This window comes from Saccopteryx leptura, chromosome 2 (genome assembly GCF_036850995.1).
Source record: "Saccopteryx leptura isolate mSacLep1 chromosome 2, mSacLep1_pri_phased_curated, whole genome shotgun sequence".
Classification (NCBI taxonomy): domain Eukaryota; kingdom Metazoa; phylum Chordata; class Mammalia; order Chiroptera; family Emballonuridae; genus Saccopteryx; species Saccopteryx leptura.
The window spans coordinates 291256005-291400183 of record NC_089504.1 but is presented as its reverse complement, the minus strand read 5'-3'; the positions used below and the strand labels follow the sequence as shown (position 1 = coordinate 291400183).

General features: G+C 42.2%; 3 protein-coding genes and 1 pseudogene across 6 annotated transcripts; 2 read left to right on the top strand and 2 right to left on the bottom strand.

The window, feature by feature from the left end:
• Positions 1–4837: 4837 nt before the first annotated feature.
• On the bottom strand, positions 4838–13733 carry SELENBP1 (selenium binding protein 1). 2 transcript variants are annotated; one of them, XM_066362510.1, is made up of 12 exons: positions 13558–13733; positions 10935–10991; positions 10632–10744; positions 10199–10384; positions 8852–8972; positions 7477–7659; positions 7045–7223; positions 6514–6592; positions 6300–6421; positions 5994–6086; positions 5417–5535; positions 4838–5220 (listed from the first exon to the last, which is right to left on the bottom strand). In XM_066362510.1, the coding sequence occupies exons 1-12, from the start codon at positions 13559–13561 to the stop codon at positions 5058–5060; spliced, it is 1419 nt and encodes a 472-aa protein (XP_066218607.1). In that variant the 5' UTR covers positions 13562–13733; the 3' UTR covers positions 4838–5057. The 2 variants fall into 2 exon arrangements, with proteins under 2 accessions (XP_066218607.1, XP_066218606.1); XM_066362509.1 differs by lacking the exon at positions 13558–13733 and adding an exon at positions 13361–13423.
• A 33366-nt stretch (positions 13734–47099) lies between these two features.
• PSMB4 (proteasome 20S subunit beta 4) lies at positions 47100–49431 on the top strand. The gene is made up of 7 exons (XM_066362501.1): positions 47100–47275; positions 47509–47715; positions 47903–48049; positions 48227–48308; positions 48699–48815; positions 49030–49118; positions 49315–49431. The coding sequence occupies exons 1-7, from the start codon at positions 47136–47138 to the stop codon at positions 49325–49327; spliced, it is 795 nt and encodes a 264-aa protein (XP_066218598.1). The 5' UTR covers positions 47100–47135; the 3' UTR covers positions 49328–49431.
• A 783-nt stretch (positions 49432–50214) lies between these two features.
• On the bottom strand, positions 50215–113094 carry POGZ (pogo transposable element derived with ZNF domain). 3 transcript variants are annotated; one of them, XM_066362507.1, is made up of 19 exons: positions 112891–113094; positions 86482–86606; positions 85372–85530; positions 73764–73939; positions 72772–72880; positions 70836–71126; positions 70536–70754; positions 67601–67707; positions 66584–66921; positions 66057–66211; positions 59663–59763; positions 59053–59199; positions 55714–55848; positions 55447–55619; positions 55162–55302; positions 54625–54681; positions 54319–54431; positions 54025–54049; positions 50215–53898 (listed from the first exon to the last, which is right to left on the bottom strand). In XM_066362507.1, the coding sequence occupies exons 2-19, from the start codon at positions 86603–86605 to the stop codon at positions 52227–52229; spliced, it is 4242 nt and encodes a 1413-aa protein (XP_066218604.1). In that variant the 5' UTR covers position 86606; positions 112891–113094; the 3' UTR covers positions 50215–52226. The 3 variants fall into 3 exon arrangements, with proteins under 3 accessions (XP_066218604.1, XP_066218602.1, XP_066218603.1); XM_066362505.1 differs by lacking the exon at positions 112891–113094 and adding an exon at positions 95411–95765; XM_066362506.1 differs by lacking the exon at positions 112891–113094 and adding an exon at positions 95411–95765 and having other exon boundaries at positions 70536–70727.
• Positions 113095–124399: 11305 nt separating this feature from the next.
• LOC136393507 (transcription factor BTF3 pseudogene) lies at positions 124400–125194 on the top strand (annotated as a pseudogene).
• The last annotated feature ends 18985 nt before the right edge of the window (positions 125195–144179 follow it).

The window sequence follows — 144179 nt, the reverse complement described above, 5'->3', positions numbered from 1 at the left end:
GCTCAGTGGTTTCTTTTTGTCGAGAAAGCCATTTTTGTGCAGCTTTAGCTCCTTTTCTCTCCTCTTCAGTGCTGTATTTTCTAGGAGGCATTCTTAAAAGAAATTACGTTAAGACATAGTTTTTATGTAAAACAGATGATTGCCAATGCAAACAAATGTTCACCTTCCCCCTGACCCGCTCAATTTGCGTTCAGCCGTGGCAACTTCACCCCATTGGCTAGTACAGTTACGCAAGCAACCAATAAGCTATCAGCGACAAACAGACACTTTAGCCGCATATAATAAAGATAAATGACAAGGAGGTAGAAGACCGAGAATGGAGATGTCCTAGGTAACTCTCAAACTCTTGGGTTGTTATTTTATGGGTGACATGTGGGAACTTCATTTCAAAGGAAAAATAGAAACTGCTGACTATACTTTTTTATGTCCACTCTGAAATGATGAAGAATCCAGTTAGACAATATTGTCTGTCTTCACTGTAGCACTTGTATAAGTTCCTTTTAATTGACCCTCAGGTTTACTGACCTGCAGGCATTTGAATTAGGTCAATAAATCAGTCACAAGGATTCCCTGCATTCCCCTGTTCTTTCCTTTTGTTAAAGCCAGAGTGAGTGTCACATCTTCCTCTGCCTGCTTGATGCTACCATGCTGTTGACAAATTATAGCAAGGAAAAGAACTAGAAAAATAGATTCATATCATGTCACAGTATTAAGGGAAAAAGGCCTTGAGGACATAGGTGTCAATGGTAACTTTAAAGCTGGTGTTCACTGGGTCACTGAATGTAATATCAAAAGTGTTGAACTCACTTTTTGAATTCTTCAAGTGTGGGTCATGACTTCCATCCACTACAATGCGAATGATCTAGTTCTGTGGCCAAGGGGACAGTAAACTGTACACCTTTGGTGTGTGTGTGTGTGTGTGTGTGTGTGTGTGTGTGTGTGTGTGTGTGTGTCTCAGCAAGTCTTTTGCTCTATAGAATCTCCACATCCTGGTTTTTTATGATTACATCTTTATAGTGTTTTCAAACTTTGAAGACTTGTTCTCCTGTGTTTCCTCTGATTGTGTGATCTAGAGGTTTGATGGAGTTCATTTTGATTTTCCGGCAGGAATACTTGGCATGTGGATTTCCTATTGCATCCCATTATTGCGCCTGATAATATAAAGACTGATGTGTATGTTCAGGTTTTGTCAGTTTAATCTATTCTTTATAAAGTTCCATTCCAATCTTCTATTTAATGCTTTAACAACCACTGAAGGTGATCGTTGCTTAGATCCACTTGTCATTAGACGTTACAAAGTAGCGCTATTCCAGTTCTGTCATTCCTGCTGAATTTACTAGCTGAAATTCTAAAAAAAAAAGAAATTCTTTATTAACTATTTGCTTATTTAGAGGTAAGTTCCTGAGGAAAAGAAAGATAAATACTTGATTTTTTCCATTTACTTTCAAGTTTTCAGAATTACGAGAAGATTTCCTAGAATCTTTCAAACATGACCAGTTAGGGTTCTATATGTGTGTTATCCTGAACTTTTGGATTTTAACATATTTGGTGTATTTTAATCCATTTCAATTATTATTCTTTTTGATACTCAAATTATTCCATTTTGGGTCAGTGGGAGCTCCTTTGAGTTTCATATTACTTTTTATTTTGAGAACATTGTTTGTAGGGTTACATATAGTTGCAAGAAATATACAGAGAGATCTCATGACTGCTCCACTTGTTTTTCCCAGTGGTACATCATACATAACCAAACCACAGTGTCACAGCCAGGAGACTGACATTGGCACAATCCACCAAAGTTATTGAGATTTCACCCGTTTTATGTACATTCATTTACATGTGTATGCGTATGCGTATTTAGTGCAGAGCACTTTTATCACATTGTTGATCTGGGTGACCATCATCACAATCAAGATACTGAAGTGTCATCACCATGGGATCCCTTATGCTAACCTTTTATAGCCACACCCACTTCCCCCACTCCCATGCTTAACCTTTGACAACCACTAGTCTGTTCTTCACTTCTACAATTGTGTCATTTCAAGAATGTTATAGAAATGAAATTATATGATATGCAACCTTCCAGAAATTGGCTTTTTTTCACTCAGCTTAAATCCCTTGCAATCCATCCAAGTTGTTGCATGTATCAGTAATCCTTTCCTTTTTGTTGCAAGTAGTAGTCCATGGTAGGAATATAGCACAGTTGTTGAACCATTAACCTACTGAAAGGCATTTAGGCTGTGTCCAGTTTTTGGCTATTAAAAGTCAAGCTGCTATAAACAATTGTGTAGATTTTTATGTGACCATACATTGTCAGTTCTCTGGGATAAATGCCCAGGAGTTCAGTGATTGGGTCACATGATAAATGCATGTTTACTTTTTGTAAGAACCTGCCAAACATTTTCCAGCATGTCTAAACCATGTCACATTTCCACCAGTAATGTATGAATGATCTGTTCTTTTTCTCATCTTTGCCAACACGTTGTGTTCTCATTATTTTTTATTTTGGTCATTCTGATAGGTATGTAGTGATGACACATGATCTTAATTTGTATAGTTAATGATGTGCACTATCTTTTCATGAGCTACTTGCCATCTGTATATCCTCTTTGGTGAATTGTCAGTTCATGTCTTCGGCCCATCTCCTAATTGGAATGCTTGGGTTTTTTACTGTTGAGGTCTGAGAGGTTGCTGTTCATTGTAGATATAGCTATTATTCCTTTGCCGTATCTGTCATGTGTCCTTCAGATATAACCCCTGTAATCTTCAGTAGTTTCCTTTTATTCTGGTATGAAAAGTACTCAAGGTTCATCTTGCTGAATATAATTTTAAGCTTCTAGAAATAAATAGAATAATGAACAACTACATGATTCTTTCTTTTTCCAAAGTTTGGTTATTGAAAAGAATGAGGCAGAAACCTAGGAGAGAAACTCTGGATAAGACCCAGTGAACCCCAAGGCTCCCTGTAACTCCTTAATCATCCCATGCACCTCCTTTGTATTCCTTTATTTATTAAAGTGTACTGTGTGCTGATATCCCTGCTAGGTGCTAAGAATAAGTGGGGAGTTTTGATTCAATGTGGCATATGTTCATGCTGAGGTTAAGGGCAAGAGGCCCTTAACCTGGAGGAGTCAAGGAAGGTTTTCTGAAAGGTGTGTTTACTTGACCCAAAAGGTAAGGCAGGAGGAAGGAATCAGGTCTCAAGTTGAGGTAGATGTTCAGAAACATGATTAAAGGACCTCAAAGGAAAAGAAAGCATGGCGTAGCCTGACCATCTTGGGGAGGGGTGTTCTAGATGGCTCCATGTTTAAAACAAAGACACCTTTGTGGAAGACACTTATGAAAAGAATGTAGATTAATCCCTGTATGTTGCTGGTCTTGCCTTGGGAAGAGAATGAAGAGGTCAACAGAATTAACCCTTGGTTGCTGTCCCTTAGCTTCCTGAAGTTTCCATCTCATACTTTTTATAAACAATTGAAAACATAGCACAGTGAAAGGAGATATCTCCGATTTGGGCAAGGTTTTAAAACACTGTCTAGGTGAGTAGACAAGAGTGCCAGGACCTGTCTCTACGGAAGGTCACGCTGATATTTCCAGCCCTCCTGCATGGGGATGTTCCTGTCGTCCAGGTTGGCGGTGACACACTGTGTTCACCAGGTAGTCTCAGCAGCAGTGGAAATAGATAGCACTACCTTCATCGGGGGCTCGGGTGTCTCCTGTGTGTGAGGACACATTACATTCTCCTGGGGATGGTAGGTGAAATTTTAGCTTCTTTAAAAGAAAGCACAGAATTTTTTAAAGTTTAGAAACACTGATTAACTTTCTCTTCCCCCAGGTGTCCTTGTTACAATCCAAAATCCTCAGGTTCTAGCTGACTCTAAAAGTGAGACTTCTGAGCATTGGACTGGGACACAGAGGACCCAAGTTCGAAACCCGGAGGTCACCAGCTTGAGCGTGGGCTCACCAGCTTGACTGCAGGGTCACTGGATTGAGCATAGGATCATAGACATGACCCCATAGCTACTGGCTTGAGCCCAAAGGTCACTGACTTGAAGCCCATGGTCGCTGGCTTGAGCCTAAGGTTACTGGCTGGATCAAGGGGTCACTTGCTCTGCTGTAGCCCCCCCACCCCACCCCTTGGTCAAGGCACATATGAGAAAGCAATCAATGAACAACTAAGGAGCCACAAAGAAAAATTGATGCTTCTCATCTCTCCCTTCCTGTCTGTTCCTATCTGTCCTTCTCTCTGTCTCTGTCACATACACACACACACACACACACACAGACTTCTTCACTTGACTAGTGGTGGCACAGTGGATAAAGCATTGAGCTGGCATGCTGAGATCATAGGTTCAAAATCCCAAGGTTGCAAGCTTGAGTGTGGGTTCATTCGGCTTCAGCGCAGGTTCTCCAGCTTGAGCATGGGTTCATAGACATGATCACATGGTTGCTGGCTTGAAGCTCACGGTTGCTGGCTTCAGCCCAAGGTTGCTGGCTTGAGCAAGGGGTCACTGTCTTGGCTGGAGACCCCCCCCTCCAGTCAAGGTACATATGAGAAGCAATAAATGAACAACTAAAGTGCAGCATCTAAAAGTAGATGTTTCTCATCTCCCTCCTCCCTCTCTCTGTCTCCCTCTCTCTCTCTCTCCCCGTCTCTCTCACTAAAATTATAATAATAATAATAACACTTCAGCACTGTTAGCTTCATGTTAGAACCACTGGTATGAACTGGTAGGGACTGTAATTCCCAAGTAACCTTCAGGACTTTCCCATGTAAGATACAAAGGGTCAACAGAAGAGAAATACAGGACCTAAGAAAGAAGTTCACCAGTTTGTTTATTTATTTGTTTATTTCTTTATTTCTGTGAAATAATTTCCAAGAGCTCACATAAAGACGGAGCAACACAACAAGGCAACACTTGTCAATACATTTCAACAGCCCCATTGTGGCTTTAGTAGGGCCAACTGCAAGGACGGTGGCCCAGAGAGAGCGGAGGGCAGCCAGACCCGGGGCAGTGGGGGCTCAGAATGTGGCGTGGGACACTGCAGGGGGAACTTCAGAGCCAGATGTCAGAGCTGCAGTCGCCCCCTGGGTAGCGGATCTCATGGGCCAGGGCTGGGCCTAGGGGCTCCTTCCCAAAGTCCACCAGGAAGTTGGGGTTCAACGTCAGCCCTCCCTTTACTGTGTCTACATCAATCTGCAGCATCACAGAGCCTTCCCTGGTGGCAATGGGGAGGCAGAGAGGTCAGAGGGAGCCGTGCCCGTCCCCCTAGACTTTGTGAGTACACAAGTGGGTTCCCGAGGAGGGAGCAGGGTCCGTATGGCGGGGGCAGGTGGGGTGCTCGAGGAGCCCTCAGCCAAACCACCCCTCTGGGAGTGGACTGGGGAAGAAAGCCCGAGCTGTCTGCTCCTCACCTGATGAGGTCAGGGTAAAACTGCTTGTCCCAGGCACTGTACAGCGATGTGCTGACGTAGAGACGCTTCCCATCTAGGCTAAGCTGTATCATCTGAGGGCCTCCGGCCACCTGCTTCCCCTTGGGAAAACCAGGGGTCAGTCCCCAGGACCCTGGAGGGGATCACAGGCACCACCCAGACCCCAAGAGCATGCTCAGATGCTGCCCTCCTCCCGTCCCCTAGACCAGTGGTCCCCAACCTTTTTTGGGCCACGGACCAGTTTAATGTCAGAAAATATTTTCATGGACCGGCCTTTAGGGTGGGACGGATAAATGTATCACGTGACCGAGACAAGCGTCAAGAGTGAGTCTTACATGGATGTAACAGAGGAAATCTGGTCATTTTTAAAAAATAAAACATCATTCAGACTTAAATATAAATAAAACAGAAATAATGTAAGTTATTTATTCTTTCTCTGCGGACTGGTACCAAATGGCCCATGGACCGGTACCGGTCCGCAGCCCGGGGGTTGGGGACCACTGCCCTAGACCTCTCCAGCACAGATCTGAGTGTGCCCCGATCCAGGAGAGATCCTCACCTTGACCACCAGGGGCTCGGGCTGGGATTTTAGCTCCTGATCCTCCAGCACTTGCACAGGTCCTCCCTTCACTATGCTGCCCCCCAGGAAGAGCTGAGTGGGAAGGGGCAAGAAGAGCTGTTCGCCCCAGTCAGTACCCCTCCAGCCCGCCCCTTCCCAGGCACCCTGGCCTGCACCGCCCTCAGCCTCAGTGATTGCCTTTCCTGCACCTCCCTTGTCACACCCCAAGCCCTTCATACCCTCTTCCTCACGTAGCCTCCCTTCTTCCTCCTCCCTTCCTTCTCCCCACCCTGGCAGGGCCCCAACCTGTCCTGTGAGTTGCGGCCTCTGTGGGTCAGAGACGTCATACTGCCGCAGGTCCCCGTGCAGCCAGTTGCTGAAGTAGAGGAAGCGGTCATCCAGGGACAGCAGGATGTCCGTGATCAGGGCTGAGGCGGGAGTGCGGTTCAGAGGCCGTCGGGACTCCTGATCCCCAGACTAACGTCAATCTCCTGACTCCCATCCTGCCCCGGGCACCCACCTGGCATTTCAGGCAGCAGCCAGCCCTTCACTTTCTTGGGGGGCACCTGGATGACCTTCTCCGCCGACCAAGTGCCTCCCTGCATTGGGGTCAGGAGCCAGAGAGGTAAGCCTGTGAGAGCTGGAGTTGGGGGCAGATCTGGGTCTCCCCGGGGCCTGTCCACAGGGAGACAGTGGATTCAGGGCCTCCCTGCCATGACAGTCTAGCTCCACTGCAAGCTCCTTAGGACAGGAGTCACGTCTGCTTCACCACAGCCTGCCCAGCGCTGGCCCGGGGCCTGCCGCAGAGGCTCGCATGACATTTTGTTGAATAAACGAATGAATAGGTAAGGTTGGTTAGGGTTAAGGTGGAAATAGCCTAGGACAGAGTAGAGAGGCAGGCAAGTGGTCCTGTTTTTGGTTCTGGAGAAGTCTGGGCTAGAGCAAGCAGACAGGCCTGGTCACTCCTAGGGAGAGGGGAGTGTCATGGCTGCAGAAGCCTGGGCAGAAGTGACAGCGGGACTGTTGGGCCGAGCCAGGGGGCACGTGTCACCTCATTCTTGAAGAAGCGCTGGATGGTGGAGCTGAGGGCGCAGCCCACGAAGCCCTGGGAAGCAGCTGGGTCGTGTAGGAAGCGGATCTCCAGAGGGATGAGCCCGTCCTGTAGCGGCAGAGTCTGCACGATCTCACGGCGCTGCCAGTCCCACACGTATAAGTGGCTTCCGTACAGTCCTGGGTGGGAACAGAGCGAGAGGATGGTCTCAGGTGTGGGGCAGGAGGGCGTGGGCAACAGCTGGGGCCCGGCCCTGGGCAGAAAGCTGACTATGGATTGGTAAGACCAGAAGGACACTGGAGCACTCAGCACCTTCTGTACTGCCACTCCCGAGTCTGGGGTCCCCACGAGGGAAGTGCGAAGCAGAGAGTGGGGGTTGGGAGCAGAAATGGTGCGTGCCCATGCTCCTCTGACCCATGGGGGAATTCTTACCAGCCTCTACATCAGCGGGGTTGAAGCCTTCTACTAGAACTTTGGGAGCCGCCCATTCAGTGCTGATCATGACATTGTGTTGAGGCTGATACCAGAAGTCGTAGCCCAAAGGTGCAGCACACCCAGGTCGTTCCCAAGTCCCCTTCACCTCAAAGGTCTCTCCATCCAGCAGCATGAAACTCCCTGGACGAGGAAGCAAGTAGGGTGGCAGTAGGAGCAATCAAGAGACTCTGCCCTCACCCCAGGCATGCCCAACAGGCACCAAGTCCATTACCTGGTACTCTCTCCTCCCACTGAGTTTGTCAGCTCTTTAAATTCAGGTGTCCAAGGGGTCTCACACAGGGGGTCTCACACAGAGGGTCAGATGGGACTGGGGACTTACTCTGTGCCCTTACTTCACATCATCTTCATCCCTCTCCCAGACCACAGGGGAAAGTTTTCTCTACTGACCCAGGACACCTCTGAGACTCTGGAGCCTGCGCCTCTACCTAGCCTCCCACTCTGTGTGGGACTTCCGCCAGAGGCTGAGTTTCATTGTATTCACTTCATTGTTTTTGATGGAGCAGACAGATTGTATTGATTTGTAATTTCACAATTACATGCCCAATATGTTTTCCTTTGCTGTGTATGTTATGACACGTTAACACTTTCTTGCAAATACAACTTGATGTCTACTCCTAAGTGTCATTAAATCTAGGAATGTTGTGGTCCTCCCATTTCCTGAAAAAGCAGGTAAGTAGAGTCTGGTGCAGTAACATTAACTGGATGCCCGTAATGGATAACTCATTCCAAGCCCCTGGATGGCGGTTCCGATGAAGTGGGTAAGATTTGGAGAGAAGCAGCACGGCATGGTGGTAGGACATGGGTTCTGGGGCCTGATTGTTGGGTATAAACTCGAGCTCAGTGACTCACTAGCTGTATGACTTTAGGTAAATTACTTAACCAATCTGGCCCCGCTTTCTAATCTGTACAACAAAGATCCTAGTAGTACTCATCACCTAGGTTGTGTCTGTCACATAAGACAATTTATAAGTCTCAGCTCCGATCACCAAAAAAAAAAGATAGCAAATGTGGACATTTTGGATGCCAAGAACTATGAGATTTGTTCATAAATTCACAAAGGCTGATGAATGTATGTATTTTCCATATCTGTGCTCACATTCTCCAAGGCAGACTGTTCTAACTATAGCTTTTAAGTGAATTCATGAGTCAGGGCTCATTTTCATAGAAATAATAGAAACAACTGAAGTTACTTGACTGTAATTTAAATGTTTGATGAGACCAAACCTCCTGGCTCTCTCTGGAAGGTCATTTCCTCCTTTCCCAACTTGGGACCTGCTGCTCCCACAGATGTGCCTACAGTGCCACCAGATACCTTTGCCGTTGCCCTTGGGGTCTCCCAGGGTACTGATCATCACCTCCCCACTGGCCAGGCAGTGGCTGGTGTGGAAGTAGCCCAGGCTACACTTGGCCTGGATCTCCTCGGGCTCAATGACCTGGAGAGGAGTAAGGAGTGGCATTAGAATCTCACAGGGCTGGGAGTCCCCACTTCCTACTCCTTCACTCCGCTGCATCTATTCGCTGACTCAGTCCTCTTTTCCCTCAAAACATGATGCAGTTTCTCTGTGGGATTATGATAGAGATTAAGTCTGGTAACTTCTGCAGAGCAAGAGAAAAACCACTAACTCCTGAAGCAGAAAGCACTGACTACTCACTCTCCCCAGAGGAGGATTAAGGTCAGTTGAGGCCCCGGGCACAGAAAAAAACATTGGGCCCCTTAAAAAAGAGAGAGACAAGGAAAATAAAAACACATGTTAACCATATTTTTACGGTTTTTTTTTACAGAAAGAGAGAGAGTCAGAGAGAGGGATAGATAGGGACAGACAGACAGGAACGGAGAGAGATGAGAAGCATCAATCATTACTTTTTCGTTGCGACACCTTAGTTGTTCACTGATTGCTTTCTCATATGTGCCTTGACTGTGGGCCTTCAGCAGACCGAGTAACCCCTTGCTCGAGCCAGTGACCTTAGGTCCAAGCTGGTGAGCTTTGCTCAAGCCAGATAAGCCCGCGCTCAAGCTGGAGACCTTGGGGTCTCGAACCTGGGTCCTCCGCATCCCAGCCTGACACTCTATCCACTGCGCCACTGCCTAGTCAGGCAACTATATTTTTAAATAAAAAATATCATGTATTATTACTGTTAAAATTGCACATATGAAACCAAACTTGGTGTCATTAAAAAAGTGTAAAGTTGGGGTTTTGTGGGGCCCTTCAGAATTCGGGGCCCAGGGCGTGTGTCTGGTGCGCCTGTCATTAAATCCACCTCTGGCTCTCCCCTGTCTATCTGGAAGCACTCACAGCCTAGAGAACTGGAGATCATCCTGGCTGGGCTGATGCCAGTGTCAGCTTTGTATGGACAGCAGCCAGCAGTGAGTGCTGCTGAGGAGACTCAACAAAGTGTTGAAAGAAATGATCAGCGGTTCCTGCCTAGGGGAAGCCCTGGGCTATGTATGGCTCTTCCCCACTGCCCTCCAGTATCCTGCCCCATGGTACTTGATGGTGACCACTTACAATTCTCCTCTGACTCTAACCCCCTTTCTGCTGCTGAGCCCAGACCTGCCCAAGAGCTGGAAGGGGCTGGTTTAGGCATGGTTTCTTGCCCATAGACTGCTCAGGGTGGTGGGTACATTAGGGGCCCCATGCAACAAGGGCAGAGAACATGCCTTGTGCAGCTTCGGTGCACGGGGCTCAGTGCTCACATCCACCACGTAGATGCGAGAAGAGATGAGACAGGGCAGCACCAGCTTGGTGCGGGACTTGGTACCGTCCCCATAGCAGCTGCTGCACGTGTTCCATCCTGAGTGATGCAGCTCGTCCTTCAGGTTGGGCATGGGCAGCCGGTGGATGACCTAGGGAAAGGGGCAAGGGGTGCCGCTCAGCCAGACACACCTCTGATTAGGGAACCGGCGGCCACCAGCCTTGTCTTGGCCTGCAGCGCGGTGCTGGCTGGATTTCAGCACTCCCCTTGCACCTCTGGGGCGCCCCTGTGCAGTGAACAGCCTGCACCACCATATCCAAGGAGGGTGAAGAAGCATGGAGAAGGGGAAGGGCATCCCTGGGGTCACAGAGTACTCTGCTGCCCAAACCCTACCTCACCTGGCAATACTGGGGAGACTTGGGGTCAACATCCACTGTGGCTAAATAATCCGGGGCCTCAATGCCGGTGTTTCGGTAAATGCAGGGCAGGTAGACAATCTCCTCCCGGGGCCCTGAGGGTAGAAAGCAGGCAGTGGGGGTAGGGGATGGAGAGGAATGACAGGGGCTGTGCTGCGGGGTATGCCTGAAAGTGGAGGCCAGGGTTCGAGGTGCCCCACCCCAGCAGCTGTGGCATTGCAGCTTGTGGAGGGCACTGGCCAGCTGAGTCTCTCCCAAGGTGCTGAGTCTCCACCACCCACTTACCTTTCATAGCTTCTAGAGGGGTAGAGTACCCAGGGCCACACTTTCCACATTTGGCAGCTGTGGAAACAATGGGGCACGTTGGATGGACCATACTCTGGAGGGTGAAGGTTCTTTCCCTGCTACAGCCAAGGCAGGGGCGCTGTCCCGGGCACCCCCTCACTCCAATCATCCCCCCAGCACCCCGAAGCCCTGATGGTGCTGGCTGTGATCAGAAGTGCTATAGCCATGTGACCTGAAGGTGGACAGTCAACAGGACCCTGGGGAGAGCAGGAGAAGGACCAGTGCCGTGGAGGCTGGATGGTGTAGTGGTTATGACATTGACTTGGATCCCATTTTTAGTTGTTCACTCAGTAACCGTGGGAGCTTAGCCACATGACTTAACCTCTCCAGTGTCTGTTTCCACATTTTCTGTAAGACGGGATAATAAGGATGTCGCCTTGGGCTTTTACATGAAGTAACCAAGAAGTACAGGTCAGTGTGCAGCTCTGTGCTTGCTGGAACGGCCACAGGAACAACTAGCTGTTGCTCAGTGTCAAGGTGTTACCAGTTCACTTCCTTCACCAAAAGGTGTATACTCCAGAGACTGGGATGCTTCGTGCTTTTCCTCGCTCTGGGTCCTGACCCCAGGCTGCTGGCCAGAGCCTGGATTATACAACTAAGGGGCTGCTAAAGCTGATAAGGCTACAGAGCTAGTAGGACCTGGAAGTCCTTAGACAATTTTCCACTTCTAGGTGGGCCTTACTTCCTTGCAAAATAGGGTATTTTGCCCGCTCTGGAGAGCTCAGACGCCCATCCACAAGAGCTGTAGGGAGTAGCTCTACTGTCCCCTGAAGTCTGGCAAGAGAAGCCACGCTGATGAATGGGAAGAAAGTCAGCTGCTGAGAAGGAGGTCTGCCAGGACGGGGTATAAGGCATTAGGGTTGGAGGCCTGACCGGGAGCAAGGGCTGAGGAATAACGTGGAGCTGCAGGTTGAAGGAAATCCCGGAGTGGAGCTCTCAGGACTGAGCACTCCTCCCTGCCCTGTTCCAGGGCCAGTCTGGCCAGTGTCCTGACAGCTGGGGGCCACATGTGGGGAGCCTGCACCAGTGCCGTGCCGTGCCGGGACCCAGGCTTTCAGCCAGGGAGCAGGTCTCACTACTTGCAACAGCCAAGGACTTAGGCTGCAAAGCAGCAGCAGAGTTTTAGAGCCTGAAAACCTGGTGTCAAGCTCCAGGTGTGGTATCTACTCACTCCATTTTCTCCGCTTTATTTCCTAAAAGTGGGTAATAATATCCAACCTTCTTAAGTAGCTGTGAAGGTCAAATAAGACAGTGTGTGCAGGAGTATTTTTGTAAGGGAGAAGAACTGTATAAATATGAGTAGAGCTGTACCAGGAAGGGGGGGAGATAGTCCCAGGTAGTACTTGGTGTCCTTTTGAGGGAGTGGGGAAGGGGGAACAAGGGGAGAGAGAGGACCAGTCCAAAGGAATTAGGCATCTTGTTCTGCTACATACCAAGCTGTGTCAGGGCTTGGCAGGGGAGATGAGGGGGAGGGGGAGGAGGGCCTGGACACAGAGAAGAAAGGAGAGTCAGTACTCCAGACAAACAGACAGAGAGACAAACACTGCCAAGCCAGACAGAGACTGAGAGAGGGGAAGGGGCATCGTCTCGTCTCCCCGAACTCCCCCACAGTGAGCATCCCCCTTTTTTCTGGGGAACACCCCCTCTCGTAGGCATCTCAAGCCAGATCTTTGAATAGTTGGGGTTTGAGATTAACCCAGGGAAGCTCATTAAGTTTTCCCAATGCCAGGCTTCCTCGTGGGCATTCTGCCAGCCCAGGAAAGAGCCAGATAGATTTAAGGGTACAGGACCTTAACACTTCCAATCAGACAGAAACTTCCCCTCAGCCTGACATCCACTCCTACTAATGGGAGAATAGAAAGACTGTGGGGATTGGGAGGGTGGAGGGACAGCAACAGGTCCCAGAGAGAGAGTGTGGGCTTCCCCCTCCCTCAAGAGGAAATGGCCTCAGGGTAGCTAGAGTGCAGCCCTGTGTATTGGAAGGGGACCGACTCTTCTGCAGAAAGAAGTTGGCCCAGGGCTGAAGTCAGGATTGTGTCACCTGCAGTGAATGCCAGGGACATAGAGATTCCACTCCTACATGCCCAGCGCCTGGTTTTCTCAGCTGCAGAAAGGCACCCTGACCCCAGGCCACAGCTGGGGAGCTGCCAGTGGAGCCCAGGGCCACACTTCCCAGCAGTCCCTCTACCTTCCTTCCCAGCTCCTCCAGAACTTTGGCTGAGCCGGTAAATGCAGGGGTGGGTGGGGGTGGGGACAGAAGAGCAGAATCCAGCCCTCTAGTCTGTAACCAGCTATTCCTCACCCAGGTTTCCTGCCACCCCTGTAGGTGGGCATGCTGGTTGTGGTGGTCAGAGGCCCCTCCTTACCCATGTTGCTGGTTGTGGTGGTCAGAGGCCCCTCCTTACCCATCTTGCTGGTTGTGGTGGTCAGAGGCCCCCTCCTTACCCATGTTGCTGGTTGTGGTGGTCAGAGGCCCCTCCTTACCCATGTTGCTGGTTGTGGTGGTCAGAGGCCCCTCCTTACCCATGTTGCTGGTTGTGGTGGTCAGAGGCCCCCTCCTTACCCATGTTGCTGGTTGGTATGCTTTGGTCCTGCTGGATCTGCCCGGAGAGGGCAGAGAAGGGAAGCTGTGCTGTAGTCAGAGGCTGGAAGCGCCTAGGACGCTGTCCCACAGCAGGGGCAAAGGAATTTATGTGACCACTGGGTTTGGGTGGAGCAGGGGGAGGGCCAGGGCTTCAGCCCAGAGTGAATGGCTAAAGGCAGCTGGCCAAGAACTCTCACTTGGCCTGGGTGCCTGGTGTTTGAGTTATGGGAAGTGTGTGTGTGTGTGTGTGTGTGTGTGTGTGTGTGTGCATGCGCACGCGTGCTCAAGCGCTCGCACATGAGCCTGTGCATATGCAGCTCTGTGCTGTGCTGGTGGACATATCTCTTTCATAGGTGCCTGAGCACGTGTGAACTTGTGTCTGTGCACATGCGTGCTCCTGCACACCTCTGTGCTGCCTGTGTGGGTGCTTCTATGTATGTGGCTGCATGAGTATCTGTGTCTACGTGTGACTGTGTACTTGTGTGTGAAAATCTGTGCTTCTGTATGGATGCGTGTATTTATCTTTGGGAAAGTGTCTGGACTTGTGTGTGTTCTGTGTTCCTGCCAGAATAGTTAGCCTGTGTGGGCATATGCGTATATGCCCATGTGGGCGGTGTGTGTGAGTGTGAGCATGTCCTGCACTTGTTCCTGGGCCTCCAAACACTCATGTCTGTCCTTGGACCTGTCTCCTGGCCCTTAGGGACACACAGGGCTGTGGGTCTGTTTGCTCGTCCTTGCACAGCCGTGTCAGCTCTGCCTTGAGGTCATCCTGTTACTCCCGGCACAGCCCTACCCTGCCAAGGCCTGCAAACCTTATGTCTTCCCATCTCACTGCCCAACAGGCATCAGGACCAGGTAGAGTGTCCGGGTTCCGCTTTCCCCTACCCATTCATTCCTCTTGAGCTCTGAAATGAGGGAAGCTCCTCAGTGCCCAGTCTCATCCTCATAAAGCTCTGGAGGTGGAAGTGGAGTGTCTCCCCATCATGTCCCAGCCTGGTTCCTCAACAGCTCCCCAGGGTCCAGGAACAGGGCCCAAGGGCAGCCCACCATGATGCCACTGTCTCTAACTGACCTATGACAAGTCACAAAACTAGGCTCTTCCTCTGTCCGGGAGGGAGCTCTGCAGCTGGAGGGTCAATGAAAGCCAGGGTGCTGAACCTGCAGTTGTAGTGTCCCAGGGACATGCCATGGTCTCCAGGCAAACTGCTTGCTGACCGACTGAGGGAAGACTGGGGCCTAGTCTGTTAGCTCTCTCGGGCTGCCTTCTTCCGGAGTTGCCAGGGTTTATATGTCTGGACAAGTGAACTCCCCCCAAATCGGTCTCCATCCTGGAGCCAAGGCTCCCTCTTCCTCCAGGTTGGCTGCCTGACAGCGTAAGCCCATGCCCCACTCTTCTAGGAGCCTGATGACGCTGTGTCTACAGAGCCATTTTCTTCTCCTTGGAAGAAAGCTCTGGGGTGATGTTTTTATGGGATAGAGAAAGGGACATTTGGGCTTGAGATAGCCCATAGAAAGAGCCATGGGGTTTCCAAGCCAGAGTGGAGGGAAAGAGAGCAAAACTGGTCCTTGCGCCCCTGGCCGGTTGGCTCAGTGGTAGAGCGTTGGCCTGGAGTGCGGGGGACCCAGGTTCGATTCCCAGCCAGTGCACATAGGAGAAGCGCTCATTTGCTTCTCCACCCCCCCCCCTTCCTCTCTGTCTCTCTCTTCCCCTCCCGCAGCCAAGGCTCCATTGGAGCAAAGATGGCCCGGGCGCTGGGAATGGCTCCTTGGCCTCTGCCCCAGGCGCTAGAGTGGCTCTGGTCGAGGCAAAGCGATGCCCCGGAGGGGCAGAGCATCGCCCCCTGGTGGGCGTGCCGGGTGGATCCCGGTCGGGCGCATGCGGGAGTCTGTCTGACTGTCTCTTCCCGTTTCCAGCTTCGGAAAAATACAAAAAAAAAAAAAAAAAAAAAAAATGGTCCTTGCTGTGAAGGGTATCTGTCCCAGTTCCCATGGTGAGGAGGGGTCATGAGTCCACAAAGGAACAGTCTCTGTGACTACCCAGGGCAGAAGCCCCTCTCATCACCATCCTCACTCACACCTCTTGGGTCCTTCTTATGCCTGCATCCCCACCATTGCACCGGTCAGCCAGGCTCTGTCAGAGTCAGCCTAGGTGCAGCCGCCCTACAGAGGGTGGGCCCAGAGGGATGCTGCTTCTCCTTTGCCAGCTTCCTGTCCCCTGGCTGCCTCCGTTCACCTGCCTCCATCCTGCCCCTCCAGTTCTCCTTCTCCTGAGAGTCCCAGCTCCTACTGCCTCTCTACTCTACTGCTTTTTGACTTGAGGTAGCCCAACATCCAAGATCTGAAAGAGAAAGAAACCTGTTTACCATGCTCTTATCAAAAGCTCTGGAATGTTTAACTCCATAAAAGCAGTTCTTTTGCTTATTCTAAAGTCTGTCATTGACCGCAAGTGCCTCCATGCACCACGCTCTGACCTGGCTGACCTCATGGCTGCTCCCAGACACCCTACTCAGGATTCCTACCTTGATTCACCTGACTCCAGAGCTCAGTTTCCATGCCCTCTGTGCTCTTTCTTGTTCGTTTGTGTTTTTTTTTGGGGGGGGGGGGTTTGGAGCTGGGGAGGCCCCAAACCAGAAGGAAGATAGAAGGTTTGCTGTTTTGTTTCTGAAAGTCTCAGGACAGAGAAGTTCTTTCTCTGAAAGGGGAGAGGAGCGAAGAACAGGCGTCTTCTGACTGAGCGGAGAAGTCTGCATGGAGTATGGGGGAGGAATGGAGATGCCCTATGAGGTAGAAAAGACTGAAGGACATACATGCACTTGCTAACGTGGTTATTTGGAGCAGCACTGGAGAAAGGGATTAAAAATCCATTTTACTTGATATATTTCTGTATTTTTCTAACCCCAAATAAAGGTTTAAATAAATAAAAGAAGACTGGCCCTGGCTGGATAGCTCCTTTGGTTAGAGCATTGTCCTGAAGCCCAGAGGTTGCTGGTTCGATCCCCAGTCAGGGCATATACAGGAACAGATTGATGTTCCTCTCTTTCTTCCCCTCTCCCTCTTCCTCTCTGGCTAAAATCAGTAAATAAAAAATTTTCAAAAGTATATTTTAAAGAAAGAAAAGAAGGCTGAAAGTTCTTTTGTGACACAGTGGGAAGCCCTGGGGAGGACTGGCCCTGTCCTTTGGAAGACACACATGTGCATGGTCATTCATTCATTCAGTCTTGCATTCTACAAACATTTCTTGAGCACCTGTTTTGGTAGAGAAAATGGTGAACAAGGTAAAAGTTTCTGTCTTTATAGAGATGACATTCTAAGGGAGATGTCCAATAATTAAGTAAACACATAAACATCATTTCGGATAAGTGCTATGAAGGAAGGAAATGTAGGGGTGACTGGGAGTGCAGCATTGCGTGGGGTTCTCCAGTACACACAGGTACAGAGCTGTATGCAAGGAATGTGTGGTGCGTCAGGTAGCAGCCTGTGGAGGCCTGAAGCAGGACTGCCTGGACACGTTGAAGTTTTTGCCAGCTAAGCAGAGTTTCTGAGGCCTCGCCTGCTCATTTTAACATTTGTCCTTTAACATTTAATAGACCAACTATACAACCTCAAAGGAAGGGAGTAGCGTTTACTAACCTGTTACCAGGTGTGACTGGGGCAGGGCTGAGCTCTACACCCAGCAGTTAGCCCAGGTACTGCCCGCAGCTAACCTGGAGAAGTAAATAGCTTTTTCATCTCCCATCAAGTTAACAAGAGTTTTACTAATTCATCCAGCTGTTCACACTTGTATCGTAGCTCCTCTCTGTCTCTGACCAATGCTGAATCCAAGCTGCCGCTTAGGGCAAAAACAAAGCTCAGAGAAGATAAATAAAATAGAAAACAATTTCCTCTGCCAGGCACAAAGGGCATGATGTGAGAGGCATTTGGAGAACTGCCTCCCCACCTTCACTTCACTGGGAAATATCCTCCCTTTGAATCATACTACCTGGTGTCAAACTATACTACACAGCCATAGTAATCAAAAACAGCATAGCACTGGCATAAAAACAGACATACAGATTAGTGGAACAGAATAGAGAGCCCAGAAACCCATGCCTTTACGGTCAGTTAATATTTGACAAAGGAGGCAAAAATATACAATGAGATAAAGATAATCTACTCAATAAATGGTATTAGGAATACTGAACAGATATATGCAAAAAAAAAAAAAAAAAAAAAAACCACACCAAAAATGAAAGTAGACCACCATACACAAGAATAAACTCAAAATAGATTAAAGACTTAAATGTAAGAGTTGAAATCACAAAAATCCTAGAAAAAAAACATAAGCAGTAAATCCTGGACATTTCTCATAGCAATATTTTTTCTGATGTACAGTATATTGCCTTGGGCAAGGAAACAAAAGAAAAAATAAACAAACTAAAAAGCTTTGGCGCAGCAAAGGAAACATCAACAACAACAACAACAAAAAACCACTCAGTGGAAGAACATATTTTCCAATGATACATCTGATTAGAGGTTATTTTCCAAGATGTATAAAGAACTTATAAAACTGAACACCAAAAAAACAAACAATCCAATTAAAAAATGGGCAAAGGACCTGAATAAACATTTCCCCAAAGAGGACATACAGATGGCCAATAGACATATGAAAAGATTCTCAATGTCATTATTCATCAGAGAAATGCAAATTGAAACCACAATGAGATATTATTTCACACCTATCAGCTATCATCAATAAATCAACAAGCAACAAGTGTTGGTGAGGATTATGGAGAAAAGGGAATCCTAGTGCACTGTTGGTGGGGATGCAGACTGGTGCAGCCACTGTGGAAAGCAGGATGGAGTTACCTCAGAAAATTAAAAATGGAACTGCCTTGTGGACTGGCGATTTCACTTCTGGGAATATATCTGAAGAAACCTGAAAAACTCATTTGAAAGAATATATGCACCCCTATATCCATTGCAGCATTATTTACAATAGTAGCCCAACTGTCCAACAGTAGATGAGTGGATAAAAAAGCTGTGGTGTGTTTATACAATGAAATACTACTCGGCAGTAAAAAAAAAAAAAAAGAAGAAGCCCGACCAGGCGGTGGCGCACTGGATAGAGCATTGGACTGGGATGCAGAGGACCCAGGTTCGAACCCCAAGGTCACCAGCTTGAGCATGGTCTCATTTGGTTTGAGCAAGGTTCACCAGCTTGGACCCAAGGTCGCTGGCTAGAGCAAGGGGTTACTCGGTCTGCTGTAGTCCCCTGGTCAAGGCACATATGAGAAAGCAATCACTGAACAACTAAAGTTTGGCAACGAAGAATTGATGCTTCTCATCTCTCTCCCTTCCTGTCTACCTGTTTCTATCTGTCTCTCTCTGTCTCTGTCACCAAAAAAAAAAAAAAGAAGAAGAAGAAAATCTTACCCTTTGCAACAGCATTGATGGACCCAGAGAGAAATATGCTACATGAAATAAGCCATTAGTCCCCTCAACTATTAATCTATTAGTCCCCTCGAATGACCAGTTTCAACAGAGGCATGCCTCCCAGTGGGCAGCCCTGAGTGGCCAGTGGCCTAAGGACCAGAGCAAGGGAGACACTAAGGCAAGGGTCCCCAAACTTTTACACAGGGGCCAGTTCACTGTCCCTCAGACTGTTGGAGGACCGCCATATACAGTGCTCCTCTCACTGACCACCAATGAAAGAGGTGCCCCTTCCGGAAGTGAGGCAGGGGCTGGATAAATGTCCTCAGGGGGCCGCATGCGGTGGCCATAGTTTGGGAATGCCTGCACTAAGGAGTCGACTTAAAGTATTTAAAAGCAACTGTTACCTTAACTCTTTTATCCCCATCCCTTGAAAGATCTCTCTCTTGCTCTCAGTGAAAATTTCAATATATATAAAAGTAGACAGAAGAGTATAATGAACCTACAATATACTTCCCACCTTCAATAAAAAACAGCCTATAACCTATATTGTTAAAATTATACCTCCCAGGCCCAGCATGTGGACATCCCAAGTTAATTTCCCGGTCAGGGTACATGTGAGAAACAAACATCTGCTTCTCTTCCCCTCCCTCTCCTCCTTTTCTCTCTCTTCCCCTCTCACAGGCAGTGACTCGATTGGCTTGTGCATTGGCCCAGGCACTGAGGATAGCTCGGTAGGGTCAAGTCTCAGCCTCAGGTGCTAAAGATAACTTGGTTGATTCGAGCATCGGCCCCAGATGGGGGTTGAAGGGTAGATTCAGGGTGGGGTGCATGTGGGCATGTAGAAGTGTGTCTATCTGCCCTCCTTTCACTTAAAATATATATATATATAAAGTATATATATATATATATAAAGTATATATATATATATATATACACACACACACACACACACACACACACACACACACACACACACACATCCTAGCTTCCTTTCACCCTGTATTTTTAAAGCAAACCCTTGATATTACAGGTATATTATTTTTGCATTACTACTTTAGTATGCATTTCTTTAAGATAAAAATTGTTTTTTTTAAATGACAATACCATAATAACACCTATACAAATTAATGTCTTTATAATTATCCAATTCAGATTTCCCCTACTGTCCTATAAATTTTGTATTGCAGTTTGTTTATTTGAATCAAGATCTAAAGAGGGTCCATACCTTTCTGTCATCTCTTCTAATAAATCTCTTAAATCTACAGGTGAGAAAGAGAGATACCCTGAAGACCAATTTCTTTTTAAGCAAAGAAAGGTCTGACCAGAACAGAAATTATGTTATCTTGTTGCACATCTAATCTACGGCACAAAAAGGTGAAGTGGGTTTGAAAACGATCATGTGGCCTCAAAGAGATACCAGCAACATAGGTTTCAGGGGCACAGGTGAAAACTTGCCATCACCCCCCACCCGCCTTCCTCCTGTATCAGGCCTGCTTCCAGAAGAGCTGAGAAAAAAACCATAAAATGGCATTTATGCGTTCATCCCCACCTTCTTAGAGGCCACTGGAATCGTGCACTGTCAGTTAAGAGCCCTGGAAAAACAGAATTGCATCAGTCTTGGATAATGGCCCTAATTAACCCATCAAAAGCTTTAGTAAAGCCTCAATTTTGGACATGTTAAAATACTGTAAATAAAATATCCAAAGGAAGATAAAAGCCATTCTATTTGAGGCTGGAATGACCTTTGGTCCCTGAGTCAGCTTCTCTACCAAGGCTCAGGACAGGCAGGAACAAATCCTCCACTCCCTGGCGAGCCCAGGGCCTTGGTTTTGTCAACTCAGCACAAAGATGCTGCCTAGGAAAAAGGTAGTGGATATATTTCCCAGCTTTCCAGAAAAAGCATCCCCAAGGCTTTGACAGACTTGTCCTCGGTTCCACGTGGAATCAGGGAGGCCTGGGAAAGCCTCGTTGCCTGTGCTGGATTCTGTCTTCTACACCCCATATCTAACCTGCTGTTTCCATAGGCTCTCCCCAGAGTCACGGCCATGTGGAGAAATGTGGAAAGTGCTCTCTGGGGAAGGAATACTGTGGGGTTTGATCTTTCAGCTTATCAAAAGTCTGCTCTGAAATCAATTTAAAAACAGGCATCAACTGAAAAATGATTGTTCTTAATACACAAAGAGCTCTAACCAATCAACTGGAAAAAGACAACACAATAGAAAAACATTCCAAGGATATGAAAATGAAAGATTAATGGCCAATATAAATGTAAGAAAAAGTACCCAATCTTATTAGTAATGAGATAAATGCTTGTGAAATATATGATTTTCAAAAATAAAGAAGATTGAGGCCCTGGCCGGTTGGCTCAGCGGTAGAGCGTCGGCCTAGCGTGCGGAGGACCTGGGTTCGATTCCCGGCCAGGGCACACAGGAGAAGCGCCCATTTGCTTCTCCACCCCTCCGCCGCGCCTTCCTCTCTGTCTCTCTCTTCCCCTCCCGCAGCCAAGGCTCCATTGGAGCAAAGACGGCCCGGGTGCTGGGGATGGCTCTGTGGCCTCTGCCCCAGGCGCTAGAGTGTCTCTGGTCGCAACATAGCGACGCCCAGGATGGGCAGAGCATCGCCCCCTGGTGGGCAGAGCGTCGCCCCGTGGTGGGCGTGCCGGGTGGATCCCAGTCAGGCGCATGCGGGAGTCTGTCTGACTGTCTCTCCCTGTTTCCAGCTTCAGAAAAATGCAAAAAAAAAAAAAAAAGAAGATTGGTTGGAGAGAATATAAGGAAAGGGCATTCTTGTACTATAATGGCAAGAGTATTAAATGGTGGCCCACCTTGGCCAGATAGCTCAGTTGGTTGGGTATCATCCCAAAGCACAGAGGTTGCCGGTTCGACCCCTGGTCAGGGAACACACAGGAACAGATTGATGTTTCTGCCTCTTTCTCTCCCTTCCTCTCTCTCTCAAATCAATAAAATAAACATTAAAAAAAAAGTGGCAGCCCTGGCTGGGTTGTTAAGTGGATAGCGCATTGTCCAATGGCACTGTGGTCGCAGGTTCAATCCCCGATCAGAGCACCTATGAGAAGCAACCAATGAGTGCACAACAAAATGGAGCAACTTAGTAGAACATGATGTTGATGCTTCTCTTTCTCTCTTCCTCCTCTCCTATTTCTCTTTCAAATCAATGGAAAAAGTATTAAATGGTGGAACATTTTAAGAAAACAATTTCGCAACACTAAGCATTATTTAAATGGAAATCCACCTTAGGTGACCTATTCTGTGGAATAGACAAGTATTCATATATATGAATAGGATGTTCATTGCAACTTGTTTACAATAGTGAAAAGCCAAAAACAACCAATAGGGAAATAGCTAAATATGTCATGAAACATCCATAATGTAAGGCTTTATATATACTGACATGGAAAGAAATCCAAGAAGTTTGCTAAGGGGAGAAAAGCAGAAAAACATTATGACCCTATTTAATTAAAGCTAATCAATTAATTAATTCAACCATATAGTCTTAATTTATTTAATTATTTTCTATTTAATATGTAATATATTATTGGTATATACATTAATTAATTTGACTAAATTATATATGGGAGATGATTTGTGGAGATAAAGCCTTTATTATATCAAATGGAACTTTAGTGCTTACTTTTGAGGACTTATATTATAGAGATCACTTTTTATTTTTTATAATATATATCAATTGTATATTTTTCAAAGTTATTTTTTTATTTTATTTATTGATTTTTAGAGAGAGAAACTTCAATTTGTTGTTCTACTTATTTATACATTCACTGGTTGATTCTTATATGTGCCCTGACCAGAGATCGAACCCACAACCTTGGTGTATTGGAGTGACTCTTTTACAAACTGAGCCAGGGTCAATTGAGTATTTTTAAAACTTTATAGAAAACTTGAAATACATACACAGTTTTAAAATGGAAATAACCAATAAGTACAATAATACTCTTGCCTTTTAGATGAGTAAATATTTAACAGTCTAAAATACAGTATTGATGAGAATATGAGGAAAAGGGCACACTCATTTGGGATTAGTGTCAATTGGTGCTGTATTAACCGATGTAATTTGTAAGTACTCATCCAAAGTTAAACTGTGCCTACCATTTTACCTAGGAATTCCACTTCTAGGATGCAGTCCATAGATATACCTGGACAAGTGGGCAAGAAACAAGTAATAATGATAATTACAATAGCAGCTGTCACCTGAGAAATGCTTCATATGCCCTTGGTGCTGTCTAAGCACTTGGACACAGAAACGTGAGCCACACACTCTCACATAAAAGCATACTCCATGCCAGGTACTTCTCTAAGCTCTTTATATGTTTTGCCTTATTTAATCCTTACAACAATCCTTTGAAGTGGCACTCTTGTATACCCATTTTACAGATAAGGACGTCATAGCATACAAGCAGGATGTAACTCACTCAAAGCCAGGCAGCTAGTGAGTAGCAGAGCCCAGGATTTGAATCCAGGCAGTCAGCTTCAGACTCTGTGCCTTGACCACTACTCTGGAATGTAGTAAATCACACAAACTTCACAACAGCTCCTTGAGATAGGCTTTTGTGTTTTATTCTTTGGGGCTAGTTAGCACATACAGCCCTTTCTATTGGGAGACAGAACCCACCCACTACTATAGAAACCAAAGAGGCCAGATACTCCTTTTCCCAGGTCCCTTTGCATCTAGGAGAAAGCATGTGACTTGCTTGGACAGCCAGGTGTGCCCAAGGAGGACTCTGACACAAAGAACTAGGGACAGTGAGGAGTGGGCTTTGCTGGATGGGGGGGTGCAACTGTGGGGTTGGCAGCAAGCTGCAGAAGCGCACAGCTCCAGCACCACCTGGGAATCTGAGGGGAAGAGGCAGTGTTCTGAGAGCAGGTCTCAGATAAGGACAGCTATCTGGCTGCGTCCAGCACAGTTCAAGCACACCAGCCACTGAGCCCTTATGACTCAGGGGATCCAATGGTGCTTGACAAATTGGGGGGATTCAAGTGTCTGTGGCAAGCAAACCCAGAAGGAGAGTCCCATGGTGACCTGAAAAGGATGTTGAGGCCCAGACCACGTGGGCAAGTAAAGATCTTCTCTTGCTAGTCTTTTTTTAAAAATATTTTTTTTATTTATTCATTTTAGAGAGGAGAGAGAGAGGGAGGGAGAAAGAAAGAGAGAGAGAGAAGGGGGGGAGGAGCAGGAAGCATCAACTCCCATATGTGCCTTGACCAGGCAAGCCCAGGGTTTCTAACCAGCAACCTCAGCGTTTCCAGGTGGAAGCTTTATCCACTGCACCACCACAGGTCAGGTGTCTTTTTTTTAAAGATTTTATTCACTGATTTTATTGGGGTGGGCAAAGTGTAGTTGCTTCACTCTAACTGTTCATTGGTTGCTTGCTGTATGTGCTTGACCAGGCAAGCCTTGGGTTTTGAACAGGCGAACTCACCATTCCAGGTCAGCACTCTATCCACTGTGCCACCACAGCTCAGGTGGTAAATAGTCTTTTGAAAACTTCTAGTATCAACAGAACCCAAACATGGGATATGGGACACCAAGTGACTTTGTGACCCAAGACCACCTTGCTGGCTCAGGGTCTCACAAGGCCTGGGGCTCCTCATCCTCAAGTAAAGCAGTATGGAACCAGAGACTATCCTGGAGAAAGAAGCCACAGGATGCCTGGCGTGCCCTCTAGCTTGCCTTGTCTTGCTAAATATTGTCTCCTTTCTCAGTCTACTCCAACGGTTTCACAGAAGTTATACAGCAAAAATATTAAGAAGAAAAAAATATGCTTGCTTATGTTACAGGAAGGCAGCTATGGCAAAACCTCCCCACTCTAGTGCATTGACCACAGGGTGTAGTTTATACTCTGAACCAGCAGCCATTCTGTAGCACCATTTTTTTCTCAGCCAGTAACCATGATGGACCCAGGAACAGAGAGAGGTGGGGGTGGGGCCTCTCACTATTTCCCCTAATGACCCATTCACAACACTTTTGCTTGCAGTCCCTGATTCTGGGCTTGCTGGTTTCAAGGTCTGGTATCCTGCACAAAGAGGAGACATCAAGAGTTCCACTGAACTGCAACCTGAAACATCAACCTGGCTCTTTTGGACTTTATATGTTGTCTAATGAACAGGCAGAGAAGGGGTACAAGATGGTAGTTGGGATGATTGATCCTGAAGATTTAGAGATAATATATCTGTTACATAACAGGATCAGGGTAGAGGGTACCCCAGGGATACCTGTACCTCCATGTCCAATGGTTAAACTGACGAAAGGCTAAAGTAGCAGAAACAAGACAACCAAGAGTTCAGATCCTCCACGAGTGAAGGTTGGGGTCGCTCCATAAGATCCATCTTAAGTCCTGGCTAGATAACTGATTTAGAGGCTGAGTTCTGGTACCAGACTGCCTGGGTTCAAATCTGGGTACTGTGTACGCCCACTCTCTCCACTTTAGTTTCCATACAGATAAAATGTGGATAATAATAGTTCATACCTTAAGTGGCTATTTGAGAATTGAGTGAGTAATACTTGTAAAGCACTTAGGACAGGGTCTGGCATGTAGCAAACACACTACAAATGTTAGCTATTATTAAGCAAAGTAATGAAGGAAAGTCATAAATACCAGCCACAGTCTCAGGACCAGTCGCCAAAATGAGAACAGTATAGACAAAAACCTATATAGGAATGTTGAAGCAGTTTTATTCACAATAGCCCTAAACTAGGAAGAAACTATCGAGTTACTTCTGAACATGTGGATGATTAAACAAACTGTGTACACCCCACACCATGATGATTATCCAGAAGTAAAAAGAAATGAACAACTGCACAGCAAAGGAAACCATCAACAAAATGAAAAGGCAACCTACTGAATGGGAGAACATATTTGCCCATCATATATCTGTTAAGAGGTTAATATGGACACTAAAAGACCCATGTTAGGGAAGACAAGACGGCGATGGAGTAGGCGGACATACCAACTCCCACCTCCCAGAACCAAAGTAGATTACAAACTAATTTTAAGAACCATTATCTGGAAAAACCAGCTTTGGACTAAACAAAGAGGACTCTTCAACCAAGGAACACTAAAGAAGCCATACCGAGACTGGTAGGAAAAGCGGAAATGCGGAGAGGGTTGCCCAGCTCCCCGGAACCAATGGCAGCCGGGAGAGGCTCGTGTGGCAGGAAGTGAGTTTAGCAGAGAGGGGAGGGTCCTTTGCCTCAGGAACAAAGCCCCAGCCTGCAGCCCCAGAGCCTATAAGAGGCATAAGGACAGTATTTAGCTGAAAACAAGTCAGGATACTGTTTGTGAGAAAGAGACTGATTTCTCAGACCCAGGATTCTTCTTCTTTTTTTTTTTTTTTTTTTGTATTTTTCTGAAGCTGGAAACAGGGAGAGACAGTCAGACAGACTCCCACATGCGCCCGACCGGGACCCACCCGGCACGACCACCAGGGGTGATGCTCTGCCCACCAGGGGGCGATGCTCTGCCTCTCCGGGGCGTTGCTCTGCCGCAACCAGAGCCACTCTAGCGCCTGGGGCAGAGGCCAAAGAGCCATCCCCAGCACCCGGGCGATCTTTGCTCCAATGGAGCCTCAGCTGTGGGAGGGGAAGAGAGAGACAGAGAGGAAGGAGGGGGAGGTGGAGAAGCAAATGGGCGCTTCTCCTATGTGCCCTGGCCGGGAATCGAACCCGGGTCCCCCGCACGCCAGGCCGACGCTCTACCACTAAGCCAACCGGCCAGAGCCCAGGATTCTTCTTAAAGGGACCGCGCAGAAAACCTCTCTCACAACCACTCACCCAGGGCTCTGGGGGACAGGGAGAGAGGAGAGGACCGGAGTAGCAGGAAGACAGTAGTGAGTCTTAGGGTCTGAGCTGCAGTGCTCTCACCCACACGGCTGAGGGCTCACCAGAGGGCGGGTGGCGGTGGGACGCGGGACGCAGAAGCATGGTTCTGTCGGCAAGGGCGGAAGCCGGGTGGCCACCACTGGGCCCAGGTGTGAGCTCAGTCTTGCTGGGCTGGGGAGGAGGGGGCATATAAAAGTGGTCAAGCCCAGCTACGGGCCACCTGTAATCCAGCCTGTGGGAGAAGGGCGGGAACCCTGGAAGGGGTGGAGACAGGCCCTTGAGCAAGGGCGCAGGAGCACAGCCTTGCCCGCCCACCAAACCAAGGCTTGTGGCCTGACTTAGGAGCCTGCTCCTCCTGCGGGGGCGGAGTCCTGTTACTGAGCCTGGGCACACAGTCCCACCTGGCCTGTGGAGCCAAGGCTTGCAGCCATCCCACGAGCGGGCTCCTCCTTCAAGGGTGAGGCAGAAGCCGAGAAACAGGCAGAGACCCGCAACTGAGCAAAGGTAATGCCACTGACCTCAGGGCCGAGCATAATGTCACCCACGGGGGCAGGGCGAAGGCCAAGGCCACCAAGGCTTGTACACCCGAGCACGTGATCACAGCCACCCCTTGAAGGAAAGTCCCACCCCCTGAGCACATGAGCACAGCAACAGCCCCAGTGGGAAGGCACCAGCAATGCCCACACCCAAACACTCTAGGCAGCAACAGCAGAGGGGGTGGCGGGCCTACAGACAGACCATACCTAGGGAACAGAGGCCACACCCAGTGGAATCCAGTGGCCAAGAACTTCTTTTACACAGAGAAGATGAGAAGGCAGAGAAATGCAACACAAATGAGTCAAGAGAAATCCCCAGGAAAGGACCTGAATGAATCAGATATAACCAAATTACCAGATGCAGAGTTTAAAATAACGATTATTAGGATGCTGAAAGACATTAGAACAACAATAGATGGTCATTACAAACACCTAAATAAAGAGATAGCAGATATAAAAACGGACATTGGCCCTGGCTGGTTGGCTCAGTGGTAGAGTGTCGGCCTGGCGTGCAGAGGTCCTGGGTTCGATTCCCGGCCAGGGCACACAGGAGAGGCACCCATCTGCTTCTCCACCCCTCCCCCTCTCCTTCTCTCTGTCTCTCTCTTCCCCTCCCACAGCAAGGCTCCATTGGAGCAAAGATGGCCCGGGCACTGGGGATGGCTCCTTGGCCACTGCCCCAGGCGCTAGAGTGGCTCTGGTCGCAACAGAGCGACCCCCCGGAGGGGCAGAGCATCACCCCCTGGTGGGCAGAGCGTCGCCCCCTGGTGGGCGTGCCAGGTGGATCCCAGTCGAGTGCATGCGGGAGTCTGTCTGACTGTCTCTCCCCATTTCCAGCTTCGGAAAAATACAAACAAAAAAACAAACAAAAAAAAAACGGACATTGAAATAATAAAAAAGAATCATTCAGAAATGAAAAATATAATATCAGAAATGAAGAACACAATGGAAGAAATTAAAAGCAGGATGGATGAAGCTGAGAATCGAATCAGCAAGTTAGAGGACATGATAAATAAAGGCACAGAAGCAGAGCAGAAAAAAGAAAAGACACTCAAAAAGTCGGAGGAAACTCTAAGAGAGCTCTGTGACAACATGAAGAGAAATAACATCCACATCATAGGGGTTCCTGAAGAAGAAGACAAAGAACAAGGGATAGAGTCTTTGTTCAAGCATATCATAGCTGAAAACTTCCTCAATTAAGGCAGGAAAACATCTCACATGTTCAGGAAGCACAGAGAACTCCATTAAAGAGAAACCCAAAGAAATCAACACCAAGACACATCATAATTGAAATATCAAAGCTAAGTGATAAAGAGAAAATATTAAAAGCTGCTAGAGAAAAAAAGACTATCACCTACAAAGGAGCCCCCATAAGGATGACTTCCAACTTCTCAACAGAAACACTTGAGGCCAGAAGGGAATGGCAAGAAATATTCAAAGTAATGCAGAACAAGAGCCTACAACCAAGACTACTTTATCCAGCAAGGCTATCTTTTAAAATTGAAGGAGAAATAGAAAGCTTTCCAGACAAAAAAAAACCTCAAGGAATTCACTACAACCAAACCATGGCTGCAAGAAATGCTAAGGGGCCTGTTGTAAAGAGCTCAAAGGAGAAAAAGAATACAGCAAAAGAGGAATACAGTTTTAAAGAATAAAATGGCAATAAACAATTACATATCAATAATAACCTTAAATGTAAATGGATTAAATGATCCAATCAAAAGACATAGAGTAGCTGCGTGGATAAGAAAACAGGACCCATACATATACTGTCTACAAGAGACACACCTTAAAAAAAAAGATGCACATAGACTGAAGATAAAAGGATGGAAAAAAATATTTCATGCAAATAGAAATGAAAAAAAAAGCTGGGGTAGCAATACTTATATCAGACAAAATGGACTTTAAAACAAAGACTATAGTTAGAGATAAAGAAGGTCGCTACATAATGATAAAGGGAGCAATCCAACAGGAAGATATAACCATTTTAAATATCTATGCACCTAATATATAAACCAGACTTTGATGGATTTAAAGGGCGAGATCAACAGCAATACTATAATAGTAGGGGATTTTAATACCCCACTAACATCACTAGATAGACCCTCAAGAAAGAAAATTAACAAAGATACAGCAGACTGAAAGGACATACTAGATCAACTCGATTTAATAGATATCTTCAGAACCTTTCACCCTAAAGCAGCAGAATATACATTCTTTTCAAGTGCTCATGGTACATTCTTTAGAATAGACCACATGTTAGGACACAAAAGCGGTCTCAACAAATTTAAGAAGATTGGAATCATATCAAGCACTTTCTCTGATCACAATGGCATAAAACTAGAAATCAACCACAACAGAAAAACTAAAAAATACTCAAACACTTGGAAACTAAATAGCACATTATTAAATAACAAATGGGTAAACAATGAGATCAAAGAAAAAATATAAAAATTCCTAGAAACAAAAGATGAGCATACATCAACTCAAAATTTATGGGACACAGCAAAAGCAGTCTTGAGAGGGAAATTCATAGCATTACAGGCATACCTCAAGAAGCTAGAAAAAGTTCAAATAAACAACTTGACCCTACATCTAAAAGAACTAGAAAAAAAAACCAGCAAGTAAAGCCCAGAGCTAGTAGAAGGAAGGAAATAATAAAGATCAGAGCAGAAATAAATGACATAGACGCTAAAGAAAAAATACAGAGGATCAATGAAACCAGGAGCTGGTTCTTTGAAAAGGTAAACAAGATCAATGAACCTTTAACCAGACTCACCAAGAAAAAAAGAGAGAGGATGCAAATAAATAAAATTAGAAATGAGAGTGGAGAAATAACTAACTGACACAAAAATACAAAATATTGTAAGAAAATACTATGAAGAACTGTATGCCAAAAAACTAGACAACCTAGGTGAAATGGACAAATTCCTTGAAAAATATAATCTTCCAAAAAATAATCTGGAAGAATCAGAAAACCTAAACAGACCAATTACAACAAGTGAGATTGAAACAGTTATCAAAAAGCTCCCAAAAAAAAAAAGTCCTGGGCCTGATGGCTTCACAAGTGAATTCTACCAAATATTCAAAAAAGAACTAACTCCTATTCTTCTCAAGCTATTTCAAAACATTCAAGAGGAAGGAAGACTTCCAAGCTCCTTTTATGAGGCATGCATAATTCTGATTCCAAAACCAGGCAAAGACAACACAAAGGAAGAAAATTATAGGCCAATATCCCTGATGAATTTAGATGCTAAAATCCTCAACAAAATATTAGCAAACCGGATCCAGCAATATATGAAAAAAATCATACACCATGATCAAGTGGGATTTATTCTTGGGAGGCAAGGCTGGTACAATATTCGCAAATCAATCAATGTGATTCATCACATAAACAAAAGGAAGGAGAAAAACCACATGATAATTTCAATAGATGCAGAAAAAGCATTTGATAAAATCCAGCACCCACTCATGATCAAAACTCTCAGCAAAGTGGGAATACAGGGAACATACCTCAACATGATAAAGGCCATCTATGACAAACCCACAGCCAACATCATACTCAATGGGTAAAAATGAAAAGCAATCCCCTTAAGATCAGGAACAAGGCAGGGGTTCCCCCATTTCACCACTTTTATTCAACATAGTTCTGGAAGTCCTAGCCACAGCAATCAGACAAGAAAAAGAAATAAAAGGCCTCCAAATTGGAAAAGAAGAAGTAAAACTATCATTATTTGCAGATGATATGATATTGTATATAGAAAACCCTAAAGTCTCAGTCAAAAAACTACTAGACCTGATAAATGAATTCAGCAAGATAGCAGGATATAAAATTAATACTCAGAAATCAGAGACATTTTAATACACTAACAATGAACTGTCAGAAAGAGAAATTAAGGAATCAATCCCCTTTACCATTGCAACCAAAAAAATAAAGTACCTAGAAATAAATTTAACCAGGGAGATTAAAGACTTGTACTCGGAAAATTATAAAACATTGATAAAAGAAATCAGAGAAGATACAAACAAGTGGTAGCATATACCGTGCTCATGGTTAGGAAGAATAAACATCATTAAAATGTCTATATTACCCAAAGCAATTTATAAATTCAATGCAATACCAATTAAAATACCAATGACTTACTTCAAAGTTATAGAACACATATTCCAAAAATTTATGTGGAACCAAAAGAGAACACAAATAGCCTCAGTAATCTTGAAAAGGAAGAATAGAGTGGGAGGTATCACACTTCTGGATATCAAGTTATACTATAAGGCCATTGTACTCAAAACAGCCTGGCACTAGCATAAGAACAGGCATATAGATCAATGGAACAGAACTGAGAACCCAGAAATAAACTCACATCTTTATGGACAACTGATATTTGACAAAGGAGGTAAGAGCATACATTGAAGTAAAGACAGCCTCTTCAACAAATTGTGTTGGGAAAATTGGACAGCAAACTGCAAAAAAAATGAAACTAGACTACTAACTTACACCATTCACAAAAATAAACTCAAAATGGATAAAAGACTTAAATGTAAGCCGTGAAACCATAAGCATCTTAGGAGAAAACATAGGCAGTAAGCTCTCTGACATTTCTCGCAGCAATATATTTGCCGATTTTTCTCCACAGGCAAGTGAAATAAAAAACAGGATAAACAAATGGGACAATATCAAACTAAAAAGCTTCTGCACAGCTAAAGACAATAAGAACAGAATAAAAGGACAAACTACACAATGGGAGAATATATTTGACAATGCGTCTGATAAGGGGTTAATAAACAAAATTTATAAAGAACTTGTAAAACTTAATACCGAGAAGACAATCCAATCCAAAAATGAGCAAAAGAAATGAATAGACACTTCTCCAAAGAGGACATACAGATGGCCAATAGGCAGATGTAAAAATGCTCAGCATCACTAATCATTAGAGAAATGCAAATTAAAACCACAATGAGATATCACCTCACACCAGTCAAAATGGCGCTCATCAACAAAACAACACAGAATAAGTGCTGGCGAGGATGTGGAGAAAAGGGAACCCTCCTGCACTGCTGGTGGGAATGCAGACTGGTGCAGCCACTGTGGAAAACAGTATGGAGATTCCTCAAAAAACTAAAAATCGAACTGCCTTTTGACCCAGCTATCCCAGTGTTAGGAATATACCCCAAGAATACCATAGCACTGTTTGAAAAGAAGAAATGCACCCCCATGTTTATGGCAGCATTGTTCACAATAGCGAAGATCTGGAAACAGCCCAAGTGTCCGTCAGAGGACGAGTGGATTAAAAAGCTTTGGTACATATATACTATGGAATACTACTCAGCCATAAGAAATGATGACTTCGGATCATTTACAACAACATGGATGAAACTTGATAACATTATACTGAGCGAAATAAGTAAATCAGAAAAAACTAAGAACTATATGATTCCATACATAGGTGGGACATAAAAATGAGACTCAGAGACATGGACAAGAGTGTGAGGGTTACGGGGTGGGGGGGAAGAGAGGGAGGGGGATAGGGGAGGGGAGGAGCACAAAGAAAACCAGTTCAAAGTTAGAAGGTGATAAAAGACAATTGGACTTTGGGTGATGGGAATGCAGCATAAGCAAATGGCAAAATAACCTAGAGCTCTTTTCTCTGAACATATGTACTCTGATTTATCAATGTCACCCCATTAAAATTAATTAAAAAAAAGAGGTTAATATGAAACGTAGGAACACCATATCCCTGACCGTAGAACGAGTTTTGCAAGATTTGCAGGTGAATAAAGGAAAAGAGTTCTGTAAAGACCATAAATATTCACTAATGTCTAGATTCCTGAAAGCCTTCAGGATGCTGCCGAAACAACCTCTGTAAAAGGCCAAGATAACAAAGTGCATTCTTTTGCTTTTTGTAAAATGCTTCACTGAGCACTCTCTCTCTAGATTGTTCCAACAATAACCGAAAGCCTGTTTCTCTCTGTAAAATTGCTTTGACTAGGTCCATGATGGTGAACCTATGACACGCATGTCAGCACTGACACACGTAGCCATTTTCAATTACACGTGCCCACATGCAGCTGCGTGCGGAGAAGGACGTTTCATCCTCAGCTCCTGCACGGCCAGGTGCAGTAGCCGAGGATAAAACATTTGCCGTAGTGTAGACACTCTGTGCTGGAGGTCTGTAGGCCAAAACAACAGAACTCCGGCCCAGAGTGTCTAGTTCTGGGACTTCCGGTTAGGCTGTTAGGGGATATTTGACCTCACTTCCGGCTGGCGGAGCAGGGAGCAGCAGAATGCCACGGGGGACGCATATCTGGGGGGCCCTGTGATCGCCATTATCAGCAACCACATAACCACAGCAACCATCATCCAATCTACTCTTCTGGGGTGTCATGGATTTTTAATTGACCATCATTACTGAGATAAGTGAGGGAGAGGCTAGGAAAGGCGAGAGCCTGTGCTATGGGTGCTGTTTCTCACCATTAGAAATAGTGGCAGCCATCTTAATTTACATAAGATGCAACTTGCAGAATTTCAAGACAGCATCTGGGCTCAGGTGTTTGTCGACTTGAGGTCAAAGCTTGAGAATCTGGAAAGGTGCCGCTTGGAGAATCAAGAGGAGTGCCACTACGAACAGGAAATTTGGAGTGCCTGGAACCGATTACTAGACACTTTTAGCACCCTGAAAAATATAGCAATGGCTTTACTCGTAATTTTTCCCTCTATGTACTTTTGTGAGACCTTATTCTCAGCATTAAAAAATATCAAAACCAACAAAAGAAATAGATTGACAGATGAAGTTAGTAGCGCTTGCTTGGGCTCGAAGTGTACAAAATACCAACCTTCAATTAGCCAATGAAATTCAGCAACAAAAAAGTCACTAATAGGCAGGTTAGTTAAGGAATTCCCCCTCCCTCTCACTTATCTTAGTTCATGGCACCCCACACAAGTTAAAAAATATCAAGACCAACAAAGGAAACTGACTGACAGACAAACAAAGAAGTCACTAAGCAGGTAAGTTAAATAATTAGTTTTTGGTTTATTAAGTACAGTTATCTATTACAATTATACATTTTTGTTATTTAAACTATAAATATCGTGAAATTATGGGTTTTTTTCTCGAAGTGACACACCACCCAAGTTATGCTCGGTTTTTTGGCGAATTTTGACACACCAAGCTCAAAAGATTGCTTATCACTGGACTAGGTGCTCACCCCCTCCTCTCGCTTCTTTTTGCCTTTGAAAGCAAACCCCTGAGTTCTTCAAGGCCGCGAGTTCTTTAAGAGGTGAATTCACTCGTGGGCGCCGGTATTAAATTAAAGACTCCTTAATTTGGCTATTTAATTGTGTGGCAAAATGTTTGTTTCCTCGCTGTCCAGATATAACAAATATCCAAAGTATATAAGGAAATTATACAACTCAATAGAAAAAACAAAGAACCCAATTTAAAAATGGACAAAGGATCTGAATAGATATTTTCCCAAAGAAGACATACAGATGGCCAACAAGTCCATGAAAATCTGCTCAACATTGCTAATCATCAGGGAAATGCAAATGAAAACAATGAGATACAGTCTCACACCTGTGAGAACAGCTATTATCAAAAAGAAGGAAGGGTGGAGGTAGGAGGCAGGGGCAAAGGCAGGAAATGAAGATGGAAACAGACTGCATAGGGCATGGAGGGCACAATGCAGGGCATATAGGGTGTTATATTGAGCGGGACACTTGAAACTATGTCAACACAATAAATTAAAAATAAAAATAAAAAAATATATATATTTTTGTATTTTTCTGAAGCTGGAAATGAAGAGAGACAGTCAGACAGACTCCTGCATGTGCCGGACCGGAATCCACCCGGCACGGCCACCAGGGGGCGATGCTCTGCCCACCAGGGGGTGATGCTCTGCCCCTCTGGGGCGTCGCTCTGTTGCGACCAGAGCCACTCTAGCGCCTGGGGCAGAGGCCAAGGAGCCATCCCCAGCGCCTGAGCCATCTTTGCTCCAATGGGGCCTCGCTGCAGGAGGGGAAGAGAGAGACAGAGAGGAAGAAGAGGGGGAGGGGTGGAGAAGCAGATGGGTGCTTCTCCTGTGTGCTCTGGCCAGGAATCGAACCCAGGACTTCTGCACGCCAGGCCGATGCTCTACCACTGAGCCAACCGGCCAGGGCAATAAAAATATTTTAAAAAGATGAAATAAACAAGTGTTGGTGAGAATGTGGAGAAACGGGTACCCTTGTAATAGTGACTTCCTTGTCCAGTTTCTGATTGAATACTTCAGCATTTAATATACATATTACTGGTTTTTGGTGAATAAATATTATTGTCTATGTCTTCTATTTATATTTCTATTCTGTAGTTTTATTTGGAATGGCTGCTGATTTTCATGAAGTGCTTTTTGGGGGCATCTATTGATATCATCTTATGGGCTCTCTCCCTTTATTGATGTAGTGAATTGTGTTCACAAAATTATTTTAAAAATAATAAATTTAACATTCATAAACTACGAGAGAAAAGATAAACTTTTAAAGATAAAAAAATGACTCTATGGAAAGATGAACAATATTTCCAGCTGGGACAATTTAATATAAAAATATCAATTCTTCCCAAATTATTTAGTAATTATTTTCCATTAGAAATTACCATGGACAATATACAAAGAACTCATAAAACTCAACAACAAACAAACAAACAATCCAATAAAAAAAATGGGAAGAGGACATGAACAGACACTTCTCCCAGGAAGAAATACAAATGGCCAACAGATATATGAAAAGATGCTCATCTTCTTTAGTTATTAGAGAAATGCAAATCAAAACTGCAATGAGATACTACCTCACACCTGTTAGATTAGCTATTATTAACAAGACAGGTAATAGCAAATGTTGGAGAGGCTGTGGAGAAAAAGGAACCCTCATACACTGTTGGTGGGAATGTAAAGTAGTACAACCATTATGGAAGAAAGTATGGTGGTTCCTCAAAAAACTGAAAATAGAACTACCTTATGACCCAGCAATCCCTCTACTGGGTATATACCCCAAAAACTCAGAAACATTGATACGTAAAGACACATGCAGCCCCATGTTCATTGCAGCATTGTTCACAGTGGCCAGGACATGGAAACAACCAAAAGGTCCTTCAATAGATGACTGGATAAAGAAGATGTGGCACATATACACTATGGAATACTACTCAGCCATAAGAAATGATGACATTGGATCATTTACAGCAAAATGGTGGGATCTTGATAACATTATACAAAGTGAAATAAGTAAATCAGAAAAAAACCAGGAACTGCATTATTCCATACGTAGGTGGGACATAAAAGTGAGACTTACAGACATTGATAAGAGTGTGGTGGTTACGGGAGGAGGGGGAGAGGGAAAGGGGGAGGGGGAGGGTCACAAAGAAAACTAGATAGAAGGTGACAGAGGACAATCTGACTCTGGGTGATGGGTATGCAACATAATTGAACTACAAGATAACCTGAACATGTTATCTTTGAATATATGTATCCTGATTTATTGATGTCGCCCCATTAAAAAAATAAAATTATAAAAAAAATAACCTAGAGATGTTTTCTCTGAACATATGTACCCTGATTTATCAATGTCACCCCATTAAAGTTAATTTTAAAAAAAAGAAAAAAATCTTTTTGATTGATATGGACTGATTTCTAGGAGATAATTATTAAGGAGGAAAAAACTGCAAAGAGTATATAATATGCTATCTTTGTGTAAGAAAGAAGAAAAAATAAGAAACAAAGTTTTATATATATATATATATATGCCTTTATTTATATAAGGAAATGCAAGAAAGATAAACCAAGGAACAGTAGAGTTGCTGGTCTACCAGGAATTGGGACTGAAATAACCAGAGGGATACGGGAGGGAGTACCAATTCTCTGAGTATGTTTTTCTGTATAATTTTGACTGATGAAAGTATGTTAATGTTCTACATATTTTAAAAAATTAATTAAATAAAAACAGAAAGGGAAAATCCTAAAACGGAAAGCAAATGAAAGTGGATGAACACGGTTGTATTTCAAATAAATAGCGTAATCACACTGAAAGAGAAAAAAGAAGAAAATATTAATCTAAGTAGTTATGAACAATGTTTGACCATATATCTTAAGTCTTAGGTAGGAAGGAGTGGGGGAGGGGGAGAAAATTGCAAACAAATCTGCAGGACTTTGTATTCAGTTTTTTTTTATTGTAATGATACTAATAAAGCAATTTGGAACCTGAAAAAAAAAAAAAAAAGAAATTACCATGGACTTGACCTGTGGTGGCACAGTGAATAAAGTGTCAGCCTGGAATATTGAGGTAGGTCATCAGTTCAAAATCCTGGGCTTGCCTGGTCAAGCACATATGGGAATGAAGCTTTCTGTTCCTCCCCTCTCTGTCTTTCCCCTCCCCCTAAAATAAATAAAGTCTTTTTAAAAATTGAGGACAAAACAAAGAGTTTTTTTTTAGAAAAAGAATTTCCATAGATTTGAAGAAATTAAAGTTCATGTGGAAGAGTAAATGTGTGGGAAATGCCTAGAAAGTTCTAAAAACTTTATTGGGGGTTATTGCCTTACTGTTAAAAGTTATTACAAAGTACCATGTATAATACATCCCTGGAACAGAGCCTACACAGACGTAGGTACATGTAAGGATTTATTTGACCTGACTTCAGAGAAAAAGCTTTCAAATTCCACCACTGAGTATTATATTAGCTGAGGGTTTGTCAGGTTGAGATATTTTCCTTCTACAGGCAGTTTCCGGGTTACAAACAAGATAGGCTCTGTAGGTTTGTTTCTAAGTTGAATTTGTAAGTAGGTTGGAACAGGTACATTTACTTATTAAATGCAACTTAGACAGACGTTTGTTTTAACATAGTATTTATTTTTTCCTTTCTGTACATATAAATACTTAAACATTTTCACATACAATCTTAAACAATCTTGGATAATGAAGATGATGGACTTGTTGGAGAAGATGGACTGGTGTTAGAGAGTCAGGGTTTGATTCTGTTGCCCAAGTCAGTTTCTTGAAGTAAGCATCAAGGGTGGTTTGTACAGAGTGTTTCTTTTTCTCATGGTAAATGACTCTGTAGCATCTCAGACCTTTGGTGCCTGCACAGTAAACTTTGGTGAAACTGTCCGCATCAGGATCTTGCTCCTCTAACTTTGCCATTCCTGCTTCAATAAGATGAAAAGCATCAGCTAATTCTTTTGTAGAAAACTTTTTTGGTTCTGGAGTTTCTAGGTCCCTGTTTTCTTTCCTAAATGTTATCATCTGCTGCTCCAGTTCCATAAGGTCTTCATTGTTTAGTTCTTTGCCATAGGAGTCGGGTTACTCTGATATAATTTTCACTGATGTTCAACTGCATTTGATTATCAATAGCCCTTATGGCACTCTGTTCATAAGTACAAGTTGTATCTATGTCAGATGTTTGTAACTTTGGGACTAACTAATACACATTTTATTGAGAGTTTTAATCATAAATTGCTGTATCTTATTGATTATTTTTTCTGCATCTATTGATAACATATGAGTTTTATACTTTGTTTTATTAATGTGGTATTACATTTATCGATTTGTGTATGTTGAACCATCCTTATGCCCCTGGAATGAACCCCATTTGATCATAATGTATTATTTTTTAATGTATTGTTGTATTTGATTTGTTAGTATTTTGTTTAGCATTTTTGCATCTGTATTCATTGGCAATATTGGTCTATAGTTTTCTTTTCTGTGTTATTCTTGCCAGGTTATTTTTTTTAAGTTGTGTTTCTTTTTTATTTATTTTTATTTAAAATAACTTTATTTTTATTTCTTTAAAGATTTTATTTATTGACTTTACAGAGAGTGAACAGAGGGGGATAGAAAGAAGTATCAACTCATAGTCACTTCACTTTAGTTGTTCTTTGCTTGCTTGTTGGCTTGTCGTATGTGCCTTGATTGGGCAAGCCCAGGGTTTTGAATTGGAGGCCTCAGCATTCAAAGTTGATGCCCTGTTCACTGAGCCACCAAAGGCCAGGTGCCAGGTTTTTTTTTGTTTTTTTTTTTGTTTTTTTTTTTGTTGGTTTTTTTTCTATTTTTTTTTTTTTTTTTTCTGAAGCTGGAAACGGGGAGAGACAGTCAGACAGACTCCCGCATGCGCCCGACCGGGATCCACCCGGCACGCCCACCAGGGGGCGACGCTCTGCCCACCAGGGGGCGATGCTCTGCCCCTCCAGGGCGTCGCTGTGCCGCGACCAGAGCCACTCTAGCGCCTGGGGCAGAGGCCAAGGAGCCATCCCCAGCGCCCGGGCCATCTTTTCTCCAATGGAGCCTTGGCTGCGGGAGGGGAAGAGAGAGACAGAGAGGAAGGAGGGGGTGGGGGTGGAGAAGCAAATGGGCGCTTCTCCTATGTGCCCTGGCCGGGAATCGAACCCGGGTCCCCCGCATGCCAGGCCGATGCTCTACCGCTGAGCTAACCGGCCAGGGCCAGGTGCCAGGTTTTAATATCAGGGTCATGTTGGTGTCATAAAATGAGTTAGAAAATATTGCCTATACCTCAATTTTTAGAGGAGTTTGAGAAGGATAGGTATCCAATCTTCTTGAATGCTTGGAAATACATATATATATTTTTTTTAAGGCACCAAAAGGTATGAAAAGAACAAGGGCTAGATGAACTAAAATCTCAGAGACAGGAAAACCTTTCTGAGGTGAGCTGAGCACAGGCTTAACACGGGCAGAGTGCCTCTGCTGAGGGAAGAGAAGTCACCCACGTTGTTGGTGGTCATGCAAAGCTAGAGTGACAAGTTAAAAACTTAAGGGGTTTCAAACAATGTCCAGTTCTCTCTACAGAACATTTGCAGAACTCTTGGATGTTCAGAAGGCTGGAGACTTGTGGTAGTTGCTCCTAAAAGGTATTTTGAATCCCCAAGTCTGGCACTATTGATTAGGAAATGATGACCTACTAAGCAGGGAAAGGAGAAGCACCTCAACTACCCAATCGATCTGTTCCTCAAGTATTTGCCATATTTCGAGGCTATTTGGAGCAGTAGCTTGAAATGCTAGCTTGATCTTCAGTATTTCTGGACTAAGAAGATGAATACCTGCCTAGTTGTCAATCAGAAGATTGTGAGGAACATGCCTGAAGAATATGGGTGAACCAGCCTGAAACAGTAAAACAGTAACCCAACCCTGACACAGCCTAAAACTTGATTAGACTGAGGTGATCAACCATTTACCATATCTGACTAATTAGGAAAAATGGAGAACCCTCTCTGGTGGAAAATAATATGAGGTGGAACCTCTAGAGTTATTCATAATTTCTAGCAAACAATAAAAAATTATTACATTTGCAAACAATGAAATATGGCCAAAACTAAAAGAAAAAGAGATAATAGAAGATGATCCACAGACAATATAGATCTCAGAGCTATCATACAAGATATAAAAAGAACTGATTAACATGTTAAGAAAAATGATGAAAATTATGGACATATAGATGAAAATTTGGAGACTGTAAAGAGAATTAGAATTTATAGCAAAGTCAAATAGACATTTTAGAATTGAAAAAAATATGAAATGAAGAACCCAATGTAAGAGTTTAACACAGTTTGGGCATGGCAAAACATAGGATTAGTGAATTGGAAGACAGGTCAATGGAAAAAAACCCAACCTGAAGCATAAAAATAAAAAAGAATGGTAAACAAAGAGAAAGTAAGACTTGTGGGAAACATGCACAAACACCTACCACACATATAATTGGAGTCTTAGAAGGAGAAAAGAGAGACTACTGGGCAAAAACATTACCTGAAGAGATAATAGCTGAGTATTTCCTTAAATTGATGAGAGATATACACTCATAGATTAAAAAAAAAAACTCAGAGCCCTGGCCGGTTTGCTCAGTGGTAGAGCGTCGGCCTGGCGTGCAGGAGTCCTGGGTTCGATTCCCGGCCAGGGCACACAAGAGAGGTGCCCATCTGCTTCTCCACCCCTCCCCCTCTCCTTCCTCTCTGTCTCTCTCTTCCCCTCTCGCAGCCAAGGCTCCACTGGAGCAAAGTTGGCCCTGGGCGCTGAGGATGGCTCCATGGCCTCTGCCTCAGGTGCTAGAATGGCTCTGGTTGCAACAGAGCAACGCCCCAGATGGGCGGAGCATTGCCCCCTGGTGGGCATGCTGGGTGGATCCTGGTCGGGCGCATGGGGGACTGCTTTCCCGTTTCCAACTTCAGAAAAAAAAAATACAAACAACAACAACAACAACAAAAACTCAGCAAACCCAAGCAGGATGGATACAAATAAAATCATACCCAGACACATTGTAGTAATACTGCTGAACATCTTAAAAGAAGTCAGAGGAAAATAAAAAGCCACATTATTTTCAAAGACAGTATGACAGGTGACTTCCTAACAAAACAATGGAAGATAAAAGACAATCAAATAATATCTTCAAAGTTCCAAAAGAAAATAACTGTTAACCTAGATTTACATAACAAAGGAAAAATGTCACAAAAATAAAAAATTTTTTAAAGTCACTTTTACCAAAACAATCTTGAAAAAGAATGAAGTTGGAGGTCTTTTGCTTCCTGATTTAAAAACCTACTATGACTATACAGTAATCAAAACAATGTGGTACTGTCATAAAGACAGACATATAGACTAATTGAATAAAAGAAAATCTAGAAATAAATGCTCACACATATGATCAGTGATTTTGACAAGGGTGTCAAGACCATTCAATAAGGAATAGATAGTCATTTCAACAAATGGTGTTGGAAAAACTAAATATTCCCCTTGCAAAAGAAGTTGGATTCTTTTTTATACCATATATAAAAGTTAACTCAAAATGGATGAGATAAACATAAGAGCTAAAACTGTAAATAATACTTTTGAAAAAAAAGTGGAAATCTTCATGACATTGCATTTGGCACTAATTTCTTAAATATGACATCAAAAATATGAGAACAAAAGAAAAAATAGATAAATAGGGCTATATCAAAATTCAAATCTTCCCCTGACTTGTGGTGGGGCAGTGGAAAAAGCGTCAATCTGGAACACTGACCTCCTTGGTTCAAAACCCTGGGCTTGCCTGGTCAGGGCACAAATGGGAGTTAATGCTTTCTGCTCCTCCCTCCTCTCTCTCTCTCTCTCTTTCTCTCTCTCTCTCTCTCCAAAACTGAATAAAAACAAAACAAAGTCTCTTTGTAAAAAAGAAAATAAATAAACTCTTCTGCATTTCAAAGGACACTGTTGAAAGTTCCTGACTTAGTGGGACTTTTAGTATATAGCAAGGCAGACAGTCTTTAGACAAATGTGATGCATGCTCGCACAGGGATATTGTAGAACTGAATTACACAGGATATAAAACAGCAAAAATCTTCAGGGGAGACCCTCAAAGTAGCGCAACAATAGACAACTGGACAACTCTCTCTCTTTTTAAAATATGTGGTTTTTAAATTTTTTTATGTATTGATTTTTAGAGAAGGTAGAAAGAAGCATCAAGTCATAGCTGCTTCACTTTAGTTTTTAATTGATTGCTTCTTGTACATGCCCCGACCAGGCAAGCCCAGGGTTTTGAACCAGAGAGCACAGGATTTCAGGTCAACACTCTATCCACTGTCCACTGTGCCACCACAGGCTTGGCTCTCTCATCTTTTTGTTACATTCTCTGGGACCAGGCTTGAGCAGTTTGGGAAATGATCCTTATGTAACTCTTTTGTAGTTGAAGTCTCAAATTCCATTTCTCCTTTAAAAAAAAATGGAGCCATGAAAATGTTTGTGAGCCTGACCAAGCGATGGCACAGTAGATAGAGCATTGGATTGGGACATAGAGGACTCAGTTTCAAAACCCCAAGGTCACCAGCTTGAGCACAGGCTCATCTGGCTTGAGCACAGGCTCAACAGCTTGAGTGCGGGGTTGCTGGCTTAAGCGTGGAATCATAAACATGACCCCACAGTCGCTGGATTGAGCCCAAAGGTCACTGGCTTGAAGCCCAAGGTCGCCAGCTTGAGCCCAAGGTCACTGACTTGAGCAAGGGGTCACTCACTCTGCTGTAGCCCCCGGTCAAGGTACATATGAGAAAGCAATCAGTGAACATCTAAGGTGTCGCAACCAAGAATTGATGCTTCTCATCTCTCTCCCTTCCTGTCTGTATGTCCCTATCTGTCCCTCTCTCTGACTCTCTCTCTGTTTCTGTCAAAAAATAAAAATAAAATAAAATGTTTGTAGTTATAAAAATTTAAAAAGAAAAAATAAAAATAAAATGTTTGTGGGTTGGTAGTAATAATGGTTTAGTCTAAGTTTATTTCTTTTCTGAGAATTTCAGGACATCCTTTATAACTAAGGATTGCGCATTATAAAACCAGTCCAGGAATTACTGATTTAAAAGCTTGAACTTTGGCCCTGACCAGAGAGCTCAGTTGGTTAGACATCCCAATATGCAAAGGTTGCAGGTTCAATCCCTGGTCAGGGCACATACAGGAACAGATCAAGGTTTCTGTCTCTCCCTTCTCTCTCTAAAATCAATAAATAAGTTAAAAAAAATTTTAAAGCCTGAACTTTGGTGGGAACTAAATGCTAATTAAAATTAAAGTAACAGACAACCAGAGAAAACTGGATGCACTTAAAAAAGATTTCTAGTATGCCCTGGCCAGCTGGCTCAGTGGTAGAGTGTCGGCCTGGCGTGCAGAAGTCCTAGGTTCGATTCCCAGCCAGGGCACACAGGAGAAGCGCCCATCTGCTTCTCCACCCCTCCCCCTCTCCTTCCTCTCTGTCTCTTCCCCTCCCGCAGCCGAGGCTCCATTGGAGCAAAGATGGCCCGGGCACTGGGGATGGCTCCTTGGCCTCTGCCCCAGGCGCTAGAGGGGCTCTGGTCGCAACAGGGCAACCCCTCGGAGGGGCAGAGCATCGCCCCCTGGTGGGCAGAGCCTCGCCTCTGGTGGGCGTGCCCGGTGGATCCCGGTTGGGCGCATGCGGGAGTCTGTCTGTCTCTCCCCGTTTCCAGCTTCAGAAAAATACAAAAAAAAAAAAAAAAAAAAGATTTCTAGTATGGTAGTTCCTCAAAATATTAAGAATAGAACTACCATATGATCCAGTAATCCCTCTACTGGGTATATTCCCCCCAAACTCGAAAACACTGGTACATAAAGACACATGCACCCTCATGTTCATCACAGAATTGTTCACGGTGGCCAACACATGGGAACAACCAAAATGCCCTTCAATATAGGACTGGATAGAGATGTGGTACATATATACTATGTGGTACATATATACTATGTGGTACATATATACTATGTGGTACATATGTACTATGGAACATATATACTCAGCCATAAGAAATGATGACATAGTATCATTTATGACAACATGGATAGACCTTGATAACAGTATACTGAGTGAAATAAGTAAATCAGAAAAAACTAAGAACTGTATGATTCCATATATAGGTGGGACACAAAATTGAGATTCATGGACATAGATAAGAGTGTAGTGGTTTCCAGGGGGAGGGAAAGGGAGGAGCGGGAGGTGGGTGGGGGAAGGGCATAAAGAGAATCAAATATAAGGTAATGGAGGATAATTTAACTTTGGGTGATGGGTATACAACATAATCAAATGTCTTAATGATCTGGAGATGTTTTCTCTAAATCTATGTACTCTAGTTGACCAATGTTACCCTGTTAAAATTAATTGTTTAAATAAAAAATATATATATATATATTACTAAAAAAAAAGATTTTCTAGATAATAGCAGACCTGTTTTAAAAAAGAAAATTCCTAAGTTTCCCTGTTTCAGTTAACTTATGTCTTTTTGTGTTCACCTTAGAACAGAACACATGCTGGTCACCTTTTGAGTCTTACATTGTCAAATGTTAGTGGCTTACTTTCTGTATCATCTTCTCAGGCTGAATGATTCCAGATCCTTTCACTTTTCTGCTTTCAGACTCTATGGAATCCAACTACCTGCCAGATCTCTGGAACCAAAACTGGCGATAGCAGAGACTTCTTAAAATGGAGTGAGACCAGAAACCAGCAAGCTACCTCAGGCCACTTCTAAACAAGAACAGAGCCAGTTTGTTGCCAGCTGATATATTTAAGTTTATATGTTGAGGGCTCTTGTGGCGACAAGCAAGGTATTTTATGGGTTCTGGAGGAATTCCAGTAAGCCAATTGTCATCACATCTGAGTACATGCTTTTTGTCCAAGTAAACCACTGAATGACCCAAAAGTCACTTGGATTATAGGTCTTGGGGTGTGGGTGGCTATTAATTAGAGGGGGAAAAAAGAAATGAATAACCGCTTTTCAAGACTAAAAGTTGATATGAAAAGCTGGCTGCCTCTAATACGTATACCAAAATCTTGACCCTTCCCTTTCCAGGGTTTCATAATATAATAAAATAGTTTTTCAATAAGGTTAAAATTTCATACTTTGCTTTGGTTCAAATCAACTTTGGGAATCTAAGAAACAAAATCGGCTTAGTTTCTTGCTGAGTAAAAAATTGAAATTCAAGCTGTGTAGGGAGTACTGCCAAGTAGTGGTTTTCGGTTCATCAGTTTGATTCTAGACACTGCTTCCAGCCCCTATCACAGAATCCTGCTGAAAAGCAAACCCCTGTAATTTAGTTTTATTCTCAGTCAATGGAGTTTTTCTGCTTAAGCAGTGGGCGAGAGTTTTGTGGGGTTTTTTTTAAGACTTTATTTGTTCATTTTAGGGGGGGGGGGAGGAGCAGGAAACATCAACTCCCAAATGTACCTTGACAAGCAAAGCCCAGGATTTCAAATCCAGGACCTCAGCGTTCCAGGCTGAACTTTATCCACGGGGACACCACAGGTCAGGCTGCAAGAAGACTTTCTAATAAGAAAACTTTCAGAGATTTGGCCAACATCCTACTGAGTGAGCAATCCACTGGTATCACACACCCCAGGGTATACACAACTGTATGATTCTTTTTTAAATTCTAGGTTTGAAGATTCAGATCTACCATTACCAGCTGTGTGATCGGGTAAATCACAACTCAAGCCTCGGTTTCTTATCTATAATACAGGTCGACAATGCTTGCCTGTCAGGCTGCTTTGAGAAACGGTGTAAGAAAGAGATCCTGATTTCACTGTTAGTTTCATGTGGGGCTTTTGATAAGGACCCAAGACGGGCAGGAGAAATTCTGCATCTTCGCTCAGCGCCCTCCCCCACCCGCCCCCCACCTACCTCTCACCAGTCCCTTCCTTCTGTTAGCGTCACAACACTTGGAAGACCATATTTCCCCATGTATAAGACGCTCCCATATATGACTCACCTTAATTTGGGGGGCCCCAAATTTGGAAATATTGTATTACATGAAGTTATTGAACTCAAGTTTTATTCATCATAAAATTCATACAACTCATCACTGTCAAAACTCTCATCCATTAATTTGTCCTCATCTGTGTCTGATGACGAATCACTGTCTTCATATATTGCCTCCTCCTCAGTTCCATCTACGGCATTTGAAATGCACACTTCTACAACCACTGTATGAGACACACCCAGTTTTAGACCCCAAATTTTTTGGGGGGGTGCATTTGATACGTAGGGATATACGGCAGTTCCCATTCTACTGCGAGGCAATGCGGTGTTGCGCAATTCCAACTGTCAGCGGGGGTCTCTAGCAAGAACGATCTTAGCATCGGTAATGACCTCATCAACATGGCTGCTGGAAGGGACCAGCAGGAAGAGGTAAGGCCCCACGGAAGGATCACTTCCGCTTCCGTTGGCGCAAGCGCTTGCATTTCTTCTGCTACCGTGACTAAGATGGAAGCGATTTGGGAGTCGCGGTCTGCACTCTGGGCTGGGGGTCCGGCACCGGGGCAATTTTATCGCATTCCGCCCACTCCTGGTTCCCTTGTGGACCCGGCATCCGCGCTCTACGGGGATCCGATTACGCGCACCCAGTAAGCTGTGGGCGCCTCAGCCTGCGCAGGGGGTGGGCCTGTGGGGCCTGGCGCGGCCCGCTGTTCCGAGAGAGCTGGAGAAGGCGAGCGGCAGCTCGGGACAAGAGTCTGGGGGAATGAAAGAAAGGAGCCATGGAAAACCCGAGGCGGGCTCACTGCTGGAAGAGGACTCGGACTCGGACTCTTCCTCTGCGCCACTCCTCCAAAGCTCCTCTCTCTCTCTCTCTCTCCAGGAACCCCATGGTGACCGGGACCTCGGTCCTGGGCGTGAAGTTTGACGGCGGAGTGGTGATTGCAGCAGACATGCTGGGTTCCTACGGTTCTTTGGCCCGTTTCCGCAACATCTCTCGCATTATGAGAGTCAACGACAGCACCATGCTGGGTGCTTCCGGAGACTACGCTGATTTCCAGTATTTGAAGCAAGTGCTTGGCCAGATGGTGTAAGTCATCTAGAATAGGGCGTTGTTCCCAAGTGGGGAGGAAAGGGGCATCTGCTGTTTTTTATCCCCTAAAGTTATAAGGTGGAGGCACTTGTGGCTGCAGCAGGGGACAGGGAGAATTGTTGGGGGTGGAAGATGTGGGATAGAGATCCCGACATTCATATTCTTACAATCATTTCTTTTTAAGGATTGATGAGGAGTTGTTGGGAGATGGGCACAACTATAGTCCTAGAGCTATTCATTCATGGCTGACCAGGGCCATGTACAGCCGCCGCTCCAAGATGAACCCCCTGTGGAACACCATGGTCATCGGAGGCTATTCTAATGGAGAGAGGTTGATTTGAATACAAATAACATTTTCTTGACAGCCTAATCTGTAGTGACTGTATAGTGTGTGTTTATCTTTCCTCCCGGAATAAATCCCAGTTCTTAGACCCCATTGCCCCATCCTTCAACTAAGATACAGAAACCTAAGATGAAATGAATTCTTTCATCTATTGTGTCCTGTTAGCTTCCTCGGTTATGTGGACATGCTCGGTGTAGCTTATGAAGCCCCTTCGCTGGCCACTGGTTATGGTGCATACTTAGCTCAGGTAAGTAGGGAATTGAGAGGTGGGAGCGAGGGCAAGACAGAAGGCAATGGGGGTTACTGGTTGTGTGCTTGTTTTTCCTTTATAATTCTGACATGAATAGGTTAGGATCCCTATTGCTGGGCAAATGGTTGTCTGTGTAGTCCAGAGGCTTCGAGTGTGGCACTTATATTCCAATGACAAGGCATGTCCAGAAGTCAGTAGTCATGTGCGGAGAAAAGACATTCTAGACTTATCTGGGTCTTAGCACAAATATGCAAAACTTATTCTGGTGAGATGGTAGGTGAAATGTTACTTTTTCACTCATTTGTGCATGTTACGCCATGGATTTCAGACAAATAGCCTGGTATTCAGCCTTTGATATCTCCCATGTTTTTTCTCTGATCTCCCTAGCCTCTGCTTCGAGAAGTTCTGGAGAAGCAGCCAGTGCTAAGCCAGACTGAGGCCCGAGAACTAGTGGAACGCTGCATGCGAGTGCTGTACTACCGAGATGCCCGTTCTTATAACCGAGTGAGGAGGGGACTGACTAATAAAGGTGGTGAAGGGATCTAATTGGCAGGTTCTGGATATTTACAAATGCTTGGGGTCTGCTTTGAAGAACAGTTTACCCTATTTCTGACTACTATTCATATTAGAGGAAGACCCTCTACTTGACCTCTGACCAGACCCCCAGAGACTTTTTCCATGTGGGGGTGAGGATTTTCATTGAGAACTTTCTTTTCAGTTTCAAGTCGCCACTGTAACTGAAAAAGGTGTTGAAATAGAGGGACCCTTGTCTGCAGAAACCAACTGGGATATTGCCCATATGATCAGGTGATTGAAATTAAAATTACAGTAGAAAAAATAGGTAGAATTGGAGGCTCCTTGGTTTGCCCTAAGTTGGGGTTTTTTTTTATCTCAACCCAAAAAATCTCTGGGTGGAATGTGTTTTGGTTGGATAGCACTGCTTTTAGGATTGGATTCTTCTCCCTATGGCTTTACAATTTTTTTCTGCTCTCTTCCTTTTTAGTGGCTTTGAATGAAATACACATTATCCAGAACTGAAGTTGTGCCCTTCTTCAACTTTGAACTTGGCTGGTTCAAAGGTAGACTTTTTTTTTTGTAAAATAAATCTTTTGAAATACTTGCTGAGTAGTTGTGTTCTTTCTGACCAGATCACACCAAGAGCAAAATCACCAAGTACTGCTATGTGCCATCTCACTACCTGATGAGACCGACCATTTGGCTCTTGGTTCTCAGAGTTCTCTGCATGACAATACAGAAGATCCACTATTCTCTTCATTTGTTAAGGCAGCTTTATGTAGAAACCAGGCTTTATTAATTTTGTGGGATAACCTAAGTGGCTTTTGTGTTTAGTATTTTTCTTCCATATTTCCACCCATATACTATTCTAAAATATAGTTTCTGGTTAGTGCTGCCTACAAATGTAGTTTTAATTAAAACCCCATTCCAAAATAAAATGGAGCATCTAATAGAGCAGCCTCTCCTTCCATTCAACCTCCATGTGGGAAATACTGTCAACATTTAACCTAAAAGTTGTTATTCAAACCTGCTAATTTCTAGCGCTTAGCAGAAAACCTCTTGCAAGTTTTGTGTCTTTAATAAAGTGTCCCAAGTTTAGCTAGCTGTGAGTCAAATGAGGTAGAGTATTAGCCAAGTTCCATCCCTGGGATGGTGAAACTAATGCCTATCTTCTCTAGACCTCTGAGAAAGTAGTATAGAAGCAAACCCAAAAACAGAAATTCAGTGACGTCAGGAAAAATCAAAACATTCCTCTGTACCACTCACAATGAAAACAAACTGATACATTAAAGAAAACCATGAGCTTTCTATTTGAATATTCTACACATTCAGTCTCAACACAGAAAGTAGTCAATAAATACTTGTTTATTGATTAAACTGATTTAAAAAAAACAAAAAACAAAACAAAAAACCTTCTACTACTAAGCCATGCAGGCAGAATCCAACAAAGATAATTTCCTGGCCAAAACCCAGCTGACCCACTGTTGGTAGTATGGTCTTAAAAAATTACCCATCAAGAAAGTCATTTCAATGTGCACAGGCCAGGAACCCAACCCTGTTAAGGCTGGGCTATAGCAGAGACTACCAAAGAAAAGGATTAGGTCACTGTAGATAAGAAAAGACCATAGTTCTTGATCTTTTTGAAAAGCAAAGAGTTAATTTGAAAGTCTATGTTGTGAAAATGGCATCAGGCAAAAAGCTGGGGAAGAGAAGCCCAGATGGATGCTCAGTTCAGTTTTCAGATGCCACAGGCTCACAAAGCTGGCCACGCTGTTTATGGGAGGATCCCTCCAGTTCACTATATTATAGTGTCCTGGGGGTTAAAACAACAAAAACGGAAGTGAGGAGAAAGAGGTGGTAACAAACGTTATACTTGTACCACCAGGCCCATCACATCTTGAGCATCTGCCAGTCTGTGAAAGCCTATTAAAACAGGGTCACCTAGAAAAAAAAGTTTATAAACCCATTTCCCCTCATTTTATTAAATGTTCCATTATGTACACTTTAAAGATGAACCATTTATAAGCCTTTGCAGGTTGCCTCCTTGGCTCATAGGAAGGAAACGTTGCTGCAAGACTCAGGATGGACAGAATGATGTAGCTGTGGGAAAGGTGGGCCTGTATTTTTGCTCCTTTTCTGTTACAGTACATTTCCATTTATAACCATGAGTACATACAATTTTTAAAAAATCCCTCATGCAAATTGTAGAGAAATGTTTTCTTTCCTTGATGCTGGCAGTGAAAAATAAAGATTCATGTCTTTTTCTTTGTGCACACCCCCATGTATTTCTTCTTCAAGTCAGATTCTTTCAGCATTAAGAGCAAAAGGAGAAAGCCACAAGGTAAGCAGGATTTCAACAAGTGGTCTTTTCTTTTTTAAAGTTCAACACTTCTTGCACAATTAGCTCCTGGCTGTAGGACATGTGGTCTCTTGAACAGGCATGCTGTCCACTTAGCAAGATGACATTCAACAAAGCCGGGACTGCCCATGGGGGTCTGTAGGATGAAGACCCCCCCACACTGGGAGTGGCTTCCACCCTAACACTCTGGGATCACCTCAGTACCTCTTGCTTGCTAATGACATGTATGATCCTTCATCCAGAGTGATGGTGTGAGAATGGGGAAAGGGGCCAAGGATCGCAAATGCAAAGAATATTGGTTTTGTCGTGTTTTTGTTGGAGGGAGGGTGGTGAGGAAAAATCTATTCATCTTTCTGGTTGACTGAAGGTGGTTTCATGCATTTTTAAAGCCATATTTTATATATTGAGTTGCTGTAGAAACCAACTTCTCTGGAGAGGGAAGGTAAGAAAGGAGAAGAGAGTTCAGGGGGATTTTTTTTTCCATTTTCATTTTTATATAAAAGTGTTAAGACCATAATGAAAAAAGTTTTTTATCCATATATATAATAAACCAGTTTGTGAGCTACATATTTTTCTTTCCCATCTTCAGAAATGTTCTCACATTGACAACAGATGGATAGCATCATGCCCAAAGACATTGGCCACACAGTAAAACAAACCCAGATGTACTATGATACAATTGAGGTAAAAGGGAAAACAAAAAAACTTAATATTTGTCCATGAAGGGTTTTTTTTCTTGATTTTTGTCAGAAAAATACCAAACACAGTGATTTAAATTTTCTTAGAAAGTCACAAAAAGCTGTTTTTAGCATAAGTAAATGACCAATGGGCCGGCTCCTCGGCTCAGACATGATCACTATTGGTTCTCCTAATAATCCACAAATCCACAGGGAAATATAAATCAATATCGGGGACAGTGGTGGCGTAAAATTAAAAATATAAACCAAATACCCCACCTGGTATGCACCCTTTTCCCTAAACCCCTTTACCCTCCCTCACACTTTCCCACCCGACTCCACACCCCCTCATGACCCCAACACTCAAATCTCCATCAGATCTAGGTCAGCTTCTTCAAAGCCATAGAAGGACTCGGTCTCGCTTTCACCCTCAAAGAGCTGGTGAAGGCTTTCAGGCTCAGTTGTCTCTTCGGCAGATGACCTGGGTCGGGGAGTGGAAGCCGAGTGCTCCTCAGACTGTTCCCCACTCAGCTTCAGCTGCTCCTCTAGGGAGGCAATTAGCTCCTCCTGCATGTCAGCATTTCTTGTAGGTGAGTTAATGTTGCCATCAGGGCCAGGCAGAACACTAGCCACAAGGAAAGACCGCTGAACCAGCTCTGGACAGTCCCCAATGACAGCTAACACCTCAGCCAGCCAGACTACCACCAGTTGCAGCAAGACATCAGAATCACATGCAGTATCTGCCATTGCCCGAGCTTGCTCCTTCCACTTTTTGTGCAGGAAGTTCTTGACCGTTCGTTTGATGCACACATCTAATGGCTGGATTTTGGAGCTACAGCCTGCTGGAACCACTGCAGGCAAAGTGCTAGAGGCACTAAGCATAGCCAGCACCTCTTCTGACAAGTGAGTGCGATGACAGTCCATCACAAGCATGCCTTTGCTGCGCTGGCAAGCGGTGTGTTTCTGCCACACTCGGGTTGACCACAGCTCCATGATCTCATCATCACTGTAGCCACTTTCCTTTGCCTCTAGCAATATAGAGTCTGGCACATTAGCAGGCTGATCCATTTGTCCTCGGTAGAAAACCAGAGTGGGGAGCACAGTGCCATCTGCCAGAATGGCCAACACCACATCACACCAAGGTTCCCCTGTGCCCACTGTCTGCAGGGCATTCTCCTTTCGGTCATCACTGCTCAACACCTCTGTATCCAGAAACAAGGACATCTCATCAATGGCCACAATCATAGACAAAGGTAAGTCCTGGTTGTGAATCTGCCGTTGCACAAATTCAATGAAGAGTCCTGCATTCTCTGCCACATCCTTGGGTAGGGTGTGGGCCACTGCGCGCCGGGCGTGGGGAGTCAGGTGGTGCCGCAGCATGAAACGCACAGCCCACTCATAAGAGATCTTAAACCCCCCCTCCAAAGACCGTCCTATTTTTGTGGCTTTCTGGAACAAGGTCTCCTCATTTACAGGTAGCTGTTGCTCTCGCTGGGTCAGCACCCACTCAGCCAGTTTCTCTTCTGCCTCGAAGCTCAGATACTTGCCCTCCAGATTCTCTCCCTGGGAGGCCTGGAAGCGCCGAAGCCAACGGCGGATGCGCCGCTGGGGGTTTCGGAAGTGTTCAGCTGCCTGTTCTGTGTTACAGCACAGGGCAAACAGTACCACTCGAAGCTTCTTCACAGACAGCTGTTCCTTCTTGCCAATCCCACTGCTACTCCCACCCCCTGAGGCTGGCTCAGGTTCCTGTGTGGCCGGGCTCCCTTCATCCTGGTCATCAACATTCAGACATTCAGCCTCCTCTGTAGCCAAGGGTGGTAGAGCTAATGGCTGGGGTAGGGTAGGGGTTGGTGGTGGGGTTGCAGTGGAAGCCAGTGACGGGAGTGCCTGGGCCATGGGCACTGGTAGCTCCTCAGGCTCAGCTGGGGTGGGCCCTGTAGATTTCACAGTGGCAACTTGATTAGAGGGAAAAGAAGGAGGTGGGTACATATTCTTCAAGTTTCGGTCAAGCATTCGGTCACGAGTCTGGCCATGCCTAAAGGGTTAACAAAGACAGGAAGAAAAACCTCAGTTTAACCAGAAAAACAAAATAACAGTAGTAACAATAAAGAACAAACACACTGCAAAATAGAAATTGAACCATGAACTGAGTTTCTGTTACCTTGAGTGAGATATCCACGTGAGTGCTACAGAAAATGAGACAATAAAAAGAAAGTTAGCTCACTGAAGAAACAAGCCTTCTAAAGATGAGATTTCAATCAAAAACACAAACCTCCTACCTACTCAAGTCTTTTATGATATAAACTTCAGGTTTAGAACGCTTCCACTTTTGTGGAGTATGTCGAAACAGTGAATGGGTTAGGCCTGATAGGGATGCTTCTGACTCATGTAACAGTACCTGTATCCTTATTATTATTGTTTTCTTGGCCTGCTAACCCCAATCTCTCCTACTTACCTCGGGGCAGAATGCTGCTGGATCTGTGAGAAGGGTTGAATACTAAATGTTTGGCCATGGCATCTCCCACAGAGGTAACAAAGGTACAAGAAGTGCAGGCCAGCTTGATCCCACTAAGAAAGAGAGCCGAGAGTACAGGAGTCAAATATGGCAATGACCTAAACAGAGTTTGGTTCTGAGGCTTAATAAAGGAGTGTCCTTTCTTATCTCTCAAGTTAATTCCCATACTCACGTCTACCCTAAACAGTTAAAAGGATCTAATGTAAAAACATAAAAAATTCAGAGACTTAATACATTTTTCCTTACCTCACAGAATTTTTAAACAAAGCCAAATATTTGGGGCTCTTCCGTGGAACATGATTGCTGAGAAAGAAAAAGTGGTGTGAGTTACAGGGTTCTGCTGGCTAAACTTGATATCACAAGCCAATGACACTAACCCAATAAAAGAGTTGTCTTTCCAACCATATTAACCTCAACACAACCCAGGACAGTCTTCCTGTACTTTTGTTAACGTGCATATGAATCCCCACGGGGGAAGGGGACCTAGGAAAATGCACATTGTGACTGAGAAGGCCTGGGACAGGGCCCAGAGGCTGCATTTCTAACAAGCTTCCATGTATGGTGTTGGTCCTTGAACCACACTTTAAGGAGAAGTTTCCATAAAATCAGAGCACAGCCCATCAAAGCCAAATGAACACGGGCTGGACTCTTACTCTGTTCAGAGAGCTGGACAAACAGCTGTAAGAGTTGAAGGAGAAACACACTATAAACAGGGGAGGGGATAAAAAGAGTTCTGGAGAATCTGAACTCCCAGAGAGAAACTCAGGTTTAAATGGGACTTACTTGATCATGTGGTTGGCATAAGCTCGAGAACAGCAGGTGCTATAGCGACACAGAGAGCAGTGAACGTAAGTAGGAAAATGATTAGGGAAATCTGGGATCTCAAAGCTGCACTCCAGACAGGTCTGCCGGCCCATGACACTCCTGTCAGGGAACAAGGAAGATTTTCATTACTGTCTCTGGGCTCCCAAATTGTAGGAAAGCAGATACTGCTAAAAGGCTACCAGATTACACTGGTATGAGGAATAGTTGTGCCCACCCAGCCCCCAGCTTCTAGAAGCCACTGACATTTTCCTAACAGCTCTCTTCTGGATGTTGCGCTGAACAGGAGGATAAAGGAAGACTGGCAGAGGGTCCGTTGATGAGGTCAGTGGCCCTGCCTCCTGCAAGGTGCTGGGAGGTGCTTCACTGGAGGAGATAGGAACAGTTCGTGGCTGCCCTCGGGAAGCCCGGATTGTCACCTGTGAGTCAAGGAAAGGAATGATTAGACATCAGGTACTAAAAATCTCTATTCCTCTTCCAGACCTGTAAAGGAAATGTTGACAAACCCTTTACCTTGGTGCCTGGTTTCAAACCTTCCAGCTGCTTGGGTTTACGGAAGGTTTTATGGTGCTGAAGCTTGTGTTCAATTTTGTCCTTGGCAAAGAGAAACTGTAGCCGGCATTTGTTGCAGTGATAAACATTCCTCTTCTAAAGGGAAGGGAGAAAAGAGAATCTTTTAACAGTTCCCACTGAATTTTCTTCCCTGAGGAGAAGGTATATCAATGCCAACCATCCTCGTCTTAACATTTTTTTTGCTGGTAATTTCAGAGTGAGAAAGCACACAACAGCAAAACTTCCAGTGAGAATCATCACTTCCCATTCTTCCAAAGAAAGGTAGACTCAAAGCCAGATGACTAGGCCCTCGCACATCGCTCCCAACCTGCTTTAACAATTTGGATGAGTGGCTCAGGCTTTACCTGTCTGTACGTTGTCTTTACAATGCGGACAGCACTCCTAATTCTGGACATTGTTCTTTCTTACTTTTAAAAAAAATGCAATAAAACATACACTGTAAATCAAAATCATAATTTTCATTCTGTGCACCTTCACACTGTAAGTTTGTCTTCAACTCTGATCCTCAGTCCCTTTCCACAAAAACAACTGACCAGTTTCCTGGGTTTCCTTCATGGACAGTCTATGCATATAACCATGTTATAAACACATGCCTCTCCAATACCACCTCCCTTTTCTTCCTTTCTTCGACAACAGAAATGATAGTACTTTTCTACACCTTTGCTCTTTTTCCTGTTAACACATTAATCTATACAGAAATGCCTCCCTGTGAGACAGTCCATTTTGAGGATTCTGACTACTGTGCATTGAAGTCCTTCAACAACAGAATCCGTATCTATCATTTTCTTTTCTAGGACAGGAGGCTGTATTCCCTCAGCTGAGTTACAAGTGACAATCTCATGCTACTGTTTAGAAATACAATTGTGGTAGATTGTCACAGTCACCACTGTGCAAATGGTGTGAGTCTGAGAGGGTGGGTGCTTACAAGTGACAGCATGAGCATGTTTGTACCCACGTATGAACATTAAGCACACACTCACCTGTCTATTCTCCACTCTGCTTCCTCTATGTACCTTCACTCTCCCCTAGTGCCTCCTTTCTTGTAGCATTTTACAACTAAAGCTACAGCAAATTCTCCCTTGCTAACCCTTGCCCTGGATCTACCACTCTCAGTCCTTGCCTTCCAAAACAACCTCTTTAAAGAAGCTGTCTCCATTTCCTTAACTCTCATTCATTTGTCCAGCTGAAATTTGATTTTTTTTAAAAATTCATTTTAGAGAGAAGACAGAGAGAGAGAAGGGGGAGGAGCAGGAAGCATCACTCCTATATGTGCCTTGACCAGGCAAGCCCAGGGTTTTGAACTGGCGACCTGTGTTCCAGAGCAATGCTTTATCCACTGCGCCACCACAGGTCAGGCTGTCCTGCTGAAATTTGACTTCCAGCCTACTAACCAACAAAACAGCTTCAGTTAAAGGTCAGCCTCTAAGTTTGTATCTTCCTTGATACTTTCCTGCAACATTTGATTACACCCTTTTCTTAAAAATACTTTCTTCTTCTCCCAGGTTCCTTGACACCAAGAGTCTTCTCTGGTTTTCCTACTAGGACTATGTAGTCCTGGCATGGGGAATCAAGACTTCGAGAGCCCTGCCTGACCTGTGGTGGCGCAGTGGATAAAGCGTCGACCTGGAAATGCTGAGGTTGCCGGATCAAAACCCTGGGCTTGCCTGGTCAAGGCACATATGGGAGTTGATGCTTCCAGCTCCTCCCCCCTTCTCTCTCTCTGTCTCTCCTCTCTATCCCTCTCTGTCTCTCTTTCTCTCCTCTCTAAAAATGAATAAATAAAATAAAATTAAAAAAAAAAAAAAGGTTTAAAAAAAAAAAAAAAAAAAGTAAGTTTAAAAAAAAAAAAAAAAAGACTTCGAGAGCCCTAAGCCATCACCTTATTCTCAGTGGCAGGGATAGTGCTTGGGATGGCTTTAAAAGTTTAAAATCATTGGATTTATATAATGATAATTCCCAGGCACCTTTTGCACAACCCAGGCTTTTCTCCCAGGTCTTCATATCCAACTACCAGTTAAACAGACAACTACACAATGTCATAGATAGTCAACTCAGAATACTCAAATTTATATCCTCCCCACAATGTTACTTTCTCCAGTGTTTCTCTCCGTGAATAGTCCCACCATTCACCCAATGGCCCAAAACCAATTCCTAGGCACTAGTTTCACCTTGCTATTCCTTTGCTACCACTCCTAAATCATAAGTATCACTTATCTTGTCAATACTTTTCAACTCTGTCCTCTTTTTGCTCATTTCAAAAGCCAAAAGCCACTATAATCTCTCATCTAAACTGAAAAAGTTTTTGGCTATTCTCCCTACATCTAGTCTTAATCTCCTCTAATCCACTATCCTTAGAGCAACCAGTATAATCATAACTAAAACAAACTTGAATACATCACTCCAGGATTTAAACACTCCTTTAATGGCTTCCCAATGACTTTTATATGTTGAAACTCCTTTTCATGGCTTACAAGATTCTCCATGATCTGTTCCCTACCTGCCAACTTCCCCCTGTACCCTACACTTCACACTAAACTTTCAATTCCCTGAGCCATTATACTCTTGCTCTGTGCCTTTGAGTACACTGCTTTATTCCACTTTACTTGGCTCATCCTTATTTATCCTTAGGGTCTTCAACATCCTTCTTCCTGGAAGCCTTACTAGGCTCCCAGAATAATTATATGCTTTTCTATGTTCTGTATTTCCCCTAACACAGTATTCTTCATTGACTTTTTTTTTTTTTTTTGGAGAGACAGAGACAGACAGACAGGGACAGACAGGAAGGAAGAGAGATGAGAAGCACCAACCCGTAGTTGCGGCACCTTAGTTGTTCATTGATTGCTTCTCATACATGCCTTGACCAGGGGGCTCCAGCTCGGCCAGTGACCCCTTGCTCAAGCCAGCGACCTTGGGCTTCAAGCCAGTGACCTTTGGGCTCAAGCCAGAGACCATAGGGCTTGATCCCATGCTCCAGCTGGTGACCCTGCACTCAAGCCAGTGACCTCGGGGCTTCAAACCTGGGTCCTCAGCGTCCCAGGCAGACGCTCTGCCCACTGTGCCACCACCTCATCAGGCTCTTCATGCTTTATTATTCTATTTAATTGTCTTATTTGCCAGTAATTCTCTTAGCCGAGTGCAATGTATATAACTGAAATTCAATAAATCTTTGCAAACACATGTATGTTCTTCTCTATCAAAATTATTTCTCTAGCTCAGTCCTAGTCTCAGCTTCTATAGATTTTAAAAATAAGAATATGGGAATTGTTTGGTGACTGGTACCTGGTGCCTCATGTAATGCTGCTGGAATGCGTTGCCATTTTTGAAGACCTTCAGGCAGTACGGGCACAGCAGATGCCGAGTATCCTCGTGGATCATCCGAAAATGGACATCTACCTCAGAGTAGAGTGAGGAGCGATACTGACACACCTGAGTCACATAAGAGGGAAAGTAAGCTAAGAGTGAAGCAAACAAAATGTTAAAATGTGAGAACAAAATGTCTTAAATGCATAGATAAAATCATTTTTCTGACTTTGTAATACAGGGCTACGCTTTGATAAATTCAGCCATGAATTAAGAAATGGGGAAGAACAGAGAAGTCTGAGAGGAATTCATGTTCTTTCGACTAAGAGGAGTCAAGTTTTCTTTGTCCATCCCCAAAGGGCCAGTTCAGGATGCAGACACTCATAGTAAATGCATGTGTTCTTTTGTTTTTCTCCTGCATGGGTATTCCTGAAAACAGAACCTGTGTTTACTATCTCTTCTGTATCTCCTCAGTGTTCCTGAAATTGAGTGAATATGGTAGTTACTCAGCGATAGTCATGACTGAATTCTTTGTATTCAGCCTGAGAGCGAAATGGCTACAGCTCCCCAAGGACAAGGCAATCAATACCTGGCAAACATAAGGCATCTCTCCAGGCTTATGAGTATCCTTCATGTGCTGGAGAAACAGTGGCTCACTCTCAAACGCCCACTCACAGATCTTGCACTTGGCTGTAAGAAGAAAAATAATCAGTAAGTCCCCCTGAAAATAAGACCAACATCCTACTGACTCATTAAATTTTCTCAATTCTTTATCTTCATTTTCCACAGTTAGAAAATCATTGTCTCATTCTTTAAAATGGTTCCATCGTGATGTCTGTGTTACTGATAACAAGTAACCTTGTCTCTAGCTCAGGCTTCTTATCCTCCTGCTTCCCACTCTTTCCCTTGTCACTACCCTGGCCTTTCTCTGAGCTCAAAACTTAGGTACTATCTCTAACTCCATAGCCATGTTGTCATCATTATTTCAAAATGCATCTGGGAATTGTCACTTCTCCAATCTCACAGGTAAAAACTTGGTAGAAGCCCAATGATTTCCTACTGCTAATGGGCTGAATTCCAATTCCTTCTATTTCACCAATTAATACCATATCTATTTTCCATATTATTATCAAATCAATTTTTTCAAAATGCTGTATTATGTCATTCTTTTGCTCAAGAATTTATCCTAAAAAAGCTGAGAATCATGAACAGAAGGTATTGCCTTGTTATGAGTTACTGTGTTATTATACTATTAACAAATATGAGATTAACTTTGAAACTGCCAATTTTGTCAACTTATAAGGCTGCAATACTGAATTTCTGGAAAAAATTTTAATTGCTACATATTTTGAATTATATAAGCAAAATAAAGGGGGTTTATTTACATTTTTCTTACTGTCACTGAAATTATTTTCAAGTTTTTGCAAGCATTTACTGGATAATGTCTAACCCCTGCCCCTCCCCCCCAAAGATAAATGAGGTCAAGATAAATCTTTAAAGTAAAACAAACATACAAAAAAACCCAGGGAAAAGTTTTTCATCACGGGTCCAGGAAAGAGGTCTCAGGAAATCCAGGTATCCTCTGAAATTATTTGCAAAAGAGGAAAATGTCTATTATTCCAGGAAGCAGACTCACAAGTTTTGTGTTTAATCTCAAAAGGGTCTTGTAACCCATTTGGAACCACTACCTAAAGATACATTAGGTGCTACAAGGACACATATGGACATAAAAAACTCTGCCTAGAGGAATGAGGAAAAGTGGGAAGCTACACAAGCTGAACCTTAAAAGAAGAATAGGAGTCTGCAGTCAGAGAAGCCAAAGGAATAGGAGCAAAGGCATAGAGGTATGGAAGTGCATGACATGTTTGAGAAACAGTAACTAGTGCACGACAATCTTTTCTCCTGTTTTGTCCCCTTACCTCTTAATTCAACTGGCTCAAATTTAATTAGTTTTTGTCTTTTCTAGAATACCTTGAAGCACTGGTGTTTTCCAACCTTCTGTCCAACCCTTTCTTACTCTTCATGCTTTCCTTGGGTAATCAAACTCGAAGGCATTTCCTACAACCTACATATCAGCTCTACTGTTAACAGCTGTCACACAACATCAATAGTATAAAGCAATTTCTAATGCATAAATACCATGTTAAGATTTATACGTATTATACCAAGAAAATCAGTGTACCAGTGGATTTAAGAGATCTCTCTAGTGACCTGTCACATCTGTTCAACAGGGGAAGAAGCTTGTGAGGAAAACATTCAAGAGAGAGAATTAACTGATTTTCCAAAGTGACTATCCTACACTGTCTCTCCCAGCACCATTAGCCTCACCACCTTGACATCTAATCAGTCCTTTTTTTTTTTTTTTTTTTTTTGTATTTTTCTGAAGTTGGAAATGAGGAGGCAGTCAGACAGACTCCCGCATGCGCCTGACAGGGATCCACTGGCATGCCCACCAGGGGGCGATGCTCTGCCCATCTAAGGCGTTGCTCGGTTGCAACCAGATACATTCTAGCGCCTGAGGCAGAGGCCATGGAGCCATCCTCAGTGCCCGGGCCAACTTTGCTCCAATGGAGCCCTGGCTGCGGGAGGGGAAGAGAGAGACAGAGAGGAAGGAGAGGGGGAGGGGTGGAGAAGCAGATGGGCGCTTCTCCTGTGTGCCCTGGCCGGGAATCGAACCCAGGACTCCTGCACGCCAGGCCGACACTGCCACTGAGCCAACCGGCCAGGGCCCTAATCAGTCTCTTACTTTGAGAAAATAGGTGTAAACTACAGATTCTGCTTCCTGTTCTCCAAGTTATGGAAGGATAGAGTCCTTATGCCTTTCTTTCTAAGGCTCATCCAATCTCATCACTCCATGCATTCCAAGATTCTTTTTTAAAGATTTATTGATTTTAGAGAGAGAAGAGGGAGAGAGAGAGGGAGAGGGAGAGAGAAAGGCACAGAGAGGAGCAGGAAGCATCAACTCACAGTAGTTGCTTCTCAAATGCGCCTTGACCAGGCCAGCCTGGGGTTTCGAACCAGCAACCTCAGCATTCCAGGTCAATTCTTTAGCCACTGAGCCACCACAGGTGAGGCTATTCCAAGAATTTATCAATCAATTACTGTATTTCCCCATGTATAAGACACACCATAAGTTTGGGGCCCGAAATTTGGGGGGAAAAATTTATTACATAAAGTTATTGAACTCAAGTTTTATTCATCATAAAACTCACACAACTTCTCATCACTGTCAAAACTCCCATCCATTAGCTTGTCCTCATTTTTGTCTGATGACAAATCACTGTCTTCAATGAGTGCAAAATCAAGCACAAAAAAAGTGGGAAATATAAGCTAAAAATATCTACAACCACTGTATGAGACACACCCAGTTTTTAGACTCCAGATTTTTGGAAAAAAAGTGCATCTTATACATGGGGAAATATGGTAGTCTTCCCTCTCTGGAGTCTTCATCCATACAGTATTCTCCCAACACCTTTCCTTGGTTAAGCCTGCTAAAGCATTCTCTCTTCGATCTTAACTCTTCCTCAGTTTACGGCTCTTAAACAAGTATGAAGAAAAGCACCGTGCTACTAAGATGACACTGTCACCATAACTAAGTATACAGATCCACTGATGTTTTGGGAACAATTAAGAAAATTTGAAAAGGGCCTAGGTATTAGATAATATTAAGGTTTTAAGATTAAAACTGTTAGGTCTAGACAGAAGTGCTATGGCTAAAGAAAAATATCCTTATTTCTTTAAGTATTTAGAAACAAAATGTCATTATATATATAACTTAATTTAAAAAACATCAGAAAGTAAAAGTAAAAATTTCCTTTTTCTTCAAAATTAAAAAGAAAGCAATGGGTCCCAAAATATTAACATTAAAAAATAAGCTACTTTCATTCAGGATCTGCCTTGGGTGAAGAAAATTGAAGTTAAAAAAGAATCTAAGAATAAAATTGATATACATTAAAGCAGTGGTCCCCAACCTTTTTTGGGCCACAGACCGGTTTAATGTCAGAAAATATTTTCACGGACCAGCCTTTAGGGTGGGACGGATAAATGCACAAAATAAAATTATGCGACCAGCGTAAAAACTGTGATATTTTTAAATATAATTGTCGAACTTATGATATTTATTGGGCTAAGTTAAAGGAGGAATGAGCATGTCCTTATTATTCAGGCTGTATTTAAATTTGTTATTCTGACAACATTTCATGTCATTTATTCTTTCTCTGCAGACCGGTACCAAATGGTCCATGGACCGGTACCAGTCTGTGGCCCGGGGGTTGGGAACCACTACATTAAAGTATATAAAAGGTATTTACCTCTTTGGGTCAATAATTTCTAGATTTTAACTTGTGTAAGTTTTTAGTCATAAGATACTTAAAAACTAAAAGTCAGGGAGGACAGAATGGTAAGCCAAGAGAAAAACATCACTGAGGTTCTGCAATGTTTCCTCTTTCCATCAAGGAAAAACTTACCTGTCCTATGTACAGTCCGTGCATAAATGAACTAACAAAGACCCAGTGACCTGATTCTATAAAAAAATGAGTTAGGTATTTTTATGGGGAGGTACAGGTAAGTTATTTGGGCTTCTTATCACTGATAGTGAAGAATTTGGGGCTCTATCCTAGACCAATCTGGCTACTCTGCCACTATACTATAGTGAGATAATGGTTGATTTCAATATCCACTCTAGTTCCAAATGATTAGTCCAAAGTTTCATAGTCCAATATGGTAATACCAGTGGCATGTGGCTCATAGACACCTCCAATGTGTTAAATCCAAATTGAGATTTGCTGCGAGTGTAATATAGACACATTTTTTTAAAATCTATTTTTCACTTTTTTAAATTTAAGTATACTTGGTATGTAACATTAGTTTCAGGCATACAATACAGTGATTCAACACTTACGTGCCTTACAATATGATCACTACACTAAGTCTAGCAATCAGCTGTCACCATGCAAACTTATCACAATATTAAAAATCTGTTTTTAATGAGAAAAAGTTAAATATCTCATTAATTTTAAAACTGTGTTTACATGCTAAAATAACTTTTAGATACAAGTTAAATAAAATATACTACAGTATTAAAATTAATTTCAGCTTTTAATGCTTTATTTTAAATGGCTACTAAAAATTTTTAAATTACATGTGTAGTTCACATTATATTTCTTTGACTAGTACTAGTCTAAACCAGTCACGGCAATCCCATTCCCCCTGCAAATATGACTAGGGCCATGAAGTTATTAAAGGGAAGCAATTCTACCTGGTAAGAAACAGATTCAGGAAAAGACACACAGGAAGACATGGTCTCCTCTTCATTTGCACAATGTTGTGTCTGAACGTAATCTCTGAGACTAAGACAGCCAGAGACAAGGGAAATGATGAGGAACAGGACACTCAGGTTATAGGCTTGAAGCCCTCTCAGTTAAATGATAAAATATATGTCCTTACTTTAATTATTTCAGTCAAGGTTTTTAATTTGCAGCAAAAGCATCCAAATCATATGTATATTTCTGGATTTTATGCCTTTCTTTGTTCATGCTTTTTTCAATCACCTAAAAGCTTTTCTTACTGCTTACCATCAATCTAAATCCTTGTATTTAAAGACTCTAAAACCACAGGCATGACTTTCTGTGAAATCTAGCCACAGATCTTCTCCCTCCTCTGAACTATTTTACCTACTCTTGGGGAAACATACAATGCTTATATTTAAAGTAAATATACTGTGTTGTTCTCACATTTTCCTATACTTACATAATTTTTGTGTCTTCAACAAAACTATAAATCCCTTAAAAGACACAAGAAACACTCTAGAAGACTGAGCTTAATCTCTCACAATATCACCTTTCTGACATATATGGTCTCAAGGAAATGACAATTTTTTTAAAACAGTTTGAATTGTCAAGTACTTTATAATAAATATTATCTTTTATACTACATAAAACCTATCAGGAGACTAAAATGAAGGTCCAAATATAAACACTCCTTCTATAAATGGATCTAGGAAATAAATCCACTACAAGTATCTTTCTCCAGTGGTCCTGACCTAAAGCCCCTATTAATTCAGGATCTAACACTGAACTCAATTTATGCGGAACATAACATAAGTCAGGCATGAAAGAAAACAGGGCAAGTGAAATAAAGAATTAACTAATGCCTGACCAGGCAGTGGCACAATGGACAGAGTATCAGCCTGGGATGCAGAGTACCCAGGTTTGAAACCCCGAGGTTGCCAGCTTGAGCATGGGTTCATCCGGCTTGAGTACGGGCTCACCAGCTTAAGCGCGGGGTCATTGGCTTGAGTGTGGAATCATAGACATGATCCCATGGTCGCTGGCTTGAGCCCAAGGTCGTTGGCTTGAGCAAGGGGTCACTTGCTCTGCTGTAGCCCTCCTGGGTCAAGGCACATATGAGAAAGCAATCAATGAACAACTAAGAAGCCACAACAAAGAATTGATGCTTCTCATCTCTCTCCCTTTATGTCTGTCCCTGTCTGTCCCTCTCTGTCGCTGTCACAAAAAAATGTAAGAATTAACCACTAATACAGAAAGAACTCTACAGTTACCCACATATAAATAGATATAACTGGCTCCCTCTAGTGCCATTCAATAATAAAGAGCTATATATGGCCTGACCAGTGGTGGCACAATGGGGTAGAGCACAGCATCAACCTGGGACACTGAGGACCCAGGTTCAAAACATGGCATGAGCACAGGCGCATCAGCTTGAGCATGGGTTCACTGGCTTGAGCCCAAAGGTCACTAGTTTGAAGCCCAAGGTCACTGGCTTGAGTAAAGGGTCACTGGTTCAGCTGGTTCACCACCGGTTAAGACACATATGAGAAGCAATCAATGAACTAAAGTGCCACAGCTACAAGTTGATGCTTCTCGTCTTCCTCTCTTCCTGTCTCTTTCTCTCTTGTGTGCACACTAACAAAAAAAAAAAAGGAGTTAAGTATATCTTTAGAATTTAAGAATTTCCAAACTTACTAGTTGATTCATAGGGACTATGAACATTTTCCAAGTGGCACTGGAGCTGGAAGGGAGTGGAAAACTGACGATAACAGTGTTGGCAGATAGTATGACCATCTACTTCACCATTCTGCTGATCAAGTTCTACGTGATGTTTCATATGGTTCATGAATCTGTAGTATAGCACAAAGGAAAAGTACAGAAAAAGATATATAAAAATCAGTAGCCTTAAAGACATGTGAGAGCAGAATCAGAAGAGACATTACTTGCTTCCCCTCCCTTCACTTCCTCTGTTAAGGAACTCAGAAAAGGATTCTTGAAATTATGACTTCTGTAGAAATAGATCCACTGGTCTCCCTTACTCTACCCAAAGTTACCTTTTATTTATTACAACAGCATCTCCTTCTATAGTATTGCTATTGATTTAATGATACTCCTTAGCAAGAATGGATAATAGGACCATTCTCCAAACAGAAAGATTTAAACATATAAGAAAATTTCAGTCTTACTTTATTAAAGTAACCTCTAGGCTCTTTAACACTTACCGAATGTTGTTTTTTAGCCTTTTGGTACAATGAGGACATCGGAAAGATGTGGCAACCTTAGGGAAGTTTGTGAGCTGGGCTACTTTGCCACCATCCCGTCCATAGTAGAAGTCATCTACTAACATAATGAGCTTGGTCTGGACAGCATCACCCACATTCTCATTTGTCTCTGGTACTTTGGTAGGTGGTGACAGAGCAGGAATCGGTGTTGAAGAGGGTGTGGAAGCAACAGGAACTGTTTTCTCAGGGGATGAGGGCTTTGCTGCTGATGGGACACTGGGTTCTGAATCCAGAGACTTTCCTTTCTTCTGGTATTCAACCATTTCTGGGCAACAGTACTACAAAGAAAAAAAGACAGCTAATCATTCTGGTTGTCCTGGGGGCTAGGTATGCTAACTCCCTAACTTCATTACCATTCATTGGTAAGTTTGGTTTTAGGTGGTTTCACCAAGCTTTCACCCTCCAGTTCTTTACAGCATTTCTAAGTGTTACTCTTTCTAGTATAATGTATTTACAGCCACTTTCCACTCCAAAGATCCTATCTTGTACCTTTTCTTCCTGCTTCAGCTCCTTTAACCACTCACTAGCATAACCTGGTTCTGAGCGCCCTGTCAGGAAGAAGTTCCAACCTCTACATAGGAATACCAAAAAGCAAAAAAGTTAGAAATTGGAACTGGTTAACAGCTCCTAAAACCATCAATGACACATAAGCAGAAAATGAACTGAGGCCAACTTGGTTTAAGTTCTAGTACCTAACAAACCTGTCATGTGCAGTTTCAAAATCTACCACAACTACGGAATTAAGGTTGCAAGTTATGACCTATTTGAGGGTCTTTAAATGTATTATATGACAATACATAGTTTATAACTCTTCTAAAACAGTCCAAAAATTAAAGCAACCCTTTAAAAAGCTTCCAAGTCATTTTATAGTCTCTGTTTCACAAGTTTTCAATGCAATAGGAGGTATACAGTAGTAGCTCTTTGAACTGGATTTCCATCACAGGTGCTATCACTTACACACATGTGACCTCTCAAAGCTTCAGTTACACGGAATTGAGCATTACACCGTGGACATATTTTCCGGCCACCATCTTGGAGATCAAACGCAGGGATGGAAGAAGTCACTGGAAGAAGTGAAATACATTGACAAGATTAATAAGATGATACTGGATAATATTACTGGCCTTTTGGGAAAAGGTTACACTCCCTGAGAAGCATATCAAGCATGCTTGGTAGGCAAGCATGAGAGATCAGTATAAAGGGCATTCCTTTTACCATTCTTCTAACTCTATGCCAAGTCAGAAAATTACAGCTTGCAAACCAAATCCAATCAGTTGCCAGTTTCTGTTTGGCCCATGAGCTAAGAACGACTTTTACTTTATTTGGGATTTTTCTTTGATTATGGCAAAATATCCATAACATACAATTCACTTCTTAACAAATTTTAAATGTACATTTAAGTACATTCACAATGCTATGCAAGCAATCTCCTGAAGTCTTTTTATCTTGCAATAATGAAACTCTATACCCATTAAACAACTCCCCATTCCCCATTCTTCTTTGTCCCTGGCCACCACCATACTCTACGTCAGGGGTCCCCAAACTTTTTACACAGGGGGCCAGTTCACTGTCCCTCAGACTGTTGGAGGGCCGGACTATAAAAAAAACTATGAACAAATCCCTATGCACACTGCACATATCTTATTTTAAAGTAAAAAAACAAAACGGCAACAAATACAATATTTAAAATAGAGAACAAGTAAATTTAAATCAACAAACTGACCAGTATTTCAATGGGAACTATGCTCCTCTCACTGACCACCAATGAAAGAAGTGCTCCAGGCCCTGGCCGGTTGGCTCAGTGGTAGAGCATCGGCCTGGCATGCAGAAGTCCTGGGTTCGATTCCCAGTCAGGGCACACAGGAGAAGTGTCCATCTGCTTCTCCACCCCTCCCCCTCTCCTTCCTCTCTGTCTCTCTCTTCCCCTCCCGCAGCCAAGGCTCCATTGGAGCAAAGATGGCCCGGGCACTGGGGATGGCTCCTTGGCCTCTGCCCCAGGCGCTAGAGTGGCTCTGGTCACGACAGAGCGACGCCCCGGAGGGGCAGAGCATCGCCCCCTGGTGGGCGTGCCGGGTGGATCCCAGTCGGGCGCATGTGGGAGTCTGTCTGTCTCTCCCCGTTTCCAGCTTCAGAAAAATACAAAAAAAAAAAAAAAAGAAAGAAAAAAGAAGTGCTCCTTCTGGAAGTGCGGTGGGGGCCGGATAAATGGCCTCAGGGGGCCGCATGCGGCCCGCGGGCCGTAGTTTGGGGACCCCTGCTCTACGTTGAGTCTCTGACTACTCTAGGTACCTCACATAAATGGAATCATACAGTACTTGTCCTTTTGTGACTGGCTCACTTTACATCATGTCCTCAAGGTTCATGAATGTTGTAGCAAGTGTCAGAACGTCCTTTGTTTTTAAGGCTGAAAAATACACCATTATATGTATATACCACATTTTGTTTATTCACTTATAAGTTGATGGAAATTTGAGATGCTTCCACTTCTTGGCTATTATGAATAATGCTGTTATAAAGATGGGTGTAAAAATGTCAGTTTGGGTCTATGCTTTCAATTCTTTCAGGTGTATACCCAGAACTGGAACTACTAGAACACACAGTAATTTTATGTTTCATTGTTTTTGTAGTAAATATCAACATCAATAGTAAAAATCATGCTATTTTCTATTCCCACCAACACTGCACAATGGTTCCAATTTTCCCATATTCACCAATATTTGTTATTTTGCTTTTTGGCTAAAAGTCATCCTAATGGCTGTGAATTAGTATTTCATTGTAATTTTGATTTCTATTTCCCTATTAGTGACATTTAGTATCGTTGCATGGGCTCAATGGCCATCTGTATAGTATATTTCTTTAGAGAAAGGTCTATTCAACATCTTTGCCCATTTTTCAATTGAGTTGGTTTTTCTTTTGTTGTTGAGTTGTAGAAGTTCTTTATATATTCTGGATATTAACCCCTTATCAGATATTTGATTTGCAAATATTTTCTCCTATTCAGTGGCCTTTTTGGTGTTGATAAGAGTCCTTGCTGCCCTAAGGACTTAATCTATTTTTTCTTTTGTTGCTTATGTTTTTGGTATCATATGCAAGATATCATTGCCATATTCAATATGATAAAGTTTTCTCCCTATGTTTTTCTTCTAAAAGTTTTATAGTTTTAGTTCTATGTTTCAGTCTTCCATTCATTTAATTAACTTTGTTTAATGGTAAGGGCCCAGCTTCATTTTTTTGTATGTGGATATTCATTTTCCCAACACCATTTATTGCAGGTTTTTATATTTTAAATGGCTGAAATGAAAGCAAAAGAAGAATAAGATCTTTAAACACATGAAAATTATATGAAATTCAAAATTCAGAGCCCATAAATAGTTTTGATGGAGCAGAGTCACACTCATTTACACACTGTCTGTGGCTGCTTTTGCACAATGGTAGAGTTGAGTAGCTGTGACATAGGCCACGTTGTGCATAAGGCCTAACATATTTATTATTTGGACACTTACAGAAAAACTTTGCCAACCCCTTATCTAGACCATTGAAAACCATCATGCTCATATCCTTCTACACCTGAAAATCTCCCTACCAAATCCTGAAACACATGTTCAGACATGCATCTCCTCCATGAAGCCATCTTTTTGACTGTACCACCTGTATCTGATCAATCAATCTCGTTCACTAACCTGGAAAGTACACTTAGATTCTTTGTAGCTGATTCAGTTATACTTTTCACAAGTAGCTATTCCCTTTACCACGCTAAAGCTTCAGTGAGAACAGATCGTAACAACTGTATTCTATTTTACTTCTCTATTTCATGGTATAGAGTTTTTATGCAACATAGATTTATTAATGTTTTTGAATGATTGGCTGCTCAGAGTCTTTCAGGTTATTGTACCTTTCATTGAAGACTCAGGTCCGCTGGTTCTCTGAGAGCCATGGGAAGAGCTGTTGTTGGATACCACCACTGGCCCGGGACTCTGGCCCAGGGAAGGGATGGTGTTAAGGGTATTCACCAGTTTGGCCACTTCATTGCTATTTTCACCTGTAACCCCAGGTCGCTTCACAGTGACAAAGCTGGTAATGCTCACTGCAGGTGGAGAGGGGAAGGAGGGAGCTATGTTGGCCAAGTGATAATCATCTGTTCTCCACCCACCACCCCATCCCAGCTCTGCCATCTCCTCTTCCCACGCCTCACCTAGCTTAGGATTCGGGGTCTGGTTGGCTTGGCCTGGAGGCTGAACAGCTAGCTGCCCCAATGAGGTTGGCTGTGTAGCAGTGGGAGTGGTGGAAGTGCTGGGAGTGGACTTGGTCTGCTGGGACTGGGACTGTGGGACAGTGCTTCGAATGGTGAGAGTGGCTGGGATGACGGTGGTGAAGGTGTTGGTGGTGGGCCGCACAGGCATTGTGGAGCCAGGCCTGACTGGGGTCATCTGAGAGAACACTTGTGGGACTCCAACTGTCGGCTTAACAAACTGGGTACCTGGGGCTTAAAAAGAGAGACAAAGAAAAGTACCAAATCTTGGTCAATAAGCTCACCTATAATACAGTGCCCCTGTCTTTCCTGAAAATACTGGAATAGAAAAAGATTATTTCCCCAAACTGACTGGTAACCATCAGAGGTTACCAAGAATAAGATAGATTCTAATGTTTAAGAAAGCAATAGGCATGCAAGCCAATAATGTAAATTAGCCTAAATAACCAGGCCTAAAAACATTAAACTGAAGGTGTTCCTCCCAAAACACCTTACCATACTGCCTTTTCTATTCTAAGAATACAATCACAAGGAGCTTGACCTTGGTATTGGAAGAGAAACAATGGGTATAGAGTAGGAGGCAGTATGGGTATAATAGGCCCAGAGGGCAGACTTGGTCCTGAAAAAGGCAATCCTGCTTTCTCAGAATACTAAAGGAATCTTCCACTCTCTTATATAACCTCAAACAAAGACTGATTATGCCACTCTAACTAGGATGTCCCATACATGAGTCTCCTGGCTTAGTTACAGACAATCCCACTGGCATATATTTAAGAAATATCAGAACCAGATAGGATAAACTCAACAGACTGAAGGCCAAAAATACTCTGTGGGCTCAGAGACCAAGAACAAAAACATAAGCTACAGAGATACCCTTACAACAACTCGAGTGAGATATTCTTTTTTGGCCTGAATTATAGTAAAGTTAGATACTAAATAAAGAACTGGGAGAAAATTATAAGATTTTTAAAAATTATCTTTCACTGTTTCTTACAAAAAATACTGACTAGTCATTGGCAATATTTATTCTCAAAGGGTATGTCATTTGTTTAATTTCTACCCAAAAATCTATACTATTAAATTAAAGCAAATTAAAGTTTACAATCCCACCATGTATGTGACTGGAATTATAAGGAATACAGAATTTTGGAGTTTGTGTTAATGATAATCCATCAGGAAAACAAACTTCATAGCTCACTAAAACATGAGAAACATGAAAATAACTACATAAATCCTATTTTACTACTTCATGAAGGGTGGTAAAAGTTAAAAAGAAAAATAAATAAAACCACCACCCTGGCCAAAGGTTAGAAACAGTTTTCAAAAAAAACAGACTTAAAAAAAAAAACAAAAAAAAAACACAGACTTAAGCCTGACCAGGCAGTGGCGCAGTGGATAGAGCGTCAGACTGGGATGCGGAAGGACCCAGGTTCAAGACCCCGAGGTCGCCAGCTTGAGCACAGGCTCATCTGGTTTGAGCAAAAATTCACCAGCTTGGACCCAAGGTCGCTGGCTCAAGCAGGGGGTTACTCGGTCTGCTGAAGGCCCATGGTCAAGGCACATATGAGAGAGCAATCAATGAACAAATAAGGTGTCGCAGTGCACAACGAAAAACTAGTGATTGATACTTCTCATCTCTCCGTTCCTGTCTGTCTGTCCCTGTCTATCCCTCACTCTGACTCTCTCTCTGTCTCTGTAAAAAAATAAAATAAAATAAATAAATAAAAAAAATTAAAAAAAAAAGACTTAAATCAATATGATTTTTGTATTTTTTGATTTTCCTTAAATACATTTTTTAAATGACCTAGAGTATTTTGAGACAATAAAAATTAATCTTCAGGATCTGAGTTTATTCCACGTGGGCAGACATTTTCCTTACCTGGAACTAGTGTAATTGGTCTAACCGTTTGGCCTTGCTGTACGTTCAACACAATCCCAACCTGATTCATTGCATTTTGTACAGGCCGGACATTTCTTACAGGAAAGCCCTGCATCAAAAAGCAAAGTGATCTTTAACATGGAGACCAGCTGACACTAGCAGAGACTGCAGTAAGGCCTACATCCCAAAAATTCCCATAATCTTACCTAATGGTCTCTATCTCTAGAGCTTTTAAATGAGATGGAAATTTTAGGAACTTTGGCAAACTTTTGAGTGGCATAATATCAAAACTGAAGAATAAATTTTGGTACATGAGCAAAAATGAAAACCTACTGCTTAAGATAATCTCAGCTTAAACCAAAGGCTGGCCCCTAAACTGTTAAAGACATAGAAGAGAAAAATAAATAACCCCAACTATTCTCTACAGTGATTCAACATACAATTTTTAAAAATTGTTCCTAAAGTTCACCTAAAAAGCCATAAATTCTTGGCAAATTTCTAAAGAAGAGTCTGCAACTCAAGAAGCCACAGGCAAAGAAAAGCCTTTGCTTTTACACCCTACATTCAGCATTAGGCTTTCCATTTCAATTCACATCATATATTAAGTCATCGTTCTTCCCTTCTAACAGTTTTCCAGCACTTCACCAATTTCACATGTTCCAAAAGTCAACTTACCCCATTTTAAGAAAAACAGTCCAAAGGGCAAGAAGCCTTGAGGGCCAAAGCTTAAGGCTTCTGAATCCAGTTTTTCAACTAATTATTGCCCAGACTTCAAATTACTTAATAGCCCTTTCAGGGGTATGAAGAGGAAATTACCCAGCTGTAAGCTATGTTAGACTTTCTACAAAGGTCAGCATCAAATCACAAAACAGCAAAAGAGAAAGCCAGGTCAAAAGACAAGACTCAGAAACATTTCTTATGATGCTTAAGACTCTAAGGCAGAGCCTCCAAAGGTTCATAGTCCCAGTCCCAGAATTCTGAGTGCTACTCACCTGTGTAGTGATGAATATTGGTTGGGAGGCCACAGGGGAGCTAGTCACATGATTGGCATTCTGCATGACCTGGACAGGCCTCAGTACTGGTTGACTAACCATTGTGCCCAGACCTGGGGCTGGATTCTGGGTTAGGATGAGCGGCTGTCCACCTTGCTGGACCAAAGAATTGCCAGCTAAAGAGTAAAAGGGAGGGGAAAAAAATGAATGTAACAGAAAGCAAACCCACATTTTATAAGAAACATTACAATCTTAGGTAAAAAAAAAAAAAAAGGTGTACTGAATATCGAAATACCCAAGACTGTCACTCACCTCAGGTTTAATGTCACCAAACTCACCAAAAATTTAAGCTTCACCCCAATCTACAACTAACAGAAAAACAGATAGGTAGGAGAGGTACAGTAACATCTCCCCTATAAATCTTAACTAGGGACGTCTTAATTAACTTTCTACTTACCCATCACTCAGAGTCACTATTTAAATGACCACACATAGTCTCCCCATAACAAATCAGCAAACAAAATAACATGTTTTTCTTTAAAAAAACAAAAAACAAGAACACCATATATTAACTATGTAAAACCTATTTTTTGTCAGAATGTAATTTGCTGTTAACCCATCTAATTTTTTTTACAAAAGGAATAGCCATCAACAAACATTAATTCATGCCTGACCAGGTGGTGGCATAGTGGATAGAGCATCAACCTGGGATTCTGAGTACCCAAGTTTGAAACCCCGAGGTCGCCAGCTTGAGTGCAGGCTCATCAGCTTGAGCACAGAGTAGCCGACTTAAAGGTGGGATTATAGACATGACCCCATTGTTGCTGGCTTGAGCAAGGGGTCACTGGCTCAGCTAGAGCACCCAGGTCAAGACATGTATGAGAAAGCAATCAATGAACACCTCAAGTGACACAACTATAAATTAATGCTCCCTTCCTGTCTCTAAAAAAAAAAAAGAAAAGAAAAAGAAATGAACATTAATTCAGCCAAGTATAGAGAATTTAAAGAATGGCATTTCTTCCTAGTGTGTCAAATCTCAGAAATGCAAAGACTAAGTAACCATGGTCTTTTATAGATATGGGAACACAGATTGATAGGCTACCATTTTCCTCTTTATGTCACCAAGACTGATAAAGAAAAGACCTGGTCAAAAACTAAACATCAAATAAAAATGATATGACTTAAGAAGATAATGATTCATTCATGAATAAATAATAAGTAAACATTAATAAAATGGACTAATTGTTATTGAAATATTTAAATTCTTTTTCATTTGTAAGAAAAGTGATTTTGTAAATGTTTTCAAGTCTTCTATGTATTACATTTGGCTATAAAATCCTCAATACTACATTTCCTAATTTACAAATATTCCAATACCAGATAGAAAATTTAGGGGAGCCAATATACTTTAATCAAAGATTAAAGCAAAATAAATGCTTCAATTTTTTACCTCAAATCACCAGAATGAAACAGCTCTTCTGAACTTTATGTTCTACTTGACAAATAGTCACTGCAGTTAGCTACAAAGCAAGACCAGCAGAGTGGGTATATAGGTGGCTATTAATGGGCCAAGAGTGGCTTGTCCTACATAATCCCAGAAATTGAGAGCCCATCAGTGGACTAGACCCTGACAGTTACTAGGCCAGTGGACTAGTGATTATCGAACTTCACAGATAAAAAAAATTCCAACAAGTTGTTTCTATGCTAATTATACTGGTAATTTACTGACTATATATATTTTAAATTTTAATGTTTGATTATGGAAAAGTTAAAAAATACATAAAAATAGAACACTATAATGAATCCCATGTCCCACCACCAAGTTTCAACAATTAGCCAATCTTATTTCATCTATACCTTCCACTAACTTACCAGTGCCCAAATTATTTTGAACAAGTTATAGATCGTATCATTTCACCTATAAATATTTCAATATATCTCAAGATAAATGTACAAAAGAGCAAATATCAACACCATTATCACTCCAAAAAACATAATAATTCCTGTGACTATAGTTAATAACATTATCTTATATAATTGAAATTTGCTAAGAGAATAGAACTTGAAATGTTCTCACTCTTCCCTTTCCAAAGTATAATGAGCTGATGACTGTGTTAATTAACTAGATAAAATCCTTTCACAATGTATATCAAATCACCATGAGTACATTTTAAATGTGTTGCAATTATATTGGTCAATTATACTCAATAAACTTAAATACATAATAATTCTTTAATATAAAATACCAAGTCAGAATTCAAACTGACAATTGCAGTATTTTATTTTAAAGAGTTTGTTTGAATCAGGTTACAAGAGTTCACATAAAAGTGTAACTGATGTACACCTCTTAACTCTCTTAATCTATAGGATCTCCATCTAGCTTTTACCCCTTAACAATCTATGATTAAAAATACTGACAAAATAAAAACATGTATTTTCTGCCTGACCAGGCGGTGGCACAATGGATGGAGCGTCGGACTGGGATGTGGAGGACCCAGGTTCGAGACCCTGAGGTTGCCAGCTTGAGCACGGGCTCATCTGGCTTGAGCAAAGCTCACCAGCTTGGATCCAAGGTCACTGGCGCAAGCACGGGGTTACTCGGTCTGCTGAAGGCCCATGGTCAAGGCACATATGAGAAAGCAATCAATGAACAACTAAGGTGTCGCAATGAAAAACTGATGCTTGATGCTTCTCATCTCTCTCTGTTCCTGTCTATCCCTCTCTCTAACTCTCTGTCTCTATAAAAAAAAATTTTTAAACCCCAAAAAACATGTATTTTCTATTCATTATTTTCACTGCTAGGATGAAAAAAATTACTATTTATCTAAGTCTAAAAATTATTAAGATAATCACTGACCTCAACATTCCAACTAAATACAGGAAGAAATGATGGAAATGTTCTGCATCTATGTGAAATCAACTAGTATTTGCAAGTCTCAAAAGACAGGCAAAGTTTCCATAAAATCTGTACAAACTCTACTGTTATAAAGAATGTCAACCCAGCATTTTAAGGTCATGTTTGAATTTTGGTATATTGCTAGGACTTTTCCAAAAATATAGTGCAAACAAAAAAGTGGACTTCTGCCCTAGCCCGGTGGCTTAATACATAAAGCATTGTCCTGGTACACAGAGGTTACAAGTTTTATCCCTGGTGAGGACATGTACGAGGCAATCAATGAATGCACAACTAAATGGAACTAAGGGGAGCAACGAGTTGATGCTGCTTCTCTCCCTCTCTCTTTCCCCTGCCCCTATGCGCCATCTCCTTTCCTCTTTCTCTCTCTGTGTTTCTCTCTCTCTCCCTCTCTCTCTCTCAATGCAATGAAAACTTTAAAAAAAATTTTTTAAGTGGACTTCTAAACCCAGATGAGGTTCATAATTCAACTGAAAGCAAAAGCCAGCTTACGACAAATCACATTAGGTAAACTAAAGTATACATATTATTTTTAATAATTTCTCATAAATTATTTGAATGAATTCTAATAATTCTAACTCTGCCTGACCAGACAGTGGCGCAGTATATAGAGTGTCAGCCTGGGACACTGAGAACCCAGGTTCAAAACCCCAAGGTCACTGGCTTGAGCGCAGGCTCATCTGGCTTAAGTACAGGCTCATTAGCTTGAGCATGGGATCATAGACATGACACCATGGTCAAGCCAAAAGGTCACTGGCATAGCTGGAGCCCCCCCAAGTCAAGGCATATATGAAAAAACAATCAATGAGCAACTAAGATACCACAACTATGAGTTGATGCTTCTGATCTCTCTCCTTGCCTATCTCTTTCTTGTGCTTAAAAAAAAAAAAAACTTTAAAAAAATTCTAATTCTAATGAATTTTTTAAATGATTTGTGCATTTATATTAATTATTTTTTCAAAGAAATCCTGACAATTCAAAGGTTATATTAAGTTTAATTTCTAGAGGATGAAAGAGGCAATCAGAATTCAAGGCTTTAAAAAAAAGCCTTTAAAAAAATTGCTGCCTGACCAGGCAGTGGCGCAGTGGATAGAGCGTCGAAGCAGGATGCGGAGGACCCAAGTTTGAGACCACGAGGTCGCCAGCTTGAGTGCAGGTTCATCTGGTTTGAGCAAGGCTCACCACCAGCTTGAGCCAAAAGTCGCTGGCTCGAGCAAGGGGTCACCCAGTCTGCTGTAACCCCCCTGGCCAAGGCACATATGAGAAAGCAATCAAAAACAACTAAAGTGCCGCAACGAAGAACTGATGCTTCTCATCTCTCTCCCTTCCTGTCTGTCCCTCTCTCTCTCTGACTCTCTCTGTCTCTGTCACTGAATAAATAGAATAGAATAGAATAGAATAGAATAGAATAGAATAGAATAGAATAGAATAGAATAGCCCAACCAACCGCCTGACTCTAAGTTAGCTCTCAATACATAAACTAGTTACTACAGCCATCAACTGGTTAATAAGTGAAGGAGATTCACAGCAGCTTCTCTTATATTTTGTTTCTTTCCCAAATCTGAAGGTCTTGATTTTTTCCTTCATTCTTGTAATTTTATTTATACAACCTTAAAACCCAGAGATAAGAGAGCTAAAATGGAGTTGAAAATCATAATCAGTTATGCAGAAAGAAGTCTGTAACATTAAATTCACATCTTTTACAGCTCAAAAGTAAGCAGTGGTTTATTTCATTTTATGTTTCTTCCCAATGCAAACATATAATCAAAGCTATAGGAATAATTTACAAATGCTGAAGAGTAAAAAGAATAGTAAAACTGTTCCAATATTATTCTTAACACTTTTCTTTTATAAAAAAAAGAAAAAAAGCTTTACTGAAAATAATCTGCTTGACCGGTGGTGGCGCAGTGCATGGAGTGTCGACCTAGGACATTGAGGACCCAGGTTCGAAACCCCAAGGTCGCCAGATTGAATGCGGGCTCATCTGGCTTGAGTGTGGGCTATTGGCTTGAGCATGGGATCATAGATATGATTCCATGGTTGCTGGCTTGAGCCCAAAGGTCACTGGCTTGAAGCCTAAAAGTCACTGGCTTGAAGCCAAAGGTCTCTGGATGAAGATCAAAGGTCACTGGCTTGAAGCCCAAAGGTCACTGGCTTGAAGACCAAGGTCGCTGGCTTGAGAAAGGACTCACTGGCTCAGCTTGAGCCCCTCAGTCAAGGCACATGTAAGAAGCAATCATTGAATAACTAAAATAAGACTACTATGAGTAATGCTTGTCATCTCTCTTCCTTCCTGTCTCTCTCTCTCATGAAAAATTTCTTTTAAAAATACAATCCACATACTATCCATATATATCACTCATTTAAGTGTGCAATTCAAAGGTATAGTCACAAGGTTTGTGCAAACATCACCTCAGAAAGAAACCTCCACCCATTAGTAGTTATTACTCATTCTCCTCTCCCCCAGCCCTGGCAACCACTAGTCTATTTTTAGTCTCCATGGATTTGCCTATTATGGATACTTTATAGAAATAAAAGTCATACAATATGGGGCCTTTGTGTCTGATTTCACTTGGTGTTATGTTTTCATGTTTCATTCAAGTTGTAGCATATATCAGTACAGTATATGAAAGTTCCAATGTTCCCACACTTGTCACTGTCCATCTTTTTTACTATAGTGGGTGTAAAGTGATGTATCTCACTGTAGTTTTGATGTGCATTTCCCCTAATCACTAATGATGTTGAATATCTTTTCATGTGTTTATCTGCCATTTACATATCTTCTTTGGAGAAATGTCTATTCAGATCCTTTGCCCATTTACTTTTTTTTTTAGATTTTATTTACTATTTTAGAGAGAGGAGGAAGAGAGAGAAAAGGTTGAAGGAGAGGAGTGGGAAGCATCAACTCACAATTGCTTCTTGTATGTGTCTTGACTGGGCAAGACTGAGAATTTGAACCGGCGACCTCAGCTTTCCAGGTTGATGCTCTATTCACTGTGCCACCACAGCTCAGACCAGATCCTTTGCCCATTTAAAAAATTGGATTATTTGTCTTTATTACTGGATTATACTAGTTTCTTAAATAGTCTAGATCAGGGATAGTCAACCTTTTTAAATCTACAGCCCATTTTTGTATCTCTGTTAGTAGTAAAATTTTCTAACTGCCCACTGGTTCCACAGTAATGGTGATTTATAAAGTAGGGAAGTAACTTTACTTTATAAAATTTATAAAACAGAGTTACAGCAAGTTAAAGCATATAATAATAATTACTTGCCAAGTACTTTATGTTGGATTTTCGCCAAGTTTCGCAGAATAAATCTTTATAAAACAACTTACTATAGTTAAATCTATCTTTTTATTTATACTTTGGTTGCTCCGCTACCACCCACCATAAAAGCTGGAACGCCCACTAGTGGGCGGTAGGGACCAGTGGGCGCTACCACTGGTCTAAATACAAATCACTTATCAGATATACTATTTGCAAAATTTTTCTCCCATTCTGTGGGTTGCATGTTTTCTTGATTGTGCCCTTGGAGCATAAAAGGTTTTAATTTTTATAAAGTCCAATGAATCTAATTTTTCTGTATTTATACTTCCGGTGCACCATCTAAGAACCAATGCCTAAATCAAGGTCATAAAGATTTACACCTATGTTTGCTTCTAAGAGTTTTATAGTTTTAGCTCTTACATTTAGGTCTTTTACCATTTGCAGTTAATATTTGTTAATGGTATGAGATAGAGGTGGCAGAATATTTTTTTCAATGTGGAAAATTATCCAGCTAGTTGTCCTACTTAGTATCATTTGTTTAAAAAAACAAGTCTTCTTTCCCATATGACCAGGCAGTGGCACAGTAGATAAGAGCATTGGCCTGGGATGCTGAGGACCCAGGTTCGAAACCCTGAGGTTGCTGGTTGAGCACAGGGTCGCTGGCTTGAGCGTGGGATCACAGACATGACCCCTCGGTCACTGACTTGAGCCCAAAAGTTGCTGGTTTGAGCAAGGAGTCACTGGCTCAGCTGGAGCCCCTCAGTCAAGGCACACGAGAAAGCAATCTTTGAACAACTAAGGTAGTACAACTATGAGTTAATGTGTCTCATCTCTCCCTCCTTGTCTCTCTCTCACTAAAAAAAACAAACACACATACACAAAAAAAAAAAAAGAGAAAAATAACTATTCTTTCCCTATTGTCTATGAAAGAATTTCATTTTTTTTTTAAAAACCAATTTCACACTCCGTGGAACAATAGGTATTCTGGAGTACAGAACAAAATTGTGTCCATTTCCCTTTCATTCTTTTTTTTTTAATTGATTTTAGCAAGAAAGAAATAAAGGGGTGGAGAGAGGCAGGAACATAGATTAGGTTCTTGTATGTGCTCTGACCAGAATCAAACTGGCAACCTCTGCACTTTGGAATGATGCTCTAACCAACTGAGTGAGTTATCAGCCAGGGCTCATTCGTTCTTTTAAAATAATCTTTACCTTGCCTGACCAGGTGATGGTGCAGTGGATACAGCGTCGACCTGGGTCCCTGAGGACCCAGGTTCAAAATCCAGAGGTCACCAGCTTAAGTGCAAGCTCATCAGCTTGAGCACAAGGTCATCAGCTTCAGCACAAGGTTGCCAGCTTGAGCATGGGATCACACACACAACCCCATGGTCGCTGGCTTGAGCAAGGCAACACTGTCTCAGCTGGAATCCCCAGGTTAAGGCACGCATGAGAAAACAATCAATGAATAACTAAAGTGACACAACTACGAGTTGATGCTTCTCGTCTCTCCCCCTTCCTGTCCCTGTCTCTCTCTCCCTCTCTCTCTAAAATAAATAAAATAATCTTTATCTTAATTATAACATTTGATTCATATAAAATATTACATAAATTTAAGGCACTGGCCAGGTGACTCAATGGATAGAGCATCATCCCAGCACACCCAGGTTGCGCACTCCATCCCTGCTCAGGGTACATATGAGATACAACCAATAAGTACATAACTAAATGGAACTAAGTGGAACAATGAGTAGATGCTTCTCTTACTCTCTCTGTCTCTCTCTCTTCCTCTATCCCCCTTACTTCCCCTTTCCCCATCTCATCTTCCTCTCTCTCAAATCAACAGAAAACTTAAAAAATTAAAAATGTTACATAAATTTAAGTTATAAACATATAATGATAAAACAAACACCACCCAGTTTTGATCGAGGCCATTATATATATTATCAATGCGCTCCTACTGTTTCCCAACCCCTGGCTTCCCTCCCACATATATATAAATGTTCCTTAAAATGAAGAGTCAAAACAAAAAACACGCATTTTTGTGAAGAGAGGGTAAAGAAACTAAGAGAAACAGGTAAATTATAAAAGCCAATCAATGTCCAAAAAGGACAGTCTTTTAAAATATAATTACTGGTGGCCTGACCTGTGGTGGTGCAGTGGATAAAGCGTCGACCTGGAAATGCTGAGGTTGCCGGTTCGAAACCCTGGGCTTGCCTGGTCAAGGCACATATGGGAGTTGATGCTTCCAGCTCCTCCCCCCTTCTCTCTGTCTCTCCCTCCTCTCGCTACCTCTCTGTCTCTCTCTCTCCCTCTGTCTCTCCTCTCTAAAAATGAATAAATAAATAAATAAATAAAATTTAAAAAAATAAAATTTAAAAAATAAAATAAAATAAAATAAAATATAATTACTGGAGAAGGTAACTGTTGGTAACCAGGAGCCAGAATGGTTTTCACAACTACTGTATTTTAAAAGGGGAGTGGGGAGCAGGAAAACAAACAACTTTTCCAGCTTTCTAAAGAACCTGGTACTCAACACTTACGCTAGTATTCCAAGAATTATGTGATAAAAAAAAGTTACAGAATTTTATGTACACACAAAAAAATAAAAAGGCTACATAAATTGGACCTATTAATGTGTGCTTATCTATGCACAGTTTTTAGAAGAATACACAGACATATATAACTGTAGTTACCAGTATATACCCATTTTTTTAACCATGAACTTGATACTAGCCTGACCTGTGGTGGCGCAGTGGATAAGGCATTGACCTGGAAATGCTGAGGTCGCCGGTTCAAAACCCTGGGCTTGCCTGATCAAGGCACATATGGGAGTTGATGCTTCCAGCTCCTCCCCCCCCTTCTCTCTCTCTGTCTCTCCTCTCTCTCTCTCTCTCTCTCTCTCTGTCTCTCCCTCTCCTCTCTAAAATGAATAAATAAAAATAAATAAATAAATACTAGAAGTTTCTGAAATAAATAAAATCCACTTACATACACTGTACACTTAAAATTTTGCACACAGGTCCTTAGGTGGGCTCAGGAATTGAGACTATTCAAGAAGTTAAGGAGACTAGGTTTTGAGATGTTTATCAAAGGCCTTAGAAGTCTCAGATGAAAGAAAAGTTTAGTTAAACTGATTACTAACAGAACTTGATAGATTATTTTAAGAGAAAGCAATAAAATACAATGCAAAGGCCACAACCTTTAAAGTCTAGATAATTCAAATCCAGGTTAGTCACTTACCAAATATTTGACTTATGCAAATTATTTACTCTCTAGGCCTGTTTCCACATCTGTAAGAATAAAAAAATTCCCTAGATAGTGGTACCTTATCTTTATATATGTGAGTCCCTATATGTAAATTGAAAAAAAATCTAAGGATTTTCCACGATAAAAAAAAATGAGTATTTTCAGTACCCAAAGATTGAAAAAAATACCCATGGAAATTATAAAGATTTCAGTTTGATAATATGTACTTAAAGTTGGCAGCAATATAGAGAAAGAACTACAGGTGGGCACTTATTTAGAGCAACCACTAGGGTTATTTGACAGTATCAATCAAATTTGAAATGCCTGCCCAACAATCTCACTTTATACCACAGATATGCTTATACAGTGAGTGAGAAAAATGCCTGAAAATGTTCACCACAGTGATTTGTAATCACAAAAAACTGGGACTATAATAAATGTTTAACAATAGGGAAATAAGTGGTTATAGCCAAAAGTAAAAACACCATATGTACTTCTAATGGGAATATAAACTTACTCAACATTTCCAGATGTCCAATCCAAGAAAAAATATTCACCAAAATCCTTAAATTTTTAACCTTTTATCCAACATTTTGACATTTAGTTCTGTATTCTTGCAACAAATGAAGTAAAGATAATAGAAACATTAACAGCAACCTATTGTTATACCAGTCAACCAAGTAAAGGAAAGTAGTCTTCAAAAATGCTAAATATTTAGTAAATGAGAAGATATTCACTATATATTGGACAAAAAGTATGATCCATTTTTATAGAGGTATAGAAAAGTATATATGTACCGAATAAGTTACAAATTATTATATCCAGAAAGTGGGGTAATAGTTTAAAATTTTTTTCCTTTTATTTCTTTCTGCCTACTTTTTCTACAACGCACATATTATTCTTGTATTAATAAAGCTATTTTAATTTTTAAAAGGAAATAAAAAATGACTGTTAACAAGTTCTAGCCTGACCAGGCGGTGGCACAATGGATAGAGCATCGGACTGGGATGTGGAGGACCCAGGTTCGAGAGCCCGAGGTCGCCAGCTTGAGCGCGGGCTCATCTGGTTGGAGCAAAGCTCACCAGCTTGGACCCAAGGTCACTGGCTCGAGCAAGGGGTTACTCAGTCTGCTGAAGGCCCATGGTCAAGGCACATATGAGAAAGCAATCAATGAACAACTAAGGTGTTGCAACGAAAAACTGATGATTGATGCTTCTCAACTCTCTCTGTTTCTGTCTGTCCCTATCTATCCCTCTCTCTCTCTAAAAAAAAACAACCAAGGTCTATATGTATAGAATTCTCTCATTCTCAACTTCCCGTTTTATTTATTTATTTATTTATTATTATTATTATTATTATTATTATTATTTTAGAGAGGGGGAGAGAGAAAATGAGACAGAAACATCAATCTGTTCCTGTATGTGCCCTGACCAGGGCTCGAACCAGCAACCTCCGCACTTTGGAATAATGCTCTAACCAACTAAGCCATCAGGCCAGGGCTATTTTATTTTTAAGGAAAGTAAAATAAATTTAAAAACAGCCCTTTGCAGCAATGCAATGATTCTATGAAGAAGCTTATTTCTAGTTTTGAGTCCTAACCCATAATTTCCCACTGACTCATCTTCAGAGTGTAGAAACAGTCATCAGAAATTAAATAAAATTCAATACTATATAATTTCTCTAGTCAATAAATACACTAAAAACACTACCTTTCACCATTTCCTTCAGGCAGACAACAACCCTATCCTGTCTTCCATACCCAGGAGCCAATAACCAAATGAATCTTTCAGAAAAAAAAATACAAAATAAATCTGCCCTGGGAAGATTCTTAGCAAATTAGTGAGGCTCTTCTAATTTAAAAAAAAAAAAAAAAAATTAAGCCTCAACCCAGATCTCTTTGTTACAAATTTGGGGTTTACATTTTCTCTCCTAGAAATTATCAGCAGCAAGAAATCGGCTGCACTCCAACTTGAAACACCATCATCAATTCAGCACTGCCTCGAAGGAACAGCACCACCTACTGACTCACTTGCCTATCAGAAAATCATTACTAAATTCATTCTCCAACTAATGGAACAATATCAGTACCTAAAGCTAAACAGGTATAGCTTGTTCCTAAGACCTTTTTTATTCTCTCACCCCTCTAGCTCAATTAAGAATTTCCCAGTAATCTCACTTACCATTGTTGTTGGCAATTAATGTGACAAGTGTCTTCTTTGCACTGTCGCTGTTCTGTGCCCCGCTGCTACTAACAGTGGTGGATGTAGAGAGGTGCCCAGCAACAGAAGCATGCGCAGCGATGGGCACTGGAACCGAGACTGGCTGCTGGCTCACAGAAACTGTGGGGAAGGGGAGGCATAATCACTGGAAGCAGGGTCAGATAACATTGAAGGGTCTTATTCTAATCTTCGCTTTACATCTTATTGCTAGCCTCTACATCCAAAAAGTTCCTGCTTTATTTGTAAATCCAGATGTTGTTCTATTTCTCCTCCTACCTGTCCCTCACTCCACCAATGAGAGGCAATACCGCCTTCTGTTCACACTTCGTAACTCATGAATGTATTGCTTATACAGCTCAAGCAAACCTCTAGGAATCAAAGGTTTATTTTCACCACAACTGGTATTCATAACCATGTATAATAAGCCGTCCATAAGACCCTAAACTGTGTCCTGTTTCAGCCCAAATCAACACTATCTTCAGGTCCCCAAAGCAAGGAAGATAAAAATAAAGAGAGCAACGGGTACAATTGGGGCAGGGTGGATTATCACCTATTTTTTAAATTCAGGGCTAAAACTTGAACCTACAACACCTTTTTGAAAGAGGAGCTAACAAGCCTAAGTTTGTGAACTGTCCTTGAAGGCATACATAAAGCAAATTCTATTCAGCTTACAAATGAAACCAAGCTAAAGTAAAATAAACAAAAAAGGGAAAAATACAAAACTCCAAGACTATGGAAACCTGTGCTTTGACAAGGTACATAAACGGGCACTGCAACACACTGCCCCTGTGCAGTCTTCTTCATCACGGCATTTGGTAAGGGAACTGCTAGATGTTTGGTAAATAGTGGTAAATAACAACTCTCAGTGTTTTTAATGAATTAAATACAGTGTGTCTAGCTTTCTGTAGGAGGAAACTGAGGCACTTACAAAGTAGACACTGGAAAATAAAGGTAGCACCAGCGCCGCAATGAGGCGTCCCTGAATTCTTAAAGTCCTTTTCTACCTCACACTTTCTTAACAAAAAATGCCCTTCAATTGAGTAACTAATGTAGATCAAAAGTTTTTGTTACCTGTAGTAGTTTTATCCACTGAATTATAATCTTCAACTACAGAATCCTCAATGACATCACTGATTTTCTGCCATGGCTCCAGCTCCTCCTCCTCACATTCCATAAACAGGTCGGTGTCCGCCATGCTACCGAAAAATATATATATTAAATAAGATACTGACCTCAGAATGGAAAATAATGTTTTATACAAAATACAGAATCTGATTCTTGAATCTACTGGTAACCCATCCCCTTGTGCTATCCTCTACCATTTCCCCTAACCTACCCCTATTTCCAAGGGTCCAAAATTATGGTACATAAAAGTACTATTTTATTACCAAGCCTTTTTGCAGCCTCTTAAATTTTACATTCAGGATGAGAAGCTCACTTGTCAACTCTAGTCCCAGTCCTACTGTTGTCTTGTACTCCACCATGGTTTTGGAGTCAGCTACACTGCTTCTCTTAAAAACAAAGCCTACAGGCCCTGGCCGGTTGGCTCAGTGGTAGAGCGTCGGCCTGGCATGCAGAGGTCCCGGATTCGATTCCCAGCCAGGGCACACAGGAGAAGCACCCATCTGCTTCTCCACCACTCCCCCTCTCCTTCCTCTCTGTCTCTCTCTTCCCCTCCAGCAGCGAGGCTCCATTGGAGCAAAGATGGCCCAGGCGCTGGGGATGGCTACTTGGCCTCTGCCCCAGACGCTAGAGTGGCTCTGGTCACAACAGAGCGACGCCCTGGAGGGGCGGGGCATCGCCCCCTGCTGGGCAGAGCGTTGCCCCCTGGTGGGCGTGCCGGGTGGGTCCTGGTTGGGCGCATGCAGGAATTTGTCTGACTGTCTCTCCCTGTTTCCAGCTTCAGAGAAAAAAAAAACAAAAACAAAAAAAACAAAGCCTACAGGCCCTGGCCGGTTGGCTCAGTGGTAGAGCGTCGGCCTGGCGTGCAGAAGTCCCGGGTTCGATTCCCGGCCAGGGCACACAGGAGAAGCGCCCATCTGCTTCTCCACCCCTCCCCCTCTCCTTCCTCTCTGTCTCTCTCTTCCCCTCCTGCAGCCAAGGCTCCATTGGAGCAAAAGATGGCCCGGGCACTGGGGATGGCTCCTTTGCCTCTGCCCCAGGCGCTAGAGTGGCTCTGGTCGCGACAGAGCGATGCCCCAGATGGGCAGAGCATCGCTCCCTGGTGGGCGTGCCGGGTGGATCCCGGTCGGGCGCATGCGGGAGTCTGTCTGACTGCCTTCCCGTTTCCAGCTTCAGAAAAATACAAAACAAAACAAAACAAAAACAAAGCCTACATCTTTGCAATGTAAACAAAGAGCTTCCCTATTCTGCCCTTTAAGTATCAGTTGACTAAAGGTCAATTTCTTTGGCTTGGAATGAGACTAGCATTACTGCTCAAAGTTCAACACAAACATAGCCTTTAATGCTAAGGTTCTCAGTGCCCTTCATATCTCAGTAAAACTTTTACCACATCCCGAGGCCAAAAACAAAACAAAACAACCAACCTAAGAGTTAAGTATTAATTAGGTCTACACAATTTGATAGCGTTAGTTTATGAGATGCCCAACAGATGGCGATGCTTCACTGAAAATTTAAAATTCCAGGCGATGCCGCAGGAGTTAACTAGCTACAGCCAAGTGCCAGTTTTAATTGGTCAAGTGCTTGACCTGCTCCTAAAGTGTTCTCTAATATTCTTTTTAATTATTTCTGTCCTCTCAAAGCCATAGGAGGAACAAGATATGAGCAAGGCAAGAGAAAGACCTAAGGGGGACCAGAAGATGACGATGGAGTAGGCAAACGTTACAACTCCCACCTCCCAGAACTAAAGTGGATTACAACTTAACTTGGGAACAATCACCTTGAAAAACCAACTTTGGACTAAACTAAGAGGAATCTATAACTAAGCATCACCGAAGGAACCACACTGAGCTGGTAGGAAAGGTGGAGACATGGAAAGAGCTGCCCCACTCCCAGGAGCGAGAGGCAGCCTAGAGGGTCTCTCATGGTGGGGTGGGTTTCCCAGAGAGTTGTGGGTCCTCAGCCACAGGACCAGAACCCCAACATGGAGCCCCAGAGACTAGAGGAGGCATACAGACAGTATATAGATGAAAGAAGAGCCGGGTTACTGTCTGTGAGAGGGAGACAGAACTCTCAGACCCAGGCTCTGTCTTAAAGGGACCACGCAGAAAACCTCCTTCACAGCCACTTACCCAGGGCTCTGGGAGCAGAAAGCACTAAGAGGACTGGAGTTGCAAGAGAGTGTAATCTCAGAGGCACAGAGAGAGACTCTGGGAGACAGCCAACCTAACCCCTGTGCTAAGTCACTCCCCAAATCTAAAGTGACCATTTTTCCTGGTAGAAGCAGTACCAGCAAAGGGAAGCAATTACCCCACCCACCAAAGGCTCTCCTAATCCAGTGAGAGCAAAGAGTCACTTAGAAGCAGGGGGCGCACAGGGACACAGGCTTTGAGTACTGAGGTCAGGGCTACACCGCCCCTCCACACTGCTGAGTACCCTCAAAAGGGCGAGTGGACAGGCTGTGGCAGGTGGCGGCAATGAACCTGGGGCAGTGGGAGCAGTGCACAGCAAGGCAGCCTGCAGGGCAGCTAGTGCAGAGGCCCGCGAGCCCGCGCGCTGGGTGGTGCCAGTGCCCAAACACCCGAGGAGGCAGCAGCAGCAGCAGGACTCAGACAGACCATACCTCGGGAATACAGAGTCCATACACACTGGCCAAGAGTAGATAAAAGCCAGCCTAGGAGTGCAGCTGATATTTAAAACGACACCTGGGCCCAGCAGAGGCAGCCACAAATTCTGGACTGCCTATAGCTCCAAGAAGGCTGCTAAGAGCCAGTCATAAACAATGACCCCCACTGGTCTGCACCAGGTTCCGGCCAGGAGGTCCAGGACTGGCACATCCAGTGGCCAGATACGGAAAACATCAGCTCAGGACCTAACAACCCTAGTTAGAGTGGTATCTTAAGAAAGGGCTCCTTACACCTGACCCAGCTAAGGCATAGAAAACACCGACACGAATAGCAAAAAGAACAGTAGCAGCAGACAAGTACCCACAGCGGATTACAAACAACAGCTGAGGCCAACCCAAGAAGATCTAGAAACAATACAATTGTACAACTGGAAGCTGGAGGCAGACACCACCAACCTTATACTGAGCTAGGTACACAAACAGCACACCCAAAGGAGCAGTCTATACACAGACAAAATGGGAAGACAAGAGAAATGTAATCCAAATGAATCAACAAGAGAAATCCCCAGAAAAAGAACTGAATGAGATGGAAATAACCAAGATACCAGATGCAGAGTTTAAAATAATGATTGTTAGGATGAATGTTAGGACACTCTGGATCTTAGAACAACTGACGGACACAATGAGCACCTAAATAAAGAGATAGCAAGCATCAAAAATGTCACTGAAATCATAAAAAAGAATCAGACAGAAATCACAAATACAGTATCAGAAATGAAGACTACACTAGAAAGACTACACTCGGGAACTACAGGCTGGATGAAGCAAAGGATCAAATCAGCGATTTACAGGACAAGATAAACGAAAGCACGGAAGCAGAACAGCGAAAAGAAAAGAGGATCAAAAAGTCTGAGGAAACTATAAGAGAGCTCTGTGACAAATGAAGAGAAACAACATCCTCATCATAGGGGTTCCTGAAGGAGAAGAGAAAGAACAAGGATAGAGAACTTGATTGAAGAAATCATAGCTGAAAACTTCCCTAAATTGATGCAAGAAAAAGTCACACGAGTTCTAGAAGTACAGAGTCCCATTAAAGAGGAACCCAAAGAGACCTACACCAAGAAACATCATAATTAAAATACCAAAGTTAAGAGAGAAATAATACCAAAAGCTGCAAGAAAAAAAGCAGTCAATCACCTACAAAGGAGCCCCCATAAGGATGACATCAACTTTTCAACAGAAACATGTGAGGCCAGAAGGGAATGGCAAGAAATATTCAAAGTAATGCAGAACAAGAACCAAGACTTCTTTATCCAGCAAGGGTATTGTTTAAAATTGAAGAAATAAAAAGTTTCCCTGACAAAAAAAAAACCCTCAAGAAATTCATTACAACCAAACCAGTGCTGCAAGAAATGTTAAGGGACCTGTTGTAAACAGAACAAAAAGGGGGGGGAAACATCTAGAAAAAGAGAAATGTAGATTTAAAGAATAAAATGGCAACAAACAACTACATATCAATAATAACCTTAAATGTAAATGGATTAAATGCTCCAATCAAAAGACATAGGGTAGCTGCGTGGATAAGAAAACAGGACCATACATATGCTGTCTACAGAGACACTTCAAAACAAGAGATACACATAGACTGAAAGTGAAGACATGGAAAAAAATATTTCATGCAAATTGAAAAGAACCAGGGGTAGCAATACTTATATCTGACAAAATAGACTTTAAAACAAAGACTATAATAAAGGAGAAAGAAGGTCACTACATAATGATAAAGGAAATAATCCAACAGGAAGAGATAACCATTATAAATATCTATGCACCTAATATAGGAGCACCTAAATATAAGGTCTACCGGAAAGTTCTGTCCATTTTTGGAATAAAACAAAATACAAGTTTTTCTTACCATCAATAACTTTATTAAATAATATAATTTCCATTATTATTAATGATTTCTTGCCAGCATGAGGGCAATTTGTATATCCCATTTTTGGAAAATGTTTTATCTTTTGATGTGAAAAATTGAACCAGTGCTTGTTTGATATCTTCTTCATTTTTGAATTTTTTGCCCTTCAAAAAATTTTGTAAGGACAAAAACAAATGATAGGCCTGACCTGTGGTGGTGCAGTGGATAAAGCATCGACCTGGAAATACTGAGGTCGCCAGTTCAAACTCTGGGCTCGACCAGTCAAGGTACATATGGGAGTTGAAGCTTCCTGCTCCTCCCCACCTTCTCTCTCTCTCTCTCTCCTCTAAAATGAATAAATAAAATAAATAAAAATTAAAAAAAACAACAAAAAAAAAAAAACCAAGTGATAGTCAGAGGGTGCTAAGTCTGGGGAACATGGTGGATGTGACAGACATGCTTTTGTAGCATTTCTTCCTTGTTGAAATTTGTAAAAATTACAGTGGCGTAAATGAACTTTATCAGTAGCCACGGGTACACTATCGCTTCACACATAAGACTAACGTGAATCAACTTTGCTTTAGTTAATTTGCTAATCAATATGTATACATTAAGTGATAAAAATAGAGAGGCACACATGCGCCAAATAAACGTGTTTACATGTCGAAACTTGTGATAGAAACGGACAGAACTTTCCAGTAGACCTTATATATAAAGCAGACTTTGATGGACATTAAGGGCGAGGTCAACAGCGATATTATAATAGTAGGGGATTTTAAAACACCACTAACATCAATGATCCTCAAGAAAGAAAATTAACAAAGACACAGCAGCTTATTAAAGGACACACTAGGTCAACTGGATTTAATAGATATCTTCAGAACCTTTCACCCTAAAGCAGCAGAATATACATTCTTTTCAAGTGCTCATGGTACATTCTCTAGGATAAACCATATGTCAGGACACAAAATGAGTCTCAATAAATTTAAGAAGATTGAAATCATTATCAAGCATCTTCTCTGATCACAACATGAAACTAGAAATCAACTACAATAGAAAAACTGAAAAACACTCAAACTCTTGGAGACTAAATGCATGGTATTAAACAATGAATGGGTTAACAATGAGATCAAGGAAGAAATAAAAAATTTCCTTGAAACAAATAAAAATGAACACACACCAACTCAAAATTTATGTGACACAGCAAAAGAAGTCCTGAGAGAGAAGTTCATAGCAATACAGGCAAACCTTAGGAAGCTAGATAAAGCTCAAATAAACAACTTAACCTTGCATCTAAAAGAACTAGAAAAAGAACAGCAATTAAAGCCCAGAGGAAGTAGAAGGAAAGAAATAATAAAGATCAGAGCGGAAATAAATGACATAGAGGCTAAAAAAACAATACCGAAGATCAATGAAACCAAGAGCTGGTTCTTGGAAAAGGTAAACAAGATTGATGAACCTTTAACCAGATTTACCAAGAAAAAAAAAAGAGAGGACTCAAATAAATAAAATTAGAAATTAGAGAGGAGAAGTAACAACTGACACAGCAAAAATACAAAGGATTGTAAGAAAATACTATGAAGACCTGTATGCCAAAAAATTAAGACAACCTAGGTGAAATGGACAAATTCCTTGAAACATATAATCTTTCAAAAATCAATCTGGAAGAATCAGAAAACCTAGAGAGACCGATTACAACAAATGAGATCGAAACAGTTATCAAAAAACTCCCAACAAACCAAAGTCCTGGGTCAGATGGCTTCACAGGCGAATTCTACCAAATACTCAAATAAGAACTAACTCCCATCGTTCTCAAGCTATTTCAAAAAATTCAAAAGGAGGGAAGACTTCTAAGCTCCTTTTATGAGGCAAGCATAATCTTCATTCCAAAACCAACCAAAGACACTACAAAGAAAGAAAACTATAGGCCAATATCCCTGATGAATTTAGATGCTAAAATTCTCAACAAAATATTAGCAAACCGGATCCAGCAATACATGAAAAAAATCATACATCATGATCAAGTGGGATTTATTCTGGGGAGGCAAGGTTGGTACAATATTCGCAAATCAATCGACGTGATTCATCAAAGAAACAAAAGGAAGGAGAAAAATCACATGACAATATCAATAGATGCAGAAAAGGCATTTGATAAAATCCAGCACCCATTTATGATCAAAACTCTCAGCAAAATGGGAATACAGGGAACATACCTCAACATGATAAATGCCATCTATGACAACCCCACAGCCAACATCATAATCAATGGGCAAAAATTAAAAGCAATCCCCTTAAAGATCAGGAACAAGGCAGGGGTGCCCCCTTTCACCACTCTTACTCAACATAGTTCTAGAAGTACTAACCACAGCAATCAGACAAAAAGAAGAAATAAAAGACATCCAACTTGGAAAAGAAGAAGTAAAACGATCGTTATCTGCTAATGATATGATACTGTACAAAGAAAACCCTAAGTCTCAGTGAAAAAACAATGAACCTGATAAATGAATTCGGCAAGGTGGCAGAATATAAAATTAATATTCAGAAATCAGAGGCATTTTTATACACCAACAATGAACTGTCTGAAAGAGAAATTAAGAAAATAATCCCCTTCACTACTGCAACAACAACAAAGAATAAAGTACCTAGGAGTAAATTTAACCAAGGAGGTTAAAGACTTGTACTCGGAAAATTATAAAACATTGATAAAAGAAATCAAGGAAGATACAAACAAGTGAAAGCATATACCGTGTTCATGGATAGGAAGAATAAACATCATTAAAAAGTCTATTATTACCCAAAGCAATTTATAAATTCACTGCAATTCCTATTAAAATACCAATGGTATATATAGTTCAAAGACATAGAACAAATACTCCAAAAATTTATATGGAACCAAAAAAGAGATTGCCTCAGTAATCTTGAAAAAGAATAAAGTGGGTGGTATTACATTTCCTGATATCAAGTTATACTACAAGTCCACTGTACTCAAAACAGCTTGGTACTGGCATAAGAACAGGCATACAGATCAATGGAACAGAACAGAGAACCCAGAAATAAACCCACATCTTTATGGACAATTGATATTTGACAAAAGAGGTAAGAGAATACAATGGAGTAAAGACAGTCTCTTTAACAAATGGTGTTGGGAAAATTGGACATCTACCTGCAAAAAAATGAAACTAGAACACCAACTTTTTCACAAAAATAAACTCAAAATGGATAAAAGACTTAAATGTAAGTCATGAAACCAAAAGCATCTTAGAAGAAAACATAGGCAATAAGCTCTCCGACATCTCTTGCAGCAATACATTTGCTGATTTATCTCTACGGGCAAGTGAAATAAAGGACAGGATGAACAAATGGGACTGTATCAACCTAAAAAGCTTTTGCACAGCTAAAGACGATATGAACAAAATAAAAAGACAAACCACACAATGGGAGAACATATTCAACAATACATCTGATAAGGAGTTAATAACCAATAATTTATAAAGAACTTCTAAAACTCAACACCAGAAAGGTAAACAATCCAATTAAGAAATGGGCTAAAGAACTGAACAGACACTTCTCCAAAGAGGACATACAAATGGCCAATAAGCATATGAAAAAATGTTGAACGTCACTAATCATTAGAGAAATACAAATTAAAACCACAATGAGATACTACCTTGCACCTGTTAGAATGGTGCTGGTTAACAAAACACCACACAGTAAGTGCTGATGAGGGTGTGGAGAAAAGGGAACCCTCCTGCACTGCTGGTGGGAACGCAGACTGGTGCAGCCACTGTGGAAAACAGTATGGAGATTCCTCAAAAAATTAAAAATCGAACTGCCTTTTGACCCAGCGAAAACATGGATGGACCTGGAGATTATTATGCTAAGTGAAATAAGCCAGGCAGAGAAAGAAAAATATCATATGACCTCACTCATTTGAGGAATCTAATGAACAATGTGAACTGAGGAACGGAACAGAGGCATAGGTAGGATCGAAGGGACCAGAGAGAAAGCGGACAGAGGGAAAGGGGATGAGATCAGAGAAGAGAAAAGAGATTAGTGAAATTATATATACACTAAAAGCCCGGCGGTCATACGAAATGACCGCTGTTCTAGATATTATAAATTGTAATTAAAATGATTTGTGCAAAGGTGTCTGCTAATTCAAACTGAATTACCCAGGGCAGGCGGCGAGGACACCCCTTTGCTTAGTGCCCCACGGGGTTTCCCCCTTCTACTTGCTTAACTGCTTAAAGTAGAGTGCAATGAAGGAAACCACTGGCGGTACATTTCTTAAGAGCCACCGCTAGCTCAATAAATAAAGGTGATTTAAATAATAAAATGTTAACCTTTTTGCGTTTCGGTCAGCATTACTCTGTCGTTTTTTTGCATTTCTCTCCTGCCTTTGTTCAAGGGACTCATTTTGTCGAGACAGGCTTTTTCGTCTTGCATCTGAGGCAAGCCTTGTTTTTCTATGCTCATCAGTCTCATTTTGCCGAGAAAGACGCATTTGCTCTGCGACTGAAGCAAGCCTTGTCTTTCTCTGCTCAGTGGTTTCTTTTTGTCGAGAAAGCCGTTTTTGTGCAGCTTTAGCTCTTTTTCTCTCCTCTTCAGTGCTGTATTTTCTAGGAGGCATTCTTAAAAGAAATTACGTTAAGACGTAGTTTTTATGTAAAACAGATGATTGCCAATGCAAACAAATGTTCACCTTCCCCCTGATATGCTCAATTTGCGTTCAGCCTTAAATTGTTTCCAAAGCAGATGATTGCCAATGCAAACAAACGTTCACCTTCCCCCTGACCCGCTCAATTTGCGTTCAGCCGTGGCAACTTCACCCCATTGGCTAGTACAGTTACGCAAGCAACCAATAAGCTATCGGCGACAAACAGACACTTAAGCCGCATATAATAAAGATAACAGCATTATAGAGAGGACAGCAAATCCTGGGGGGAAGGTGGAAGGCATTTGGGGGAGGAGGCAAGGGGGGGGTGTCAAAGGAAACACAGGGGTTGGGGGGTAGATATATTCAGTGGGACACTTGAATCTATGTAAACACAAATTAAAATCAATAAAAAATTTTTAAAAAGTCCTAAGGTATCAACCTAGATTTTCTTAATTTCATATTCAATTTACATGTATTAAAAGAGAATATTAGCCATAAATTGAATTAAAATTAAATCCGTATCACAGCCATCTTTTGAGCTAAGACCACACAACACACATCTCTGTATTTTCCAAACTAATTCCACTGAAAAAAGTAACACACTAAACTTTTTCCCCTAACTACTTAATTTTTATACATTGTTCTTTGCTGTACAGTATAACTTTCTGAGAGCCCACAGCCAAGAGATGATTAACACATAAATATCAAACACCCAGTAGAATAAATATAAACTGTGGGTAACCTCTACAGATGGATCTCAAGGATCTTCTTTTAGCTCTGACCAGCTGCAAGCAAACACCCCATACATACACTGAGCATCTGTAGAAAACTTTCCTTTAAAATAGAGTTATCTGAATGCAAACTGTGATTTTCAATGTCATGCCTGTGGACATTAAAATATTAGCATATCCAAAGGATGGTCTTTATATCTCACATATTTATAATATCTTAAGAGACTGACTTCATGTTTGATTTCATGAAACAATGACTTTTAATAAGAAAGTTGAGCCTGACCAGGTGGTTTCGCAGTGGAATTGCAGTGGATAGAGTATCGAACTGGGATGCAGAGGACCCAGGTTCAAAAACCCCAGTCGCCAGCTTGAGCACGGGCTCATCTAGTTTGAGCAAGGGGTTACTCAGTCTGCTGTAGCCCTCAGGTCAGGGCACATATGGGAGAGCAATCAATGAATAACTAAGGTGCCACAATGAAGAGCTGATGCTTCTCATCTCATTCCCTTCCTGTCTGTCTGTCCCTATCTGTCCCTCTCTCTGTCTCTGTCACACAACAAAAAAGAAAAAAGAAAGTTGAAATCCTGGCCAGTTGGCTCAGCAGTAGTGTCGGCCTGGTGTGTGGATATTTTGGATTCGATTCCTAGTCAGGACACACAGCAAAATTGCCCACCTCCTTCTCCCCCACTCTCTCTTTCTCTCTCTCTCTCTCTCTCTCTCTCTCTCTTCCCCTCTTGCAGCCATGGCTCAATTGGAGTGAGTTGGCCCCAGAGCTGAGGATGGCTCCATGGGCTCAGCCCCGGGGCACTAAGAAGAGCTCGGTTGCTGAGCAATGCCCTAAACGGGCAGAGCATCGCCCCCTACTGGGCTTGCCTGATGAATCCCAGTAGGGGCACATGCAGAGGGTCTGTCTCTGCCTCCCCTCCTCCCACTGAAAAAAAAAAAAGTTGAAAGTTTCTTCCAACTAACCAATGTCAAATTACATTATTCCTCCCATGAAAAAGGTACTCTAAGAAACAGCAGGAAGGCAGAAAATATTTTTCGCCTGACCTGTGGTGGCACAGTGGATAAAGCATCAACCTGGTATGCTGAGATCACCAGTTCGAAACCCTGGGCTTGCCTGGTCAAGGCACATATGGGAGGAGTTAATGCTTCTGCTCTTCTCCCTTCCCCCCCCCCCACCTCTTTATCTATCTTTCTCTCTCTCTCTCCTCTCTAAAATGAATAAACTCTTACAAAATATTTTTTCAAGTTTTCTACAGCAAACAAGAGAGAATTAACCAATAATGTTAAAAAATCTGCTGAGAATATTTTATAGACTTATACCCAAAACATCTCTGAAAGTCATAGAAAACAAGTTTCTCAGTTAAGTCCTCAATTCTGACCTAGACTCTTATTTCAGAATGTGACCTTTCATTTCAGCATCTCTAGCTCACAGTCCAGAAGTTTAACTCTGTTGAAAACATGGGGTATGCCACAATGGATATCAACCTAAATACTTCACAGACTTTAAAAATGATGGCCCCAGCCAGTGGCTCAGTGGATAGAGCCTCAGCCCAGTATATGGATGCCTCAGGTTCAATTCCTGGTCAGGGCACACGGAAGTAACCATCTGCTTCTCCCCCCACCCCTTGCTTCTCCCTTCTCTCTCTTCCTCTCTCACAGCCAGTGGCTTGATTGATTCGAGCATGGGCCCCACCCTGGGTGCTGAGGTTAGCTTGGCTGGTCCCAGCATCAGCCTTAGGCGCTAAAAATAGCTCAGTACTGATGCCTGGTTGCCGGGTGGATCCTGGTCAGGGCACATGAGGAAGTCTTGACTCACTATCTCCCCACCTTTCACCTAAAAAAAATAAATAAATTTTAAAAAATAAAAAATGCAAATTTAGCTTCTTATAGTTTTCATTATTAAAAATCCTCATCAATATGATGAAATGCTGTTTTAATATCTTTACCAAGATGCTTAAGAAATAAACACCATCATTCTCTGTAGTCTCTTAAGTGATAGATAGGATATAATCACCTTTCAACTATTTTCACCAGACAGGAATTACTATATATGCAGTACTAAAATGTACAGATCTTACTGAGCCATCATCCTACTCATGTTTAACCTCTTTCCACACCAAACCTTTAACTTAATTTCACACACACACACACACACACACACACACACACACACACCTGGAAATGTTTTATTATTTTGCTATAAAGGATAAATGTACTTAGTAAACTTGAATACTTCTCACACTAAAAAATAAACAAAATTATGTTGACATTCAATCCTTACTCAATTTAGGGACATTTTCATTTCTTCCGAGAAGTTGCTAGGTAAAAATGTGAACTTCAGAAATCGAAAGCTAGCACATAGAGAACACAGTGCTACATCATAAAGGAAATCTGGATGGACAGTAAATTTAAGATTCATAATTTAACCAAGGGGAAAACTCTCATCATATTATAACTATAAATCTCTAAATCAAGACTGTAATGATTCTATTTTTAAAATTAAATATAAATTTTAATATAAAAATAGACATGAATCCATCATCCAGCTTCAAAAATTATCAACACTGATCTTGTTATCTACGCCTTCTCTTTCACATTACTTTGAAGTTAGTCCCTAATATCATATTCATAAATATACTGCTCACAAAAATTAGGGAATATTTCAAAATGAATATGAAGCTATAAAATATCCCTTAATTTTTGTGAGCAGTATTTTGGTATATAACTCTAAAATGGACTTAAAAAGATCACATATGCTCCCCAAAAAGTCATAGTACTATTACATGCCTAAAAAACTGACAGTCCCTTAATATCAAATATCAAGTCAGCATTCAAATTCTTTCCAATAAAATAAAATCCACATATTATGATTATCTGATAAGTTTCTTCCTTCATCCTTTTTCCCCCTTGCAATGTTTTTGTTGAAGAGCCAGGTCACCTCCTATAGTTTCTAGTCTGAATATTGTTGATCATATATACTCAAGACATTTAATATAATCCCCTGTCTGCTGCAAATCCTGAACCTGACAGTTGAATCTAGAGGCATAATGAGATACAGGGTGAACCACCCATCCATCTCCCACCTCCTTCAACACCTCCCTCTATTCTTAAGGGAGGTGTTTCCTTACATCAGGAGGCATGTTCAACACCTTGATCCAGTCATTCTAAATCTATCATTCATTCTTCATTTCTTAATGAAATGCTTCTATTAAAAATATATGTATATCAGCCTGACCTGTGGTGGCGCAGTGGATAATGCGTCGACCTAGAAATGCTGAGGTTGCCGGTTTGAAACCCTGGGCTTGCCTGGTCAAGGCACATATGGGAGTTGATGCTTCCAGCTCTTCCCCCCTTCTCTCTCTCTGTCTCTCCCTCTCCTCTCTAAAAAATGAATAAATAAATAAATATATGTATATCAAAAATATATATATATATGTATATCTATGTACTATTTCATCACTCAGTGATACAGTTCATATAGTAAAAGTCTCAATTCTTCTGCCTTGATTCTTTCCATTTACCAGTTTTCAAAATAATGGGTCACTGCACTAGAATTTCCTAAAAGTGAATGATAAGCATGTTCTTAAACTACTGTTATATTACAAATTTAAACGTTTTTGATGTATTTTGATCCATTACAGTTATCTTTATTGATAATTTGAAGCCAATGAAAACTTCTTCAGTCTGCTCCTGAGTCCTGACAAAACACTTTGTGGTGTTCAATAAAATCCTTGCTATCTGATAGACAAAAAATTCCTGGCTCATCTCATACATTTCCTGTCCCAAATCTAGAATCAGCCACTTTTCCAAGGAGCCCTGATTCCTTCTGTTGCGGAATGATACTCCAAGGCCACAGTCTAGATCGTAGTCAACCTGGTCCCTACATCCCACTAGTGGGCGTTCCAGCTTTCATGGTGGGCGGAAGCGGAAAAACCAAAGTATAAATAAAAAGACTTAACTATAGTAAGTTGTTTTATAAAGATTTATTCTGCCAAACTTAGAGAAAATCTGACATAAAGTACTTGGCAAGTAATTATTATTACATGCTTTAACTTGCTTTATAAATTTTATAAAGTAGCCTGGCCTGTGGTGGCGCAGTGGATCAAGCGTTCACCTGGAACGCTGAGGTCGCCGGTTCAAAACCCTGGGCTTGCCCAGTCAAGGCACATATGGGAGTTGATGCTTACTGCTCTTCCCCCCCAAACAAAAATTTTTTTTAAGTAAAGTTACTTCCCTACTTTATAAATCACCATTACTGTAGAACCGGTGGGCAGTTAGAAAATTTTACTACTAACAGAGATACAAAAGTGGGTGGTAGGTATAAAAAGGTTGACTACCCCTGGTCTAGATAATAGGGGCCTTTCTTCTCATTTTAAATATAAAATTATCTCTGCCCTGACCGGTTGGCTCAAGGGTAGAGCATCAGCTGGTGAGTGGAAGTCCCGGGTTTGATTCCCAATCAGGGCACACAGGAGAAGCAACCATCTGCTTCTCCACCCCTCTCTCTTCTCTCTCTCTTCTCCTACCATAGCCATGGCTCAAACTATTTGAAAAAGTTGGCCCCAGGTGCTAAGGATGGCCCAGTGGTCTCTCCTCAGGTACTAAAATGGCTTGGTTGCTGAGCAGTGGAGCAGCAGCCCCAGATGAGCAGAGCATTGCAGGGTAGGGGGCTTGCCAGGTGGATCCCGGTCAGGGCACATGCAGGAGTCTGACTCTGCCTCTCCACATCTGACTTAATAATAATAAAAGATAAGTTAAAAAGATAAAAATATATATAATACATATATAAAATTATTTCTGTATCAAGCCCCAACTATTAGTCGGCTATCTTCAATTTCATTTCTATGTCATTTGGCAGGAAAAAAATCCACCTCCACAAATAATATTTGCTTTAGAAACTTAAAATTATACTTTCTCTTGAAATTCTTGAGATGTTTCAGTCTCCTAACTTAGATTTTAAAATTCTCATTACTTCTGCTTTTACTCTTCCCAACTGTATGTATTCCCTTTCACTTCCCATAACAAGATGCTTTGATCATTTTCATGATTGGCAGAAGTCATATATAGTTTTAAATTTTTAGAAACACTCAAAAGTTAACAAAGAGGACAATGATTATAATCAAGTCCTTTAGCAAGTATGTAACTCTTTTTCTGAAAGCCAAAATATAGACAGATCACCTCAAAGACACCAAATTTCTCAACTACTTATAACAAAAACTTTATACATAGCACATAACTATTATAATAAAGTTTTTTTCCAAGGCAACTGGGGGATGGGGAAAGGGAATAAAGCAAATGTGCTAGACCTTGACTTACAAATGAAGAGCTTAGTTCTACCCTCAATAAAATTTCAGAGCCAAAATCTTTCATCATACTGTGTTCTCCAACAGATACCAGGCACAGTCCAAGCTGTACAGCACATCTGCTCAAGCACCTTGGCTTCAACAGCTGTACATAGGCTATATAACAGGAAACCTAGTGCAGAAAGGAGCCTTCATGCAAGCCAGTGGATTTTATCTAACTCAGTGATACTGCACAGGGATAAGACATCTGGCAATGTCTGGAGACATTTTTAGTAATCATAACTAGGGGTGGAGGTGGGGAGGGATGCTACTAGCATCTATCTATTAGGTAGTGGCCAGGGGTACTATCCAACATTCTACAATGCACAGGCCAGCCGGGGATTTAAGTGGCCCAAAATGTCAACAGTGCCACGACTTTCTAAACCCCAATCCAGGGGTCGGGAACCTATGGCTCGCGAGCCAGATGTGGCTCTTTTGATGGCTGCATCTGGCTCACAGACAAATCTTTAATAAAAAATAATGTTAAAAATATAAAACATTCTCATGTATTACAATCCATTCATTTCCTACCGCTCATGTTCATGGTTGCGGGTGGCTGGAGCCAATCACAGCTGTCCTCCAGACAACACCAAATTTTTACTGGATAATGCGTAATGTACACAGGTCGTTGTATGGCTCTCGTGGAATTACATTTTAAAATATGTGGTGTTTATGGCTCTCTCAGCCAAAAAGGTTCCCAAACCCTGCCCTAATCAAACTGGAAATGTTCTAAAGGAGAAATCTTTTTGTAAAAAAGCTATCCCACATTCTATGCATCAAGATCACTTCTTTTTAAAATACTTATCTTCTCTGCACAGGAAAGATGATCAGAATAGGCTCCTACAAATTGTGCAAATGGTTACACCTTATAAAATAAAAAACCACTTTTCTAAAACTCATATACACCTAGCTTGTTTTACCCTATAATCATCTACCTTAATTTTTATCAAAAACCAAATAAGTTGATTTTATCTTCACATTCATGACAACTTTTATGACATTTTTACATATTTATCACCAAAGTATATACTTTCTCTATTTATTTATTTATTTACTTACTTACTTATTTACTTATTCATTCACTCTTTTATTTTAGTGAGAGGAGGGGAGGCAGAGACAGACTCCCACATGCACCCCAATCAAGATCCACCCAGCAAGCCCACTAGGGGTCAATGTTCCACCCATTTGGGCCCTTGCTCCATTGTAACCAGAGCCATTTTTTAGCACCTGAGGTAGAGGTCATGGAGCCACCCTTAGTGCCCGCGGCCATTGCTGCAGGAGTGTAGGAGAAAAGAGAGACAGAGAGTGAGAGAAGCAAGAGGGAAGGGGTGGAGAAGCAGACGGTCGCTTTCTCCTGTGTGCCCTGACAGGGAATTGAACCCGGGACTTCCACACACTGGGCTGATGCTCTACCACTGAGCCAACCAGCCAGGCCATACTTTCTCATAAAACTGAAACATCATAATGTTAACCCTCCAAAATTATGGTTACTATCAGTATTTGTTATCAGTTTGTTTTTGTTTTTGTTTTCCCAGGGACAGAGAGAGAGTCAGAGAGAGGGATAGACAGGGACAGACAGACAGGAATGGAGAGAGATGAGAAGCATCAATCATCAGTTTTTCGTTGCAACACCTTAGTTGTTCATTGATTCCTTTCTCATATGTGCCTTGACCGGGGGCCTTCAGCAGACGGAGTAACTCCTTGCTCGAGCCAGCGATCTTGGGTCCAAGCTGGTGAGCTTTTTGTTCAAGCCAGATGAGCCCGCGCTCAAGCTGGCAACCTCGGGGTCTCGAACCTGGGTCCTCTGCATCCCAGTGTGATGCTCTTTCCACTGCGCCACCACCTGATCAGGCTGTTATCAGTATTGACTAGTAAATAATTTTTGTGAAAATAATTTCCCAAAGACCTCTAATCACTATTTCCAAAATTTCTGGTTATAACCTCTTTGCAATTCCTCTATGGGATGCATTTGTTAAATATACTGCTCACAAAAATTAGAGGATATTTTATCGCTTCATATTCATTTTAAAATATCTCCTAATTTTTGTGAGCAGTATATATCAACTTTTCCTGCCTCTTAAACTTTTTATTCATTTTCTCAAATGGCAGTGAGCCAAAATCATAATGCAATCTTATTTGTGTTCTTTCTCAAGCTTTTATTGCTATGCTTGAACTTAGTTACAGAAAGTGCTCTATAGCTCAAAAGCCAAGGCTGGGCCTGGCCGGTGGCTCCGCGGATAGTGAGCCAAACATATGGATGTCCCAAGTTTGATTCCCAGTCAGAGCACAGAGGAGAAACAAGCATCTGCTTCTTTCCCCCTTCTTTCCCTCTTCCTATCCAGAGCCAGTGGCTCAATTGGTTTGAGCATGGCTCAGGCACTGAGGATGGCTCGGTTGGTCCAAGCCACCCAGCCTCAGGCACTAAAAATAGCTCAGCTGATTAAAGCATCAGCCCCAGAATGGGTTGCCAAGGGTCAGGGCACATGTGGGAGTCTGTCTCACTACTCCCCCCACTTCTCTCACTTAAAAAAAAAAAAACAAACACCCCACGGTTATATAAGTAATAAGTTTAAACAGAAAATGTTAGCCAACAATCCAAACTCTACCCATCATCAGCTGTTTGGTCTGTGACTTGGTCTTTTGTTAAAAAAAAGAGAGCCCTGGCCGGTTGGCTCAGCAGTAGCGTCGGCCTGGCGTGCGGGGGATCCGGGTTCAATTCTCGGCCAGGGCACATAAGAGAAGCGCCCATTTGCTTCTCCACCCCCCCCCTCCTCTCTGTCTCTCTCTTCCCCTCCCGCAGCCAAGGCTCCATTGGAGCAAAGATGGCCCGGGCGCTGGGGATGGCTCCTTGGCCTCTGCCCCAGGCGCTAGAGTGGCTCTGGTCACGGCAGAGCGACGCCTCGGAGGGGCAGAGCATCACCCCCTGGTGGGCAGAGCGTGGCCCCTGGTGGGCGTGCCGGGTGGATCCCGGTCGGGCGCATGTGGGAGTCTGTCTCTCCCCGTTTCCAGCTTCAGAAAAATACAAAAAAAAAAAAAAGAGAGAGAGAGAGAGAAAAGCCACTGACAATGTTTACCTAAATCAAAGCAAGCATTTAAATTTAACCTTTAACCTCTAGTTTATAAAATACAGCAATAGAGGAATAAGTAGCACCACAAGGAAAAAAAGAGAAATCCAGGAGGTGAAATTTAGGTAGGAAAATAATCAGACAAATGCAGAATATGAAATATTACATATAAAACATGGTCTCCTTAAAAATGCACAAAGTAAAAAGACTAAACTAGATTAAAAGATACTAGAGACAAAAAAATGCAACATGTGACCCTTTACTGGATTCTGGTTCATAAAAAAGCTATAAATGACATTTTGGGACAACTGAATCATTTGAATATGAACTACAGGCATACCTCGTTTTATTGTGTTTCACAGATATTGCATTTTTTTACAAAGAGAAGGTTTATGGCAACCCTGTGTTGAGCAAGTCTACTGGCACCATTTTTCCAACAGTCTCAGATAATGGTTAGCATTTTCCAGCAATAAAATATTTTTCACTAAAGTGCCCACACTGTTTTTTTAGACATAGTACTACTGTACACTTTATAATAGACTACGGTATGGTGTAACCCCAATTTTTATATGCACTGAAAAACCAAAAAATTCATGTGACTTGCTTTATTGCAATAGCCTAGAACCAAATCCACAACATTTCCAAAGTATGCCTGTAGATACTAGATGAAATTTGGAATTTATTTATTTATTTTCTTACAAAGGCTAACGGTATTAGAGTTATATAGCAGAATGTACTTAGTCTCAGCAAATGCATGAAATATTTAGTAGAAATGTTATGACTGTGACTTTCAACTGGTTAAGCAAATATACAGATATTTTGGTATTTTTTTATGGACCTCAACTAGGCCAAGATGTTAAAAAAATTGCGTCTAGGTGGTATAGGTACCCCTACACCATGTGGTGTAGCATTCTTTGGTGGTATAGCATTCTTTCACCTTTTTATTTTTTTTAATTAAAAAAAATTTTTTTTAATTTATTCATTTTAGAGAGGAGAGAGAAAAAGAGAGAGAGAGAGAAATGGGGAGGAGCAGGAAGCATCAACCTCCATAAGTGCCTTGACCAGACAAGTGAGTGCAGGGTTTTGAACCGGCGACCTCAGCATTCTAGGTCGACGCTTTATCCACTGCGCCACCACAGGTCAAGCTCTTTCACCTTTTTAACAGGCATAAAATTTTATTAGTAAAAAGATGAGGGATCAGATAAATAAGGTTTGTAAATCTAATTGTTAGGTTTGGGTCCAGGATTCCCTTAAATTCAAGGTCCCTTTAAAAATTCAAATTCCCTTCACCCAACCTCCCACTAGGGCAACTTCTTCATTAAGCATCTCCCTTGCCCAACCTTCCCCTTCCCTTAAGCAACTCCCACCACCCTGGGAAGGTTCTGGGTAATGTCCTTGGGACAAGCCCATCCAGAGGGACCTGAGGGTTAGGAAAAGAGACAGTCTGTGATCAAGGCAACAAACCAAGATATGCTAATCTGAGCGAGTCCAGGTGCACCCAACCCCATGCCAGCAAATGCCTGCAGCAACCCCTATATCAGAGACCCCCTTCCTGCAGCTCTCTGCTGATGCCACTAGGGTCTCAGCCCGTCTGTTTTGCAGATGCATAAACTTCTTATAAAACTCACCAGGCTTTGTACATCCCTCCTTCAGTCGACCTAACACTAATCTATAATAAGGTGACTATAGATGATAACACTGTACCGTATAACTAAAACTTGCTAAGCAAGAACTTACATGTTCTCATCAAAAAATAATAAAAATAAAAAAAAGTGAGGTGATGGACGGGTTAATTAATTAGAATGGGATTCCTTTCAATGTATACATATGTAAAGTCACCATATACAATATCTCAACTATCTTAAAATTTCTTATCTTCATATATCTTAAAATTGTTATGCCAGCTATACCTTTGAAATGAAAAAACAAAAAGTTGGGGAGAAAAACTACCTACTGATATTTTGGTTGTATTCTTTTATACTATAATATTCTGCCTTTATCTTTTTGCCATTTACTAAATCAAACTGATAGCCTTGTGGGTTGAACTTTCTGTTAACTTCTTATTTCTAGGAGCAGGTTTCATGTAGACTAAATATACACATTTCTTAAAATGTAGCACAATAATTAAACATTAGAAAAAAATTAATCTAAGGTGGGTTAGAGGTACAAGTACTGTAAAATGAGATGAACATTGCCATCTTCCATTAACCCAATCCATTATTTGACATCTCAGTAACCTATATGATTTCTGTATTTTATACTAGTAATTATATTAGTAACAGGATTTTTGTGCATTCAGTGGGCTTTACTCAACACTAAGCTCACATTAAACTATTAGTAATTCCTAGAGTCTTTTCAAGATTTGGCATTCATCTCTGCATCCATAATACAGGTGTACCAGGTACATACCTGTCTAAAGAGGAGGGGATTATATCATAAATGCTGGCAAATATGGCAGTCTATTTTATACTCAGGTCCTATATAATCAGCTGATCAGTAAAAGCCTATATAGTTGAAAAGGCAAGATACAAACAACCTCTTTATAAAGGATCTGTTACTTAAAAGCAGCAAAAAGAATCCTACAGCTATACCTGCCAGTCTACTTTTGAGGTATTTATCGGACAGCAAATGTTTATCTATTTTCATCTCAAATAAGATTAGGAAAACATCTGTTTTCTACCAAAGCTCCCCAAACAGATTTGGCTCTTGAAGCTTTGAATTTTTTGGTTCTTTCACAGATGTAAAGTCAACTCCAGGAGTGAAGAATTCAGAATCTAACATTTTCAATTCACTGCTAGTACATACCAGTTCATATAATATTAAAAAACAACAACAACAAAAACACATTTGGAACAGGAAAAATGTTTTAAAAAACAAGAACTTTAAGAACATTACTCTCTTGCCTGACCAGGAAGGGGCGCAGTGAATAAAGCATCGGACTGGGATGCGGAGGACCCAGGTTCGAGACCCCAAGGTTGCCAGCCTGAGCGAGGGCTCATCTGGTTTGAGCAAAGCTCACCAGCTTGGACCCAAGGTCGCTGGCTTGAGCAAGGGGTTACTCAGTCTGCTGAAGGCCCACGGTCAAGGCACATATGAGAAAGCAATCAATGAACAACTAAGGTGTCGCAACAAAAAACTAATGATTGATGCTTCTCATCTCTCTCTGTTCCTGTCTGTCTGTCCCTATCTATCCCTCTCTCTGACTCTCTCTCTGTCCCTGTAAAACAAACAAACAAAAAAAAAACTACTCTCTTGCTCTAGAATGAGAAATAATAATAATGCTCAAAGCAGTTGGCGTTTGTTTTCAAGTCACCTCAATTATTGGCTTTAAAAAGAATAAATTCCAGAAAACCTATAGGGCTGAATCCTTAATATGACTATAAAATGAATTACTGTTAAACCTGTAATAAGAAGCTTTTATTTATTCAATCTTTTACATAGCCTATTTTATCCTCCACAGGATCTCCTTTTAATTTTTTATTTTATTTTATTTATTCATTTTAGAGAAGAGAGACAGGGGAGAGGAGCTGGAAGCATCAACTCCCATATGTGCCTTGACCAGGCAAGCCCAGGGTTTCGAACCAGCGACCTCAGCATTTCCAGGTCGACGCTTTATCCACTACACCACCACAGGTCAGGCCCTCCACAGGATCTCTTACAATAATATTCACAATATGTTCTTAGTCTCAATAAAATAATATTCCCAAACACAAAATGCTTTTCACTTTTGTGGCAACAAATTTCCTATCAAAAAGCACCCAAATATTAGCTATGTGCTATTTACTAAAACAACTAAAGCAGTAAGTTCCTTATTTTTAAAGGGTTTAATATTCAGGAGATCCTCTCCTGAATATAAAGAAAAGCTTTTCCGCCTGACCTGTGGTGGCGCAGTGGATAAAGCATCCACCTGGAACACTGAGGTCGCTCGTTCAAAACCCTAGGCTTGCTCGGTTCAAGGCACATATGGGAGTTGATGTTTCCTGCTTCTCCCCCCTTCTCTTTCTCCTCTCTAAAATGAAAAACTTAAAAAAAAAAAAAAGCTTTTCTTCACTGACAGTTTTATGTGGTCTTAATTCCATTTCTAGTCCCTCAACTGTATTTAACTCTGCTAATTAATACTAGCAATACATTTGTCTATTTCCCTCCTCTCCTCCCCAGAGTTAACAAAACACTGTTTTTGTAGCTATGGCTCAGTATCACAAACCAAATACCAAAGAATCTAGCAAAGTCTCATCCTATTTATATGACAAAGGCACAAACCAGCTCTAGGATTTGTAATTTGTTTTTGTTTGTTTTGTTACAGAGAGAGGGACAGATAGGGACAGACAGATAGGAAGGAAGAGAGAAGCATCAATTCTTCACTGCAGCACCTTAGTTATTCACTGATTGCTTTCTCATATGTGCCGGGGGGGGGGGGGGGGGGGGGGGGGGGGGGGTGACACAACAGTAGACCAAGTGACCCCTTGCTCAAGCCAGCCACCCTGGGCTCAAGCTGGTGAGCCTTGCTCAAACCAGATGAGCCCGCGCTCAAACTGCAGACTTCAAGGTTTCGAACCTGGGTCCTCTGCCCAGTCCACTACACCACCTACTGGTCAGGCTAGATTTGTAATTTAAATCAACGCTATTCACCTTCAACAAAAAGACATACATGGAGAATAAAGACTCTAACATTATCTGGAAATATATTTTATTTTACTGTGATACAGCCAGACATTACTGTATTATGAACTTTACATTCATTATCTCAATGAATCTCACAATTTTTTATTCTAAGTACTGTACTACATTTTACAGATGACATCAAAACCAAGATTTAGAAAGATAAGGTAACTTGCTCAAGGTTGGTTAGTAAATATTCCATCCAAGAGTCAAACTGTTTTGCTCTAGAATTCTTCCCCAAGTCACTGCCTTTTCTATTATTAACTCCAACTAAAATGTGTAAAGTCTCCTGATGTTCCTAAATGAAGCAGATTTGGATGACCTCAAAAGCAGAAGCACTGGACAGGCATAGTGATGCTCATATTTTTATTGGTCTCAGGACCCCTTCACAGTCTGTTAATTATGGAGGACCCCAAAGAGCTTTTATTTATGTAGACTCTATCTTTTGCTATTTACCTAATTAGAAATTAAAACACACACAAAAAATTTATCAATTTTTTTTAAAAACTCTTTACATGTTAACATAAATAACATTTTCTATTATAATTACTATTTCTCCCCAAACGAGCAAGGAGAGTAACATTATTTTACATTTTTGCAAGTCTTTTATGTCTAGCTTTTTAAAAGCAGCTGGATTCTCATAGCTGCTTCTGCACTGTCTGTAGCTGTATACTGTTTTGGTTAACTATATAATGAAGATCTGGCCTTAGGGTAGAAAAAGAAAGTATTCCAGAAACCTTTACAAATGGCTGTGTATAATGATAAAATACTAAAACTTAAAAATGGTAGTGTCTCAAAGGATAATTGCATCTTAGAATCTGAAACCCTATCAATGAACTTTTTATACTTTACTACACTAAAACCTGTTGGTGGTATAGCTTGCATTTTGGAAGGATTTTTGCCCATGGTGATTTTGAAACATCAAGCATTGGTCTTTTGGAAAACATAAGTTATGCCCATCTTCTAAATGTTGACACATTTCATTATACAGTATTTTAAAACCTATAACCATTAACACTGATAAGAGAAGTCTTTTAAATACTAAGAAACTGTCAAAATTGAGATGTCAACTTTTTAAGAATTCTAATTTCACTCTCAAATTTTTATCATTGGCAAGAAATATGTCAATTGTTTTCCTCAACAAACAAGCTCACTTTCTTCAGGAAAAACACTCAAGTGTTAAAACTGTAGTCTGACAGTTCAAGTTAAAATGCTGTTCCATGAAACAAACAATGCTGTGCCACAACTCAATCTCACAAATATTTATACTTTTCCTTATGACACTCATCATACCTTGGTAGGCAGCTTAAGTGCTTTATATCATACATACTTCCCTTTTGGTCACAGATACTTAAAAACTAAAAACGTACTTAAGGACTGAGATTGAATAAAATTAATCATTTTTACTGCTTCGTCAAAGACATTCTCAAGTAAGTAGTTATGCACAACTTCTTCGCTATGTACTAAGGCACTACCAGTAGTATTACCCATCTTTGCTTTTGGAGCATGAGTGCACATGTCAGTGATGATAAATAGGAGCTTAGTGTTATTTTCAAAATAGGTGTAATCTCCCGGTTCTTCTTAAGGGTCTAAGGAGATCTCCAGGTTTCAGTGGATTACACTTTGAGAACTACTTTCCTAGCTTATACCACTGGTTAAGGTGGGAGTGGGAACACTAACAAAACCCTGTTCACACCAAGTGGTCATTCCACTAGTTCATTTAGTGTGCGTACACCAACACAGAAAAGGAGCAGGAAACAAAGAACATAGATTGAAATTTTAATTGTTTTAAGATCCTATTTTGAGAACCTTCATCCTAGACCAGTAATTCTCAATGTGAGTTACCTTAATCACTCCCAAGTGAAAGGCAAAGGTTAAAAATGTAGAGATGACACCTCCCTCGCCATCCCACTGAAACAGATGTGGAACGAGGCCCCCCAAACTTCACTTTTAGCAATCTCCAAGGTACTTTTTATGCACCCCAAAGCTAAGCAAGACTGTCCTAAGTAAATCAAATTTAGAGTCCAACCCCCAATCTCAAGAACATCGGGGGTGGGGATATCTCAGAATTCAATGTCATTCACGAAGGAGCTGCCGTCCCTGCCCTGTCCTTTCTCATTTGGTTAGTTCCTTCAGTTTGAGATACACCCGCAACATAGCTGATATGTGAAGTTTGAGCTGCAGTGAAAGGTATCTAAACAACAACAGTGTAGAGAGCTGGACTACAGTCTGCAACAAGAAGGCTGTTCAGAGATAGTACAACTGTGTCTCATTTCCCATCTTAAAAATGAGATTCGGTAGATGATTTATAAGATTCTTTTCAATTCAACCTTTTTGAGCTAAAAATATCGAGAACTAGTGAGCAGAGACACGTTCGGTGTTACTAACAGTATGAAGCAACCTCATGTCTGACGTGAGGAAAATTCCGGACAACTCGCAGGAAGAGAAAAAAGGTGGACCAACAACATCACTCCTTTTCAGAGTAGGTGCTAAGAATCCAGGGAAAATAGTCCCTGGGATAAACATGGCGCCCACCGCGGCAGGATATAATCACCAGAAAATCGGTATTTCAGACCCATCCCATTTTACAAATCACGGCACCATCCCCAAGAAAATTTAGGGCCAAGGGAGGAGACTTGGTCTACTGCAGTGCACTCAGGCTTGGGATGTACTACTGGACCAAGCGGAGATTACATAACAGAGGAAGAGCTATGCCATCACTCCTTTTCCTCCTCGCGCTCAAAAAGAGCGCCCCACGCCTTCCCCGGGGTGAGGGGAGCGGGGTAGGCCGAGCGCTCGTCCATCCCCGGGGACGTCACCCGCCGCCTCGCTAACGCAGCCTCGCCCCCTCGCCCGCACCTCCCGGCGCACCACGCCGTCTCGCCGCCAACCGGGGCCGCGCCCGCTCCCTCACCCTCGCTCCCACCCCAGCGAGCCGACACCCACGCCCGCGCCCGCCCACTCCTCCGAGACGCCTCGCACCCAGCGTGCGTGTGGACGTCGGGTGTGTGCGGAACCGTGGGGCGCGAGTGCGCGCGCGCGCGCGCGCCGCGGCGGCCGCCGGGGGGCGGGGGCGCCGGCAGGCAAGCAGGCAGGGGCCTCCCGGGCCGCCGCGCAACTCGGGCGGCTCGCACGCCCGCACACACGCGCTCGCGCGCCGCACCCCCACGCCAGCCGCCTCCACGGGCCGCGCCGCCACTCGCGAGGGGCGGGAGCGCGCGCCACCGGGCCCCCGCCCCCGCCCCTCGTGTACCCGCCCCATCCCCCTCTCATTGTTTCGCCTCCAAACGCCTCGCCGAGCGGAAAGATAACGGAACCCCCGGGAGAAGGGGGTGGGGAGAGAAAAGGCTCGCTCGCTCACTCACCTCCCGTGGTCGTCGCCGCCGGTAGTCTGACCCGAGGAAGGCGCCGTCGCCTTAAAGGGACCTGCACTCGGTGCCGGGAGAAGGGGGTGGGAGCAGGGGAGGGGACGGGGGTTTGGGGGGAGACGGAGGAGAGGGAACCGTTGAAAGCTCGTCTCCCTCAGGGTGCAACGAAACCTCCCTCGGGTTCGAGTGATTTGGGGTGGATTTTTTTTCCCGAGGGGGGCGGGGGGGCCCCGAGGGAGGGGGGTGGGAGGGCCAAGGAATGCGGCTCCGTGTGCAGGAGCTGGTGCGGGGGAGAGAGGTACCGACTCCCCCCGCCGACCCTCTCGCCCCGCGGAGGGATATGACTCGTCACTTCCGCCTCCCCATTTCGTGGCCTTTCAATTGGTTGGGGTGTGTGACACGTCATGAGCTCAGCCTAACCCCTGCCCGAGCTTCTTTTCTAGTCAAGTTTGTCTGGGCCTGCAAATAAATAAATACATACATACGTACACACACATTTTTTTTTTTTTAAATAAAATAAAGAATAATTAGCTTCAGAAGCAATATCTAAATTTGAGTGAGTGAGAAAAATGAGATTTCCAAAGAAAATATGCCCCAGTTCACTTGTCTGGACTTGCAAGGGAAATTTTGAGGATGTCCCCACTTTCCTCTCCAGGGTTCTACTTCTTCAAGAAGGGGGGAATCCTCATGCCACAGGCCAGATAGACCCAGTGGCCCCAAACATTGGAACAAAAACAGCAAAATGACACTCTTCTTCAAGAGACATTCAGCCAAGTACTCTTATGCACGCCTTAAGTGAAGAACTTTTATAAGCTATTTTATCCTGAATCCTTCTGGATTGTGAAAATCGCAGGTGATAGCTTATCAGGGTGATTCGTTTATGAAAACGGCTTTGAAATCATTGTGAATAGACTTGGCGAAGATAGTCAATTCTAAGAAACCATAGACTCCACATCTGTGCTTTTGGCTTCAATCATGGCTGAGATGAAATGGCTCAGAAAAAATGATTAAACCATTCAAGGCCATCCACCTGGTATTTTCTCCAAACAAAAACTAACTTCCAGGAAGTCAAGAACTTTTGTCCTTTATAACCTCCCAAGATGATAAAATGTTAGTATTTTCCTGAGATATTTGAGGATGTTGCTGCTCTTTAAGCAATACACAAATATTTGCTCCGGAACCATGCAAGCTTCTGATATCCACGGCAAGGGTCACCTAGAGAGCCATTTCCAGGCTACGTGGAAGGGCAAAGGGCAGTACATGACAAGACTGTAAAGAAGATACACCTGCCCAACCCACCTTCCCCCTTGGCTTCCATGGCCCCAGATGCTGATTGCTCAACAAAGTAGACTCTCCTAGCCATGGCCTGGTGACCAGCTCACTCTGTAGCCCATCTCCAGCCCATTTGTACCTAATCTCCCATTTACAACCCTTCCAGTCTGGTACTTACAATGTAGCCACACAATGCAATCCAAAGATCATTGTGCTCTCTGACTCCGATTAGCTGCTGCCTCCCCACCACTCCCTGATTCCAAAATATTTGAGGATAGTATTTGGAGGATGATGAGAAGCAGATGACTGAGGAAGGGCTGGACTGAGCTAATTTCCTTTTGGTGGTGTTTCTTTAAAAAAAAAAAAATTAGGCCCTGGCCGGTTGGCTCAGTGGTAGAGCGTCGGCCTGGCATGCAGGAGTCCCGGGTTCAATTCCCGACCAGGACACACAGGAGAAGCACCCATCTGCTCCACCCCTCCCCCTCTCCTTCCTCTCTGTCTCTCTCTTCCCCTCCCATAGCCAAGGTTCCATTGGAGCAAAGATGGCCCGGGCACTGAGGATGGCTCTGTGGCCTCTGCCTCAGGCGCTAGAATGGCTCTGGATGCAGCAGAGCGACGCCCCAGATGGGCAGAACATCGCCCCCTGGTGGGCATGCCGGGTGGATCCCAGTCGGGTGCATGCGGGAGTCTGACTGCCTCCCCGTTTCCGGCTTCGGAAAAATGCAAAAAAATAATAATAATAAAATAAGTTTTACAATAAACAATAAAGTTCTTTTAAAAAAATTTGCTCTACTACAAATGCTAAATCAAACAGTACTTGGAACAAGATTGTGGAGATCCAGAACCATTATTCCTTCTCATTGTATGCACACTCCATTCATACCGCCAGACTATGAAAACAGGCAGTGGAAGTGTGTATTCCAAAATGTGTACTCATATACATGGGAGCCCACACCACCACCCATTTTCATTCCACTTCATCCCATTTCATACCAAAAACGTGGGTGATTTCAAGTATTCATTCTTAGAAGAACTTCATTATCTGAATTGAGAGACTCACTAATCCTTTTGAAAATATATCTGAACTCTTTCCAGACCAGATCTGGAAAATCCTATGGTGAGATTATGGAAGCAATCAGCAAAAGACAAATTCTTCATGAAGCTCTAATCATATTTTATGCTATCCTGCAATAATTATTGTAATTATAATGTTATTTGCCTCTGAAATATTAGTTTGAAACATGTCATATTTTGCCATGTTGTAAGTGCCAACTTACATTCTCTGCCAATGAGGTCTAGACCAACAGACTGTACCACATACTGTTTGACCAATAACCCTTAGGATATCATACTGAAAATGCATCCTGCATCCATTCATTCAAAAAATATTTATTGAGTACTCGCTATGTGCCAAGCACTGTTCCAGATGTTGGGAATACAGAAACAAAGAAAACAAACAAAACCCCTAACTTGAGAAACACAAACTAGTAGAGAGACGCAAAAACAATATACACATAAACAAACTGTTCCAATATCTGTTGTAAGTAACAAATGGCTCCAAAACTTAATGGCTGAGAACAATTTTATTGTCTCTCATGGTTCTGGGAGGTGATTAGGCTAAGCTAAACAGTTCTTAGAGTTTCATGTGGGGTTTGGGGCTGAAATCATCTCGAAAGCTTCCTCAAAAGTCTGAAAGTTGATGATGACTCTTGGCTTGGGCAGCAGCTGGGGTTGTTGGCCAGAATAGCCGGCTGTTGACCTCTCAATTTGGCCTGGGCTTCCTCATATCATAGTGATTGAGTACCAAGATTGCCTGCTCCAAGAGAACCAGGCAGAAGTTTTAAGGTTCTTTGTGACCTAACCTCAGAGATCACCAGCATCACTTCCACCAAAATTACAGGCCCACCTTGACTGATTGGGGTTGGGGAACATCTCTCAAAGAGAGTAGTGGATACATTATAAGAAAAGTATGTGGAATGGGAAATCTCGTTTTGGCCATCGTGGAAAATACAACCTGCCACAACTTATATAAAGAAACATATGTGATATGTGGTTTGGGTGTAGGGATGGGGAAAAAGAGAAAGATGGGGGAATTGGAAGTGTGGTGCAGAGGTGGGGATGGGAAAGTTATTTTATGTGGGATGGTTGGAGGAGGCTCTATTATTAAGATAACAATTAAGCACAGACCTGAAGAAAGTGAAACCAAGTTCAAGTTTTACTCTCAGTGAAAATGAAGGCGTTGGAGGGTTTTGAGCAGAGGAGTGGCATGAGCTGGCTAACACTTTTAAAGGAACACTGGCTGCTTGTAGAGAACGGGTAGGGGGAAGGACAGGTGCAGGAAGTACGAGTTAGGAGGCGAATGCAAGAATCCAGGTGAGAGATGACGGTGGCCTGGACCAGGTGGGGAGCTGGGGAGCTGCTACTTCAGCTAGGTGAGTTCTGCAGTGTGTTGTGTAGTTTTCTGTGACCTATTTTTCTATAATTTAGTTTTTTCCCTGAGACAGTTTTAACCCCTAATGGCTAGCAAAATGTGTGTAATGGTGCTATGCCTGCCCCCAAAGAAACAATATCAGGCTGAATGTTAAAATAGGAGTTTTGCAGGGACTGTAGGCACCTATGAGGAAAGAGTTCAGGAAACAAGAGTAAAAATCAACAGATAATCAGGGAATGGAGTAAGTTCTTTGATATTACAAAGGGTGTCCTAACTATGCTACAGTATGGGAGGGTTGATCAACAGTTTTAATGGTTAGTAGCAGAAGAAATCAGTGGTAGAGATATTCTATAAATTCAGAGGATTTGAAGAAAAATCTACCACCTTGCAAAACTAGAGCAGCTTCACAAAAAGGACTATACAATTAAGGCTCCCATTTCCAGAAACATATTCTCCATGCTGATAAGGGAAAGCCCTTTATTATTATTATTATTTTCTATTTTTTCTTCTTTTCCAAGTGAGAAAGGGGAGATAGACTCCCACATGCGCCCTGACCAGGACCCACCTTCCAACTCCCGTCAGGGGCTAATGCTCTGCCCACCTAGGGCCATGCTTACAACCGAGCTATTTTTAACGCCTGAGGCAGAGGCTCCATGAAGCCATCCTCAGTTCCCAGGGCCAATGAGCTCAAACCAATCAAGCCATGGCTGTGGGAGGGAGAGAGATGGAGAGAGAGAGAAAGAGAGAAAAGGGGAGGGGGAGAAATGGAGAAGCAAATGGTTGCTTCTCCTGTGTGCCCTGACCAGGAATCAAACCTGGGACATCCAACACGCCAGGCCACTGAGCAAACTGGCCAGAACCAAGAGGGAAGAACCTTTTAATTTGGACATAATGTTGGAACATTTTGCTGTCTTGGGCTAACACAGAAGTTACTGGAGTGAAGCTGTGGTCTCTTTACTGTTTAAGCCAGTGGTAGTCAACCTGGTCCCTACCACCCACTAGTGGGCATTCCAGCTTTCATGGTGGGTGGTAGCGGAGCAACCAAAATATAAATAAAAAGATAGATTTAACTATAGTAAGTTGTTTTATAAAGATTTATTCTGCCAAACTTGGCGAAAATCTGACATAAAGTACTTGGTAAGTAATATTATTATATGCTTTAACTTGCTGTAACTCTGCTTTATAAATTTTATAAAATAAAGTTACTTCCCTACTTTATAAATCACCATTACTGTGAAACCAGCAGTTGGTTAGAAATTTTACTACTAACAGAGATATAAAAGTGGGCGGTAGGTATAAAAAGGTTGACTGCCCCTGATTTTTTTTTTTTTTTTCATTTTTCCGAAGCTGGAAACGGGAGGTAGTCAGACAGACTCCCGCATGCACCCGACTGGGATCCACCCGGCATGCCCACCAGGGGGCAATGCTCTGCCCATCTGGGGCGTCACTCTGTTGCATCCAGAGCCATTCTAGTGCCTGAGGCAGAGGCCACAGAGCCATCCTCAGCGCCCAGGCAATCTTTGCTCCAATGGAGCCTTGGCTGCGGGAGGGGAAGAGAGAGACAGAGAGGAAGGAGAGGGGGAGGGGTGGAGAAGCAGATGGGCGCTTCTCCTGTGTGCCCTGGCCGGGAATCAAACCCGGGACTCCTGCACGCCAGGCCAACGCTCTACCGCTGAGCCAACCGGCCAGGGCCAGACTACCCCTGATTTAAGCCATCCTGATAATGATGGGAAATTAAAAGGGTAAAATAAATAACCTGGATGGAATCCTTAAAAATCAATTCACATGTGCCTCTGTAACATATTGGGGAGGGGTCTAAAAGCCAATCCAGTCTGGTATAGTAAAGAAATTAGACCCAATGCTGTTGCTAAAAAATTCTACCCATCTTCAGTAACCAACTTAGAAAACTTGAATCCTCTCCTTATGGGTTCCTTAGAAAGAAGATCAAAAGTTAATGGAAGTACCAAGTTGGACATTTCACAGTTAGGTAGCAGGAGAGTGTTCCTTTTTCTACATTTTATGGAAACACTTATTTGCTTCCTTGGCTTAGGGTTTCTGCCACGAGTTGAAAATTGGAACCACCTGTAGCTTGGAGAGTGTCTACTCAGAGAGACAAATGATTTCAACATGTCTTCAAAAGTAGAGAGCCATGGGGGCCCCTCTACTGTCATTTTGCTAATATACAGACCCCATCGATCACTGACTGCTCGGGTTCAGTGTAAGACTGACAGGTGGGTGTTGGGGTGGAGAACGGCAAGGATTGTGAGGTCAGTCCAGGCAGAAAGCAGCTTCGTGGGAGACAATGCCAGATTTCTTTAAAAATGAGCATCCTACTCCCTACAACATACCCTTGGGGTAGTCAAAACCAGGAGCTCAAAGGCAGCTACTCATTTGGGAATACCTAAGAGCTAGAAAAACAGTGGAGAAATCTTCACCATCTGAGCATCTCCCAGTTCAGGATTAAAAGAAATTGCACTGAACCTGGAAGTCAAAAGAAGTCAACAGGTATGAGTTGAGGACGTGACCAAGGAAGACACTGAAATGCCTCACTTGGCAGGGAAATTGTCATGAAACACAGGGCAAGTGAAGCTCTTTATTTGACCACTGTTAAAAAATGGAGAACTCGATTTAAAAGAATACATGACTCCTATAATCATTGAAGCATTATTTACAATAGCCAAGATCTGGAGACAGTCCAAGTGTCCATCAGTGGACAAGTGTATAAAAATGCTGCAGTATATTTGCACAATGGAACACTACTTGGCCACAGGAAAGGAGGACATTTTACCTTTGTGACAGCATGGATGAATTTGAAGATTATTACGCTAAGTGATATAAGCCAGGCAGAGAAAGACAAATACCGTATGATCTCACTTATATGTGGAATCTAATGAACAAAATGAACTGATGAACAAAATAGAAACAGAGGCATGGTTACATGGAATGGACTCAAAGCTGTCAGAGGGGAAGGGGATTTGGTGTGGGGGGGCTGCACAAAAGAAGGTGAAGGGATTAAGCAAAATAAAAAAAATTATATATATAGTGTATTATGTAGAGAAAGAGAGAGTGGTGGTGGGGGAGACTGAAATATTCTCCAGAATTAAGTTTAAAAGCTTTCTGTATAGGCCCTGGCTGGGTTGCTCAGTAAATAGTCATTCAGGCACGTCAAGGTCACGGGTTTGATCCCCAGTCAGGGCACATGTGAGAAGCAACCAATGAGTGCACAACAGAATGGAACAACTAAGTGGAACGAGTTGATGCTTCTCTCTCTCCCTTCCTCTCTTTCTCCCCCTCTTTCTCTTCGAAAATTAAAAAAAAAAAAGGTTTCTGGTGTAGATAAGTGATAAGATCATTTGGGGACTCTTATTGTTGAATGTGTACAGTAGGCATGAGAAGTAGCAAGGAGGCCATCTCCTGTGACAGTCAGGATTCATTTTTAATGCCTTTACTATTGCCTGAAACAGAAAGGTAATAAAATCTGAAAATGTGAAAGTGCCAAGATTAACCAATTTAAAATCATTTTACAGGCAAATGATTTAACCTTCATCCATCCAGTAAATAACTCACATTTCTAGGCTTGCATGTAGAAGCATTAGTGTATAAGCACCGCGAGTCAGGTGTAATTATGAGTTTCCCTTTCCAATGGACCCTGCCTCCTGGCAGCCTCTGATCTCTGCTCCTCCTATTCACAGATCTCAGTCCTATCGTAGAAAAATGGCTCTTAAACTTTCCTGCATTGTGAACCTCTTGCATCTTTCTATGAAAGCTATGGATTTTTCTCCCCTAAAAAAATGCACATTTGTACATATATACAAAAAGAAAATTTATTTTGGGGGACAGAGACAGAGAGAGGGACAGACAAGAAGGGAGAAAGATGAGACACATCAATTCTTTGTAGCAGCACCTTAGTTGTTCATTGATTACTTTCTCACATCTGCCTTGACTGTGGGTGCTACAGCAGAGTGAGTGACCCCTTGCTCAAGTCAGTGACCATGGGGTCATGTCTATGATCCCACGCTCAAGCCAGTGACCCCATGCTCAAACTGGTGAGCCCATGCTCAAGCCAGCGACCTCAGGGTTTTGAACTTGGGTCCTCTGTGTCCCAGGCCGATGCTCTATCCACTGCACCACTGCCTGGTCAGGCCATATATACAAAATTTTGCCAGCACACTCAGGCTTGAAACCCATTGTGTGCCTGTGCATGAACCTGAGAGAAAGAGCCTCAGGCTCTGGGCTCATTGGGCAAGATGCTTCACTCCCTGTCTTGCCAGAGAAATGATATATCTCACGATAATCATATGAACATATATGCCCCAAACACTAGAGATTCCTCTCACTTTAACAACTGGCTTATTATTATTACTACTGAAGTACTAACTATTATTATTATAATTATTAATTTATGCCTTTCTTTATTTTTGCTTAAGATGTTCTTCAACATCTGGGAAAGTTCAGGAACCTCTAAGACCAGAAAGATGATCAAATGTCTAGCTATTTCGGCTAGTTGAATTGATACCATTGAAATTGAGGAGGCTATCTTTAATTCTCCAGTCCTGAAGATATAGACCCTCATGGGATGCCTGGCCCTACTTTACCTGAGCCACTGCCTATGGCTCATTGACTATTCATGGGTCTCTACCTTTCCCGGGGACCCTGCAGCTACATTACATAGGGCCTCAAGGCTGAGTCCTGGGAAATGGAAACACAAGTGATAGTGATGGGTTCCTTTCAGCTCTAGCTTCCCATTTAGGGAGATGATAGAACCACAAGATGGAAACAGCCTAGATCACCGAGTCACCCCAGGGAAGAGAACTGAACAAGTTAGTGCATTGCCCAAATACAATGGACTTTACCAGACCAACAACAACAAACCTTTGTTATGCTAAACCAATGAAAAGTTCCAGGATTAATTTGCTAATTCAGCATAGCCTAACTACGCTGACTATAATAAAGTTTGCTATAAAGATTGGATTTGAAAAAAGAAAGAAATTATTACACTTTTATGGCTAAGAATGGTTAGTAGTTAATGTAAAGTCAATGTAGTTAACCTGGATAGAGCTGGATAATAACTAACTACATTTCAGGGTTATAATACATAAAAGCCTAGGACGGTACCTGGCTTATCTTAGTTACGTCATTAATGGTGGCTTTTCTTACTAATTCTTAAGATACCTTCTATGATAATGGATTTTATGAGACATAAAATTTGACTATACTCATGATGTCAGGTTCCCTATTCTGATTCTTTCCCAGATTTCTCACTTAGCATAACTCTTCTAAATAGTTTGGGTCTTGGGTTCAAGCACCTTTTATAAAATTGCTAAAAGCAATAAATTCCAAGAAATAAGTAGTTTATTGTCTTTAGCCAGACAAATATTTAGTAAGAGCCTATTATTTTCTACTTGTTAATTAACAAAATAACAGGTAATGTAATATTGCCAAGTGCTAATTTAAGTGGTCCAGACTTAAATTAAAATGACATATAAGCCTGACCTGTGGTGGCACAGTGGGTGAAGTGTTGATCTGGAATGCTGAGGTCGCATGTTCGAAACACTGGGCTTCCCTGGTCAAGGCACATATGAGAGTTGATGCTTCCTGCTCCTCCCCCTTTCCCCCCTTCTCCCTTCTCTCCCCCTTCTCTCTTTCTCTCCTCTCTAAAAATGAATAAATAAAATCTTTTTTTTTAAAAGAGTTAAAAAAAACCCAGCTTATATTTTAAAAAAACTGACATATAAAATGATAATAACAGTGAGACAGACAGTACTTTCTGGAAAGACAAAGGAAAGCTCTATGCAGGTGCAAGTCTTCAGTGAAAACTTCTTGAAAGGAGTGGGGTTCAGAGCTTGTCTTGAAAGCATGGGTAGGCTGTGGCTAAGTGCGGGCGAGGAAGGGAGGCACTCCAGAGTGGGTAACAGCAGAGGCAGATTTAACGGCGGGCGCCCTGGGCACACAACTTCTGAAGGGCCCCACAAAACCCCAACTTTATACATTTTTCTAATGACACCAAGTTTGGTTTCATATGTGCAATTTTAACATTAATAGTACATAATATTTTTTATTTATTTAAAAATATGGTTACCATGTATTTTTTTCCCGTCTCTTTTTTTTTTTTTAAGGGGCCCAATATTTTCTTCTGTGCCTGGGGCCTCAACCAACCTTAACCTGCCTCTAGGTAACAGAAAGAGCAAGGTACTGATAAAAATACTAAAATATTAGGTTCAATGATATAAAATTGCTGGGGAGGGTTAGTAGGTAAAAAAAAAAATCTAATATTAGCAATTTCATAGTCAGGCTAATAAAAGGGACATTTGTGGATTGATATCCTGGAAGTTGTAACTGTATTGGTAAGGTTTTATTTTTTACACTGAGTGGTAGGTACATAGTTTCCTTATATTGTTCCTTATTTCTGTGGTTCTTTTTTTTTTTTTTTTAATAGAGATAGAGAGAGAATCAGAGAGAGGGATAGATAGGGACAGACAGACAGGAATGGAGAGAGATGAGAAGCATCAATTATCAGTTTTTCGTTGCAACACCTTAGTTGTTCATTGATTGCTTTCTCATATGTGCCTTGACCGGGGGTCTGCAGCAGACCGAGTAACCCCTTGCTCAAGCCAGCGACCTTGAGCTCAAGCTGGTGAGCTTTTGCTCAAACCGGATGAGCCCGCACTCAAGCTGGTGACCTCGGGGTCTCGAACCTGGGTCCTCTGCATCCCAGTCTGATGCTCTATCCACTGCGCCATCACCTGGCCAGGCATTTCTGTGGTCCTTAAATAATTCATAATCACCTTTTTAAAGTGATTTAAAGACAAGCAAAAGAATAAAAATCTCATCAAATAATTAACACTATTCTCCTTAGGAAAGTAACACTTGCTTTTCTTAGCGTTCTCAGACTTTCACCTTTTCTCCAGCTTTTCTCCAAGTATATCAAGAGATGAGCATGGCTTATGCAACTGTATGACAAAATAGAGAGTCCAGAGCCCCTCAAGTGCAGGGTTTTTTGACTCATCTAGCTTGGGACAATGGACTTCTCCACCTGCCTGGCCACAGCTTGCCCTGCTGGTATTTGCAGTTGAAGTTTGTGATTCAGGACCATTTGGATATAACTTGTTAGCTGGCCTCCCTTAGGTCGATCAGGCCTCATGGCTCTCCCTCAAACTCCCCTGAGCTCTCTGGCTCTACAGATCCCATTACAGGTTGTTATGAGGCCCATTTGACCTTGACCCTGGGAAAGTGGTGGGTATGGTTCACTCTCCTCACTACTGTGTCACCTGGCCCCACTAAGGTCACCCATCCAGCAAGCTCCTCATCCAGCCATCCAGCCACTCTGGTCCTCACTGACAGCACCCCAAGAAAGCCAGACCCCAGGCCCTCCAGCCTGCCTACAATTTGCTTGTGCTTTTACGTGATGTGCTACATCACAGGTGGGTACAGAGCGCCCGGTGCCTCCTCAGAGGTGCCCAAACGGGAGTAGGTCTCCACTGTTTCCTTCAGTTTTCTGATGCCCTTTGTTATCTCTAAACGGAAGCCTGGAGAGTAAGTCAGGGCACACATCTGACAGTTCTCCCTTTCCTCCTTTTCTCTCTTCCCTTTCTTCTTCCCATTACCCACCAGGACCAGGAAACACAGACTTCCCAATCTTCCTGATCTCCCTGCGCTCTGTGTCCCTCTCTGCCCCACAGCAGCAGGCACTGGGGCCTGGCAGTCTCATCAAATAAGAACTCCCTGAGTTAAGTCCTCCAACCTAGATTTTTGAAGGAGTTACAGAAAATTTAAAAAATCTGAACAGGGAGCTGCCATCTTGCGTCCCCGCGTGTGTGAGTTTATTCTCAGCTGCTCTGCCCAAGACCCCCTGAGCGTCAACCCTAGTCCCCGCGGGGTCCCCTTTCCTCTCCAACAAGATGAAAGAAACTATCATGAACCAAGAGAAACTCGCCAAACTGCAGGCACAAGTGTGCATTGGTGGGAAAGAAACTGCTCGTAGAAAGAAGAAGGTGGTTCACGGAACAGCTACAGCAGATGATAAAAAAAAACTTCAGTTCTCCTTAAAGAACTTGAGCATGAACAAGATCTCTGGTATTGAAGAGGTAAATATGTTCACAAACCAAGGAACAGTGCTCCACTTTAACACCCTACAGTTCAGGCATCTCTGGCAGCGAACACTTTCCCCATTACAGGCCATGCTGAGACAAAGCAGCTGACAGAGACGCTACCCAGAATCTTAAACCAGCTTGGTGAGACAGTCTGACTAGTTTAAGGAGACTGGCGGAAGCTCTGCCCAAACAACCTGTGGAGGGAAAAGCACCACTGGCTACTGGAGAGGATGATGATGATGAAGTTCCAGATCTTGTGGAGAATTTTGATGAGGCTTCCAAGAATGAAGCAAACTGAACTGAGTCAACGTCTGAAAAAGATAGACTTGAAGAAGTTACTGGGAGCTGCTATTTTATATTTATATTATGACTGCTTTTTCAAATTTTGTTTATGGATCTGATAAAATCTAGATCTCTTAATATTTTTAAACCTATGCACCTTGGACACTGCAGCTCTTTTCAGTTTTTGCTTATACTTAAGTCATTCCTTGCAGCTAATTAAGCTCAAGAAGCCTGGGAATAAAGTTTGAAACACACGTTAATAAAGTTCTTTGCCTAGTATAAAAAAAAATCTGAATAGGAATTTAGGAAATCTTTCAAGCCACTAACCTGGCTTAGAAAGTTGTTTTGCTGTAAAATCCTATTTTGAATGTTAGAAGTTTATCTCCTTCAGGCAGGTGGAATCCAAGGGCCAACTAAGGATAAAGTCATTTATTCAGAAAACAAAGATGGGAAAGCATGCCATTTTCTAACACACTGCTTTTCTAATTGCACTAAAATTCTCTCCATCCCCTGTTTCTCTCCTCCATAGATCTCTAACAATTGCCCCATGACCCTCATAGGTCAAACTCCATGATTGAATGCCAGGTTGATACTAAAAATGTAAGTCAACTAGCTGAATAGCTGCCCTGACCCATCATGAACACACAGAGGAAATAAAACCAGTTCTGTAAGTTCTGTGTTTGCTTTGCTCTCTCCCTGGGCACGTGTGTGTACACTCTGTGAACGTTTTATCTTCCTTGGTACAGGTTAGCAGAGACCCCACCCCCACCCCATGGGAAGATCTGTGGAGAGTGCCCGGTGCACCACACGTGCCAGTTAACAAGGCCTGACTTCAAGGAACATAAATCCCATTGATGTCACAACTGCCTTTTATCCAGGATGTCTTTGGCAAGGAAATGCTCAGACCCAATATTCAGGGAGTGAGTGAAAAAAGTGGAAGGAGAGCCTGGTGGCCAATGAAGAGTCCACACTCACATGAGTGAACCTCATCTACTCTCAGTTTCTTCCATTATGAGACAGAATGGTTAGGAGACATCCTTGACCTAACACATGTAAGATGCCTAGCACAGAAAAGTGTTGAGTAAATAGTAGCTACCAATGTAACTGTAAATAATAATAATTATATTATTGTTATTGTCGGGCCCACTACTGACATTGAGGAGTATTTCCCCTGCTATCGGCACCCTCCCCCACACATACTCTTAGGCCTTCTGATCTGGGTGTTGAACTAATGAAAATCACAAAAATTAAGTGAGTGTGGGCAGTGGGGGCATGGGGAAGGGAAATAGAAAATTCAGTCAGAGACTGCAGCTCTGGTTAACATGAACGAGAGCTTCCCCAACTGAGAGAGGACGAAGTCAAAATCATGCATTTCAGCTTTTCATAGTACCTATACAGGAGGATAATTATTTTAAAATAAGCAATAGGGAAAGAGAAAAATAAATTTTACAGTTGACCCTTGAACAACACAGGTTAGAACTGTGTGGGTCCACTCATAAGCAGATTTTTTTCAAGAAATGTACAGTCGGTACTCAGTATTAAGGGTTTCTCATTCAAGGATTTAACCAACTGCAGACTTTTTATGGTTGGGAATCTGACTATATACATTCCTCTACGCCATTTTATAAAAAGGTGTTGAGCGTCTGCAGATTTTGGTATTGACAGAGGTCCTGGAAGCAATCCCCCAAGATACTGAAGTACAACCAGGGAGTCAAAAGGTATGCTTGAATTTTCCACGGCACTGGGTTGGTGCTCCTAACCTTTGCATTGCTTAAGGGTCAATTAAAGTAAATATAAATAAAATAGATCCATTAGAATACTTGATTACATGGTATTTCAGCAACCCAGGCTTCCTGGGACTGCACGGGAGCTCTTTTGGACACATTTGGAATATGTTTATGGCCCCAGGGACCAGGGTAGAAGAGGAGCTATTGGAAAAAGGAGAGTTTGGCAGACTTGCCTTCATATTTTAAGTTACAGCTTTCTTTACTGAAATAATAGTATTAAAGAGATAAATTATTCACAAATCATTACTAGCAGATGTTGACATGGGAAGATGATAAGCAGGAAGGATAAAGTCTGCACTATCCTTAAGTGAAATACTGTCAAAGTATGGAGGAATAAATTAGACGACTTTTCAAACCTTTCCAATCAAGCATCCTAAAATAATTCCACTGTCTAGTGCAGTGGTTTTCAATTTTTTTTTAGAGCAACCCACAATAAGAAGTATATTCTACATCCCAACTCAGTACATGCAACCACACATAGCATTCTCTCGTGATACAGGGAGAATATTCATGAAAGAATATTTCTGAAAGAATATTATATGTATTTTTATTATGATGTATTTTTTTATCCTTTTATTTTGACTCCCTTACCTTTTTTCCTTCCTTCTTTCCCTTCTCCCTAATATTCCTTGTCAAATGATCTTGCCACTCACAATTTGAAAAATACAGGTCTAGCCTGACCAGGCAGTGGCACAGTGGATAGAGCGTCAGACTGGGATGTGGAGGACCCAGGTTCGAGACCCCCCCGAGTTCGCCAGCTTGAACCCAAGGTCGCTGGCTCGAGCAAGGGATTACTCACTCTGCTGTAGCCTCATGGTCAAGGCACATATGAGAAAGCAATCAATGAACAACTAAGGTGTCGCAACGAAAAACTGATAATTGATGCTTCTCATCTCTCTCCATTCCTATCTGTCTGTCCCTATCTATCCCTCTCTCTCTCTCTATTAAAAAAAAGAAAAGAAAGAAAGAAAAAGAAAAATACAGGTCTAGTTGGTTTTTCTAATTATTAAGTATTTCTGCAGGCTATTTTACCTATACTGAATACGGATAGAATTCAACAAACTGCCCAAAAAGGTAGTTTCTAGGTTTGACTTTTGTCTGAGGATGTAAGAAGTCATCCCCGGGGGACTTTGTTTTCCGACGCTGAGCACAGGATTGGGGAGCTGGAGAAGGAAGGGGCAGATAACGCGAGAATCAATAGAACGAACCATTTCTAAAGACAAGAACCATTTGTCTGTGGAATCTCTTTTATATTATTTTTAATCACCATATTAAATATTTAGCATCACCGTGCACCTTCTACAATTAACGCAACCAAAAAGGTCTGGTTTGAAGGACCCAATTATTCACTTTCATGGAAAAAAGACCTCTTCTAAAACCGAGACTCCCCCGAGTTCCCCCAGCGCCCGGCCCTCCTCCGGCCTCGGGTAACTTTTCCCTCCAGTTTGGTGGAAGGTTACATTAGAAGAAAGTAGTCCCTACCATCTAGAAACTTTTCGGAGGAAAAAGAGGGCGTTTGACATAGGGGTCGGTGGACAGCCCAGGCGAGATTGCGGTAGCCGCTGTTGCCACGGGCAGAATGGCGCGGGTGTGCAGAGGCACGGGGGCAATGGGGGCGGGACAGGGCGGGCGGGAAGGACTGATGAAAGCCCTTAAGTCCATGGAAGGGCAGTGTCAGCCTGCATTCCTCTGTTGCGCGCCCGCCGCTCGACAGGGGGCGCTGGCGACCGGGTTGTGGAGGATGGGGAAGGATGGGACCCAGGTCTTCTGAATCCTGGAGCGGGTTTGGTGTCAAGAGCCATATTTTCTTATTGATAACTTCTTTTTGTTATCATGATTTCTTGGACTCAGATTGCGTTAAGGAGCCATATTAAGAGTGCATTAAACTGAGGTGACCTGGAAAAAAATTAAAATGTGATTATTTTAAAATGCAATTTTACCTACTTTTCCTCTCTGAAATTAATTTAGATGTAAATTACATTTTGAGAGGCCCAAAAATCAGGCTCCAAGACTCTGTCTTCTGCCCTCACCTGGCACTTAGAATAAGATTTTGGTGTGATGGTAATTTTGCCAAGTGGAGGTCTACTCCTCAAAACATCACCCTGGTAAGTAATGAATATTTCCATGGTGATGACTTTGAGTTTTTGTGTTACTTCATTCTAATACGTGTTTCTACTTCCAGTGGTAAGATTATACCTGGCTCAGTCCAGATTTAATTCAGTTTTTTTGTGTGTTTTGTTTTTTTATTTCAATGATCGGTAATTCATCTGGTTTCTCCCTACTCAGATTTAGGGATTTTTGCTTTATTGCTACATGCATGGTAATATCTTTTGCTGTGCTGTTCTTAGTGTAGAGAGAAAGCAGCCTATCTTTCTCCTGGTTGGGACTGTCAACAAACATTTGGGGAAGGTTTAGTTCAGGATGCTCTTGGGTCCTGCAGTTTAAACAGTCTGGCACACTTGTTAATTTCACTAGAAACAGCATTTAGTACTTCATATACATACAGTCTCTATACCATGCTATGTATCAGGAATCTGTGAAATGTTAAGTCCTGTAGGGACCTGTTTTATTCTTCAGTGAAACGGAATTAATATCCTTGCAGTGCTCTGCATTTTAAAGGCTCTGGGATATAACAGAGACTCATTAAATAATAGGTAATAGTATTCTTTTCTAAAAATTTTTCTTTGTTGATTTTATTGAGAAAGGAATGTGCACATGAGAGAGAGAGACAGGAACATAGGTCTGTTTCTGTATGTGCCCTGACTGGGGATTAAACCGGCAACCTCTGCACTTCCGGAGGATGCTCTACCCAACTGAGCTATCTGGTCTAGGAAGCTATTAGTATTCTTTACCTTGATATCCTTCAAAGTGCTTTTCATATGGCAAACATTCAATCAATATTGGTTAAATAAATGGACACACCACATCCTATACTATATATACACAGGGAAAATACCAGGATGAGGGCCTTGTGTCACGATGACTTCATTTCATCAATGAAGCTTAGTGTGGAAATGTCCATTCTACATCCCTTTTTACCAGAGGCAGGCTCTCTTGACCTTGTAATGTGGATGCTTAAAATTTCAGGGGAAAAAAAAAGCATGCCTAATTTAACCGGTAGGGCCTAACCCAGAGGTGGGATTCAGCCAGTTTACATCAATTCAGCAGAACTGATACTTAATTTTTTGTTGAGTTCGGCAAACCCATTGTTAAAATGGCACTTATAATCGGCTCTCTCTAAGATGGGCACCTGAGCAGCCACCCAGTGTGGAAATCACAAATTTACATTCCTTACTGTTTTTTAATGTTCATCTGCACAACAGCGTATTTTAAGCGCCCGTGGTAATGGTCATTTGTCCATAGGTGAAAAAAATTGCAAGTGAGGATGCCAATCAAGAAGCAATATCGAAATATCTTAAATAATAATTTTATTGTTTTTTGTCAGGTATTATTTAATATTTTTTCATTAATATTGTAAAGCTCTTTCTTATAACATAATCCAGTTTTGTGTACCTCTTTTATTGTTCTTATTTAAGTTTAAATGCATGGAATAATAAACTACCTTTTGGTATATCATTTTTTTATACTTAAAACGGTCATTAGGGCAGAGAACTTGTTAAATTATTTGAATCGCACTACTGGTCTAACTGCTTGTTAATATGGAATTTGAGGAGTTTGTTTAAATATGGAAAAGCTAAGCTCACTTGACGCTGATCAGGGGAAAAAAAGGTTTCTACACATTATTCAAGTTATTCATGTCAAAAGCGATTAGTGGGCCCCAGTTTCCATTACATCATTCATTAGGAGAGTGTGGGCTGGGAGCTAGCTCCAGGTCACATGATTTGATGGAGAAATTAAGACTGGATTTTCTTTGTGTTTCTGCCCTTAGCCATATTTGGTTTTTAGCATGTTTGGAAAAAACGAAACATGGAGATCTAGTTTATTTTAATGCTATCAGACTGCTAAATGGTGGAAACTTGTTGAAGAGATTTACTACTGAGCTGTTTCCTTAGATTAAAGACTAGCAAATTAATTAAAAGGGTTCTGAGAGATACAACATGCCAGACCCCTACTGGCTCATGAAATTGTTCTTTCTGATTGATGTGATATGACGGCTGAGTGCGGTGCATGTAAGGCTGCAGGGGAATAAAACAAGAGCGGTGCTGATGTGTTCAAAGACATGCAAGCGTTTGCCTGTAACTGGCTGTGACAAGAGTCACATTTCCTTTTCCTCAAGCACCTGAGCTCAACAGAAGCACAGACTTTGGCAAGGTGCTGAGCTATTTGGAGGAAATGAAGTCACAACTTCAGAAGACCTTCACAGATTTTGATGTGTAGGTGTTATGTTTCATGTTTTAGTTGTTGCTAGGAACCCCACCTTAAGATGATTCTCAATTATGGAGCCATATCTATGCCACTGAGTTTCTGGAATGATTGACTGAACTGAAAGTGAACTACGTCCATAACATGACACATGTTATTTATTCCATATTCCTGGAATTTTTTAGACAAGTAATGAATTGCAGAAGTATTCTAAAATTTTTGACCAAATTCTAGACAATGTTTGGGTCTAGAAATTCATTTTCAGCCAACAATGATGCCAATAATGTCAGCCAACATTGAAGCTGAAAGCTCTCATTAATACATACCTGTAGTTGGAAATTGAATGTGCCATCTGACCTGCGGTGGCACAGTGAATAAAGTGTCAACCTGGAATGCTGAGGTCTCTGGTTCGAGACCTGGGCTTGCCTGGTCAAGGCACATATGGAAGTTGATGCTTCCTGCTCTTCCCCCCAACCCCTTCTATCCTCTCTAAAATGAATAAATTTTTTTTTTGTATTTCTCTGAAGTGAGAAGCGAAGAGACATACTCCTGCATGCGTCCAACCAGGATGCACCCGGCAAGCCCACCAGGGGGCGATGCTCCATTGCAACTGAAGCCATCCTCAGTGCCTGGGCCAACTTTGCTCCAGTGGAGCCTTGGCTGCAGGAGGGGAAAAGAGAGATAAGGAGAAAGGAGAGGGGGAAGGGTGGAGAAGCAGATGGGCGCTTCTGTGTGCCCTTGCCGGGAGTTGAACCTGGGACTTCCATACACCAGGCCGACGCTCTACCACTGAGCCAGCCAGCCAAGGCCAAAAAAAATTTTTTTTAATGAAAAAAAAATTGAATGTGCACAGCTGGCTATAATTGATTTATTCATTGAACATGTATTTATCACATTAAATGCCAAGCCTTGGAAATACCTCAGTTCTTTTTTTTTTTTTTTTTTTTTTACAGAGACAGAGAGAGAGTCAGAGGGATAGACAGGTACAGACAGGAATGGAGACAGATGAGAAGCATGAATCAGTTTTTCGTTGCACGTTGCGACTTCTTAGTTGTTCATTGATTGCTTTCTCATACGTGCCTTGACTGCGGGCCTTCAGCAGACCGAGTAACCCCTTGCTGGAGCCAGCGACCCTGGGTCTAAGCTGGTGAGTTTTTGCTCAAGGCAAATGAGCCCGTGCTCAAGCTGGCGACCTCGGGGTCTCGAACCTGGGTCCTTCAACAACCCAGTCCAATGCTCTATCCACTGCGCCACTGCCTGGTCAGGCGGAAATACCTCAGTTCTTAAACTCTATAATAGTAGTACTAATCAATAGGAATATAATTTAAGTCAAATGTGTAATTTAAAATTATTTGGCCTGGCTGGTTGGCTCAGTGGATAAAGCATCAACCCGGCATATGGATATCCTAGATTCAGTACCCAGTCAGGGCACACAAGAGAAGCAACATGTGCTCCTCTCCCCCTCACTCTCCCGCTTCTCTCCCTCTTCCCCTCTCACAGCCAGTGGCGTGGTTGGTTCAAGCATCAGCCCGGGCACTGAGGATGGCTCATTGGTGTGAGCATCAGCTAAAAATAGCTCGATTGGTTTGGGCATCAGCCCCAGACAGGGGTTGCAGGGTGGATCCCAGTCAGGATGCATGTGGGAGTCTGTCTCACTATCTCCCTTCCTCTCACTTAAAAAAAAGATAATTCTAGTAGATACATTAAGACATTAAAAGAAACCAAGAAAAATAATTTTAATAATTTTATTTCACCAAATATATCTAAAATATTCTCATTTTAATATATAATCAATATAGAAATTATTAATAAAATATTTTACATTCTCTGTTTTGAGTTAGGTTTTTCTAATATGGTGTGTATTTTACACTTAGAATGTCTCTCACAATGTACATTTCAGGAACTCAAAGCCACATATGGCTGGTGGTTACCATACCGGGCAGCCCAGGTCTAGAGAGAAATGCAGAGGAGTAAATAGGCAGTTTCGATAAAATGTAATAAAAGCTATGATGAGAGAAGTGTAAGGTACAATGAGAACATACTAAAAGAACTTAGTTCCTTCGGTTCTTCCTCCTGAAACCCCCATAATTGTTTCTGCTTCCCAGCATCATTCTGGCCACCATTCTAATCCAAACCAGCATCGTTCTCCTAGACTTCTACACAGCCTCCAAAATAATCTGTCTACATTTACCCATCCTTCTCCCTGCAGCTAGAGTGATATTTTAAATATGCACATTGATCAATTTACTCCCCTGCTTGAAACCTTACATATATGATGAATGTGCTTTAAACAGATGTGCAGTGTTGGACATAGGGCACCTGGTTCAGAGCTCTCTCTCTTCTCCCTTTCATTTTCTTGTTTCTGGCTCTCTGCCTTTCATTATCTCCTTGCTCTTCTTTTTTGTTTTTACAGGGACAGAGAGAGAGTCAGAGAGAGGGGAGACAGGAACAGAGAGAGATGAGAAGCATCAATCATCAGTTTTTCATTGCAACACCTTAGTTGTTCATTGATTGCTTTCTCATATGTGCCTTGACTGTGGGCCTTCAGCAGACCGAGTAACCCCTTGCTCAAGCCAGCGACCTTGGGTCCAAGCTGGTGAGCCTTTTTTTTTTTTTTTTTTTTTTTTTTTTTTTGCTCAAGCCAGAGATGAGCCTGCGCTCAAGCTGGCAACCTCGGAGTCTCGAACCTGGGTCCTCCGCATCCCAGTCCGACGCTCTATCCACTGCGCCACCGCCTGGTCAGGCTCTCCTTGCTCTTTTATCAGTCTCATCATCTGAATTTATTTTTCTTGCCTTCCACTTTCTTTCCATTTTCTTTTGTTCTTACTTTATCTCCTTCCTGCTTTAGTTTATTATAATATAGAATTTAAATAGATGTAAACTTTTTTGCTATAATCATTTACTTTGGTGGTTCAAGTTCTTCATTTAAAAATCACAAAAACTGCCTGACCTGTGGTGGCGCAGTGGATAAAGTATCAACCTGGAATGCTGAGGTTACTGGTTCAAAACCTTGGGCTTGCCTGGTCAAGGCACATATGGGAGTCGATGCTTCCTGCTCCTCCCCCCCCCCCATTTCTAAAATGAATAAAAAAAAAATATATATATATATATATATATATATATATATATATATATATATTTTGTATTTTTCTGAAGCTGGAAACGGGGAGAGACAGTCAGACAGACTCCCGCATGCGCCCGACCGGGATCCACCCGGCACGCCCACCAGGGGGCGACGCTCTGCCCACCAGGGGGTGATGCTCTGCTCCTCCGGGGCGTTGCTCTGTTGCGACCAGAGCCACTCTAGCGCCTGCGGCAGAGGCCAAGGAGCCATCCCCAGCGCCCGGGTCATCTTTGCTCCAATGGAACCTCGGCTGCAGGAGGGGAAGAGAGAGACAGAGAGGAAGGAGAGGGGGAGGGGTGGAGAAGCAGATGGGCGCTTCTCCTGTGTGCCCTGGCCGGGAATCGAACCCGGGAATTCTGCACGCCAGGCCGACGCTCTACCACTGAGCCAACTGGCCAGGGCCTAAAATATTTTTTTAAAAATCTGAAAAACTACCCTAGCTGAATAGCTTGACTGGTTAGAGCAGGGGTAGTCAACCTTTTTATACCTACCGCCCACTTTTGTATCTCTGTTAGCAGTAAAATTTTCTAACTGCCACAGGTTCCACAGTAATGGTGATTTATAAAGTAGGGAAGTAACTTTACTTTATAAAATTTATAAAGCAGAGTTACAGCAAGTTAAAGCATATAATAATAATTACTTACCAAGTACTTTATGTCAGATTTTCACTAAGTTTGGCAGAATAAATTTTTATAAAACAACTTACTATAATTAAATCTATCTTTTTATTTATATTGATACTTTGCTTGCTCCACTACCAACCACCATGAAAGCTGGAACGCCCACTAGTGGGCGGTAGGGACCAGGTTGACTACCACTGGGTTAGAGCATCATCCCATTATGCAAAAGTTGTGGGTTTGATCCCTGGTCAGGGCACATACAGGAAGAGATTGACATTTCTGTCTCTCTCAATAAATAACTTAAAAAATTGAAAAATAGAAAAATCAGAAGAGCTTGGCCTTGTATCAGAATTCAATTAAGAAGCTTTTTGTTTCAGAATGGTCTTCAGTTAACTTTTCTGATAGATTAGAGAGCTTCTGCAGAAAAATTATATTTTCTCCTTCTGGAAGGCAAATAATCTTTCATGTTTTGAAAAGGAGAAGATGATGTAGTTAGTTACTTAAGATCATCTATTGATTTGAAACAGGTTGGAAGAACCCAGGTGCCTGCCCATAGCCTATCTCTTAGGTAGAATGCCCCTGTCTCCTGGCAATAGGGCAGTGAGGCAAGTTAATTATTCAGTGACTGTGGAGTTTAATAAATAAATGAAATACCTAATTAAATAAACCTTAAGGGCTCTGAAAGCTGGCAGTTTCCTCAACTTTACACTCTTTTTGGGGGGACCTGTTCTCTTGTTTGAAGGAATAGCCAACCAGGCATTCCTGTTCCCTTTTACTTCTGAGAAAGTGGATTTTGACTGGGTGCTGTACCGATCTCTCTGTCTAGCCAGTTGCCAAAGCGCTTTCTATGCACCACCACTACTACCCACACTGAGAGCAAGGGAGACCCTGAATCCACAGAGGGAAGAAAGGAAGTTATAATTCATGAAGAATAATTCCTACTGTTAAGGCTTAGTAGACACCAACACAAAACAAGTGAGGGAGAGTCTTATCCTAGAAAAAATGTAGAAAAGATTGGGCACTGAGATTAAGAACAAGCAAACATTTGTTAAATAGATGCTACATACAAGGCAGTTCCATAGACATCTTTCTACTAAACCATTTTAATATTTGAACCTAAGAAAAAACGCTTCGACTTTTTCTCAAGTGGAATTGTATCTTGAAATGAGATCTTGCAGAGCAAGATCAACTACAGAAATACTTTAGGTTAAGGTACTTCCACAACCTGAAACATTTTACCTACTGTTGACCATTGCTGCACAAATATCCAGAGAATGTGGACCATATTCTATCCCAATACTTGTTCCTAATCTCTTACCACCAAGGTTTACTGAGAATTCTTTCTGAACAGAATTACTCATGTGAAAGAAATATGGAGAAGCATGTTGTATTAATTAGAACAGATTAATTGCTATAACAAATACGTAGACCCAAACAAGGAAAATGGCTCAACTACAATAGTTTATTTCTTGCTCCGTGGGTGGCAGGGCAGCCCTCCTCCACGCAGCCACCAGGAGCCAGGTTATGAAGGCCTGCCCGCAAAAGGTGAGGGGAGCATACATGGGAGCTTTCATGGGCCTAAAAGTAGGGTACATCCCCTGAAATGGGCTCCACAGTCTGGTGTCAGTTTGCAAACAATCTGTCACAGGTACATTACAAGATAGTACAGAAATGTAAAATAAGACTTTAGGAAGTCTTATAGCAATTTTTGTGTGTGTGTGCACTTGCAAAAGAGAGAAAAAGAGAGAGACCAACAGGAAGGAAGAGACATGAGAAGCATCAACTCAAAGTTGCTTTACTTTAGTTGTTCATTGATTGCTTCTCATATGTGCCTTGACAGGGGTAGGGGAACTCCAGCCCAGCCAATGACTCCTTGCTCAAAACAGAGACCTTGGGCTTCAAACCAGCGACCTTTGGGCTCAAGCCAGCAACCATGGGGTCTTGTCTATGATCCCACACTCAAGCTGGTGACCCAGCAGCTCAAGCCAGCCCTGTGCTCCAGTTGGTATGCCCACACTCAAGCCAGTGACCTCGAGGTTACGAACTTGGGTCCTCAGCATCCTAAGTCAATGCTCTATCCACTGCACCACCACCTGGTCAGGCTATCATTGCAATTTTGATAGAGTAATTTTCCTTTCTGCTTATCTTAATAAAAAATTAAGACAATTTATGTCTTTTAAAATTTAATTTTCTAGTAACTCGTTTGTGTTGTATTTTACAAAAATTTCGGTCTACAGTGGATCAGGAAAGAGAAAAGAACATCTTTTGTCACGTATGGTTTGAGAAGCACTAGTGTATGTTATTTCCCTTCATATTCCTTCAGCTAGAACTTTGTCACAGGGTCACATCTAACCACAATGGAGGCTGGAGGTGTGGTCTAGCTGTATGCAAAGGGAAAACGGGAGAAGGTGGATATTGGCAAACACTAGAACTATCTCAAACTCTCAGCTCGCATACCCAGAAACATAGCCTAAAGTTTAGAATAGAAGAAAGAGGACTAAGTCCGCAGGTGAGGTTGAGCTATAGGCAATGTATCCTTCCTACTATCAACCAGCCTGGAGACCATTGCCAGCCACCAGCATTAGTTACAACCAGAAGGTTATGTCTGCTAAGGTGAGAAGAAGAAATGTCTCTATTTACTGTCCTCATTTCTCTCACTCTCTAACTTTTCTTTCAATTATCCCTACCATGTCTTAATTCATCATTTCTTCTTATTTCTTTTTCCTTTTTTTAGAGAGAGAGTAGGCAGACAGACAGGAAGGGAGAGAAAGGAGAAGCATCAACTTGTTAGTTTTTCATTGATTGCTTTTTCATATGTGCCTTGACCAGGAGGCTCCAGCTGAGCCAGTGACCCCTTGCTAAAGCCAGCAAGCTTGGGCTCAAACCAGCTTAAACTGGTGAGCCTGCGCTCAAGCCAGCGACCGCAGAATTTTGAACCTGGGTCCTCAGCATCCCAGGTCGATACTGTAACCACTGTGCCACTGCCTGGTCAGGCAATTCATCATTTCTTAAACTATCAAAGTAGCTTCCTAACACTGGTCCCTGTCAGTAGCCTCCCCCCCCACATCTAACACATGAATCTCATCATGTTACTTTTTTTTTTTTTTTTTTTACAGGGACAGAGAGAGAGTCAGAGAGAGGGACAGACAGACAGGAACGGAGAGAGATGAGAAGCGTCAATCATCAGTTTTTTGTTGTGACACCTTAGTTGTTCATTGATTGCTTTCTCATATGTGCCTTGACCGCAGGCCTTCAGCAGACCAAGTAACCCCTTGCTCAAGCCAGCGACCTTGGGTCCAAGCTGGTGAGCTTTTTCTTTTTTTTTCCTCAAGCCAGATGAGCCCACACTCAGGCTGGCGACCTTGGGGTCTTGAACCTGGGTCTTCCGCATCCCAGTCCGACGCTCTATCCACTGCACCACCGCCTGGTCAGGCCCATGTTACTTTTTGATAGTTCCCCATCACTTACAGGCTTGAGTTAAACATTTGTCAGAAAAAATCCTATGAGGGCATTCACCTTCCAGTCCCTTCTACCTCTTGGGCTTTATCCCCTGGACCTGGACACTCCTTGCCATTTCCAGGGCACTGTATGCACTATCATGCCTCCTTTGCCTGGGACTTCTGTGTCTCCCTGGGCCTATTCCCACAGTTCTTTAGCTTGTAGTTTGTTAATTCATCTTTAAAACCTTCCTTGATTCTCTTCAGCTTGGTAAACTACACCTTCCTCCATGAGAATCGTAATTGTTTGTTAAAGAATAGCTATCTCTGTAAAGAATGTATTTCTTTCTTATAGACCAGTGGTTCTCAACCTTTCTAATGCCATGACCCTGCAATACAGTTCCTCATGTTGCGGTGACCCCAAACCAAAAAATAATTTTGGTGGCTACTTCATAACTGTAATTTTGCTACAGTTATGATTCGGAATGTAAATACCTGATATGCATTATGTATTTTCCTATGGCTTTAGGTGACCCCACTGGGGTCGCGACCCACAAGTTGAGAACCTCTGTTATAGACTGTAAACTAAATGACGAGTTTCTTTTCTTTTCTTTTTCTTTTCATTTATGTATCACAAGAGCCTCGTGTGGTTTCTGACCAATAAATAGTTGGTATTTCATGAATATTTGTCAAGTGAATGAATGAATGGTTTTCAGTGTTTTAACCACTTCCTATTGTCTGTTCCCCATGTAAGAATAAACAGTTTGAGCCTGATATATGGTGGTGCAGTGGCTAGAGTGTCGACCCAGAGCACTGAGGTCATTGGTTTGAAACCCTGGGCTTGCTTGGTCAAGGAACATATGAAGAAGAAATAAATGAACAACTAAAGTGAAGCAACTACAAGTTCATGCTCCACACTCTCTCTCTCCCCTCTCTCTCTTTTTGTTTCCCTCTCTCTCTAAAAACCAATAAATAAAAATTTTAAAAAAGAATAAAGGGTTTAAGCAAGACAGGACAAGACACTTAGGTAACAAAAGAATAAAATAAAGTTAGACTTTAGAAAAATTGTCAAATGAGAAGACACTGAAATGTAGGCACCTAGGATTGGGTGTGACATCTCCATGACTAGAGAGGGAGACTTCTAGTTGCCTATTCAATATCCAATCTTTTGTGCTTCCTTACTAACTAATATGTGTGTATGTTTTAAGCACAAAGAAGGGAGATAGTGAGACAGACTCCTGCATGCACCCTGATTGGGATCCAACTGACAACCCTATTTGGAGCCAATGCTCAAATCAACCAAGCTATTTTTAGTACCTGAGGCTGATGCGCTTGGACCAACTAAGCTATCCTCACCACCTGAGGCCAAAGCTTGAACCAATTGAGCCACTGGCTGGGGGAGGGGAATGGGGGGGAGAAGCAGATGGTCACTTCTCTTGTGTGCCCTGACCAAGTATTGAAACCCAGATGTCCAAAACTGGGCCAACACTCTTATCTACTGAACCACTGGCCAGGGCCTTATAGTTCTGATAGTAGTGATCTGCTTAGCTGAAAACCACATCTTTTAGACTGCACTGTAGATAGGAGAAGCAATGAGCTGCAGTTAGAAACATTTAGGTAAGGCTTCTTTAAAAAGGGCTGACTTTCCTGACCTGTGGTGGCACAGTGGATAGAACATTGACCTGGAATGCTGAGGTTGCTGGCTGGCAACCCCAGGCTTGCCTGGTCAAGGCACAAATGAGAAGCAACTACTATGAGTTGATGGTTCCCGCTTTTACCCACCCTCTTTCTCTCTCTTTCTAAAATCAATAAAGTCTTTAAAAGGGGCAGACTTAGCTGATTGGTGTTTCCTTTTACCTTTGCCTCATCCTCTTCCTGCTGCCTAGAATATGGATGTGGTATCTGCAGTTACAATTCCTGTTACAATGAGGCAACCTTGAGGATGGAAGCATGAGCTAAGGATAGCAGAGCAGAGATCTAGAACAGTGGTCCTCAACCCTCGGGCCGCGGACCAGTACTGGTCCGTGGGCCATTTGGTACCGGTCCGCAGAGAAAGAATAAATAACTTACATTATTTCCGTTTTATATAAGGTCTACTGGAAAGTTCCGGCCATTTCTATCACAAGTTTCGACACGTAAGCACATTTATTTGGCGTATGTGTGCCTCTCTATCTTTATCACTTAATGCATACATACTGACATAGCAAATTAACTAAAACAAAATTGATTCACGTTAATCTATGTGTGAAGCGATAGTGTACCCATGACTACTGATAAAGTTCATTTACGCCACTATAATTTTTACAAATTTCAACAAGGAAGAAATGCTACAGAAGCATGTCTGTCGCATCCACCATATTCCCTGGACTTAGCACCCTCTGACTATCACTTGTTTTTGTCCTTACAAAATTTTTTGAAGGGCAAAAAATTCAAAAATGAAGAAGATATCAAACAAGCACTGGTTCAATTTTTCACATCAAAAGATAAAACATTTTTCAAAAATGGGATATACAAATTGCCCTCACACTGGCAAGAAATCATTAATAATAATGGCAATTATGTTATTTAATAAAGTTTATTGACGGTAAGAAAAACTTGTATTTTGTTTTATTCCAAAAATGGACAGAACTTTTTGGTAGACCTTATATTTAAGTCTGAACGATGTTTTATTTTTAAAAAATGACCAGATTCCCTCTGTTACATCCGTCTAAGACTCTTGACACTTGTCTCAGTCACATGATACATTTATCCGTCCCACCCTAAAGGCCGGTCCGTGAAAATATTTTCTGATATTAAACCGGTCCTCCGTGGCCCAAAAAAGGTTAGGGACCACTGATCTAGAAGGAGCCTGAGTCCCTAATGGGATGGAGCCGCCCTACCAGTCCTGTTTGGCCTAGTATTCTGAACTTTCACGTAAGAGAGAAATAAATAGTAATTTCTTTAAGTCACTCTTTAAAAATATTTTTCCATTGATTTGAGAGAGAGAGGAAGGGAGAAAGAGAGGAGGGAATGGAGAGAGAGAGAGAGAGAAAGAACTGTCGACTCATTTCACTTAGTTGTTCCACTTACTAATTGTATACTCATTGGTTGCTTCTCATATGTGCCCTGACCGGGGATTGAACCCACAACCTTAGTATATCAGGATGATGCTCTAACAAATTGAACTACTCAGCCAGGGCTTAAGTGTTTTTAAAAAAAATTTTTTTATTGTCTCTCCTCTCTCTCTCTTTCTCTCTCTCTCTGTCTCTCCCCCTCCTCTCTAAAATGAATAAATTAAAAAAAAAGTAAAAAAAAAAAGCCTGACCTGTGGTGGCACAGTGGATAAAGCGTCTCTCTCTCTGTGTCTCTCCTCTTTCTCTCTCTCTCTCTCTCTCTTCCTCTCCTCTCTAAAATGAATAAATTAAAAAAAATTTTTTTAAATTTTTTTATTGATTGATATTTTTTAGAGAGAGAAGAAATGAGATAGATAGATAGATAGATAGATAGATAGGAACATGAAGCTGTTCCTGTATGTGTCCTGACCAGGATCCAACCAGCAATCTCTGTGCTTCGGGATGATGCTCCAACCAACCAAGCTCTCTGGCCAGGGCTTAAGTGTTTTTTAAAATAAGTATATTATACAATTAGAGCAGCATTGATAACATATAAATGGAACACTCTTTGTATGGTTTAGCTCTGTAAGAAATCAAAAATGAAAAAAATTACAAGAAAAAAAGAAATTAAGAAGGGTTTCACTGGTAGTGAAACTAATTAGTGGGTAGCATTTTGCTAGAGGTGTGGCCCACATCGAGATCAGCAGGCAAAGGTGTGGAGGCAGAAACTGGCATGGTACGGGGGCAGATGAGGTGGGAAGTGAGAAGAGATGGCCAGAGAGTAAAGTTGGAATTGGGAAACAGGGAGAGATCAAGTTGAGACCGGATTATATAAGACTCTGAATGCTAGATTTGCTATAATAGGCAGTGCAGAATTATTGAGACTTTTTAGAGTGAAATGACATGATAAAAGTGGTGTTGTAGGCCCTGGCCGGTTGGCTCAGTGGTAGAGCATCGGCCTGGCGTGCAGGAGTCCCAGGTTCGATTCCTGGCCAGGGCACACAGGAGAAGTGCCCATCTGCTTCTCCACCCCTCCCCCTCTCCTTCCTCTCTGTCTCTCTCTTCCCCTCCCGCAGCCAAGGCTCCACTGGAGCAAAGTTTGCCCGGGCACTGAGAATGGCTCTGTGGCCTCTGCCTCAGGCGCTAGAATGGCTCTGATTGCGGCAGTGACACCCCGGATGGGCAGAGCATCGCCCCCTAGTGGGCATGCCGGGTGGATCCCGGTGGGGCGCATGCGGGAGTCTGTCTGACTGCCTCCCCGTTTCCAGCTTCGGAAAAATACAAAAAAAAAAGAGAGAGAAAAGTGGTGTTTTAGGAAGATTCATCTGGCAGTGGTTTTTCTGGAAAGATTGAAGAATAGAAAAGATTAGAAGAAGGGCAGGAGGTAGTTACAATAATTCTGACTTGAGGCAGTGAGGACCTAATTTAATGTTGCATTAGACATGGAGGGATGAGGGGAATTTGGGAGATATATGGTTTTAAATTTATTTTCAGAAAATGAAAATAAGATATGCTTAGAGATCTTAAAAACTGAATACTGTATTTCCCCATGTATAAGACACCCCGTGTATAAGACTCACCTTAATTTTGGGCCCAAAATTTGGAAAAAAAAAATGTATTACATAAAGTTATTGAACTCAAGTGTTTGTTTGTTTGTTTTTGTATTTTTCTGAAGTTGGAAACGGGGAAGCAGACAGACTCCCACATGCACCCGACCGGGATCCACCCGGCATGCCCACCAGGGGGCGATGCTCTGCCCATCTGGGACGTTACTCTGTTGCAACCAGAGCCATTCTAGCGCCTGAGGCAGAGGCCATGGAGCCATCCTCAGCGCTGGGCCAACTTTGCTCCAATGGAGCCTCTGCTGCGGGAGGGGAAGAGAGAGACAGAGAGGAAGGAGAGGGGGAGGGGTGGAGAAGCAGATGGGCGCTTCTCCTGTGTGCCCTGGCCAGGAATTGAACCTGGGACTCCTGCACGTCAGGCTGACGCTCTACCACTGAGCCAACTGGCCAGGGCTCTTGAACTCAAGTTTTATCCATCATAAAATTCATACAACTCCTCCTCACCTGTCAAAACTCCCATCCATTAGCTTGTTCTCACCTGTGTCTGATGACGAATCACTATCTTCATATATTGCCTCATCTTTAGTTCCATCTGCACTGTGCTACCACCTGGTCAGGCATCTTGTGTATTTCAAACATACTTTATATATGTACATATATAAGTAGTGTGTGTGTGTGTGTGTGTGTGTGTGTATACAGTTGACTATTTTTCATGATTATTATGCTCTACGAGGTTGCCTCAAACACTGAATTAGCAAATACTGAATCATTGCTCCTGACGGAAATATAAAGTTAAGTTCCCCAAGGCCTCTGAGCCTAACATTTTCAACAGATCAATACATAACCTTGTGTGTTTGTTTTTAAAGACACCTTATTTAATATGTATTGTTGATTCAACAACATGGAACTCATGACCAACAGCACTATGATTGATGCCTTAAGGAAGCTTATCTAACATGTATTTTCTCTGTAAGTCACATCGTAGCTTCTCACATTTCGGAACACTAGACAGTACTTTAGCACTATATTTGGGGGTTATTTTACATAGCAAAACCACTAACAAAAAGCATACAAAATGCAAAAATCATGGCACTAACTAGACCATAACTAGGACACTTGTTTACAGTATGATTGCTGAAACAAGAAGGCAGAGCAGTGCTTTGTGGGACTTCACCTGGAAATGTGCCTGTCCCCATTACTCAGATATTTGGCTGTTTTGTGTGTCAGTGGATGACCATGAAAGTGTTGTGAGTAGTACTGATTTGG

Bases quoted from the DNA above. Each gene is read 5' to 3' on its own strand.
- SELENBP1 (XM_066362509.1), bottom strand. From the start codon at position 13,403: ATGGGTAAGGAGGGGCCTCTGACCACCACAACCAGCAACATGG. The intron at 10,385-10,631 runs GTGAGGTAGGGT...CCCTTTCCCTAG, and splicing joins AGTCTCCCCAGTATTGCCAG to GTCATCCACCGGCTGCCCAT. The intron at 8,973-10,198 runs GCATGTTCTCTG...ACTCCTCTCCAG, and splicing joins GTGCACCGAAGCTGCACAAG to GTCATTGAGCCCGAGGAGAT.
- POGZ (XM_066362505.1), bottom strand. From the start codon at position 95,697: ATGCCTCCTAGAAAATACAGCACTGAAGAGGAGAGAAAAAGAGCTAAA. The intron at 72,881-73,763 runs GTGAGTAGCACT...TTTTTGATGCAG, and splicing joins CAATATTCATCACTACACAG to GGCTTTCCTGTAAGAAATGT. The intron at 59,764-66,056 runs GTAAGTTTGGAA...TTCTTCTTACAG, and splicing joins TAGTCCCTATGAATCAACTA to CCAAGTGCAAGATCTGTGAG.
- PSMB4 (XM_066362501.1), top strand. From the start codon at position 47,136: ATGGAAGCGATTTGGGAGTCGCGGTCTGCACTCTGGGCTGGGGGTCCG. The intron at 47,716-47,902 runs GTAAGTCATCTA...TTTCTTTTTAAG, and splicing joins CAAGTGCTTGGCCAGATGGT to GATTGATGAGGAGTTGTTGG. The intron at 48,816-49,029 runs GTGAGGAGGGGA...CTTTCTTTTCAG, and splicing joins ATGCCCGTTCTTATAACCGA to TTTCAAGTCGCCACTGTAAC.